Genomic DNA, 144,179 nt, shown 5'->3' with positions numbered 1-144,179 from the left:
GCTCCAACTGCCCATCCCTCCATCCGCGGCTGCTCACTGGTTCACAATGAAACTCTTTCACATGCTCTGCCCTACACATACAATAGATGGCGACGTTTGTCTTTCCAAAGATGGACAGCTGCGACGCGTGTCCATTCTAACTGCAGTGGTCACTCCTTTCTATCCGACTGGTTCATACATCTAGCAAGAGAGCCGGCATTAGAAGCCACATCTGCTGCTGAACATTACAAAACATGAATAAAACAGCTTACATCAATATGTTCGGTGCTGCCATCTGAAGTCAGCCTCCTTCATGCTATCCATGCCCCCTCACAGCCATGGTTGCCTCGCGGTGCCAACGGTAAATGTTCGGGGTACGATGAACACATCTTAAAACACACTCTACCCACTGCTCCACAGAACACGAGTAAAGTGGGCTTAACCACGTTGTATGCATGCGTAGGGGGAAGCCCACCTCTGGGAGCAAGCTTTCGGTCTTGTGATAGTGTGCTTTGCACTTCAACATCGAAATATACTGCAGTGTTTATGGAGAGGTAAAAACATAAATAATGCTATAGACTAGTGAAGCGCGTTCATTCTTAAAAGCTGAAGAACGGATTTTGTCGCAGATAGTGTGCTTCGACAACAACAAAAAAATTTTTTCAATGTTTAATAAACAGAGCACACACGAAAAAAAAGCAAACACTCATCGTGATGCCAAGCAGTGAAACTCAGCACGCGTTCGGACTAAAGAGCTGAGCAGGAAGACGCACATGATAGAGAAACATGGATAGTTGATGCTGTGCAGAGATGCTCGTCTTAAGAAAAACTATTTCAATGTCGATTGAGCAGATCATCAAGAAACCCTGTAGAGCTGTACCTGCAAGGAAGCTTAGGATCGTTTTGTTTCAGACAGTGTGCGTTGCACTTGAACACAAGAGACTAATTAAATGTTCATCGAGCAGAATGGCGAAGCATAGTAATGGTGAAGCTCAAGATTGTTTCTCTCACTGACGCTCCAACGCTTATTAAACAAAGTGATCGGGTAGACTCATAATGGTTTGTGCTATGCAGTGAAACTCTGCACGTACTCAATGTTAAAAAGAAGACTCATCCAAGCTGAGTAGCAAGAAACACAATTTCAGATTGCTTTCAGAGCTCTCACGGAGGCATTCTGTGGAAACGTATCCAGCGCACGCCTAGCACGCGTTCCTTCAAAACAGTACGCAATATCACTATTAGACAGTAAGAAGCATCACTAGAAATATAAGTTAAGGGTGATCACACACATTCAAAATGATCATCACATTATAAGCAAGTTCATCTCTGAATAAATGTGTTCACTTTAAGAGTATCACAGTTACAAATATGACAGGTTTTACGCCACATAGATTCACCGTGCGACACGAGCACCATACAGCACGCAATATCTGAAACGCGTGGACAGCTCACGCGATTTTAGCCTGCCCATATCCGCGTATATTGCAATTTTTCACCTGGGAGGCATGCACACACCGTTATCACGTAGCTATGAATACACACACACACACACAAAATACAATTTTGAATGCGTAATCTGCGCGACGCACGAGCTCAACATGCGCCCACACACCAAACTATCGCGCGCCTTCCAGGTTTACAAATCTACATCACGCCGCAAACGTAGCCAGCGTGTATTTCACGCGACACACCTCCGCGTTCGCACGAGCACTACTGAAGAAATATAAATTTAGGATGATCGCACTCAATCTTAAAAGGCAGACTCAACCCAAGCTGAGTATGAAGAAACACATTGCTCCCCCAGAACATTACGTGCAAACATAGCCAGCGCACGCAACCCACCTCGCACAACTGGAAGCACCATTAGAAATATTAAGATAGTTGCATTATGAACAGGTTCATCTCGGAAACAATGCGCGCTCACCTTCGCAGACGGGCACATACATTCACGAGCACCATGCAGCAATATCTGAAACGCGCGGGCAGCTCACGCGACTTTAGCCTGCCCATGTCCGCGTATATTGCGGTTTCAGACTTCAACATAAGAAATTAACTAAATCAAGCACAAAGCACAGTGATGCTATGTCGTGACTGACGCTTATTAAACAATGCTATGCAGTGAAGCTTCGCACGTACTCAATGTTAAAAACGGACACTCAACCCAAACTGAGTATGAATGCACTCTCGCCGAACATCCCGCGCCTCCGCGTTCCTTCTCTATACTGGAAGCAGCAATATTAAGATCGTCGCACTATGAGCAAGTTCATCTCATCAAAAAAAAAATTGGCTTACCTCATCAGACCGGTATGACGTACGTAGATTCTTGTCGCGCGACGCGCTAGAGCAGGGCACTAACTTCGGGCGCGTGGACAGCTCACACGATTTTAGCCCGCCCGCGCACACAGGCTCAACATGCGCTGACACACCAAAATGCCGCGCGCACCTTCCTGGTTCACCCGCATGTCGCCAACTTACCGTGCCAGCCGCACGGAAATCTTGATAGCCGAAACACAGGCGCACAATATAACCCTCCGGTTGGGACCATCACTTTTATATCAGGGCTCGCTCGTTTCCGCAAGGTTGCAAGCCCGAGAAATTGGGTCACCTTGAAGATGTGTTGGAGCCATCTGTTTTATATCAAAAACGCACTTCATGGCCAAACCCTGCGGCGGACCCTAGCGGAAAAAAAAAACGTTGCTTCAAGGTAATGTAAATAGGCGAGAAAACTGGGTCACCTCGTAAATCATGTTTCCCGAGGCCGCACGTATTAAAACCAGTGATCACACCACGCTATGCGGAGAAAAAAAATATCCCTACGAGCCCACCTGCTCATTGCCGAAACAAGCACCGAGAACAAAGGGTTCGCTTATGCAGTTTCCAAATGTCCTTCGCGCGCGCGCATCACATGCTGTTCCCGCGCGATTGTGTAAACAAAATCGCGCCACCCTCCAAGGGCGCATTTGAGTTCCGTCCGTCGGTCGACGCTGGGTCAAGCGCACAACGAGGAAGATGAGGAAACTTCTCATTTTCAGTTCATTCGGCAGTATTTCCTGTTTTTAGGGGGGAAAATTCTGTGTTGTGAGATGGAGAAGCTATGGGACTGTAGCTCTCGGCCAGGCGGCGTTGCGATCAGCGGACGACAGCGCCGCATGTGGAAGCAAATCGAAACAATGGTCCGCACAAGAGTGTTTCGGTTTCGCGGGTTTCGCTCTGGCGCAAGCAAGCATGTATCGCATCTTGCGTGGGTTTGAAAAGCTGGAGGTCATTGACGATTGGGCAAGTTACTAGTCAATGTTTTCGGCGTCGACCAAGCATCGGACGGTAACGAAATCGTCGTTAATGCATTTCGGAAGAAGTGAAGGACAGCGTGGTTTATAGCGTCCGGTTCGAGGTGAGTCGGCGTGATCGTACTAATATTTGTTAACTGTACATCAAAATGATATACCTGATCAGAAAAACATTGAATGCACATTTTACCCGCACTGAAAGCTGATTTAACTCAATTTCGGTACCTCTCCATCACAGGTGTCCAAGTGCTCGTGACAGTTTATGTTGCGTCGTGTACCTGTAAAGCGGGAATTGCGGGAAAATATAAGCACGCGGCAGCAGTCTGCTGCTACCTGAACAAGGAAGAAGACGCCACATGTACGGGCAACAACAAAAGAGGGGCAAGCCAAGCTCAAAGCCGCAGGCGTGACATGACAAAGGGTATCGCCGATTTATTTCCGAGTACGTATATGTATAATGTGGACAATGTGCTTTCCTTTAGGCAGGAGCTCGGGTGCAGACCTTTCATATTCTATTTTTAGAGCTGATGAGGCTACAGTCATCTCTGCTGCATCGTTGATCATTTGCCAATGATCTTTCTCTACTGAACGCTGCTGCTGTACCCTGCTGCATCGTTGATCGTTGGCTATTCTGTTATTCTTCAGCATTTTATATGTTTCATCAACCAGTATTGTACCGTGTACCTAGTACGTTGCCTCAAAACAATGCTTTATTGCTCTTGGTAATAAACAGCTTGCATCTGATATATTTCTCCTTGTTTGTGTAATGTAGGTATATCAACCAAATGTCTCCCGCTGCAAAAAGAAAACCGCCTGGTGATATCATTCACGCGTACCCAGACATAGTTTGTCCACTCGCTGAGGTCCTTGAGTCTGAACAGAGGGGAGCCTTACAGTGGGACTGTAAAGAGGTTCTGAACGGCATTTTCGACAATGTGGTAACGGGAGAGCAAACGGAGAATCTATTTGATCTCCGAAAGGTCATGAGAGGGACACGCACGGTGTTCCATTATAGTATTCCAACAAAAATGCCACGGGGTAGCTTCATAGCGGGTCTCTTGAAGAACGTAAGTAAGTAAGGTCATTGCTTTTATTTAAGTAAACATCACACTGCACAAAGACCCTCGAACATAGCAGTAAGAAGAAGAACCGGCGGGAGTCGATGCCCACAGTAAGCCTTTCATATTTCCCTCTAATTTGCATATAAAGTACTAACTGTTTGGCAAACTTTGTGATATAATAATAATAAGAATCCAATAATATAATAATAATAATATATCCAAGTAAATTTCTACCGCAAGTTGTTTGGGTATAACTCTACATTATCTCCAGGTGGAATGCAGAGCGGAAACTTCGCGGCGTTTTTACGGTACACGCAATTAACGCTTTCCGCCTTTCTGTCTCCCAAGGGTTTCCGAGGAAGCGATAAAACCTTATTTTTTGACGTTTTGGAATCTGTTATGGTAGCCAACGACACAACAATACTGTGTGCCCGACTTGTGTTCTGGTTTGCCGTGCGCTGGCGATCTGAAAGGCGGCATATTTAACCACGATACATGCTTGGCTGCCTGGCTGTGCGGGCCAGTCACTGCTCCCGCTCCCGCTTGGGTCCCGATTGGCGCTCGCGTCGCCGGGCAAACTTGAGCGCAACAGGCCTATACAGATAGGTGATAAGGAGAAGGATTATATAGCAGCATACTCATCGACTAAGCGAGTATAGTTTGTGGAGAGCGCCACGCTATTTTAAAGCCATTTTATATCATATACCAAACGTTCTGCGCTATCGAATAGCATTATGGAAAGAAGAAAACCGTTTCACTCGTCACTGTGCGTGCGCGTTTCAGCGTACTCAAACAAGTTCTGGCTATTAGTAAAAGAAGTAGTTTTGGGTTCCCAGGCGGGTTCTGCATGGTGTTTCCAGCGCATCAGGCGACAACGTAAACTGTTCTGCGCGATCAAACAAGTCCCGCTCCCACGCGCGTGCCATATCACAACTTGTTTCAGCGTGCTCAAACAAGTTCTGGCTTTTGTGGTCGTATGATGGTGCAGATTTGTAAGAAACACTGAAGAGATTCAAGGGCACACACTATGGAAATCGACAGCCGAAGGTATTGCGATTTTATCCTCGCTGTCTAATCAAAATCACTATTTTCAGCAGGGCGAACGGTCCTCGATGTTTTGACGGCGTTTTTCGGTTGGATTCCGGAAGATGCAGTACCGCGGGGTCTCTATGAAGCTTTCATCGGATAACGATTCACCACCATCGATAGGGTAGACGATGCTGTGGACGAGATCCTACGAGTATACCACGAAATTGAGCTAGAAAAAGGAGATGCGAACCTATTCATGATATCACGCGAAGTCCTAAAGAGATACGGCTACAGAGACATCGCGGGCATAGATATTCTTCAAGCTCTCCATCTACTGCACGTCTTAGTTTACCTCTGGAATGAAAGCTGTCGTGTCATGTACGAACCGGATGGCTGCCCCCTAATGAGTGAAACTGCTGTGTAATCCTCACATAAAATAAAGCTCTTTCTTCCGCACACCATCTGCTGCACGTCTTACTTTACCTCTGGAATGAATGCTGTCGTATCATGTACGAACCGAATGGCTGCCCTCTAATGATCGAGTGAAACTGCTGTGTAATCCTCACGTAAAATAAAGCTCTTTCTTCCGCACAAAATATTTTTGAATGCATGAACAGACGGTTTCGAACGTCCAGCCTACCTCATTCGACGCATTTTTTTAAATAGCCACGCGGGCGTTTGATTTCGACTTGACAACCGCAAAAGTGCGAAGGCCCAGTGTGTCGTGTGAGATGGATCAGCTCGTATGCAAACGCATGCTGGCAGATTTACAACGTCTAAACAACTTTTTAAATGGACACGGAGAAGAGAGTGATTTTAGCGACATTTTGAGAGCTATTCCCGTGCGGAGTACTCATAAAATAAGACAGTTTGTGAGATACAAGTTGGAACTGGATGCTGTTCGATAGCGCAGAACGTTTGGTATATGATATAAAATGGCTTTAAAATAGCGTGGCGCTCTCCACAAACTATACTCGCTTAGTCGATGAGTATGCTGCTATATAATCCTTCTCCTTATCACCTATCTGTATAGCTTGTCCATCTCACAACACAGAATTTTCCCCCCTAAAAACAGGAAATACTGCCGAATGAACTGAAAATGAGAAGTTTCCTCATCTTCCTCGTTGTGCGCTTGACCCAGCGTCGACCGACGGACGGAACTCAAATGCGCCCTTGGAGGGTGGCGCGATTTTGTTTACACAATCGCGCGGGAACAGCATGTGATGCGCGCGCGCGAAGGACATTTGGAAACTGCATAAGCGAACCCTTTGTTCTCGGTGCTTGTTTCGGCAATGAGCAGGTGGGCTCGTAGGGATATTTTTTTTCTCCGCATAGCGTGGTGTGATCACTGGTTTTAAAACGTGCGGCCTCGGGAAACATGATTTACGAGGTGACCCAGTTTTCTCGCCTATTTACATTACCTTGAAGCAACGTTTTTTTTTCCGCTAGGGTCCGCCGCAGAGTTTGGCCATGAAGTGCGTTTTTGATATAAAACAGATGGCTCCAACACATCTTCAAGGTGACCCAATTTCTCGGGCTTGCAACCTTGCGTAAACGAGCGAGCCCTGATATAAAAGTGATGGTCCCAACCGGAGGGTTATATTGTGCGCCTGTGTTTCGGCTATCAAGATTTCCGTGCGGCTGGCACGGTAAGTTGGCGACATGCGGGTGAACCAGGAAGGTGCGCGCGGCATTTTGGTGTGTCAGCGCATGTTGAGCCTGTGTGCGCGGGCGGGCTAAAATCGTGTGAGCTGTCCACGCGCCCGAAGTTAGTGCCCTGCTGTAGCGCGTCGCGCGACAATCTACGTACGTCATACCGGTCTGATGAGGTAAGCCAATTTTTTTTTGATGAGATGAACTTGCTCATAGTGCGACGATCTTAATATTGCTGCTTCCAGTATAGAGAAGGAACGCGGAGGCGCGGGATGTTCGGCGAGAGAGCATTCATACTCAGTTTGGGTTGAGTGTCCGTTTTTAACATTGAGTACGTGCGAAGCTTCACTGCATAGCATTGTTTAATAAGCGTCAGTCACGACATAGCATCACTGTGCTTTGTGCTTGATTTAGTTAATTTCTTATGTTGAAGTCTGAAACCGCAATATACGCGGACATGGGCAGGCTAAAGTCGCATGAGCTGCCCGCGCGTTTCAGATATTGCTGCATGGTGCTCGTGAATGTATGTGCCCGTCTGCGAAGGTGAGCGCGCATTTTTTCCGAGATGAACCTGTTCATAATGCGACTATCCTAATATTTCTAATGGTGCTTCCAGTTGTGCGAGGTGGGTTGCGTGCGCTGGCTATGTTTGCACGTAATGTTCTGGGGGTGCAATGTGTTTCTTCATACTCAGCTTGGGTTGAGTCTGCCTTTTAAGATTGAGCCCGATCATCCTAAATTTATATTTCTTCAGTAGTGCTCGTGCGAACGCGGAGGTGTGTCGCGTGAAATACACGCTGGCTACGTTTGCGGCGTGATGTAGATTTGTAAACCTGGAAGGCGCGCGATAGTTTGGTGTGTCGGCGCATGTTGAGCTCGTGCGTCGCGCAGATTACGCATTCAAAATTGTATTGTGTGTGTGTGTGTGTGTGTGTGTGTGTGTATTCATAGCTACGTGATAACGGTGTGTGCATGCCTCCCAGGTGAAAAATTGCAATATACGCGGATATGGGCAGGCTAAAATCGCGTGAGCTGTCCACGCGTTTCAGATATTGCGTGCTGTATGGTGCTCGTGTCGCACGGTGAATCTATGTGGCGTAAAACCTGTCATATTTGTAACTGTGATACTCTTAAAGTGAACACATTTATTCAGAGATGAACTTGCTTATAATGTGATGATCATTTTGAATCTGTGTGATCACCCTTAACTTATATTTCTAGTGATGCTTCTTACTGTCTAATAGTGATATTGCGTACTGTTTTGAAGGAACGCGTGCTATGCGTGCGCTGGATACGTTTCCACAGAATGCCTCCGTGAGAGCTCTGAAAGCAATCTGAAATTGTGTTTCTTGCTGCTCAGCTTGGGTTGAGTCTTCTTTTTAATATTGAGTACGTGCAGAGTTTCACTGCATAGCACCAACCACTATGAGGCTACCCGATCACTTTGTTTAATAAGCGTTGGAGCGTCAGTGAGAGAAACAATCTTGAGCTTCACCATTACTATGCTTCGCCATTCTGCTCGATAAACATTTAATTAGTCTCTTGTGTTCAAGTGCAACGCACACTGTCTGAAACAAAACGATCCTAAGCTTCCTTGCAGGTACAGCTCTACAGGGTTTCTTGATGATCTGCTCAATCGACATTGAAATAGTTTTTCTTAAGACGAGCATCTCTGCACAGCATCAACTATCCATGTTTCTCTATCATGTGCGTCTTTCTGCTCAGCTCTTTAGTCCGAACGCGTGCTGAGTTTCACTGCTTGGCATCACGATGAGTGTTTGCTTTTTTTTTGTGTGTGCTCTGTTTATTAAACATTGAAAAAATTTTTTTGTTGTTGTCGAAGCACACTATCTGCGACAAAATCCGTTCTTCAGCTTTTAAGAATGAACGCGCTTCACTAGTCTATAGCATTATTTATGTTTTTACCTCTCCATAAACACTGCAGTATATTTCGATGTTGAAGTGCAAAGCACACTATCACAAGACCGAAAGCTTGCTCCCAGAGGTGGGCTTCCCCCTACGCATGCATACAACGTGGTTAAGCCCACTTTACTCGTGTTCTGTGGAGCAGTGGGTAGAGTGTGTTTTAAGATGTGTTCATCGTACCCCGAACATTTACCGTTGGCACCGCGAGGCAACCATGGCTGTGAGGGGGCATGGATAGCATGAAGGAGGCTGACTTCAGATGGCAGCACCGAACATATTGATGTAAGCTGTTTTATTCATGTTTTGTAATGTTCAGCAGCAGATTTGGCTTCTAATGCCGGCTCTCTTGCTAGATGTATGAACCAGTCGGATAGAAAGGAGTGACCACTGCAGTTAGAATGGACACGCGTCGCAGCTGTCCATCTTTGGAAAGACAAACGTCGCCATCTATTGTATGTGTAGGGCAGAGCATGTGAAAGAGTTTCATTGTGAACCAGTGAGCAGCCGCGGATGGAGGAATGGGCAGTTGGAGCCTGGCTAAACCTATCTTATGGCAAAAGTTCCAATATCCCACATTTAAACTTATATTATCTCATCTAGAGATTAGAGGGAGTAGCAATCGGGTCTAGCGCGGAGTGGAAGTGACCAATTTGAGCCTGTTAGGGCGCTCTACACATAAGTGACCAATGAGAGGCCTGTGATGGGCTAATGACCACTTGCAGTGAGATGAGCCATATGGCATCTACCGAGAGGGCTGAGTGACCAATGAGCGCAAGGAACTAACGATCTCTCTGATGCAGCTGAACCAACCCACAGCTGGCTGTTGTACCAAATAAAGGTTGAAATCAACACTTGTCGTGTGTCTTGTCTGAAGCAGCTGCCGACAAATTCAGGCTAGCCAACCACTGTGTTCAGTAGGCTTAGCGTGGACCAATCGGGGCCAGCCATCGGTAGGCTTCGCTATGAAGAGCCAATCAGTAGGCTTAGCGTGGTTCGGCTTAGAAGTCTGGATCAGTAGGACCATTCAGCACGAAGTGTGTGTGGAGCCAGTAAAGAGTTGCGCCACAAGGTAAGTAGCGTGGACCAATCAGGGGCAAGCCATCGGTGTGAAGACCCAATCAGCAGGCTTAGCGTGGTTCAGCTTAAAAGTCAGTAGGCTTAGAATGGGCCAATCACCGCGAAGTGGTTGGAGCCAGTAAGTAAGAGTTGCGCCCTCAGTGGAACGAGGGCCAATTGGTAGCGGCCAATCAGAGCGCTGGGCTTAGCGCGGACCGGCTTAGAAGTCAGCAGGCTTAGAATGGACCAATCAGCATGAAGTGGGCGGACGCCACAAGGTAAGTTACAACATCTGAGATAAGGCCGCAGCGTGGCCACCGCCGCCGGTGAAGGCTATGTTCAGTAGGCCACCCGCTAGCCCGGGCCAATCAGCACGGGTAAGTTTGAACATCTGAGATAGGGCCGCAGCGGGGTCGCCGCCATCCGGCGGGCGCTAATGAAGGCTATGTTCAGCGGGCCCCAATCAGTGGCGGCGGCCAATCAGAAAGTGCGGGAGAGTGATCAGTAGGCTTAGAATGGACCAATCAGCGGAGCCGGTTAATTAGCATAACGGGGGCGTGCTCAGCGATATGCATGCACCAATCAGCATGAACTGGGCAGAGCCGAGTAATTAGCATAAAGGGGCGGAGCTACAGTCAACCAATCAATGATCAGTCAAGGCTTAGCGCGGGCCATTCAGCGTGAACTGGGCAGAGCCAAGCCAATTAATTAGCATAAAGGAGCGGAGCTACGATTGATCAATCAGTGTGGGGGCTTGGCGTGGTGGCCAATCAACGTGAAGTGGGCGGGGCTAATGGCGGCCAATGAGATGGCTTTGGATTTGGCTTGTGTTGGATTACAAGTGGATTGTGTTGGCTTAGGACTGGATTGTGTTGGCTTAGAACTGGATTTTGGCTTAGAATTGGATTAGAATCTGCCATCTTGGATTAGAAAAAGGATGTCGTTGTACGTAACGATTATTATACCGCTTATATCTATACTACTAACCGGTTCCCACTATCAGCCATCTTCGTTTCAACAATGCGCTACCACTATGGACGGCATTATGGTGTGGCCCATGACGACGACAAACACCGGAAAAGGAACCATGTCAGAGCCGCCTGCGAGTCTTCGCCTGCTCATAGGATCAGCAAGCTGATATGGAGATGCACAACCAGAGCAAAGCGCAATCTGTGCAAATAGACAAAGAAGTTAGGGAACATCATTCGACCGATGCCGAGCACCCAACTATTTTCATGATATGTTTTATGAATTGATTTTTATTAACTACCGCTGCTTCAAATGAATCAATTTTATAGGACTACCAGTGTTTGAAACAGTGTCATGGAGTGTTTTATGACCACCGTTGGTTATTATGACATATTCGCCTATATATATGTCCCATTTTCATGATATGTGTCATGAATCGATTTTATGGGACTAGCACTGTTTCAAACAGTGTCATACAGTGTTTTATGACTTCTCGCTGTTATCATTACATTTCATGACTGTGACATGATATGACCATGAATCAATTTTATGGGACCACCACTGCTTTAAGCAGCGTCATAGTGCTTTCTAGCTACCAATGGTATTTAATACATTCCATGACTATTTTCATGATTTGGGTCATGACTCGGCTTCATCCAACTACCGTTGCTTCATACAGCGTCACGAGTGTTTTAGAGGCAACAGACGGCCATTATGACGTTACATGGCCATTTCTATTATATGTGGCATGAACCGACATTATTTTATTTCATTTCCTTAAAGACACTTTACGTAAAGGCGTTACATAGGGGAGAAGGAACAGAATCAGAAATTTTTAGACAAGTCCGTGTGTTACAATCAAAAGAACATTTTCTCGAGTGCTATCTGAAAGCTACCAAGATATGACAGTGCGACAACGTCTGCTAGCAAGTCATTCCATTCGCTAATGCCAAGCCACCAGTGTGGAGTATTTATGCGTGTCTGTTTAACCTTATTTTGATTCTAGCTTGTAAGGATGCTCTACACCACGAGAGAAAAAATGAGCAGGGGTAACATATCAACCAGAATGATATAATTTATATATACGAACAAGCCTAGCTATTTACGTCTCACTGCCAATTACGAAATTTTATACCGCCTTTTAATCTGGGACATACTTGCTGTGCGATCACGTATATTAAAAATGAACCTCGTAGCATTGTTCAGAACAAGCTCTATCCTATGACACCTGATAACGACTCCGCATACCAGCTGTGTATCCCAATATTGACCGTACCAACGTGTTATGCGACTGCCGCTGCGTCAGACAGTGTCACATAGTTTTATGATTACTGACGCTCATTATGACGTTCCATGATACTTACATAATATCTATCATGACCGACTCGATGCAACTCAGCTGCTTGACATCGTGTTGTACAATGTTTTATGACTGTCTACGAATACCTTAGTGACCATCGGTATTCATAAAACTGCATGACACTGCGTGAAGCTAAGGTATCTGCATAAAGTCGGGTCATGACCCGTATCATGAAAGTCCTCATGAAATGTTATAATGACCGTCAGTAGTGACAAAACACTGTATGACACCTGGTGAAGCAGCGGTATCCCCTAACATCGATTCATGGCACATATTGTAAAAATAGTAATTGAAAGTCATAATGACCGTCGGTGGTCAAAAACCACTGTATGACACTGCTTGAAGCAGCAGTAGTCCCATAAAATCGATTTATGGCACAGCTCTTGAAAATAGTCATGAAACGTCACAATGACCGTCGGCAGTCATAAAACACTGTATGACACTATTTGAAGCAGCAGTAGTTCCATAAAATCGATTCATGGCACATATCATGAAAATAGTCATGAAATGTCACAATGACCATCGGTAGTCACAAACCACTGTAAGACACTGTTTGAAGCAGCGGTAGTCCCATAAAATCGATTCATATCACATGTCATGAAAATAGTCATGAAACGTCACAATGACAGTCGGTAGTCACAAACCACTATAAGACACTGTTTGAAGCAGCGGTAGTCCCATAAAATCGATTCATGGCACATATCAAGAAAATAGTCATGAAATGTCACAATGACCGTCGGTAGTCACAAACCGCTATAAGACACTGTTTGAAGTCACGGTAGTCCCATAAAATCGATTCATGGCACATCTCTTGAAAAGGGTCATTAAACGTCACAATGACCGTCGGCAGTCATAAAACACTGTATGACACTATTTGAAGCAGCAGTACTCCCATAAAATCGATTCATGGCACATATCATGAAAATAGTCATGAAATGTCACAATGACCATCGGTAGTCACAAACCACTGTAAGACACTGTTTGAAGCAGCGGTAGTCCCATAAAATCGATTCATATCACATGTCATGAAAATAGTCATGAAACGTCACAATGACAGTCGGTAGTCACAAACCACTATAAGACACTGTTTGAAGCAGCGGTGGTCCCATAAAATCGATTCATGGCACATATCATGAAAATAGTCATGAAACGTCATAATGACCGTCGCTTCCAGTCAGTAAAGCTGTTGTGGCGGCCCGTGTGTGATGACGAAGACGTGCCTCTGCTGCCACGCGCTACGGCGCTGGCACGGCAGTTCTACCTGCACCGTCCTAGCGTGAGGCCACGACCATCTGCCCGCTGGGACATTCCATCATCGCCGGTCAGGACTCATGTAGAGACCATCGTCCTCTACATTTGGTGACCCGAACAACGAACACCATGTTCGGCATAATTCGGTCAAGCACCATCCCAAATTACTGCAAGCCCACCTCCGAAGGTACGGTGCAACGTTCTACCGAGGAACCGCTTGGCGACGACGTCAATTCACCGCGGCTCCACTCATCGCAACGCCCGACCGCGCCACACCATGGTCCTACCCACCTTACCCATCTACCCAGATCACGTCGCCATGGTCTCACACTCTGCGTCTCCAATGGGCGAAGGATCTGAGCGCAATGCGGGATGAAGCGGCGATAAAAATTCGCTAATCCCAGGAATTTGCGGAGCTGGCTTAGAGATGTTGGCCGGGGAAACTCTGCGATTGCCTTGACTTTTGATGGGAGTGGTGTGAGGCCATCCGCAGAAATCCTATGACCCAGAAAGTCCAAGGAGGAGACGCCAAATTCGCTCTTGCTGGCGTTAATAATAATTCCGTACTCGGAGAGACGAGAGAAAAGCTTGTGCAGATGGATGATGTGCTCCTCTTCGGAGTGACTGGCCACGAGGATGTCATCGATGTATGCAAAAACAAATGGCAAACCTCTGGTGACGGAATCTATGAAGCGCTGGAATGATTGAGCAGCATTCCGTAACCCGAAGGGCATCCTTGGGAATTCAAACAAGCCAAACGGTGTTGTTATGGCTGTTTTTGGGATGTCGGCTTCCGCAACGGGTATCTGGTGGTAAGCGCGCACCAAATCAAGCTTCGAGAAAATCGTCGCTCCGTGAAGGAATGCCGTGAAATCATGGACATGAGGGATGGGATACTGATCGGGGATGGTAACCCGATTAAGCGCTCTATAGTCCCCACATGGCCGCCAGTCACCGGTTTTCTTTGGGACCATGTGGAGAGCAGAGGCCCAGCTGCTTGATGATGGACGAATAATGCCCATTTCCAACATGTGGTCAAATTCGTCCTTCGCAATTTTCAGCTTCTTCGGCGGTAGTCTACGGGGGCGGCAGAAGACGGGAGGACCTTTTGTCTCGATGTGGTGGACCACACTGTGCGGGACAGGCTTCGACCAATCTGGTGGGCGCGTGAGTTGAGGGAACTCCTTGAGGACGGCAAGGTAGGGATTACCGTCAGCTTGAAAGACTGACACGCCCAGAGACTGATGGGACGATCGTATGCCGGAGACAGTGAGGCTGGTGGCAGAGTCAATGAGTCGGTGGTTGCGCATATCGACGAGCAGCTGATGGTTATTAAGAAAGTCTGCGCCGAAAATGGGGTGAGAGACAGCCGCAACCAGGAAGAGCCAACGGAACACACGGCGGAGACCCAGGTTCAACGTGAGGGAGCGTTGACCGTACACGGGGATCTTAGATCCGTTAACAGCGGTGAGGTGGAAGAGAGGTGGCTGTCGTCGTTCGTTTCCGCTCGCTGGCAATACGCTCACCTCCGCGCCGGTGTCCACAAGGAAGCGGCGGGCTGATGTTTTGTCCCGTATATAAAATAGGCGACTGGACTGGGAGGATGGACCATTGGTCGCCATCAATGGCCCACGGGCGGGTTTCCCTGCTGCCAAGAACATGGTAGTAGGCAATGACGGGCCTCGGCGCCAAACTTGCGATGGTACCAGCAAATCGTCGTCGCCAGGCTTCCGTCGCGGTCTCTGCTATTCGAGCGGCTGGGAGAATAGCGCCGTGGACTCCGACTGAAACGGCGGCGACGGTAGGGTTGACGAGTTTGCTGCGGTGGAGCATGTGATGCTGCAATTAGAGAGGCAAGCGCGCGGAACTCGCGGCAGAGGTCTTCTAATTGCGGAGAGCCAGAAGGGCTTGCCGCTGCAGACGGTGTTGGAAGAACGGGGTGTTGTGGTGCAGCGGTGGCAGCGATGGACGGGGTGGCGACCTCAACAACCGCATCTGCGAGCGTAGCCAGCTGGTCGAGTGGCATGTTTGCTGCCGTTGCCAGAACCATTTGAACGTTCTGTGGCAGACGTTGTAAAAATAGTTCACGGAGAAGAACGTCGTCCATGGTAGCGGAATTGTCGCCAAGCAGCTGCCGCATTCGGCGAAGTAGCTGTGTGGGGCGGCGGTCTCCCAGCTCTTCAGCGGATAGCAGTTGTTGAAGGCGGGACCGGCTGGAGGAGGTGGTGCGTTGCAGGAGGGCTTGCTTGAGCTGGTCGTAAGGTGTGGTTGGCGAGGGGTTGGCGAGGACGTCGTACACCTCATCGGCCGCAGTTGGGGTGAGGGCGGAGGTGACGTGGTAAAATTTCGTCAGTTGTGATGTTACGCCAGCGAGATGAAATTGCGCCTCCGCTTGGATAAACCACACGGCCGGGTTGCGGTCAAAAAATTGTGGTAACTTGACAGCCACTGCCGATAAGGATGGGTTCGATGGAGGCGGCGGGTGGGCTTGATGGTCGACGGACATGGCGGTTAAGGACGATGTTCGATCCTTACGTTCGACGTTCGGGTCACCAATGTTGGGAGCTCTAAATAACGACAACCTGTTCGGTTAGTGGCGAGAGCCCAACTGATGGTTTAATGATTGTGCTCGTGAGATGGTGCCTCGCACCAGTAGCGATGTGGATGACCAGACCAGCGATGTGGATGAAGGTGCTGCACTGCTACATGGCCCTCCCCTTAGCGAAGCGGTCGGCAGACATGGGCAAGCGGTGGCAAGGGGAAGGGCCCAGTGGACGTGGCGAGGTGAGCGGGTAGTAACTGAGGTGGCGGGCCTGGGAGACGGTGAGCAGGGAAGCTCGACGGGGGAAACCACTTATGAGGTGGTTGCAGAAACCGACGCGGAAGAGGAAGGGGAATCTCCGGGCTTCTCCAAGAATGCCGGCTTCAAACGGTCGATGGACACTGTGTCCTGACGGTTTCCGAGCTGAAGCGTGAAGTGCTTCTGAGAGCGCTTGATGACACGGAATGGTCCATCATAGGGATGTTGCAGAGGCTTGCGGGTGCCATCATGCCGGACAAATACATGGGTGGCGGACTTAAGAAGTGGGTGCTGGAAGGAGGGTCGTGTACAAGGTCGCGAAGGTTGAGGGCGAAGTTGGGCCATGGTGTTGCGCAAGCGGTCGACGTAGGAGGTCAGGTCAGCGAGGGGAGGATTGGCTGGAGTCGGGAAAAAGTCACCGGGAATACGGAGCGTGGCGCCGTAAACCATTTCCGCCGGCGTGCAGCCCAAATCTTCTTTAACGGTCGCACGAAGCGACAGGAGCACGAGAGGCAGCACTTCGGTCCAGCACGCACTGCCATTGGCCTTGAGGGCGGTCTTGAGACGACGATGAAATCGCTCTACCATGCCGTTTGCCGCAGGATGGTAAGCGGTGGTTCGAGCGCGGTGAGAGCCGAGTATGGTGGTAAGGCGGGCGAAGAGGCCGGACTCGAACTGCCTGCCGCGGTCGGTCGTTATGGTAGCCGGGACGCCAAAGCGGGCGACCCACGTCTGGACGAAGGCTGCAGCTACGGATGAGGCTGTGATGTCAGCAAGTGGGGCGACTTCAGGCCAGCGGGTGAATCTGTCTATGATGGTGAGCAGATAGCGAAAGCCTTGCGAGGGTGGAAGTGGCCCGACAATATCTATGTGAATACGAGAGAAGCGAGAGTCCGGTGCCGGGAACTTTGCAAGTGGAGATGACGTGTGCCGTGATATTTTGGAGCGCTGGCACGGCAGACAGGATTGGACCCAGCGCTTGACGTCGCGGTGCATGTTGGGCCAGACGTAGCGAGCCGATACCAGCTTATGTGTAGCCCGGACGCCGGGATGGGCCGCGCCGTGGAGTTGGTCGAAAATAGCACGGCGGATCGTTTGCGGGAGAAAAGGGCGGGGGGTGCCGGTAGACACGTCACACCAGACGGTTGACGAAGCTCCAGGCAGCGCGACGTTCCTGAGGTCAAGACGTGTTGGCGAGGAGCGGTAAGAGGCCAACTCGGGATCCTGAAGCTGCAGATCGGCGATGACGTCGAGTGACAAGGCGGGGGTGGTAGCGGCGGCGATGTCTACGCGACTGAGAGCGTCGGCAACGGAGTTTTGTAGACCGGATAGATGGCGTATATCAGTCGAGAACTCCGACACAAAGGCAAGGTGGCGTTGCTCTCGTGTGGTGTAGTTGGCACCGGACGAACGGAAGGCATAGATGAGGGGTTTATGGTCCGTGAAGATGGTAAAGACACGGCCTTCGACAAAGTGCCGGAAGTGTTTGTGCCGGAAGTGCCGGAAGCGGAGGCACGAAGACGTGCCTCTGCTGCCACGCGCTACGGCGCTGGCACGGCAGTTCTACCGGCACCGTCCTAGCGTGAGGCCACGACCATCTGCAAGCTGGGACATTCCATCATCGCCGGTCAGGACTCATGTAGAGGGACACCACCTCCTCTACACTGTCTTTCGCTCCGTGGCTCGTCCCTTTCAACAGGTTATGGCCCCAGCACGCTTCGACTGCGTTACCAAGCTTCCACTGCACGCTTCCGACTCTGAAGCGGCACTCCGTGTGAAAGAACAGCACCGTGGGAGGTTCTCCCCTGACACCAGAGAATGCTTTTTCTGCAAGAAAGTGGGTCATCTCAGGAGGGACTGTCATGCCTGGAGGGCGCAGAGGAAAAACTTCCGGAAAGGGCGTCCTAAACAGAGAGCTCGGACTGCAGTGTCACAACACTCTTCGTCTTCAGAGGTTGCGTTTCTTACGTCGACACTCCACTGGGCAGAGCTGGTACCTACATTGATTCCGGAGCTACAAGTCACATGTGCCATGACAGGTTCTACTGGGGAGAGCTGGTACATTGATTCCGGTGCTAAAAGTCACATGTGCCATATGACCGGCGGTTTTTCACGGGAAACTTCAAGGAGAAAACAGAGCTTGTCACTGTACCAAATGGTCAGTAAGTCTCTTCTCACGGGATCAGTGATGGAGTTCTCTACTGTCAGGTGTGCCGGTCAACAGTCAAAAGGATATGCATCAAGGATGTCCTTTTCGTGCCTTCTCTGGAAGGCAACCTACTCTCAGTCAAAAAGCTAGCTAGCCGTGGGAACGTCGTGACATTTAACGGGAACGAGCTCTATCCTATGACACCTGATAACGACTCCGCATACCAGCTGCGTATCCCAATATTGACCGTACCAACGTGTTATGCGACTGCCGCTGCGTCAGACAGTGTCACATAGTTTTATGATCACTGACGCTCATTATGACATTCCATGATACTTACATAATATCTATCATGACCGACTCGATGCAACTCAGCTGCTTGACATCGTGTTATACAATGTTTTATGACTATCTACGAATACCTTAGTGACCATCGGTATTCATAAAACTGCATGACACTGCGTGAAGCTAAGGTATCTGCATAAAGTCGAGTCATGACCCGTATCATGAAAGTCCTCATGAAATGTTATAATGACCATCAGTAGTGACAAAACACTGTATAACACCTGGTGAAGCAGCGGTATCCCCTAACATCGATTCATGGCACATATTGTAAAAATAGTAATTGAAAGTCATAATGACCGTCGGTGGTCAAAAACCACTGTATGACACTGCTTGAAGCAGCAGTAGTCCCATAAAATCGATTTATGGCACATCTCTTGAATATAGTTATGAAACGTCGCAATGACCGTCGGCAGTCATAAAACATTGTATGACACTATTTGAAGCAGCAGTAGTCCCATAAAATCGATTCATGGCACATATCATGAAAATAGTCATGAAATGTCACAATCAGCATCGGTAGTCACAAACCACTGTACGACACTGTTTGAAGCAGCGGTAGTCCCATAAAATCGATTCATATCACATGTCATGAAAATTGTCATGAAACGTCACAATGACAGTCGGTAGTCACAAACCACTATAAGACACTGTTTGAAGCAGCGGTAGTCCTATAAAATCGATTCATATCACATGTCATGAAAATAGTCATGAAACGTCACAATGACAGTCGGTAGTCACAAACCACTATAAGACACTGTTTGAAGACGCGGTAGTCCCATAAAATCGATTCATGGCACATATCATGAAAATAGTCATGAAATGTCACAATGACAGTCGGTAGTCACAAACCACTATAAGACACTGTTTGAAGCAGCGGTTGTCCCATAAAATCGATTCATGGCACATCTCTTGAAAATAGTCATGAAACGTCATAATGACCGTCGCTTCCAGTCAGTAAAGCTGTCTTTCGCTCCGTGGCTTGTCCCTTTCAACAGGTTATGGCCCCAGCACGCTTCGACTGCGTTACCACGCTCCCACTGCACGCTTCCGACTCTGAAGCGGCACTCCGTGTGAAAGAACAGCACCGTGGGAGGTTCTCCCCTGACACCAGAGAATGCTTTTTCTGCAAGAAAGTGGGTCATCTCAGGAAGGACTGTCATGCCTGGAGGGCGCAGAGGAAAAACTTCCGGAAAGGGCGTCCTAAACAGAGAGCTCGGACTGCAGTGTCACAACACTCTTCGTCTTCAGAGGTTGCGTTTCTTACGTCGACACTCTACCGGGCAGAGCTGGTCCATTGATTCCGGAGCTACAAGTCACATGTACCATGACAGGTTCTACTGGGGAGAGCTGGTACATTGATTCCGGTGCTAAAAGTCACATGTGCCATATGACCGGCGGTTTTTCACGGGGAACTTCAAGGAGAAAACGAAGCTTGTCACTGTAGCAAATGGTCAGTAAGTCTCTTCTCACGGGATCGGTGATGGAGTTCTCTACTGTCAGGTGTGCCGGTCAACAGTCAAAAGGATATGCATCAAGGATGTCCTTTTCGTGCCTTCTCTGGAAAGCAACCTACTCTCAGTCAAAAAGCTAGCTAGCCGTGGGAACGTCGTGACATTTAACGGGAACGTGTGCTGTGTCACGAAGAATGAGGTGGTTCTGGCCAAGCCAAGAGCTGAGAACGACCTGTATCGGCTTGTTACAGCAGATTCTCACTCAGCACATGCGGTTCGTGCCTCAGATCACCAGAACTGCATTCACGTCTGGCATCAGAGCCAGGGACACCGTGATCCAAACGCCATTAAGCGCTTACAGAAGGAAGGCTTAGCAGATGAAATCCACATCGAGGACTGCAGTCACCTGCTCAAGTGCACAAGCTGCGTCAGAGGAAAAATGAAGCTGAAACCGTTTCCGAAAGTCAGCACATCCCGAGCTGGAGCTGTCCTTGATCTGTTTCACACGGACGTTTGTGGACCAATGAGGGTCATGACACCGAGCAAAAATCGGTATTTTCTGACGTTCACCGACGATTTCTCTCAGTATACTGTGCTGGGTGCATGTTCAGAATCAGTGGCCCATCATAAATATCATGAATACCTATTAAAAACTATTAATTAATTGTTAGTATTCATTAATCCGAAGGAATTAGGCCTCGCTCTCAAATATTGCGTGAGATAATTGAAATTTGCGATCGCACTATATCGCCGGTGTGCTAAGGTGCCCCCCATGTATGGGGCCAGCGCGGAGGAACGACGCCTAGCTCAGAGGACGGAGAGACACGTTTCTGCTTCTTCCGGCGATGTATAAGTCTGAAGAGAGACGACGACGGCGTTGCGCTGGGAGGGCGACGCTCGCGTTTTGTAACATTTCAGATACCCTTAAAGGGAGACTCCGGGGCAATCCGAAACTATTATACTGGCTGTGTCAATAAGTTTGATACATTCTTCCGAAATGAAAAATACAGTTGGTTTAGCAATCGAGGACTCGTTAGTTGCCAAAAGAGCTAGGAAGCTCAAAACGAAACCGAAACTTCTGAAGCTACCCTCTGCTACCTCCTGTACCATGCGTGACGTCACCGGTAGTCTCGTGTGGGCCACCGGCTGTTTTTCGTGCACGCGCTTTGTAACTTCGTGTCGCATGGATGACCAGTCGTCTGCTTCCTCGATTTCGTTCTAAAATATTCGCCAGCGGTAACAGCAAAAGCTACCGAAAGCCGCATACGAGGAATACCGTTGAGGTGAAGCACAGTTTTGCTGGACTGATTTTTCGTGGAGGAGCGCCTAATCACTCGAAGGAAAATATTCATTTTCTAGTCATCTGGGCCACTTGGGGATGTGAAATTGTGTTCACTGAAATATCATATGGTACGGATTGATGTCGCACTTTTACCTCAACACGTTTTTGGTGCGGAGTCTCCCTTTAAGAGGGCATACCAGCTCTCCGTCCCTGTGTATTTCGTATGGAAGTTTTTATGCTTTTTCTCGGTAACCACCACGCAGATTTTGACGCGGGTGGTTTCATCATAAAGAGGAAGACGAGATGAAGAGAATTGTGCTACTAGATTTCCATACATGTCGTATTTACTTTACGGCGACGTCACGAATGCGAAAAAATACACAATTTTTCTCCTCCCTCTTTGAACAGGCTTTTATTAGACTTCTATAGCCATTTCGAAAAAAACTTTCTATTTACTTTCTCTGGAAATATTTCAGGAATTGATAGACATCAAATTTATATGTCTACCACTTTGCGTTTTCATAAAAAAGCATGAAATGTGAGTACGAATAAATACCGTCTCAGAGCCCCGTAAACCGCGTCATTCTGTGCCGCCCTCTAGCCGTAGCACAGGAAAATTCGCGCGAAACATTTTGACCGTATCCATCCGTCGACGATGCGGCGCGCACGCGCACCGTTGTGCTCCCTCTCTCCTTTTTACTTTCATGGACAGCTGACTTAGGGTATGGCCTTGGAGACCAGAACAAAAGCTTACTAGCTGCTCGTAAAGGGATTATCGTCAGCCAGCATTGTCGCGGTCCGTGTAAGAGACCACCGAGACCAATAAACCTCTTCTTTTTTCGGTGCGCTTATAGAAAAGTGAGATGAGTTTATTAGCTTCACATGAAACGTCAATTTGCTCAATTTTGCCGTTTCGGGTTTGTGCTTACTCAGTCAACTGTCTCATAAGGCTAACGAGAATCTCTCGTATTTACGGTTAGTGGAAGGCCGATTTCACAAACATTCCAGTAACGTTCAACGTGCCCTGTAATGTTCGTAATGTTGAAACACCTAGCAAGCGGATTATACACAGATAAATGTTTCTTAGGATAACGGCACTTAGAACTGCAGCTTTATTTGTTGTTTCGAACTGCAACTTTATTTGTTGTTTCTCTTTCTTTCTTTTATTGGTTGATTTATTTTTATTTTTATCTTTATTATTTTCTTTTTTTTTCACGAACGCCCCACGTGAACCAATAAGAAAAATCGATCAAGTGGCCGCTGTACAATTATCTCTGGAAACCCCAATTTTGTAATTGCATCTGTGTGCCCTTCAAGAATAGTGATTTTCCTAAATACGCATAAATTTGGCTCACATAGTGTCCAGTTCTTCAGCTTTTCCACGACTGAATTTCACGTTTTCAAGTTTGGATTGAACTAACTGAGACCTCAGGATCCAACACAACGAAATCTAGGGTAAAAATTTACGCTTTAGAAGTTCTTCTAAAAAAAGAAAAGAAGGCATATATTATCCTGTCCCACATAATAAGGAGGCCGAACTGCACTTTTTGCAACACTCAAACAAGAACCTATTATGTTGTCAGGTGACCATTGTTCTCTCTGTGTCCTCTGTGTCCTTCTATTTTTTGTACAATCGTTCCTCTTGGCGTCCAGAAAAAAAAAGAAGACTGTGTTGGGAATATCGCGACTCCCGCTGCGAGGCCTTACCGCTCGACCTTTCCATATCTCCTTTGGTTGGTTGCAGTGTGTCGACCCGAAGCCTTTATCGCCCTTCACCTCCTTTGTATGGTTTTGCAAAATCGCACACCAGAAGAAAGGGAGTCCCCTGTCACTGGGGTTATCGACTGACATCATTTTCTGAGCGGGTGTAATGTGAAAGAAAAAGAAGGGAGAACATGGGGGAAAGGAGCCTTGCAAATATGTTACTGAAGTTTCCGGGTAATAATAAGAAGTATGTTCTACGACGGAAATTTTGAAGTCTTCTGCACCAACGCCTTGTAAATGAATTCAGATATTTGATAATGCTTACTTACAAGAAATATACATATCAAAATGTCATTTTTGCATGAATAATAGAGTTATTATAAAGGTAAATTGCATGTAAGCGAGTGCAGAAAAAAAAAGGAATACCGTTTCGAGCACTAGATTTTCCAGACTGGCATTGTAGGCGCTGTGTGTAGGCAATGTTTATAGCCTAATTTACAGCCGCTGGTAGATCCAGTTGAGAGCCTCCGAGATACCGGCATCCTTACTATCCGATCACACTTGTACGTCGGCATACAGTAAGTATGCACTAGTAAAACAATACGAAGAGCAACTAAAAATTCCATAATCAGTCAGTACAGGCGCCAGTGACTTGTGAAAACAATAATTGTAGCATAAATATATAACAACAAAAAATAAAGTACTCATATAGCCATAGGGGTATGCGGACGTTACGGTACAGGACCTTTCGGTACGGACATTTCGGTACATGGACATTTCGGTGCACGGACATTTCGGTGCACGGACATTTCAGTGCACGGACATTTCGGTACAAGGACGTTTCGCTAGGGCTGTCTACACGTTGTCACGTCGCTTCCGTGGTAGTGACAAATTGATGCGATGCTATCGCCTCTTCGGACGCTTCGGTACAAGTCTCCGGCAACATTCAGACCTACTACGCTTGTCGATGTTTTTGTACCACTGTCACAGTTCGCGTTTTCTTGGAGGAATCGCTGCATGCTGTGGTCACGGACTGGCGAAAGTGTGCTGGTTCATGAGGGCAGATAGTTCAATGACATAAAGAAAAGAAAAAGAGAAGGTGGAAATATCAGCCACTACAAACGGCTTGCTATTCCCAAGAAAAGGAAAGAAACGAGAAGGAAATGTAGCAAAAGAGAAAAAATACAAATAAGCAGAAAGAAATGCAGCAAGACAGACGAGTTTATTCAATCAATACACCACACTTTCTCTGTCATTACACAGCAATTTACTTTGCGAGAACATTCATCCGCAAAATATTTTAGTGTGAGAACTCCGAGACAAAGAAAAATCAGCAGGTAAATATACGTGTAATGTGCCACCATTCTACCCAGGCCGAGAGCTCGTCACCCAACGTAGAGTGGACAATTCATGAACAATGGACATTCAAGTGGACAAGCTCATCATTTATCTTCCGCGCTATATCACATGGTTTTAACAAATCAGATTCGAAAACAACGCGAGCGGGGCCACGGTAAAAAACTTGGGAGATGAATAAATTAAACCTCACGCCGGCGGTGAAGATTTCGAGGAAAGGGTGTGGACATAAAAAAAAAGGATCGCCTGCTTTCTGATTTTTTTTTTTTTTTTGTCATCAAAAGCTTTGATGAAGAAGTCGACTGATAAATTATAATCAATTAGTATTCGAGTTAGAAAAAAAAAGCTCGTGGGGAATATGTTTCTTAAGAAAAAAGAAAGGAAAGGTCAGCCAGACGGAGGTCGGCTTGCTATTCCAAAAAAACGGAAAATGGGGGAAGAAAAGAAAAGGAAAGAAAAAGAAGGAAAGAAAAGGGGAGGACAAAGAACAAGAAAAACGAAAAGGAAAAGAAGAAAGGAAAAGGGGAAGACAAAGAAGAGAAGAAAAGAATAGGAAAAGGAAAGAAAAGAAAAGGAAAGGAAGAACACAAAACTAAAACTGAAAAGTCACACACACGGTCACGCAATCACAAGGCGTGGAATTTCCGCCAGGGCATGCGAAAACCGCATCCAAGTAGGGCTCGCGTAGCTTTACCATTAATTCTGTACCGATTGAAAAAACACCCTCTTATAGTGGTGTCATCACACAGATGCTGCTCACGATGATATACCAATGCATTATTCATCAGTATCCCACGAACTGGCAATATTGTTGAGTATATGTATAAAATATAGGCTCGGAAGAGGCGATAGCATCTTATCAATTTATCACTACTACGGAAGCGACGTGACGTGTGGACAGCCCTAGCGAAACGTCCTTGTACCGAAATGTCCGTACACCGAAATGCCCGTGCACCGAAATGGCCCTGTACCGAACTGTCCGTGTACCGAAATGTCCGTGTACCGAAATGTCCGTGCACCGAAATGTCCGTGCACCGAAATGTCTGTGTACCGAAATGTCCGTACCGAAATGTCCTGTACAGGGATCGCGCGGCGGCTCAGTAGGTCAAGGGGGAGCGAACTCGACAAGCGGATTTCTTCCCAATAGACGAGTTCAGAAAATCCCAGTGCTCTTTGCGCACGCATTGCATCCTGGGCGCTTGCTGAGCGAGGGAACGAAGAATAATCCTTCATATTTCGCTTTCTCTGACCTTGACACGTCGTAGACAATGGATCGGTAGGGAAGAAATCGGAACCGTTTGCACGCCACCCGTTTCCTTGGTATTAGTAAACTCCCACAGTTCGAAGCGACGCTAAGCACTCTGGGATTTTCTGAACTCGTCTATTGACAGAAAGGGACAATGTGGCAAGGAAATAATTTTGTGCTTCCCGTTGGGTCGAATCCGCGTTTCTTATTTCTTCTTCGTCGCTTGTTGCAAACTCCTGGCAGAGAGCTAAGACGCAATTTTATGATGGGATGGGATAAACCCAACAAATGGGCATGCCGTAAATTTAATTACTCCCGATAACAATAGTTATTCAATTTTAATTATTAAGCCGAAGAAATTACGGCTCGCTCACTAATATTTCGCGAAATAATTGAATTAGAATAAAATCAGAGTCCAGAGAACAAAATGAAAAAATTAAGCGTATTCGTTCTTAGGGAAGGACGTCACATTATAAGGGAGCCGTGAGAGGAGCCTTCCAGTGTTTGGCTTCTGGTGCAGGTATCCCTGCCGTAAAAATATCGGATTTTTGCCATTTTTGACTGATTGGGCGGCCCCAAAAAGGGCCGTTTGGTGTTGTTGTTGACATATTGGGTGGCCCTAAAAAGGGCCGTTTCATTCCTATTGTTGACATACTGGGCAGCCCTAAAAAGGACAGTTTTATTCCTGTTGTTGACATATTGGGTGGCCCCATAAAGGGCCGTTTTGTTGTCTTACGCTGGACGTGGAATTCTTCCCAAATGATGCAAAGAGACAATAGGCGCACTGACTGAAAATAATGTTGAATTTTGTGCTTCCCGTCGGATCTAGCCCGCGTTATCAGGTGCCCCTACAGGAGAGGACCTTTCGTATATAAATATACATCCCCCCTCACACACACACACAAGTTGCGGAATCTCCGATCTCGAAATTGACGTCGAAACAAGCAAAACCAAGGAGAATGCTCGATTTCTTCGTAAGATTTCAATTAAAATCAATCTCTTCGTGCTTAAAAATGGCGACATCACTGGTATATTTAGCCTCTCAACTTTGTTCCAAATCAATCTTTTTTGTTTTGTTTTTTCCAAATCGTTCTAGGGAACGAAAGCCACATTTTAGCGGCCGTGAGGCTTTGCAGGGCGGACACGACGAAACAGCACTTTGGTTAGTTTATCATCAGGTTAGTTGGTTAGGTTAGCTAGTTCGGTTGGTTAGGTTAGGTTAGCCAATTCTATGAGAGTCCACTGTTAGACACCAATGCAGGCTCTTGCTGCATGTCGCTAGGACCGATGAATAACCTTTCTCTCTCTGTCTTTTTTTCTTTTTTGTTCCATAAACCTTGCCGTTCATGATAAATGTCACAATGCAGAAATTGAGAAAGCCGATCGAACTATCGGGATGAGAGAGCCTCAAATTAACGAGTGCAGCAGAATGCGATTTTTTGAATAAAAACAAAAAAGCCTAATGTGAGTGAGATTAACAATTGTCGGGAATCAGCGCTGCAACTCAAACCTGTTGTTGTCAAACTTGTTGCAAACGAAAGAAAGTACACTACACGTGGCAATACAATATGAAGCAGGGACCTATAAGTACAGGCGAAGTTGGAAGGAACGTTCACTCTGGCTTAGATTGCTATTCCGAGCTATCATGGAGCTGTTCCTCGACAATCCGTCTCTTCTGGAGGCCTCCGATCGTCTGGGCGACACCGTCCAGACTATCGACATTCCTTGGCGTCTTGGACTGTTGGCGTCCTCAAGACTGTGTCCAAAGTGCTGTGAATCGATGGTCTTGCAGCGCTGCTGCAACAAAAGAGACGGCTACCAATGGAGGTGCAAAGGGCGAGAAAAGGTGGAGAAGAAGTCGAAACCCAATACTCTACGATACCGTGGCTCGGTCTCGCTGGGGAAAGGTTCATTTTTCGAGAAGTCGAACCTGACCCTAAAGCAGGTGGTGCTCTGTGGGCGCGTCACTACCCTCCAGTGCAGATCGAGCAAGAACTAAAGGTTGCGCACGCTACAGTGACCGACTGGTGCAGCTTCTGCCGGGAGGTCGTTATTAACGACGGTCTCTCCAACAGCACAAAGATTGGGGGACCAGGAAAGATCGTCGAGCTTGACGAAAGCAAATTTGAGAAGCGAAAGTACAACCGAGGCAAGTGCAACCGGGTGAAGGGCCAACGGGTCTTCGGCGACGTGGAACGCGGAAACGGAAAGTGTTTCCTTGTTCCAGTGGAGAGCCGCGATCAGGACACACTCTACCAGCTGATCGTCGACTGGGTGGATGAGGGGTCCACGGTCATCACTGACTGTTGGAGAGGATACAAGAAGTTCAAATCATCAACATCCTTTCAGCATTTCAGTGTAAACCACAAGAACAACTTCGTTGATGAGGAGACGGGTGCCCACACGAACACCATTGAAATCACATGGGGGCACGCGAAACGGTTCCTTGGCGATGGCAGACGAGTGAAATCCCATTTTACGGGGTACCTACCCAGGTTCATGTTTGAACGCCGGGCACGGGCTAGGGGAATCCCAGTTTTTGAAAGCTTCCTCAAAGCTGTGAGGTCCTTGTACAACCCACATGACGAAAACACCCCCCGGTTGCCTCTACCAACGGTGGGAGTTGACTCCGACGTCACCTCGGGCAGTTCAGACGAGGACTACAACCTGTATCATCTGAAAGGCCAGTCAACCGCAGCAAAACGGCCCGTTTTAGGGCCACCCAATATGTCAACAACAGGAATAAAACGGTCCTTTTTAGGGCCATCCAATATGTCAAAAATAGCAGCAAAACGGCCATTTTTAGGACCACCAATATGTCAACCAACAACAAAACGGGCCTCTTTTTTTTCACACCCAATATGTCAACAGCAGCAGCAAAGCGGCCCCTTTTAGGACCACCAATATGTCAACCAACAACAACACGGCCCCCCTTTTTGTTTTTTGTCACCCAATATGTCAACGGTCGTTCGGTTATCGAGACGAACACGTGTCTCTGGGTGATGTTGTGGTGGAACTGTTACAAAGCGCACCCGTCTCACAGAAGGCGTTCACTCTTTGCACGTCGCTAGCTGGCCCCACGTGACCTTGCTGCATCACGTGACCTTCGGTAGGCGGTCGCAGCCTCGAGACGGCTGTCCGCGCGCCGCGTGACTTCCAATGTGATTTCCTTCCCTTTTCTTTCCTCGCCCGTTATTAATTTTGTTTCGCAGCAATAATTAGGAAATTGAACGCTTGTGCTGATTAAAACTGCCTGGAAATGGATATATTGGAATCGTGGGTGTACACTGCAGGGGATGTGTTGAGGGGATCCAGACATGTTCTAGATACTTCCCGCAGGATTCTCATTGTCAGGTCACCCCAGGGACACGCTCTTCTATTGCACGGTCCGACAGTACCCCAAAACCGATAGTTTAAAAGCATCCGATATTTCGCTGCTGCAAAACATTCAACCACAATCGAACTAGTGCCTTATTTCTGAGATAACTTATTTAGACAGCGGTCGTTCGTAGCGTGAAACTGAAGGCTGAACAGGGGTGGGGGTGGGGTATCACCGCTTGCCATTCTCTATACAGTTGAATTTGGATGCACATGGTGTAATTTGTTGAGTTGTCGTCATGCGCACCTTCACTGTAACACCGGACCAGATTTGCTAGTTACCGGGCCTTATTTCCTAGCCTTTATATGCATAATATTACTGTGTGGTGCTCTGACAGGCCAGTCATTGATGCCAGTCTCCTTACGTGTGCCACAGCTTCTATGAGCGTATTATTCAAGAAAACTTTGAAGTTGTGTTGAGAATATAAAGGCTTCTCCTAACGTAACTTAGTGGAATGATATGCAGAGAGGACACCTCAACGTTACCGATAATGAATATTGCAGCAGGTAATGGGGCATGGAATATTGGGGACATTTCTTGCTCTCCTCTGTGATTATTACCGCTTTGATGAGTAGCATTAATCAGCATTCTCCAGTGTTACTGTTACATGAAATTAATCCTACACCAGTGTGCCACCTCTACTAGCTGCAACCCCAAGGATATGCAAGGATCCAAGCAGCAGTCCATCGTTACGCCCTCTAGATATATTTATTAATTCTTCGAAAAGCCTCTAGGAGCATTAGCTGAAGAGAAGCCTACGAAAAAAAACTAGAAGGACACAACATGAGATGAGACTAGCAATATTTTCAACCTGGGTTATTATCTTCCTCAGCACTGAAACAAAAATTGTCCTCTGGAGAGTCATATGGTTGGTGCAACATTCAGTGTAGCACGAAATTGGTCTGCCTTCTTTCCAACCCTCTGTTGCGTTTTCCTTAACATATCCGTCTACTCTTTGCGACCTTTAGTTTCAGAATTGATGGGCCCTTGCTTTTTCTAACTTGGCCAGAGCAGCCTTTCACAGGTGATTGCCTCACACATAGTCCAGAGGTTGATGGTGTACCTTCTTGGATGAGTTTCTCAGCTGCAAATATGTGATCTAATGCAGCTTGAGCCTTGCTTTGATATGTACAGTAGAACGACATATTTTGCACCTTTGCTGTGCTGTTGCACAGCATCTGCCGTGCTCTTGCGAACGTTTGATGAGTTTTTTTTTGTTTTTTGTTTTTTTGTCAAGCTGCCCAGCTGAAATTCACTATTGTGTACACAAACAGAGACAGTACTGTCAAGCGTGTCAGACTCAGTGAACAAGCAGAGTCCTGAGTTCACTTGACCATCAGGAGGGCCAGGGTTGTCTAGCGTAAGATTTATATTATTCTTGTAAGTTTCAGGGAGCCTATCAAATGACCATCCTTCACAGTTTTGGAAAATAGCACAGAAGTGTTTGCAAGGTAGCTTGTGCATTTTGAAATCAGCACAGCTCATGAAGGCTGAGTGAAGTCCACTGTATAAACTTCCTCAGAAGTGCTGCTTCTCACAGCAAATGCTCCATTCGTCGGAAGGATGGTAATACCATCACTGCTATAGTCCGAAGCATTATCCAGTCGGATCATGATGTGCTTTATTATTGCTGGGGGTCTGTCATGCAGATTGTGGCGTGTACCTCGGGAGACAAGCAAGGACAACTAGACTGACTGTCGTTGCTAGAAGGAATGCGAAAGCGCACTGGCACGCAGAAGCGGCCCCGTGAGCTCGCGTCCCATTTATTGCGCTCGTTGTCGATGGGCGATGGGCGATGCTGATAGGCGGCTGCTACAGGGCTCCCCCTCCCCGAAGACGGGTTGAAGGAGAATAAGACACAGAGAGGGGAGTAGCCCAGGTAACGGTGCGGCGAGGCTTGACGCGAGGTGGGTGAGGGACGAAGACAGAGGACTCTGTGGCAGGTGCGGCAGGGGTGTCGACCTCCAGGTATGCCGGTTTTACCCTGTCGAGGGAGACCACCTGAGGCCGGGCTTGAATGTCCAGAGTCATGGTCTTGTCGGTGCGAGACAGGACACGGAAGGGACCGTCGTAATGGGGTGAAAGGGGCTTGCGGGGGGCGTCATGCCGAAGAAAGACGTGTGTGCATGTCTTGAGATCGGGGTGGACGAAGATGATCGGGGAATTGGGGGTCCTGGTGGCGGTCGGCGAAAGGCGTCGGAAGAAGCGACGAAGTAACTCGACGTATTCAGACTGCCGAGTTTCGGCTTGGGAGTCGAGCCAGAAATCGCCGGGGAGGTGCAGTGTCGTTCCGAAGACGAGCTCTGCAGCGGAGCAGGACAGGTCTTGCTTGAGGGCAGAACGAATGCCCAACAGCACAATCGGCAGATGATCTACCCAGGTGACTTGGGCCTCGCGAGCAATAAGCGATGCCCTGAGCTGGCGATGGAAGCGCTCTACAGCACCGTTAGCGGCGGGATGATAGGCAGTCGTTCTGATGTGGTGAACTCCCAGCAGGGTCATGAGAGCCTTGAAGAGGGCGCTTTGGAATTGCCTGCCCTGGTCGGTCGTAATTCGAGTGGGGCATCCGTAGCGGGCGATCCAGGTAGAGACGATCGCACGAGCTACGGTGTCGGCGGTCATGTCTGGGATGGGCACAGCTTCGGGCCACCGGGTATACCTGTCGACCATGGTAAGAAGGTACCGATAGTCGCGGGAGGGTGGTAGGGGGCCGACGATGTCGACATGGAGATGACGGAAGCGGCCGTCGGGCAGGGGAAATTGGCCGACGGGCGACTTGGTGTGACGGGTTATTTTGGCCCTCTGGCAGGCCATGCAGGATCGTGCCCAGCGTCTCACGTCGGCGTTTATGCCCGGCCAGACGAAACGGGAACACAACAGACGCTGGGTGGCCCGGATGCCGGGATGAGCAATGCTGTGGAAGCTCTGGAAGGCTGGGAAACGGAGCGAAGGAGGGAGATACGGGCGCGGCGAATCACCGGAAACGTCGCAGGCGATGTCGCAAGGAGCCATGGGGAGAGGAATGTACTTGAGTTGGAGGGACATCTTGCAGGGGCTAGCGGACGTATAATCACGGAGATCTCGATCATTTGCCTGTGCTTCCGCGATGTCGTCGAGAGTGACGCCGGAGACACGGACGGCCTCGATGCGGGAAAGGGCATCCGCTGCTTGGTTTTCAGCACCGTGCACAAAGCGAATGTCCGTGGTGTACTCAGAGATGTAGCACAGGTGACGAAGGTCGGCGGAGGAGTACGCAGCACGGTTAGACTTGAACGCAAAGGTCAGAGGCTTGTGGTCTGTGAGCACGTGGAAGGTCTGCCCGTCGAGGAAATGGTGAAAGTGTTTAAGCGCGTAATAGATGGCCAGGAGCTCTCGACTGAACGTGCTGTACTTTTCTTCCGAGGGCTTGAGTCTCTGGGAAAAGAAGGCCAGTGGGCACCAACCGGATGGGGAATATTGTTGGAGCACGGCTCCGACGGCATGGGTTGATGCGTCGACCATGAGGCGGAGGTCGGCCGAAGGATCAGGATGTACCAGTAGGGCGGCATCGGCCAAGGCGGTCTTGGCCCGTACAAATGCGTCGAGAGCCTCGGGAGAGAGGTGGAAAGGCTTTGCCGCACTCCCAGAATTGCGCAGCGTATCAGTGAGAGGACGAAGAATGTCGGCACAGTGCGGAATGAAGCGGCGATGAAAGTTGATGAGTCCCAGGAATTCGCGCAGTTTCCGAAAGGAAGTGGGGGCGGGGAACTGCTGGATCGCGTGCACTTTGGATGGGAGAGGCCGAATACCCTCCGGGGTTACCTCGTGTCCCAGGAACCGCACGGACGACTGGCCGAAAACGCATTTTGCGGGGTTAAGGACAAGGCCATGCTCGTCCAACCTGCAGAACAGCTGGCGTAGATGTTCTTCATGTTCACCGGGAGTCTTGCTGGCGACCAGTATATCGTCGAGATATGCGAAGGCGAAAGGGAGCCCGCGCAGAACCTCGTTGATAAACCTCTGGAAGGTCTGCGCCGCGTTACGCAGACCGAAGGGCATGCGGATGAACTCGAAAAGGCCAAATGGTGTTATGATTGCCGTTTTTGGGATGTCTTCCGGTGCCACAGGGATTTGATGGTAGGCCTTTACGAGGTCGATCGTGCTGAAGGTGGTCGCGCCAGCGAGGCCTAGGGCGAAGTCGTGAAGGTGTGGAAGGGGATACTGATCTGGGACAGTAGAGGCGTTCAAAGCTCTATAATCGCCGCAGGGGCGCCAATCCCCTGAAGACTTCGGAACCATATGGAGCGGTGAAGACCACGGACTGGACGATGGTCGAATCAAACCTAGCTGCAACATATGGTCGAACTCTTGGCGGGCGATCTTGAGGCGGTCGCCGGCGAGTCGGCGTGGCCGAGCCGTCACAGGGGGACCCGTCGTCACAATGGTGTGGGTGACAGCATGCTTCGGGGTGACAGCCAAGTTGCAGGGCTTCGCGACGGAAGGGAAGTCGAGCAGAATGGTGGAATACGGGGACGAGGGCAAAACTGTCCTGATGCCCGAACTATGCTGGGAAGACGGGACGCCAGAGATTGCGAGGCCGGTTGTGGAGTCAGCAAGCTTCTTGCGGGCGATACTTATGTCGAGACCGAAGTGGTGAAGGAAGTCGGCTCCCAGAATGGCAGTAGGCACGTCGGCTGTGACAAACAGCCAACGGAAAAGGCGCCTGAGCCCGATGTCAATGGTGAGGGATCGCAGGCCAAAGGTTGCGATGGGCGACGTGTTGACGGCCTGAAGAGTCGAGGAGGAGGGCCCGCGGGCGCGATCAGCCCGCGTGGGGGGCACGATGCTCACCTCAGCGCCGGTGTCTACCAAAAAACGGTGGTCTGCGAGTCGGTCAATGACGTAGGACAGGCGGCTTCCTGGGGGGCCGTGGTCGAAGGCCGCCTCTATCGACCGGCCTCCACGTTTCCCGTCCAGGAACAAGGTCGTGTGCACTTCAGTGCCTTGTCGCCGTATTTCCTGTGATACCAGCAGAGGCCGTTGGGCTGGCTCTGTGCATCAGACTGGGCGGAAGGAGAGCGGCGGCGGCCGCGGGACGGTGAACGTAAAGTCCGAGGGCGGTGAGCGAGGTCAGAGCGGAGACTTTCCACAGCTTCAGACAACCGCGCAATCTGCTCCTGAAGGGCGCGGGTAGAGCTGTCAGTGGGAGGAGGGGCGTGCGGGGTGCGGTGGGAAACAGCGGCGATGGAAGGCGAAGAGTACTCAATGATCCTATCCGCGAGTTGGGCGAAGGCCTTGAGGGAGAGATCTTCGGAGCCGGCCAAGACCATTCGTACTTGCTGCGGAAGCCTCTGGAGGAATAGCTCACGTAATATGGGGTGCTGATCGTCCGTGGCGCCTCCGAGCAGTTGTTGCATACGATGGAGAAGCTGCGATGGCTTGCGATCGCCCAGTTCCTCGCCAGAGAGGAGCTGACGGATCCGTGACTGCTCTGTGCACTCAGCACACGAAAGAATCGCTTCCTTGAGCTGTTGGTACGGATTTTCGGCAGGTGGGGAGGCCAGAAGGTCGTCTACCTGGTCAGCAACGTCGGGAGGTAAGGCCGAAACGACGTTCAGATACATCGTAAGGGGTGATGTGATTCGGCGAAGGGCGAAGCGAGCTTCGACCTGCGAGAACCATGCACGCGGGTTTTTCGTCCAGAACGGCGGCAGGTGGACTTCTGTGCCAACGGCGCCTACTGTGGCCCCTGTCAAAGCAGGCGGTGCAGAAGGAGGCGGCTCCAAAGGAGCGTCTGGAGAAACGTTCATTGTCGGGTCACCAGTTGTGGCGTGTACCTCGGGAGACAAGCAAGGACAACTAGACTGACTGTCGTTGCTAGAAGGAATGCGAAAGCGCACTGGCACGCAGAAGCGGCCCCGTGAGCTCGCGTCCCATTTATTGCGCTCGTTGTCGATGGGCGATGGGCGATGCTGATAGGCGGCTGCTACAAGATAATCTGGAACAGTGTGATGGTATTTTCTATAACTGGAAGACCGCTGCAGGTTTTCAAGTTGGTATCGGCTCCTTCTTGCTGGAAGAAACTGTCGTACTAGGTCTTCAATGAGGCCACTGAGGCTCTTCCGCCCATGACTTGCCTTCAGGTGCTCCTTCAGCAGTCGATTCTGTGACTCTATTCCATTATTGGTAGTTATGACTACACCAAACTGGAGCCTCTTAAACTTGACCCACTTTTCGGCATGTGACATCCAGAATGTCTCTATGTAGGACTTGAAGTTTTGACTTTGCCACAGGGGTGATGATATTAGGTTGCTGTACGCGCTTTGGAATTCTTCCTCTGTGCTTGCATGCACTATTCTTCGCAAATAGGAGAGCGCATCCTCTTTGTTTTGGACACAGTTTTCTTTTTGGTGAAGCCATCGCTCTCATGCTTGCTCCCGATGAAAATTGCAAAGCATGACTTTGCTTTGTGAAAAGACACCCCTTATGGCAGGCATCTCTGCCTGACAGCAGTCAACCATCCAACATTCGAGACAGAGAGTCGCGCACCATTTCTTAAATATGGACAGTGCTTCTGCTATACAGTCTTTGGTTTTAAATTGCACAATGAAAACTCCTGCAATCATGTACCCTGTTGCTGCCTTGACCACCAGAAAGAATAGAGGTAGTGCATAGTCCGTTGTCTTATTCGATGCATCGAGGCAAATCACAGTTTCCAAATTTGGTTAACAGCTGTTGCATAAACTCTGATATGTAGCAGAAGAGCAAAGTGTCTGTAAAGGTTTCTGCTACCATCACTTCCCCGTCGTCACATGGTATGGTCGGTGCAACACTGTCTTTCTGTTGGCCCACGTTGGAGGTCTCTGCACCTTCTCTTAAAGTGTCGAAATGTTCACGTGCGATACCCTCCGCCTGGTTTTTTTATGTTCACACAAAAGGCTTGAGTATTCAAAGCATTAGGCATTTCCCGCCCAGTTACCATACTGCCATATGCTGCTGCATGCCTTGATGTGTTGTCTGGTGTTTCTTCGGCGTGCTTTCTGTGTGGACGAAACAATATCTTTGCTGTTCAATCTTCCCTCTAGGGTGCCTCCACGACCTTCATTACATTTTCTTGGTGTTCAGTGCTGCATCTATCTTTGCTTAGCGTTTTATAAATGTGGTTGGCAATGTCCACCGTAGTCGGGTAAAATGCCCTGCAATGAGCGGGACGCTTGTCTCTGCTTGAAAACAAAACATCGTGGACATAATACTTGATACAGGCTTCAACTTCCTTCACTGATGTCATGCCCTCTCTCACAAGCTGGGTTATACGCTCTATGATGTTGCCATCAATAGTCCGGCCAAATGTGATGAAATCGTCAAAACCATGTTCAGTATGCTTGTGCCTTGGCGTCATGGTAAAGTATATTCTTGTTGTGGAAGCAGGCTTCATATCAGTTGTCAAGGCCTCTGTTAAGCTTCCCTGTACTCTTTCTTTTTTCTCCTGACAAAATTTGAGCTGTCGTTCTGATTGATGTCAATCTGCAATGTAAACATACAAAGATTTCAGATAATCATGCACTTTGAATTGTTCTGGCTTCTCGTGTTGAACTAACACCTTTTGTTTTATATCTGCATCTAGGTCACCCACACAGACACGGAAAGCATGAGACTGTGCCACACTAAGAGATTTTTCTTTGACAAAAGACCGAGCGAGAGTCACTTATGCTCTCATGCTAATTATTAACTCCACACAGTGGTGCAACGCTTTGGGTCCAGCTGGGAGTATGAGGTTTGTGTCTCTTTGTAAGGAAAGGAAGGATTCATAACATGATGTAAACTTGAGTTCACCCGATTTAGGCCGTATATGCCGGGAGATAGAAGCTGTAACATGTGCAAAATATTATTTTCTTTGGTATCTTTTTGTGGAAATGTACATCCCAAAATTTGAAAAACACTTAAGATGTCAGACGCAGCCTGCTGGTACTGGTAAAAGTGCTACAAACGACACACAAAGGGGACGACACAGGGGGTGCTATCTGCGTGTATCATTCCCTGAAAAATATGCGAAGTAAGCATTTTTAGCAAGATAGCCTGTAATGAAGGGCACAATGAAGAGGTCAGAGTAGTATCATTCTTTTAAAAAAGCATTTTAGTTGGAGGTTTGAATTTTGTTTTCATTCTGGAGTACCCCGAGTGGTCTTGCTTGAAAAAAAATATATATATATAAATTAAAATATAATTTGCATCTTGTTATGAAGGCCTCTTTCCTCTACAAAAAGACACAAACCCCAGATTTCGTGCTGGCCCAAGGGGCCATTGCAGCACCGTCTGAAGTTGAGACTTGTTTTTGCGAGATAGATGCACTTGGAAGATGTGTCGAATTCGAACGCTGCGGAATTCTGCTGAAATAATTTGCAATATACTATTATCTGTGGTGAAGAATATTCACAGTCTTCTGGACAAAAATCCGAGCAGGGTCCCTTGTTCATTTCACGTGGAATTACCCAGTTGTCTTATAAAACAATGTCAAACTGTGCAAACAAATATTGTAAAGTGTCACATGCTTTCGCCTTTCCTGCCATCTGTATTTGTATGCCCCATTTGACAATGAGCTATATGATCCCTTTGTGCATACATGTTGTTATACTGTATGTAAGGGATTAAACAAAACAAAAATGAAGATGTAGATGCCAGAAGGAAAAGTGAGAAGCGCCAGCCAGCGCCAGGCGAGAGAGAAAGAGACTGTAACCGTATATTCAGAATCCAAAGGGTATTCTCAAGCGTATTGAGACGAAAGGGTGCGTCAGTTTATCGGTGTGAGCGGCGTTGTTCGGAATCATTCCTTTGTGTACCAAAAGTGTATTGCGTATTGATGTGTAACACCGTTGGGAAGAAATAAACTACAGGATTATCCAACATTAATCAGAAGTGGGATTGTGAACACACCATCGGACGAAGACAACAAGCGAAAGTCAAGTAAGCAGACTCGTTGTTGGAATTTAGGCCTAGCTAACAATGGGACGACCGAAGAAGATGTGTCCGCAGTTGGGAGCTCAGCCGCAGGCAGCAGGAGATACATCTGCTTCGAACACTAAAATTTCACCTTCGGGAGATGGCACAACACCAACTGCCGATACAATTGGTCAGTCTTTGCAAGACCCCGCTGACGATGGTGAACATGAGAGTCGTGAGGCGATCACAGATTCTTCTATCACCTGCGAAGAAGGCTCCACCGCACCGGATGTGACTTCGACCACCGAGGGCACACAGCAACCTGACTTCCAGGCAATTCTTCAAACCGCAGTTGAGACAGCGGTCAGAGCAGCAATTGCTGGCATATCACCAGCTCTGCAGCAAAACGCAGCACGTCCTCCTCACCACCGTGTCAACGACATGAAGGATCTCGTTCCCGAGTTTCATCCGGATCAGGACAAGGTGATGACAGCAGAAAGGTGGACGAAACGTATTGACGAACTTGCAGAAACATTTGGCTGGTCAGATCTGGACACAGTTGTGGTGGCTCTTCCGAAACTCAGAGGAACGGCACGAACATGGTATGAGGGTGTGTCTGTACGCCGTCGAACTTGGGAGGAATGGAAAGAACTGTTGCACGAGTCATTTCCCTCCACATCAGGCCTTCAGTCGCTCTACAGAGGAATGGTCGCCCGAAGGAAACGTCCAGGGGAGACATCAGAAGAGTACTTTTACGACAAGGAGACGAAGGCAAGACAGTGCAACCTCTCGGAGCCAGACGTTATGGAACACATCATCACAGGGCTCACCGACTTCAAGCTCGTTCAAGCTTTGAGTGTGAGAGACTACCAGAACACCAAGGAACTGTTACGGCACATCAAGAAGATAGAGGAAAGAGTCCAACTCGCCACAGGACAGTCCACAGAAAGGCACCAGGAAGGAAAACCACCTGAACAGTCGAAAGAAAACGCTTCAGAGAAATCGCAGGTACAGGTGCCCAAGTCAGAGAATCAGAAGGGGCAGCCACGCTGATTTAACTGTAATAAAAGAGGGCATATAGCTCGTGATTGTCCAGAGCCGTCTCGACGACAACAATCACCAGCTGTTATGGACACAAACTCCAATCGTCAAGCGCGCTTCTGGTTCTTTGCGACTCTGTGCAGCCGTTTGAACTCCTGGTGGGCCGAACTTGGACAGAGCTCCCTCACATAGCCTATTGCAAGGTTGGTCAAAATTTCATGAACCCTTCCGTGACATCGACATTGTCTCGCCTCCAAGCAAGCAGCATAGAATCACAGTACAGAGGGATACCATCGTGCCCAGTAATACCGTTGTATGGGTAGAAGCGGAGACTGTTGAACGGAAGACAATTGATGCGCTTTACGTGCAAGAGTGTGGACCAGACAGGCTGTTACGTGTAAATGAGGGCGTAGTCCGTATTCCCTTGTTCAACTGTGGACAGGAAGATCTGATTTATAGGAGCGGACAGCGACTAGGGAAGATCGAAGAGGTCAATTTGTTACGAGAAGCCTCAGAGGAAGGATCTGTGAAGAGCCAATTGTGCCAACAGAAGGCACCAATAGAAATGTCGCAGGTGAAGATGGGCAGCGAAATATCAGAACCAGATGCCGCACGTCTTCTTGATCTACCCAACGAATATCGGGAATGCTTCGCCTTCAGACTTGAGGAGCTTGGTACCACTACACTGGTGTAGATGGACATTAAGGAAACACCTGGAAGCAGTCCCGTCGTATCCCGTTCGTATAGGGCAACACCGAAGGAAAGGGGTGAAATATCTCGGATCGTTCAGGAATGGAAGACGCATGGCATAGTGTCTGACACCACTTCACCGTACGCAAGCCCTGTACTCCTAGTAAAGAAGAAAAATGGAGAGAGCAGACTTGTGGTGGACTATAGAAAGCTAAACAGTCAAGGAGCATTATCCCCTTCCAAATATCGACGATCAGCTTCTGCACCTTGCTGGCAGCCGACTTTACACAATGCTTGATCTTGCGCACGGGTATTTACAAGTTCCCCTGACAGAAGCAGCAAAGGACAAGACACCTTTAGTAACACCCACTACCACCAGGAGGTTTGAGCGACTCATGTTTGGTTTAACCAACGGGCCAGCAGTATTCCAGCGCCTAATGAACCAGGTGCTAGGGCCGTACAGAAATACAATAGGTTCGTGCTATTTAGACGATGTTTTGGTGCCGGCCAAGGACTGGAATGAGATGCTAGAAAGGCTCCGAAAAATCCTAGGGGCTCTCAAGGAAGCTAAGCTCACACTCCGACTACAAAAGTGTGAGTTCGGAAGGAGCTCAGTTGAGTTTTTGGGGTTTACGCTCGAAGCAGGTAGCACCAAGCCAGGACCACGCAAGGTTCACGCTATTCTGGATTTCCCCATGCCACGAAACGCCCACGAATTACGTAGGTTCCTGGGCTTGACTAGTTTCTTCAGAAGGTTTGTGGACCATTATGCTACAAGAGAGGAACTACTGCAAAGACTGCTAAAGGGCAACTCCACTTTCATGTGGACAGAGAAAGCAAATGCGTCGTTCGAGGACCTCAAACAGGCATTAACGAGCGCACCGACACTCGCACTTTACAACCCAGAGGCGAAGAGGCGAACTCCATACCGACGCCAGCCAGGATGGCTTGGCAGGCATGCTTTTGCAGCAGGACGACCAGAGACGTTTTCGACTTGTTTACTGCATCAGCAAGCGAACGTCCGAAACAGAGAGGAACTACCATTCCAGCAAGTTGGAGCTATTAGCTATTGTATGGGCGATAGAACGTCTTCGTCCATACCTGCTCGGGATTCACTTCACTGTAGTGACCGATTGCCAAGCACTGGTTTATTTATTTATTTATTTACTGCAGTCTCAATGGAGACTATTGCAGGAGTACCTGAAAGAACTGGTTAGAAGGTAGCTCGCGAGTAGAACCTTCAAGAGCATTCCAATCACTAACACACCTCGGAAAAAAGCTAAACTTGAAGCAATCCACTCTATAGTAAAAAGGAACGATATTTAACACGTGCGCACTTCTTAGAGAGGAAGGACCAGCAAAGGAGAGATAATGATCAGTCGGTATTCTAACGTTCTGATTTACGATAGCGTGAAATGTCCTCATACAAATCGCTCGGAATCTAGTCTCGAGTGGACTTAGAGAAAGCCCCGGAAGCGCAGCACTGGGTGAGAACATGAGATGATACCTGTATAAAATAAAGCGCACGGCCTTCTTCTGAACAGATTCCAGTTTTATAATGTCAGATCTACGGTACGGTCCCCACACTTCACATGCGTATTCTAGAACGGGACGAGTTATGGTCTTATATGCAAGCAGTTTAGTTTCTGTGTTTGCAGACTTCAGTGATCTTCTCAAATATCCAAGTTTCTTCATTGCCTTAGAACAAACATCATCTATGTGCTCAGACCAAGAAAGCTTAGCATTCAAGGTAACCCCTAAATATTTGTTGTAATTTACTTTGCTTATCGATATCCCATCGATTTTGTACTCATATAACAATTGCGACCTGCGACAAGTGAAACTCATAGTTGCGCATTTACTGAAATTAATGGACATGCCCCATTGATCACACCACCTTTCAATTTCATTAAGAGATTCTTGAAGCAGGATCTGATCGCTGCTAGAATTAACCGTTGTATAAACTACGCAGTCATCAGCGTATAATCTCATCTTTGCTGGTACCCCCTTTACAATATTGTTGATGAATGAAGAAAAAAGCAGTGGCCCCAGAACGGATCCTTGAGGTACTCCAGGAAGAACAGGCGTTTCATTAGACATGTGGCCATTGTACAAGACATTCTGCGTGCGCCCAAAAAGGTAACCTTCAATCCATGCAGCAATAACATCGTTTTTACACAAGCGTCTTAATTTACACATTAGCTTAAGGCGACAGACACGATCAACCGCTTTACTAAAATCTATAAATACAACATGAGTTTGACTATTAGCGTTAATTCCGGAAGCTAAGCTATGGACACATTCAATGAGCTGGGTGACTGCCCAGGCGAAAATCTGGACTGGTCCCAGAACGGTTCCAGTTGAATCTGGACTGGTTCCAGTTGGATGTTTGATGGTCCCGGAATGGTTCCAGTTGAATGTGGATGGTCACAGCTGGATTCCCAAGTGGGGTAATTGGTTCCACTTTGGTGACATCAGTGGGACCACTCTGGTCTCAGATGGTTCCAGAAGTTCCAGCTGGAGCCTCACAGGTACCATTTTGTTCCCAGAATGGTCGCTGAGACTCCAAGTGGGGCAGCTTCCCAGCTTCCCCCTTTGAGATTTCATCTTGTCCACACTTGCCATGTTTTGTTTGATCTATTACTCTGATCTATTTTAGCACAGGCATGGTCTCTTTTTATTGCTGTTTATCCAGGTGCGCGCGTCTGCGAATGCTGTAACTCCAATTCGTGCACATTCTCATCTGAGGTGAATATCATAACATATTAAGTACCAGAGAAATGTAAAAAAATACATCTCAACAACAACAAAAATTTAAGCTAAATACTAGAAGAAAGACAAAAAGAAAATGTTATTGCAGAGGCTGATGCAATGTGAAGACGCCACGGCAATTCAAACTTCAAACGGCGAGAGCCGAGAGGGAGAGGAGAGAGCGAGAGGCGAGCGACGGAGTGAGAGGGCGAGAGTGGCAGGTGGCAGTTGGAAGTTAGAACTTCGACGCGTCGTAGCAAGTTCGTTTTGTCTTCAGTAAAGGTTGGTCCTCACTGTTGCGTCGCGCACCGATGCGTGCAACATACACGTGCGTTCCACGACGTAGCAGACGCAAGGTCATCCGTCGGCATGTCCACACTAGCACGTATGCACGTGCGTCCGTCGGCCGAATTAACAACAACCAACGCCCCCACATTGCTTCTGCGCATGCTCAGCGAGCGTTTCGCATTCTGTTGCTCCACGATATGGCAGATATGGAAGGCCAAACGCTCAGTGATGCTTTCGCTGGTTTTCTTGAGAGCTATATTGAGACATCCGACAACATAAATTGGGCCGCTGTAGCGCAGTACACCTCCGCTGCCTTGCTCCTACAGCAGAAGTTAAAACAAACCAGAACATGGGTGGGGAGCATTCTGCGCAAACGAAAGGCGTACGGTGAATACCACAACCTCGTGAAAGACATGCGCGATAGTAATAAGGACTTCTTCGAATACTTTAGGATGTCAGAAGAAAGGTATGTCATTCTCAATTTCTTGGTTCCACAGTGAGCTGAAGTAGTCTCTGCACCCGTAATGTTATCCTCCTTACTGCAAACGCGCGTTTGGAATTTCACAGGTTTGACACCATCTGTTCCCTGGTGGAGCCACTAATTCGGCGCCAGAACACGCAGTTCCGCGAGTCCATCTCCCCAGAAGAACGACTATCTTTCACACTACGGTAATAACGTCAGACACTCTTTCACGTACCTCCAATCACCAGTGTGCAAAGCCCATGGCTATAGCATTCGCCTCACCTCTGTTTGAATCTCCAGCGACTGCCATCAAATCTTAACCGAAATGGCAGACCGATTCCGCCACTAAATTCGGGTAGACCGTTTCAAAAAAGAAAAAGTGTTGATATGGCTACCATTGCTTCAGCCTTTTCCTAAATATGCCTTTCAAACGTTCTTGTTGCAGCTACCTGGCTCATGGATCTTCAATGAGGATAATCGCAAAGAATTACCGAATTAGCACAACAGCAGCAAGTTCCATTGTGAGGGACACATGTAAGGCCTTGAGGAAGGTATTGATGCCAATTTACATGCCGGTACGGGCATCCTTATTCGAGTAAATTTTAGCAGATAGCAGGTTTCGTGGTAGTTCCATGTGTATCATACTTGCTACAGAGAGTGGTGAAACATTGCTCTGTTGTGTACTGCAGGAACCAACAGCACGAACATGGACGGCGATTGCTGAAGATTTTTGGCAGTTGTGGGATTTCCCTAACTGCATCGGAGCCATAGACGGCAAGCACATTTCAATACAGGCTCCCCCAAATGAGGGTTCTGCATTTTTCAACTACAAGGGCAGCCACAGTGTCATTTTGCTAGCTTTGTGCGATGCAAAGTACAGGTTTATAATGGTAGACGTTGGGGAGTGTGGGTCCTGGAGTGACGGTGGGGTATTTCGAGACTGCGAAATGGGAAAGAAGCTGAAGTCAGGTGGCTTCTCAATTCCTTCTTACAAAGAGCGCCCTGAGTCGGATGTCAAAATGCCACTTGTTGTTGTGAGGGACGCTGCATTTCCGCTCATGACAAATTTGATGAGGCTATACCCCGGCACTAACCTGCCTCTTCAGGAAAAGGTATTTAACTACCGCTTGTCAAGGGCACGTCGCATTGCGGAGAACACTTTTGGAATATTGGTCTCCAGGTGGAGGATCTTGAGACAACCAGTTCAAGCATCGCTGGAGACGATTAATGATATTGTCTGGGCCACTGTGTGCCTGCATAATTTCTTAAGGGCACGTGACATAGAAGAGAGGGCTAGCCCATATTGCCCACGAGGATATGTTGATTATGAAGAGAGGGATGGAACAGTGCACGATGGACTATGGCGAAAAGATGGTAGCCTTGCTAGTGTACGACGTCAGGGCAGTAACATGTATGCTGGGAACGCCAAAGAAGTTCGAAACACATTTGCAAAGTGTTTTTGTTCAAAGACTGGTGAAGTTGAATGGCAGTACTGGATAGTTCTCCGTGGTTCGTCACCCGAGAGTGTTGCAGCAACACTTTGAGTACTAGTTATGTTAATGTTAGCCAGAAGTCTAAGCGTTTCTTCCACTGAGGTTGCTTTTGTGGAGACAGACTTGCCAGGTTTGTCCTGTCCTGTTTTTGTCAAGTACTTATAAACTGAGTATCTGTGTCTAACTTAAACTCTGTCTAACCTTGTTCCCATGATGTTGCATATTGTATCTCAAACCAGTATTTATTGATTGCATTCATTGTCATCAAACTCAAGGCCGAAAAGGACCTCTTGTATTCGCGAGCTTCTTTTTTCCTTCGTTCGACAGTGCTTTCATGTTGCCCCTGTGGTTCAATAAAAACTTTGTGTCATCATCATCTGCATTAACATGACTATAGTAGCGCTGCATTGTTCGTGTACAGTCTACAGAGGGTCGTCTTTAGCTGTACCATGTATTACGAAAGAGTGTTGGATTAGGACACGATATATCACTCATCACCAGAAAGTAAATTCTAAGTTTATTGTTCCTGCTCACTATCTTCCCCAAATTCCAAGTCGAAGAGTATCTTCTGAATTTGTAGTTGTGCGAGCCTTTTTTTTTTTTTTTTTGTTCGTTAGGGCCTTAAACTTGTCTCTCAAACTCAGTAAAAACATTGCATCGCAGTCATCTGCATCGATCTGTAGGCGTGTGTTGCGACCGCTTGCCATCTCTTTAGTTGCTGCGGCCAGTGCCTGTGTCAAGTAACTTGTGTCTGACACTGTTTTCCGTTTTGTTGGCCTGTGTGGTCGAATGCTGGGAGATTCATTACTTTCCTCTTGATTTCTCAATCCTCGGAACGTGTCGGACACCTCAAAGGTTTGGCCTGAGCTCCTCTAGGAGAAGGACAGCGATATTGTATTGTATAGGTATTCTGTATCACATAGCAAATTATGTGTGAGAGATCTCACCTCGCTGGTGTTCTCTTCGTTGCTTGTTTCATCAGGTGAAGCAGATGGCTCCTCAAGAATCATTGAGAGGAGAATGCCTGCATAACAAAGCATTGTACAAAATTATGTTGTGGTACATGGGAACAGCAAATACATACAGCAAATGATTGAGAAGGGTAATATGAAAATGCATTACTTAGTTATCTACTTTTTAGTTCTGCACTTTTACGCTTGCATCTTTTCCGAAATACCAGCTAATGGGAAAAACCAACATTCTGCGCAAAAGCATGCTCATACAAGCAGGACAACTACCAAATGTACACTTAATAGTTTTGTGCAATTGTATAATTTTATGTGTTGCTTGTAATGTAAATATATGATTACTGTAGTCATCTAACCTCATCTATCGTTTACTGCATTCTTACTTTCACCTAACACTGTGTGGTGTAGATACCTTCTGGAGTGGCTCCACTGTGATGCTCCGAAGTGTTCCCGTCGTCCACAGGGTTCTGTTCTATTAGCCTGGTTATGCACAGAACATGATTACTTTTTTTTTAATGCTTGCTATATAAAAAGGTTTGTATTCACAACTTCAAGGAGACCATGTTTCAACTGTCGAGCACTTTCATTAAAATGTCCTATATAAAGAAAATATTACTACGTTATCCTAAGAAAGTACACTTTCCTACAAATGCCATCTATAAGGTGGTAGCTGTGCAGTCTACACTTTGTCATTGTAATTCCGAAGGGAAGAAGTTTGTGACAGAAATTCCGCATAACTTTGTGCTCAATGTGAATGGTTCTTGCTGTGCAAGTAACATAGTTGAAATTAAACAATCATTCGCGTAAGTGGGACGTAGTTACACAAGCTGGCTGTAATTAGTTTCAGGAGGAATATTGCTGCAGTAATACTTACTTTTTGCTCTTTAAATGGGGCTTGAGGAACCCCAAGTATTTGTACAGGGCCCATCTTGAAGTGACAACTTCATCACCGCCGGCACCACTTCTTGGTCCATCGTCTTTTAGATGCCGGTTTTCTCGGGCATATCTATCACGGATGGTCCTCCACTGCTTTTTGCACTCTTCCGCTGCGATCAATTACACAGAACGAGGTTAAATGTTTGTGAAACATACGTCTCTCGAGATAACAACAAAATTAACTTACCGTGAAGCGCCAGGGTTCGAGCAATAGCTTGCCATGCGTTTTCACGCTTTATAGAGTCCTTGTATTCGGGTCTGCTTTTATCGTAAAGCCACGGATACCTTTCAATTTCCACGCAGAGCATTTCTTGCGTTGTTATGCTGGAAGAACTGAACGAATTTGCCGACATAACTGGCACGCTCGACGCGGGCGCAGGAACCGCCATTGCTGCTCAGCAAGCCACAAGCAACTGCGCATGTCCAAGATCCAGACCGTCGGTCGTGCGCATGCGCCGGTGTTCCCACGAACGCTTCGCCATCCAGAAAAGTTGGACGGCGGCGACCTTGGTTCCATGACCTACTACTATACTAGAGACCTGGACATCCGCAATGCTCCCAGCACCGGGGTAGTAGTTCTGGCAATCGCCGCCTGGCTATGGGATTTGGCGCTAGCTCGCACTATTCGTTACCACGTGACTTGTCGAAACCGCGGCGATGTATAGTAGGCTGTGTTGACAACGACGAAGCACGGAAGCAGTATAAGAGAGATAATAGCTCGTGTATCCCGTATCCCTGCGTAGCAGACTAAAGGCGGTGGCAAGGGTGATTCCTTCTCCCCAATAATGCTATGTGGCGCTTGCAGCAGTCACTAACGTAACTAACCCGTGACCCGTCTCTCCCATAGGGGATCGCCAGCTGTCCAGGTCTCTAGTATAGAGTAGGTCGTGCTTGGTTCCATGCGTGCGTGGTAGTTCTCCGTCGGCTCGTTGCCATGGTAGCTGACGGATACATGCCAACGCAACGCATGCCAATGCGTTAAAACGCATCAGTGAGGACCAACCTTAACCGTCGCAAGGATGGTGATGGTGTATCTCCTGTGCAGTATTTACGTGTGTTTCCGTGCGCTTTGTAAGACAATGCGATGACAATGGTTCCTGTGCAACACATTGTCGATTTCCCGGAAGAGTTTTGACGCCAAGAAGACGCAAACGGCGTAGAGGCAAGAACGCACTGTGAAACGCCAATCGGACTGCACGTCGCGAATGTTTGCAGGTATGAGTGATGACGGTGATGTTTTGATTACTATTAATTAGATGTTTCATTTTAGAAACTTCGGAGGAACTTGAAGAGAAACAAGATAAGAAGATTCCGAACGTACGGTGAAGAGGAATGGGGTGTATGTCGCGACCTGCATGGAAAACAGGAGTGTCGTGTCATCTTCTCTAAGAAAATACAAGATGTGAGGTGGCCAACGAACGAAAGCTCCCTGTGGTCCGTGAGTGCATCTCACAGTCAGGCATATGCTTTGTTTAGACACAGTGAGTGATCAGACTTATACTACGTGGTATGTAAATGTAGATATGTATTGATTATTTCTTTCTGCTCAGTGTATGCTTTTAGCAGAATAAACGGTAATTTACTTGAGCAATATGTGCATTTCTACGCATTATTTTCGATCATGCATTCAGTGGTCCCAGCTGCTAAGTGGTCGTATCCCGGACCACTTAACAGACGGGACCACTGGATCAATTCCACTGGTTCCACTCCAAGTGGGACCATCGTGAAGCTGGTTCCACTTTCAAGTGGTCCCACATTCAAAGTGGGACCTGTCCAATAAACCACTTCGAAGTGGTCCCACTCCAGATTTTTGCCTGGGTGTGGAGTATCCTCTACGAAAACCATGTTGAGACTGAGACAAAAGAGAGTGTGATTGAAGAAAGCTAGTAATATGGTTGCACAGTATGTGTTCAAACATTTTACATGTACAAGCAGTCAACGATATCGGACGGTAATTTGTAAATAGTTGCTTATCACCACTCTTAAAAACAGGGATAACAGAAGCCTTCTTCCAAATATTAGGTACTGTGCCAGTACAAAGAGACTTGGTAAATATTATGTGTAAATATTTAGAAACCCATTCAGCATATCTCACTAGGGATGTCTTCGGAATCGTGTCGGGGCCACTACTTTTCTTACAGTCTACTTTCAATAACTGATTGCAAATGCCAGAAGCAGAAAAAGGAATGTTGCTGATCTCAGGGATCGTAGACGCGTCTGAGAAATCAGGTTCATTCGCAAAACCATTCCCTCGGTTAAAAACTGAGGAGAAATATTCATTGAAGTGATTTGCAATTGCATAATCATCTGAACATGGAATGTCACCCACTATGAATGATTTAGTGCTTGAACTTCCTGGGGTTAGAGCGCAAAAAATTAGACAAAGAAGTGTTAAAGTAAAAATGTTTAGCAGCTTGCATTTTACTTTTGAGCTCCTGTACTAAAGAAATAAACAGGTCATGTGAATAATTCAGCGAACCTTTAATACGCGATCGCCTTAACCTTCCGAGGCGACGCCTAAGATGCAAGATCTCTCGTGTTATCCAAGGTTTTCCAGTAACATGCTTTTTAAACTTTACTGGGCGACAGTGAAGCGACAATCTTCTGGAATTCCTCATATAAGGTGTTGATATCAGATGTAGTGCTCACTGTTACAAAATTGTCTAAGCCAAAGGAGAGCTCATCTATGATCGCCGCGTCATCGGCATTGGGGAAATCCAGAACTTGGGCTACCCTTGTCTTAACTGAGGGAACTCTAAGATTGACACGCACTAAAACAGCTTGGTGGTCAGAAAGACCTTCAATGATGTCACACGTGTAGCCCTTGACAACAATATTGGATGTAAGAAACACCAAGTCCAGAATTGATGGCGTACCGAGCTGTGTACGGGTTGGGCAGTTGACAATCTGGACAAGGTCTAAGGTTGTCGCAAGATCGATTAGAGACTGCCCTATGACAACATCACGTAAACCTTACTTGAACGCCAACAAGGCCCTGAAGCCACAAGTGGCTCGATGGTTCGACCTTGTACAAGAATATGACTTCGAGGTGAAGCACCGAAGCGGAACAAATATGTCTCATGTCGACTCCTTACGTAGAGCACCAGTGGAGCCTGGAGATAACACCCTGGAAGATATTGTAGCGGACAAACTCGAAGTACTGCTAACAATGAGTTTAGAAGATCAAATCCTGACTGTGCAGCGACAGGATTCTGATCTCTCGGAAATTATTGCCTTACTGAAGAAGGCAGGAAGGATCTCACGTCGTCGGATCAAAGTCGGATCAAGGACTTCGAGCTAAAGCATGGACTCCTGATGAAAGGGTGACGGATGGCGACGAAGTAAAGTGGCTTCTTGCGTTGCCAAAGAGCATGCGAAAAAGCATTGTGGTACAGGCACATGACTTAATGGGACATTTCGCCACAGAAAGAACCGTCGCAAAAATCAAAGAGCGTTTTTGGTTTCCTAAAATGAGGCGCTATGTGCGTTGTCATATCAGTAAATGTTTCGAGTGCCTTCTAAACAAATGCCCAAGCGGAAGGAAGCCAGGTTTGCTCCATCCGATTCCACCGGGAACGTATCCGTTCGAGGTGATACACGTGGACCACTTGGGGCCCTTTGTGAAAAGCACGAGAGGAAACCAACACCTTCTCGTAGCTGTGGATAATCTTACGAAGTTCGTCAGATTGTTTCCTGCGAAGACTACTACAAGCAAGAGTGTGGTGAAGGCGTTAGAGCAACTTATTCTTGAGAGGGGCCTTCCTCGAAGAATTATCAGTGACCGGGGAACCTGCTTCGCTTCTCACGAGTTTGAAGAATTTTGCCAGTCAAGGGGAATGCAACACATTCTCAACTCCTCCAGACATCGTCAGGCAAATGGACAAGTGGAACGCGTGAACCGCGTACTTGTGCCCATCATTTCGACTTCCATCAAGAGGAGAGACCACATGGACTGGGACGCTGAAATCCCTAGCATAGAGAGATATTTAAACAACGCAGTATGCAAAACTACAGGGAACACACCGTTTCAAACATTGCATGGCTACTCGCCCAATTTTTATGACGGGAGACTACATCAGTAAGCGGATGTGACGTGGAGCGCCCCAAGGGAACTGCAAAAGCAGGCCAGGGAGAAATTTTGGAAGAACAAGAGCACATGAAAGCACACTACGACAAGCGTCACTACAAAGCCACTGAATATCAAGTAGGAGATATTGTTGTCCTACAGCGTGCTCCTGAGAAGACAGGACAACTTACCAAAACGCCACAGAAGTATCGAGGACCACTCGTCGTTACTCAGTGTATCCCAGGAGACATGTATCGAGTGATGGATTTGAGAGAAGGCGCACGACAGCATAGGTTCGCTACTACGGCACATGTATCGCAGATGAAACTGTGAGGACACCACAAGGACCCTTCTATAGAAGAGGACGAATCAAACGAAAGTGCTGAGGAAGAGGACGTAGAATCCCCAGCAAGTCCTCCAAGGCGGCCACCTCGGAAACGCCGAGAGACAAACACCTACGTATAAAATTGGAGAGAACTAGTACAACCTCTTGAGGACAAGAGAGGTTTCGAGGATGGCCGAATGTAGGGGATTAAACAAAACAAAAATGAAGATGTAGACGCCAGAAGGAAAAGTGAGAAGCGCCAGCCAGCGCCAGGCGAGAGAGACAGAGACTGTAACCGTATACTCAGAATCCAAAGGGTAGTCTCAAGTGTATTGAGACGAAAGGGTGCGTACAGTTCATCGGTGTGAGCGGCGTTGTTCGGAATCATTCCTTTGTGTACCAAAAGTGTATTGCGTATTGATGTGTAACACCGTTCGGAAGAAATAAACTACAGGATTATCCAACATGTAGAATACCTTGTAGTTTGGGAAGAGCTCGATGCACTTCAAGTAAAACTTGGCTGTGCATCCTTTCTTCTTAGTGCTTTGCAATTTTGCTTTTTTGCGTGGAAACCTCTCTTTTGTCCAGTCGCCTGCACAGTCATTGTGTTCAGTCTTGCAGAATGGAGAAAAAGCAGAATGTTAAATGAGCAAATATGTAGCCAACATTTCTAGATTTTGTTGCACAGACAGCCGCATTTTAAATGTAGTCCGCACTGCACATTGTTAAATAGTTTGTTTTTCTACTGCTGTGAGACACAGTGATGCGAAGTAACTTACAAGGCTCTTCGCTTGTGTCTTGTGCTTCTCTATTCCAAAGAGGCATCCTTTGTTGATCATGGAAAGGACACGAAACGGTGTGTCGACGGATATTGGTACCGAGCCTCGGTGTGACGATAACATTATTTTTGCTGAAATCAAACAATGACAGTACGTTTGAAGGTGTAATTGCGATAACGACTGTTGTTAGCAAAACTGGCAAAAGCTTTTCCACTACTGCCTCCAATTAGCACCTCGTATGTGTGCAATCTTCAATGGGTGCAGCCCAAGTGATTAAAGAGGTTTGTGCAGTTCAGCCTTGTGCAATTGAATAGCGTCGGCTCGGTAGACACCGTGTGTACACAAGTGAACAGCACTGATAACTGGGTCAGTATTTGGATACATCGTTAGGAGGCTACTTACTACACGCACGTACGCACACAAGAGCAAACAATTTTTCGCAGCCACAAACACGCCCCATGATTGACAGTTGTTTTTGGTACTTGCCGCTGCCGATATCATTGCTGTGAGTATTTTCCACTGACTTCTTATACCTTGAAGATTCTGTCTTGAATGATACACCAATCGTTAACAGTTCTCGTTCAAGTTGTTGAAGTTGCTGGTTTCCATTAAGGTATCCTGTCCATTCGCCACCTTCCAACTTTAGGTTCGTCACATGGCTTCGCAGAATGGCAGCCTCTCTAGATTTGTCTCCGATGGACATTACGACGCAGAGTGCAACCAACAAGCTTCAGATAAATATATTTATTTGTTACACATAAAGAACCTGACAAAACAAGCGATCTAATTTGACAAATATAAGCTTGGTATCTGCATTGACGCGTCAGAATACAGGTGCTTCGGATGGGCGATTGCAACTTCGAACGCTGCACGTCAGCGACCGCCTACTGCGCCTACTGAAGATCACATGATGAAGCCAGGTCACGTCTTGCCAGCTAGCGACGTGCAAGGAGTGTCACAGAATGACATCGATCCCCATGGCATGTATCAGCATTGTGAAAGCATGGAAAAAGCATGCAGTCCCTGTCGTTCAGCGATGAGTAACAAAGGAGTCCTACCAAAACGCTTTTCATACATCACGCGTACAGCGCTGTTGACTGATCCTGAGAGCTGGAAAGAAGTCCAGTTATCGCCTCCTTCTGAAAGGACGAAGTGAGTCGAAGCTGCATACGAGGAAATTGCATCGCTTCAACAGTTAAACACGTGGGTGCTCGTAGCTTTGCCCCCGGGTAACTATCATTTGGGTGCAAATGGATCTTTAAAACAAAGCTGGATAAGAATGGCAACGTGGAACGCTACAAGGCGAGGCTCGTCGCACAAGGATATTCCCAAAGATATGGGGAAGACTATGATGCCACGTTCACTCGTGTTGCTGAACTTACCACCCTGCGTATCCTGCTTACGGTGTCTGCCGCACAACACGTAACAGTTCAACATTTTGATGTGAAAACAGCTCTTTTGAACTGAGATATCGAAGAAGATACCTACATGAAGCAGCCGGAAGGTTTTATTGCAGAAGAAGAGGGTCCGACATCACCATCTGAGGGACTTGGTGCATCGCGGAGTGGTCAGCCTGGAATACTGCGATACAGCCCAGATGACAGCTGATGCCCTGACTAAGCCTCTCCCTCGGCGGCAGCCACAGTTCTTACGAGATCGCATGGGTCTTGTTGAGCAATAGTTGTCGAGGGGGGGGGGGGGGTGTTGGAGAACGACGACAACTAACATTTGGCGCGCACATCTCTCGCAAACCAGTTCTTCTGGTGACTTGCGCTTTCGCTTCCAGTCAGTAAAGCTGTTCTTACTTTCGCTCCGTGGCTCGTCCCTTTCAACAATAACTTGTCTGGCAAAGTTCAGATCATGTGCATCAGAGTACCAAATGTTATGTAATATCCAGTACAAAACCCAAGTTATTTAATTTCATGAAATTGCAAACTCCAAAGCTGTACAGGGTGTATTTAGCAAAGGTTACACATTGTGATCGAGTAGTAAAAATAGATTATGTTTCTGGCACTTCAAGCTTTGCAGACTGATAGTCATTTGCCTGGAGTTTTATCAATATATTTTTCAAATACTGCCACTTTGTAGAAAAAGAGTCAGGAGCAAAGCAAATTGACACCCCATGCATTTCCCATGGCCTATGCGACCAGCAAACCGCCATTTTTTTCCTTTGTCTGATTCACGTTCGCATTCCCACGTATAGGTGGCGCTGCCTCGAAACCCTGCATGTGGTCCGTCTGGTTGTTGCTTGTTGCATGTGATTCGGTTCTGTTTCGTCTCCAAGCAGCCCCACCTATACATGGTGATGTGTATGTGAAGCAGACATAGAAAAAAATGGTGGTTTGCGGGTGGCATAGGCCATAGGAAATGCACGGGGTGAGGATTTGCTTTGCTTCTAACATTTTTCTACAAAGTGACAACATTTGAAAAAAATATAGATAGAACTTCAGCCGAATGACTGTCAGTCTGCAAAATTTGAAACACCAGTGACGTTATCTTGTATTTAAACAACTCAATCGAAATGTATAGCCTTTGCTAAATTCACCCTGTACAAAGTTATAGAAGATGCAGTCCTTAACGTCACTAGAAAATACATGCACTTCATGTTTTAGCTCAGATTTGACACTAGGTGATGACAAAATTGGTAAGAGCACCATACACACTGCACAGAAACAGATGGTGCATTATGACAAAGCATGAATTGCAATTTACCTTAGTGACACAACTGTACAAATTCTGTGGATATACATGTCCCGCTGATGTGCCCTGTTGCACATCCTCTATGCCAGCATTCTACATTACAGAAGGTTGACAACGAATGACTGTCTCAACTGAACTGCACTAGCAAAAGACTAATCTAAACGACTGCCACAGTAACTCTCCAAAATACTTGTATCAAAGAAACAACTGTGCAGATTGTTATAGAGAAGAAGTGATTGGGTAGAACAATGGGCATATATGAAATGCATAGTACTGTGGAACTTCACAACTGCTGACTCTGGCACATGAGTGACTAATGGCAAAAAAATTCAGGTGCTTCTGCATGCTGAAAAAGTACAGCGGCACATCACAGGTACAAATAAAGCAACACAAGTAAAATGCTAGTTTGAACACATTCAAACCGTACTCTCCATAAACCAAGGCTATCTATCTTCACCTTCTGATGCCTTTGACCCACATCGTTCCTTAGCATGGCGCAGCCAAGATTTTATTGTTGCTTCCACGTCCGCCCTAGTGGTCCCCAGTAGCTTCTTGTTGCGTCGTACTGCCTCTAAAAGACAAAAACAAATAGGAAGCCATTAGAAGAAAAAATGCAGGAAGAAATACCCCAAACAGTACATTGAAATTGGTTGACACTCATTGTATAATGGCGATGGCTGGGCGTAGGTGGCACCTTTAGGCCGTGGGAAGCATGGTACATATTGCCAAGATCCACTACTCATGACAAGATCCAGTTTCAGTGTGTGCGCTAAAATCGACGTAATTTAGTTTGTCACTACCAAATCTCCAGCTCACGTTGGACACATGCCCTTCCGTGTTTTGATATTACACATACTTAAAGGAGATAAAATATGCAAAGCTGGAGAGTGCGGTATTTCCACTGGGCTATTCTGCTCATAGGATGCTCATGCGATATTACAACAACAACTTTATTTTGAGGTGATGAATGGGAAGTTTCATCACCAGTGGCCATACGCTACCCCAATACCGGTGACGATGGAAATCAGTTCAATTCCGGTGACCTGATCAAAATTACACGTTCTTTTAGTTTCAAGCTGATGACATAACAGGCTTGCTGCTTTAAACATGTTGGGTGAAACAGTTTGCATGTGCAGCAATAAGTATTGGGGACCTGTTTATTATATGTAATGCATAGTTAGTACTTACGGAATATAACAGCAGGAAGCCTAAGCAGACTGAATCTTTTTTCCCCTTCAGTTCGAGCCAACTGTACTCTGCAGCTACGGAATCTGTCATCAGATGAGACAGAATGCTCCTAGTTGCTTGTCCAATGTCATTTCCTCTCAGGTGGGAAAGGTCATCCACCTGTACAAAGCAGCACAAATGTCACAACAATCACTGCTGCGGTAATCTCGTCAGCAACATTATAGCAATTGTAATGTTCCACATGTAATGAGCACTACAAGTACTGTAACTGTGCATCAGGGGCAGGTCAGCAGCATTTTCTCTGGAGGGAGTGGAGGCCATTTGGAAACAGGAAGGATGGAGGTACATCACGGTGCTAGAGCTGCTATACCTTGCTTCGTACATTGGTGCGGCTTACGTTAAAGCATCTAAGGGTTTGAAAATACACAACAGAGATATAAAATATACAGGTACCGTATTTGACCACATATAATGCGAGTTCTTTTCACTCAAAAATGAGCCCTAAAAACTAGCATCGCATTATACGTGGGCTCTCACCATACGTGGCAATCCGGCGCCCGGAGTATGCCCCGTGGCCCCGCATCGCCACCGCAGTGGCCATGAAGATCCTCCCGCCATTCTCGTGCCCCTCCTCCTCCTCTCCCAACTGTCTTTTCCAGCCCTACCCTGGTTTGTCCAAGGTGATGAGCACGTGATAATGTGAGAGCTGAGAGAGGGCAAAAAAAAAAAAAGCCTAAAAGCAAAGAGCACGAGAAACGTGTCCTCCCATTTTTGACCATCGATGTTAGCAGTGCTAACCTCGCTCGCTCCTTTTTAAAATGGTGTCTCGGCGTGCAGCCTACTCTGTAAAGTTCAAGAGGGAAGTCATCCTGGAAGCAGAGGCCTCAAGCAACATGTCCATGTCCCGCAAGTTTCGTGTGAAGGAATCGAACGTTCGCCTGTGGCACCAGCAACGGTCATCGCTGCTTAAATGCGCGTTAATGCGGAAAGCCTTCCGTGGCCCAAAGACTGGGGCACATCCCAAGATGGAAAGTGAGTTGGTGAACTTCATAAAGGACTTGTGATTGCGGCGCGTGGTAGTGACCAGGGAGGCCATACAGGTAAAGGCAAGACAGCTCACCAGAGAGGAAGGCATTTCAATGCATGGGAGCCACGCAACTTTCAAATCGAGCCACGGATGGCTGTGACGGTTCATGGTGCGAGAAGGATTCTCCCTCAGGAGATGGACGAGTATTTTGCAAAAGCTGCCGTCACATTTCAAGGAGAAGCTCATCGAATTTCAGTGGTATGTGACTGACCTAAGGACAGCATACATCTACGTATCCCCTGGGCCACACCGGGAACGCTGACGAGACGCCAGTATTTTGGACATGCCGCACGCAATGACAGTCAGAGAGAAGGACAGCAAAGATGTCCGCACCATCACGAGCGGCAATGAAAAAAAAACAAGGATAACACGGTGATGCTAGCACGTACGGGTGATGGGCATAAGCTCCCACCCTTCATCATTCTGAAGCGCAAGACAATGCTGAAGGAACGCTTCCCCAGGAGGTAAGTGTGGATGGATGAAGTTCTAATGCAGGAGTGGATAAAGTGCGTCTGGGCCAATCGGCCAGGCACACTTCTGCATACGAAGTCGATGTTGGTTCTGGATGCTTTCCGGGGCCATTTGACTCCTGCGGTGAAGAACAAGCAGCATGACTCAGAGTTGGTGATTCCAAGAGGCATGACATCTCAGCTGCAACCCCTGGACGTTTGCCTGAATAAGCCGTTTAAAGACCACGTCAGGCGCCTATACAACGATTGGATGGCTGAACCTTCACGCCCGCCGGGCGACTCCGGAGGCCCACTCTACCGCTTGTGTGCCAGTGAGAGGCGGACGCGTTGTACGATTTGCCGGGGCCGATTGTCATTACTACTTTCAAGAAGTGCTGCCTGACAAACGTCTTGGATGGCACAGAGGACTCAATCCCCTATGAGGAACAAAGTGACAAGGAATCGGAGGAGTCATTGTCAGATTGCGAGAGTGACATTTGAACTTAGTGTTCTCATTCATTAAACTGTTTGAAAAGTTCTAGTGTCTTTTTTACGAAATACTACTGAAAAAGGCGATTCGCATTATACGCTGGTTCGCATTATATGCGGTCAAATACGGTAACCTCTGAGGCTTTGGCAGGACACGCAGTACACACCACCGATTAGCACCTATGGACGTGAAAACTGCACGTTAAAGCTACATTACATCAAAAACATGAAGCTTAACAATGAAAGCATTTAGCTGAAGGGGTTCATTTTAACTCTAAGTCCTGCTGATTAAAATGACAGTGACAGTCTGGACTTGGAGCAGTGAGCGTATCGGTGAATCACTTTGTCTACATCCAGGGAAATGTCCAGATGAGTTGTCAGTAAGGCAAGGCCGATCAATCACACTTTTCTCAAAGTTGACCGGATCCATGTTTGCAGCCTACACAACGTAGAGGTCCCCCACTGTCATGGCACTGATAGGCGGTGTCACCAGCACTTTCAGAAGAACGTGTAACTTTTCTTAGTTCTTTCTAGACACAATTTTTTGGGTCCAAATTATTACTCTGTAGGATGTCGAGCATGGGGCATCCTATATCTTGGCCTATAACAGTAGGTTGAATGATGGTTTCTTGACTGCACTCTTGCATATGTCCTATGTGGAAATTTTCGTAGGGGTAGGAACTCAAGGAAGGCCTCAGCGTGCCACCATGCATATAGCACAGCACGACGACTACCTGCAATTCGTGGGCGGCGCCCGTGGCAGGTCCAGTGCTCACGGTCCAAGTGGCGTGGATCTGCCTATGCTGTGTGTGTAGTATACGTACTACCGCCTGTTGCGAAGTGTTTTATCGATTCCCCTGTGGCTTCAGAAAGTCTGCTTCACCATATGTTTTAAAATGCATGCGCCCTTAGAAAACTGTAAGGTATGTATAACAAAATAGAAAACGGTATAGATATCCAGGATCAGCTATAGTCATGCTCAACTTAAGAAGGAAAAAAAATCTAACCCGTCAACTACATAAGCAGTGTGAAATAAGGATATGCAATAGTGTGCCAGGAGAACGACTGCCACGCCACAATGCGAAATCAGTAAGGCAGCACCCTTTCTGGTGCAGCACAGTGTCATGTGGTCAATCTTTACAGCCAATATGGAAGCAGAGTGAGTATGATGGGCTACATTATCTGCCGCAGGGAGGAACTCTGACTCTCTGTGACGCAGTAATACGTTGAGAGCCGATGTAACTAGATTTCTTTCCCTTAAAGGGGCACTAAAGAGCTCCAGGAATATTCTCCAGTTGTTATGCTCACTGAAAGAACGTGGCTCACGATATCCAATTATGAAATTCATTTACTTCTAGCGAGCGCCTTTACCATGAAACAATGCCATTCAAAGAGCATAATCCGCGTAAGTCTCTCCTTCCTACCCGGAGAGCACCTACGTCACACGTCTCGCACGTGTAGCAAAGCTGCATTCCAGTCACTGGAGATGGGGGAGATTTCGGACTCCTAGCCAATGACGGGCCTCGTTGACACAAACAGCAGCGTCCGGGGAGAACCGGTTGTGAGAACACCGCTGTGACCTCGCGGAGCAATACAGCGCTGAAAACATAGTGCGCACATGAAATGGAATATTGTGGGCTTTTGGTAGCATTTGATCTGGATACCTTGGGTTTGACAAGTGTAAATATGTTTAGAATTGACCTCACTACCCGATATTAAAACAAAACCGGTGTATAGGCGCCCCGCATTTTGAATGGTTGATGGTGCGCGACGTCAAAATGACGTGTCGCTATTGTCGCCAGGGCATCGCAGGGCGGGGCATGAGCGCGAAAGAGTGCAGTGAATATTCGGTTAGTTTGGAGCCATTATTTACTTTTTTGCGACAAAAATTTTTGCTAAACGTCACTCTAGGAAACGAATCACACTGCATTACAAAAAGTGCACCTTGCATACCTGTTTATTGCCCCTTCAAAGGGACCACTACATGATTCTCGCGAATTCCGAGTACTCTGCAGGAAACCGTTCTCATGATCCCTCACTATCGTACACACATCGACTTTTAACCGTATTCAGTACAACGGGGGCGCAGTTATCAGACAAAAATAGCGGGGCGTGACCGCTGGATATATGCCTTCGAAGCAGGGTTACGTCATTGCCATCCAATTCTCTCAGCCAACTGTGAACGACGAGAAGGTCACACTCCACGGGACCATGTGGGTGCATGCTTTCAGTTTGGACAACAACGACGTTGTATATCTGCCGTCGAAATCACTCGAAATATGGCGGAAGGCAAAGTTGTCAGCAATGGAGGAAGAGGTTATGCGACACACACAGCGTCTATGGATCGTTTGGTACACAGCAGCTCGTAAAATGTCACAGACGGAGGTATGTTCTGACGAAGATTAAGTTCAAAGAGGAAAACGTGCTCCAGTAACCATGCTGATAGTCAACAGCTATATTACATTTTCTCATATGATTCTGTGTCAACGGTTAGATAAAATCTTGTCTCCAGGTAAAATTAAAACATATTTCATGGCGAAGAGTGCAAGCTTGTTTGCAAATTTTGCAGTTTGCTCGCAAAAGTCTGTCCACAAATCGGCAACATGTTCTGTGTATTATGTCACGGCCAGTTCACCTCGGAGGCAGGCCGTAGCAGCTGCTGTTCACACCCTTGGTTAATACAGAATATTTTTGGTATCTGAACCATTTTCAACTTCATTTTTCACAGAGTGAATGCTTTAGTATGGGGGAACAAATTAAAAATGATCGTGGGCTTGTCAAATTTCCTTTCATGGTCTCTTTAAGTTGAAAACTACTATGAAGTCATACGTACCAGCTGTGCTTCCTTCTGTTTATTTAGGGAGTTGTTGAATTCTTCGTGGTCCTCTGAAGTTGCGAAGGCTGTGTTAACTTGTGTAGTAGGTGATGTTGCAGCTCTAGAATGAATAATGTTCTGGCTGCACACCTCCTGCAGTAGGTCACCCTTTTGCTGCAGTGCTAGCCGCATTATGTGAAGTAGCCTCAGGACTTGTCTGAACTGAATTCTGAACAAATCACAAATCTTCAAAATCTCATAGGAAATGATTGTAGCGAGCACATTCATCGTGCACAGTGCTACATCAATAAGCAATATTTTAAGGGGAAAAAGAAAGAAAACATGGATTCCGAAATTCACTTTATATATGCACACCTCCTTCTGGCAAAAGTGTCTTGTGCTGTGGCACAGTCTGCGAGACATTCTGTGTTGTCCTCCATGGCCCTGTCAACATGCGTGCTGGGAACGTGTTCAATCGCACTGTAACTCATTATTTGTTTACTGTAATTCTCATACCTTCAAGTGTACCGGCAGGTTCATATGGTGTGAGGATGGTGCTTTCATTGCAGGGTGTCCTGTCATCCTCGTCACCTGCATTCATAAGCAGAACAATGCGGCACAGATATCGGATACCAGCTAACAGTGATTGGCCTTCTACACCTGTAATGTAGTTGCTCGTAGTCATATATCATTGCAAAACACTTATTCTTAGCTTATTCTGTCACTCCCAAAGTCATCCTTACCCACTCCAGGCTTAGGCTTCACTTAGGCTTCAGGATACGCACATTCAAATGGTGACGTGCTGCCATGGTCATCAACTGGAACAACAGGCATAAAGAATTGAAGAGTCAAAAGGGATAATGTGTGTATGAGGAGAACGCCTCAGCGACTGGCAGTTAAACGACAAAATTTGCTTAGAAGCAGGCCTCATGCCTCCGACAGGGCATATGCTTACATAACCTCACAAACACTAAAGAGGGGAAGCTTTTGAGATTAACAGCTGCACTGTACTGTGGGAAGTTTGAAGGAATGGGTGGCATGCTCGGCAACACTTCGTCTGCCTCACAATCAGACTCTTCAGGCAAGGGTTGTATTCGCTTTCGTTTCCCTACAAACATGGGAAGATACCGTTATGCTGAAGGAACCCTGACATGGACAGACGGAGGCCAAACTTGGGCACCTGAATACTATTAAATAAAAATGCATAGGACAATGCACGCTGGAAAGACCTTTTGGTTGTACTTCTGACTGTTTTGCAGTCGAGGAACTACAAAGAAGCAATGAGGTGACATTTAACATGGCTCAAAACTGTGCCAAATATGACAAGCTATGCACCAGGAGTACCACGCAAAATATTTCTGCTCTGTGGAGTATTATAGCCGCGCAATCACATTTACAAAAGCAGTCTGAGAAAGCAGTTGCTGACACACGGCACGGTCCTCGTGTGAGGGGGGAGAGCCCTGAGCCTTTTCTCTTTTTTCTTCTCAGCTCAAGCGCTCCTTAGACATGTCTGAGCTGTGCCGCTGTATGTCGTGAATCACGTTCCATGTCATGTCACGACGTCCTCTCGGTCTGCGACGCGCTCGTTTCATGATGAGATTATTTCTTAACGGTATGCGGTACGGAGACCTTGCACTAGCTCTGTAGGTCACCTGCCTTCATCGTTCTTTCGCAAGAGCTCATCTTATTTGTTGCAGGACACTCCGCAGTGAAAAAACGAAAAAAAATTGGGGGTCACGGCAGTGCTCTTTAACATGCCTGGAAACCCTGCCTGGTCTGACAAGCGATCGAAAGTCATCATGCAAAATATTTTCACTCTGCGGTCTTATAGCTGCAGAATGGAAGTTACAAAAAAAGCAAAAGAGAGTCGGAGGAAGCAGCCGCAGTCAGCCGACATGATCCGTGGATGAGGTGGAGAAGACTCAACCTTTTCCTTGTTTTTTTTTTTTTCCTTTTTTTTTTTTTTTTTTTTTGCTGATCACGCCCCACTTACATGTACATGCTTTAGCTGTGCCACTGGTCACGTGCTGGGGAGTAGGATACGTCACAATGTCCTCTAGTTCTGCGATGCGCTCCTTTCAAGAGGCGAGGAGTGTACGGAACAGAGGCCTCGCTCTGTGGGTCACCCATGTGTTGAATGTAATGAATTGCAGCTGTGCTATATTCCACGCACTGTGACATGACTGGGCTGGCGCGATGTCTTGTCAGTGTCTCATAACTCAGTCCAGAAGCGGTATAACTTTGTCACCATTTTGTTCACTTCTTTAAGTGGCCAGCACTTGAGACTAGAAAGCTGTGAAAAAACATAGGTCCCTATGCAGGAAGACTCGAACGGTTGAAGATACAAGTTTTATTTTCTCCGGAACTCTCTTCCTAGGACACAGACCTCTTCTGTCTGTCTAAGCGTTGCAAAGTTTGAAATGACTATTATATGTTCATTAACTGCACAGCAGTTGTCACCTTCGTTGGTGCTTAAGACATAGCCAGACAGTTTTACCATTCCGTACTCTGGTCCATAGAATGAGAAGTTACCACAAGTTAGACACAAGTTACACAATTTGCGTTATTCAAAGAATACCAACCACAATTACCTTGCCACTTTCACTTGAAGCTTTCTCGGTTTGGAATTTTTTTGCTTGTCCGTTTTGTGCCACAACCTTTGTGCTACACATGAAAAGGGTGAAATGTAAAAATATGAAAGAAAAAAATCTGTGCCTTCTTGTCCCCCGTTTTCATTCATCACATAAGTAAAAAAAAACGTTGCCCATTTTGAAGGAATATGTTAATTTATATTCAGTTATCTTTGCTTTTCCTTTTCTTCCCGTTAACTATCATCCTGATTACTTCACTCGGTAATTTTATTTTTTCAAACACCAAACCAAATTGTTGTACTGACAACCTAAAGGCACAGTGTCAGCAATGAAATCACGGATGGTGAACATGACTTTATTCAAAAATAAGCTACTGCATTTAGTGTAGCACAACACGTCTGAAAATTTTTATGGTCCTGACTTTGGATTGCTGAAGGACTAAAAGTAGCACAGTAGTTACGTCTTCTCAACTTGCAAAGCTTGTCGACGCTGCCTTCCGTTCTCCCAAGCGCCCCTATTTGATGAGAACGCGCTGGGTAAAAGTACTTGGAGCACAGTACCAAGTATACACATTGAAAAGTACTTAAAATAAGATACAAATACTCATTTCAGTATTAGATACTTTAAGTACCTCCTAACACAGAATATTTGTTACAACAAAGCAACATTCACATATTTCAGCTCCGTCTGAAACACTGATGTGTTCATTTATATGTACATAGCATATGCAAGCTGGAAAGATGTCAGCGCAAGTGCATGAAGGGTGTGGAATTCTGGTGATCTGCAATACAAAAATTGGGCAAAGAAGTCATGGAGAGGTACATCAAGCACTCAGATATATAACTGATATAGGTGGAACTACTATACACATAGAATTGTAGCAGAATTTCACATTCATAGAGAAGTTAGCAAAGCCGCAGTATCAGTTTAATGATTCCGCTTTATGTTCCACATCCAAGCGTGCTGTATTTTTTGGATAACAGGTGAAATGAAAACTAGATTATCAGATCCTTCAATACCACAGATATCTCATACAAAACCCGCGCTTCGAAAATATATATACATTTGAAAGAGGCTAGAAAATAATCCAGAAGATGTATCCAGATATGAATCGGTAATCCAGAAGATGTGGGTTCGAATCCTACAGTTGTCTAACCTTCTCAGTGACTTTCATCTTTCATAGAAAATATATCTTGCTTTTTGCGTAGTACGAATTTGCAACAATATATTCACTGGATAACTAAGATGATGATGCGTCGTAGAATCACGGGCGTATGAAGCCAATTCAGAGAAACATAAACTACAACAATCCAACGTGCATGAAAGTGCAGTACTTACTTGTGGAAAGGTACTCCTTCTCCTCTGTCCCACCTTCGATTACAGTCCTCTACGGCGCATTTGCATGGCACGTTCACATTATTGCCGCAGGAAACCGGAAAGCAAACGCAGATGATTGCCGATAAGGAATGTTTTGCAACGGTTTTCACAAACAGCGCCTTGAGGCGCTAATTAAAGTTACCTTGGCGCAGCTTATGGTCTGACAGCCACAAAGCAGAAACCGAAACTTGCATTGAGGTGAACCACGTCTATCTAAATAGAATAGTAAAATGCACAGTACGCAACTCATTTCTGTTTCTAATCGTTTTGTTCGGTCATCTACGCAACTTTTCTTTGGTATGAGCAAGAGAAAGCAGGAAAAACGGAACTGTTAGTTGAGATTTCTTTCGCCAAAACTAGCGGGATGCATCAACTCCGGTCGGACAACTCGGGGGCACAATATGGCAGCCTCCATCATTTGACGGCGATTCTGAAGGAGTTTGGGTCACCTGGGCGAAATTTGTCGAATAGCGGGTGTATTGTGGCGCCGCCGCTGTCGTGTGCGGAATGAAGAACGTAAAATATGACAGCATCAGCTACGTTATTTTTAACGTCAGCTGAAAAGCGAGAATCTTGCATGGGAACGTTTATCCTAAAGCGTCCACAAAAAACCACGTGCAACAACGAAACTCTCATATTTCTCATCTAGAGGGAAAGACAGGAGGGCGAAATTTGTCGAATAGCGGGTGTATTGTGGCGCCGCCGCCGTCGTGTACGCAATGAAGAACGTAAAATATGACAGCATCAGCTACGTTGTTTTTTTACGTCAGCTGAAGAGCGAGAATCTTGGAGGGAAACGTTTATTCTATAGCGTCCTCCAAAAACCACGTGCAACGAAACTCTTATATTTGCGATCTAGAGGGAAAGACAGGAGGGCGAAATATGTCGAATAGTGGGTGTATTGTAGCGCCGCCGCTGTCGTGTGCGGAATGAAGAACGTAAAATATGACAGCATCAGCTACGTTATTTTTTACGTCAGCTGAAGAACGAGAATCTTGCATGGAAACGTTTATTCTAAAGCGTCCTCCAAAAACCACGTGCAACGAAACTCTTATATTTCCGATCTAGAGGGAAAGACAGGAGGGCGAAATCTGTCGAATAATGGGTGTATTGTGGCGCCGCCGCAGTCGTGTACGGAATGGACAACGTAAAATATGACAGCATCACTACGTTATTTTTTTACGTCAGCTGAAGGACGAGAATCTTGCATGGAAACGTTTATTCTAAAGCGTCCTCCAAAAACCACGTGCAACGAAACTCTTATATTTCCGATCTAGAGGGAAAGGCAGGAGGGCGAAATCTGTCGAATAATGGGTGTATTGTGGCGCCGCCGCAGTCGTGTACGGAATGGACAACGTAAAATATGACAGCATCACTACGTTATTTTTTTACGTCAGCTGAAGGACGAGAATCTTGCATGGAAACGTTTGTCCTAAAGCGTCATCTAAAAACCACGTGCAAAAACGAAACTCTTATATTTCCGATCTAGAGGGAAAGACACGAGGGCGAAATGTGTCGGATAGTGGGTGTATTGTGGCGCCGCCGCAGCCGTGTACGGAATGAAGAACGTAAAATATGACAGCATCAGCTACGTTATTTTTAACGTCAGCTGAAGAGCGACAATCTTGTATGGAAATGTTTATCCTAAAGCGTCCTCGAAAAACCACCTGCAACGAAACTCTTATATTTCCGATCTAGAGGGAAAGACAGGAGGGCGAAATGTGTCTGATAGTGGATGTATTGTGGCGCCGCCGCAGTCGTGTACGGAATGAAGAACGATATATGACAGCATCAGCCACGTTATTTTTTACGTCAGCCGAAAAGTGACATCCTGCATCCAAACGTTTATCCTAAAGCGTCCTCCAAAAACCACGTGCAACAACGAAACTCTTTTATTTCCGATCTAGAGGGAAAGGCAGGAGGGCGAAATTTGTCGAGTAGTGGGCGTATTGTGGCGCCTCCGCTGTCGTGTGCGGAATGAAGAACGTAAAATATGACAGCATCAGCTACGTTATTTTTTACGTCAGCTGAAGAGCGAGAATCTTGCATGGAAACGTTTATTCTAAAGCGTCCTCCAAAAACCACGTGCAACGAAACTCTCGTGTTTCCGATCTAGAGGGAAAGACAGGAGGGCGAAATGTGTCGAATAGTGGGCGTATTGTGGCGCTGCCGCAGTCGTGTACAGAATGGGCAACGTAAAATATGACAGCATCGCTACGTTATTTTTTTATGACAGCTGAAGAACGAGAATCTTGCATCGACACGTTTATCCTAAAGCGTCCTCCAAAAACCACGTGCAACAACGAAACTCTTATATTTCCAATCTAGAGGGAAAGGCAGGAGTGCGAAATTTGTCGAAGAGTGGGTGTATTGTGGCGCCGCCGCTGTCGTGTGCGGAATGAAGAACGTAAAATATGACAGCATCAGCTACGTTATTTTTATCGTCAGCTGAAGAGCGAGAATCTTGCATGGAAATGTTTATCCTAAAGCGTCCTCCAAAAACCACGTGCAACGAAACTCTTATATTTCCGATCTAGAGGGAAATACAGGAGGGCGAAATGTGTCTAATAGTGGGTGTACTGTGGCACCGCCGCAGTCGTGTACGCAATGAGGAACGTAAAATATGTCAGCATCAGCTACGTTATTTTTAACGTCAGCTGAAGAGCCAGAATCTTGCATGGAAACTAAAGCGTCCTCGCATGGAAACGCAAATGTCTCTAATGTGTCTAATAGTCGGGCGAAATCTGTCTAATACACTGATCTCTATGTATAGGAACTGTGCGACAAACTGGTGGCGCCGCGATGCGGCCTTCGGAGAAAGTACCTTGCGTGATAGCCGCCGGGTAGCCAGCTTTGTTTACATGTGAAGTGCGGGCATCTTTTTTTGCCACAGCATCGCTAACTGTGCCAGCACCTAAAAGAACTCTTCATTAGGGACCAGATGCTTCATTTCTCGTGATTTCTACGCTTCCAATACCACCGAGGTCACTACACTCGCAGCGAATAGCGTTTGTGACGCGCGTTCGGCCATTACATGAGGTGTGCACAACATGAGCGAATATATTCTATTTCTTTTGTTCTAGTTTCAATGAAACTGAATGAGGACCTGCAAAATGGTCAATGATTTACAGTTGCCACTTTCGTGACGGTGAAACGCCGCTGGATGCTGTATCACCGTCAAATGCACCGACATAACGGCAGCCTATTTCGATATAATGATTGAGGTGTTTCATCGCCAGTACCCAGAGTCGATATTGCTCCCGGTATGACGAGTCTCACAGTGAGAACAGAAGTTCTACGTTGTCCAAAAGGTTTAGTATTTACTCACCGACCATTTCACAGCTGTCGTCCCGCAAGCCTACGGCGGTAGCCGAGGTAAAAACTCATACACTTTCTTCTTTGAGGATCTCTTTAGCGTTATTGTATCTGAAGATACTGGAAAAACTGCAGTACAATTTCAGGCAATAAGTTGTGACCCCACGTGTTTATTTGTATGGATAAAACGGACGCACGATATAAATTTCAGTGACGAAGCTATGTGTGTGCAAAGACGACGGAAGGGATACAAGACTCAGTCAAAAACATGATATTACAAATGGCTGGAGTCAGAGGAATACACGTATATAGCCTTCGCTAGCAAGCCAGAATTTTGTGAGGATTCAAATAACCATCCTCTCGACGTATCACTTACAGGTGTTTTGACCGGACAGACGCGAGTGGCTGTTCTCCTTCCGTACTGTTAGATGCATTATAAATACGGTGGTTGCTTCTGTGCAGTTTGTCTCCATTCTCTTCGTTCGCGCCCCAGAAAGGTTCCACATTATTTGCACTTCGAAAATTAGCCCTTCTCATTACGGCGGTCGCCACGAAAGATACGGTTCCACTTGAGAATGCATAGAACGGGCGGCGTGGTATCACGTCGGATACGTCCAAGACCGCCACTGACGGCGCTGTCGCGACGGAGCAGCGCGCCCCCTTTAGGTGTCGCACGGTCCCTATAAAGGCTGGATTGCGCATGGGAGAGGGGCTCGTGGGGGAGAGGCGTGCATTCGGGCCGCCATGTTGGGAGGCCCTAAAACGCAGTGTGCGCCCATAGAAAACAATGGGAGGAAACGGAGATTGTGAGTATTTATTGCGCTGCAGGCGTTGATCGTTGTTTGTCATCACACAATTTTGTAAGGTGCCAGTATACTGATGTATCCTAACAGTGTTTCACAGGTGTCCTGCCGTTCGATTCTTAATTACGTTATGTTTTGCATTCCGAAACTAGACCGTCACGGCAGTGCAGCGCTGGGGATTGTACTACAGTACGTTTCCCAGCCAATATTTCAATAAGAAACGATGTGAGGTTAACAACAACCATGTATGTAATATCCCGTGCTGCGTTCTGGACAAAAATTGTTCCATAAAGAACGGTCCGGGATGATATATACTCGCATGGCAGAAAGAGATCGTACTGTAGAATCACAGCCGTTGTCTTAGTCGTGTATGGGTTTAGTATGATTTATATCAAGCATCGCCGCAGAAACAGTCTTTTAGTAAACGACAGCGGTGCTTTGCCTCGCAAATATGGACACACCGAAGCAGCCCTAAATACTTCACGCAATTAGATCACGCATCGTTAGGACAGTTAATCAGGTAGTGATGTAAGCTTAATCAATTAAGTTACTTAGAAAGTGGTAACACCTCCTTGAGACACAGGACTTATCTCTTTTTGAAGTACAGCCCGTCTATGTTTGTTTGCTTCTTCCTTTATTTGTTCTGATTATTTGCAGGCGCGGTTGTGCAATGTCCTTCTCCAGCACTCACACGCTTTTGTTGAATACAACTGCAGCGTGAGAAAAGCTGCTTGGGGACGGGGTCCTGCTATCCAGTGCCGACTTTTTCATGGTTGTTATGTGGAGCATGTTCCAAACAATGCAGCTCCACGTATGGTCTTCAAATTGCAACAGGACTATTCGGACGTTGAAACAGTTGTGATTTTGTCATTTTGGCCCTCGTGTACCCAGTCTGTGAAACGCAAACAAAAAAGTCTAACACGATATGCTTTTGTAATGAAGATCACTGATGATGAGTAAAGAGAATATACGAGTTCAAGTTTATTCAATATTTTATATCATTCATTATATTATTCAACATTTTATGTCAAGTTTATACAACATCAAGTTTATTCAAATTCAAGATTTATTTCTTGCACTTATGCGTTTCAGGATACAATGAACGTGCAGGGAGGTCACAAAAGGCTACATTTATTGTTTTGTGACCTTGCTACAATGGCAATATATATTTTAGGAATGACAATGGTCAGGTATGCTCTCTAAATTTGTAGCACTCAATTTTAGGTTGGAATGAGCAATGAATAGCAACTTCCCCACTGATATTTTCTCATTAATGCTAAATTTTAAATTTAATGTGATCGAATATGTGATAATATAATAATAATATATAAGAATATAATACGTGATAAATGAATGTGATCAACAGTAGATGTAAACAACATGAGTAGCCAGAGAAGTGCATTCTTAATAAATAATTGTCTTCTTATAGCGTATATGTGCATGCCTATTAACTGAACAAGTTTTAATTTCTGAGAGTGTACTGTAGAAGCTGCTTAGATCTACAACAGTTCATACAAGGTATTATATACTGTGAATGCCTTTAAAAATCCCATGTGACACATATCCCTTTACTTTCTGGAGATGCTGTGGTAGTCAAAGTTTGCGGGCATTACGCAGGTTCTGCACCCATTTCTTGAGTATATCGAGGCAGCTGTGAAGTAACCTGCATTGATGATGATTATTCCAACTTTTATGGTGCATCGACAACAAAGGAAATAATACATCAGAACATTGGTTTGGGTGCATCCAGTTAAAAATGGATATGTCGTTTAATAAATGCATTGGACAAGTGTTAAAACATCAGCTTAAAACATGGTTTACAATCCCTGTATCTTCTAATAATTAAAAAGATTAAAAACTATTCTAAAAAGAATATGGGGAACTCTTCTAAAAAGAATTATAATCTCTAATTATTATATTGCTGGGTTAAGGAGCCTAAAGTGTAAGGTGTGTTTCTGATGTGAACATGTAAGAAAATATGTAAAACTGAGAGAGGCTAACCACAGTGCGTGCACTGAGGTTGTTCCTTCCTGTAAAGTAGAAACCAGTGGATGAGGAACGTGATACTTACCTGTACACCCAGCCGTATCACACTGCACAGATTATTCACTGGGCAGCCCTCATGACGAAACCTGTATTGAGAGACCACTTTTGCCTTAAAACTGCTACAAATAGCACGACACGCTACAAATTATTACTATCGTAACAAGCTGACGATACAGCTCAGACACAAAGGCGTTATTCAAGTGGAGGAGGAGGAGGAGGAGTGTCGTTGGGAGGAACCCGAGAGGTCTGCCTGCCTGATTAGGCGGCATGTTTCTTGGGAAGGGAAAGATGGTGGACAGGAGGAAAGGGTGAAGTGGAAGACCGAGCGGAATCCGCTCGTGGGGAGGATAGCTGCGTCCATGGGCCGACTTCAGGGGAACTGTGCCGGCATACGCCTATTACACATCTGAGGGAAACCCAGGAAAAACCCCAGGCGGCACAGCCGGCCCGCGGATTCGAACCGCGGACCTCCCAGTCTCCAAGCGCACGCGTTACCGCTGCGCCACCGGAGCTGGTCGTTATTCAAGTCGCGCCACACCACCGAGGATTCTTTGTCTCAAATCAAACCAAGGCACAAAACAATACCAATACATGAAAAAATGTGACAATCGTGGTCTTATTATGACGTAATACCGAACTTGTGCGCGAAGGTAATTCAAAGAAATGAATGTGGCACTTGCTTCCGCAGAGAACACCGTGTACCATGCTAGCAATGCATGCAAAAAAGCGCTCGAGTGTTCGCACATATATTGATGACAACACTACCTGTGTAGCGTAACATGTTCTTTCAAGCATATTATGCACTCAAACTGTATTTGCCGCCGGGTAAAATGCAAGTGTGCTCGATTGAACGTCGGAAGAGCGATCACGCAACCTGCATCCAGTGCTCGTTTTGGGCAAAAAAAACACTTCATAATGGTCAAATAAATGTACAGAATGGACGCCTATTTATTCCTTGATGAAGAGTGACTCACCTGTATAAGTTTAGGCCCTGTAACCTTGCCAGTACGGTTGGTACGACCGTAATTGCAAGAAGTTGCCATGATCGCTGCGGCGGCTGTTGTGGGCACCGTAAGATGGCGGCCGGTTTCTTCACGCTCGCGCTCCCTATCCGCGATCCAGCCTTTTACAATCGAGATCAGTGGTCTAATAGTGGGTGTATTGTGGCGCCGCCGCAGTCGTGTACGCAATGAGGAACGTAAAATATGACAGCATCAGCCACGTTATTTTTTACGTCAGCCGAAAAGTGACATCCTGCATCGAAACGTTTATCCTAAAGCGTCCTCCAAAAACCACGTGCAACAACGAAACTCTTATATTTCCGATCTAGAGGGAAATGCAGGAGGGCGAAACATGTCTAATAGGGACTGTGCGACAAACTGGTGGCGCCACGATGCGGCCTCCGGAGAAAGTACCTTGCGTGATAGCCGCCGGGTAGCCAGCTTTGTTTACATGTGAAGTGTGGGCATCTTTTTTTGCCACAGCATCGCTAACTGTGCCAGCACCTAAAAGAACTCTTCATTTGGGTCCAGATGCTTCATTTCTCGTGATTTGTACGCTTCCAATACCACCGAGGTCACTAGACTCGCAGCGAATAGCGTTTGTGACGCGCGTTCGGCCATTGCATGAGGTGTGCACAACCTGAGCGAGTAGATTCTATTTCTTTTGTTCTAGTTTCAATGAAACTGAATGAGGACCTGCAAAATGATCAATGATTTACAGTTTCCACTTTCGTGACGTTGAAACGCCGCTGAATACTGTATCACCGTCAAATGCACCGAGCAAACGGCAACCTATTTCGAGATAATGATTGAGGTGTTTCAACGCCAGTGCCCAGAGCCGATATTGCTCCCGGTATGACGAGTATCAGTGAGAACAGAAGTTCTACGTTGTCCAAAAGGTTTAGTATTTACTCACCGACCATTTCACAGCTGTCGTCCCGCAAGCCTACGGCGGTAGCCTAGGTAAAAACTCATACACTTTGAGGATCTCTTTAGCGTTATTGTATCCTAAGATACTGGAAAAACTGCAGTACAAGTTCAGGCAATAAGTTGTGACCCCACGCGTTTATTTGTATGAATAAAACGGACGCACGATGTAAATTTCAGTGACGAAGCTATGTGTATGCAAAGACGACGAAAGGAATACAAGACTCAGTCAAAAACATGATATTACAAATGGCTGGAGTCAGAGGAATACACGTATATAGCCCTCGCTAGCAAGCCAGGATTCTGTGAGGAGTCAAATAACCATCCTCTCGACGTATCACTTACAGGTGTTTTGACCGGACAGACGCGAGTGGCTGTTCTCCTTCCGTACTGTTAGGTGCATTATAAATAAAGTGGTTGCTTCTGTGCAGTTTGTCTCCATTCTCTTCGTTCGCGCCCCAGAAAGGTCCCACATTATTTGCACTTCGAAAATTAGCCCTTCTAGTTACGGCGGTCGCCACGAAAGCTACGACTCCACTTGAGAATGCATAGAACGGGCGGCGTGGTATCACGTCGGATACGTCCAAGACCGCCACTGGCGGCGCTGTCGCGACGGAGCAGCGCGCCCCCTTTAGGTGTCGCACGGTCCCTATAGTGGGTGTACTGTGGCACCGCCGCAGTCGTGTACGCAATGAGGAACGTAAAATATGACAGCATCAGCTACGTTATTTTTAACGTCAGCTGAAGAGCCAGAATCTTGCATGGAAACTGAAGCGTCCTCGCATGGAAACGCAAATGTCTCTAATGTGTCTAATAGTTGGGCGAAATCTGTCTAATAGTGGGTGTATTGTGGCGCCGCCGCAGCCGTGTACACAATGAGGAACGTAAAGTATGACAGCATCAGCCACGTTATTTTTTACGTCAGCCGAAAAGTGACATCCTGCATCGAAACGTTTATCCTAAAGCGTCCTCCAAAAACCACGCGCAACAACGAAACTCTTATATTTCCAATCTAGAGGGAAAGGCAGGAGTGCGAAATTTGTCGAAGAGTGGGTGTATTGTGGCGCCGCCGCTGTCGTGTGCGGAATGAAGAACGTAAAATATGACAGCATCAGCTACGTTATTTTTATCGTCAGCTGAAGAGCGAGAATCTTGCATGGAAATGTTTATCCTAAAGCGTCCTCCAAAAACCACGTGCAACAACGAAACACTTATATTTCTGATCTAGAGGGAAAGACAGGAGGGCGAAATTTGTCGAATAGTGGGTGTATTGTGGCGCCGCCGCAGTCGTGTACGCAATGAGGAACGTAAAATATGACACCATCAGCTACGTTATTTTTTACGTCAGCTGAAGAGCGAGAATCTTGCATGGAAACGTTTACTCTAAAGCGTCCTCCAAAAACCACGTGCAACGAAACTCTTATATTTCCGATCTAGAGGGAAAGACAAGAGGGCGAAATGTGTCGAATAGTGGATGTATTGTGGCGCCGCCGCTGTCGTGTGCGGAATGAAGAACGTAAAATATGACAGCATCGTTAGCGTTATTTTTATGTCAACTGAAAAGCGAGAATTTCGCATGGAAACGTTTGTCCTAAAGCGTCTTCCAAAAACCACGTGCAAAAACGAAACTCTTATATTTCACGTCTAGAGGGGAAAACGGGAGGGCGAAAGTGGGCGAAATGTGTCGAATAGTGGGTGTATTGTGGCGCCACAGATAATTTGGAAGAAAAAAGGGAGCAAAGGGAAGGATATTCTGGGTATTTCGCACAAAATACTATTTTTTAAAAGCGCGCCAGAGGTGAGCACACGCCGACAAAAGCGGATGCAAAAAAGCATAGGCTGGCTGCTGCGGCTGCTGCCGCTGTTACCAAGGCTGGCAACCTGGCAACCCAGGCGCTGGCTACTGGCGGCGATGTGTTTGTGTGTGTGTGTGTGTGTTCAAGTAAATGCAGCCGGTGTTATTTACATGTATTGGAATCATGATTGGAATGAAGGTGCAATTGCCCGTTGTATAAAACAACCGAGTTTCGAAATGTTACGCGAAGTTTTTCGAATGGGGCGAGTAAAGCTCGCTTGCTTGTAATTTGGTGTTGCGTCGTGCAAGCATTTTGAAACTGTTCATCATGACAGTGTAACGTACTTTCAGATTCTTGCGTGGGTCTAACTATGGTTTAAGAAAGAAAGGGAGGCATTGGTGAAATAGAACCAGCAGATGAAGATGGCACACGCACGGCCCTCCTCGCTACTTTCGCTATTCGTTTCGAGCTCAGTTTTACCTCAGTTCCCTTCACGTCAGACTATGTAAAAGTTGGTGATCCCTATTCCTGCGGTGGAACTCTGGATGGGTTGCTGCGAACAAGGTACTGTTTGCTTGTGCTCGTGCACCTTTTTGCACGATGTGAACATTGCAATATGAGGACCAGAGCTTTAGCTTGACGCGGCGGTTTGTTTTTGATGTTAGTAGCAAATTACTTAAAATATCTATTGCAGATTCGAGTTTAATGTTGACGCTCCTTGTTTTTTGCCCAGCGCTTTTGTTGGTATGTTCTCTCCCAACAGCTAGTCTGCGTATGTATTTATTCAACGCTGTTGGCTGCTTGTTGACAGTCACGGTAGGAATGGTTGATTGTGTAGTACGAGGTACAAAAACATGGGACCTGGGGTGAAAAAAAAAAGGAAGGATGTAAATAACGTCTGGCATTTTGACAATATTTGTGTATTCCTTGCTGCAGACACTGTAAAGCGTGCCACTTTTCCATAATTCTGGTGGAACATGACTGCAAACACAGCCGAGGATGGTGGCAACTTGTTAGACTGGTACTAATTGCTCAGGAACACGGTCTTCCGCGAGGGATGCTAAATGTGGTGTGTCGAGGTTTCGGCGCACGTTGAAGAATCCTCAGGTGAGCAAAATTAATCCACAGACCCGACCACTGTGGCGTCACTCATGATCACCATTGTGTCACGATGTGGAGCCCAGAATTATTATTATTACATAATAGCAAAATTACGTTACAGGTTTGCTTGCATCCGCTTGACTAGTTACACTCCACATCGAGAGCCACCAATGAAGTGTTGCTTCTGAATGCTGTTGTAACCAGCCTTGGTTTATCAGTTCGTAGCATACCCGCCTGCTGATCACTAGGTTGTGGGTTCTATCCTGGCCGAGGACACAAGCAGCTTGGTGGCGGAATGCAAGTTGCTTCGACATGAGCTTCGAAGTTTATCTGCGACAGTTGCTTCGAACTTGTGGGTGAGCAAAATTAATCCACTATAGCGTCGCTCACGATCATAGCTTTCTGGCAGCACGAAGCCACAAATTTTGATAATTATTTAGTGTTGTTGTAGCCGTTGGGTTGTATCGTACAGTGTCAGAGAAGAGAAACATGACTGGAATGTTGTTGATTAGATGTACGGAGGAAAGCACACGCAGACGGGAGTTATATAGAAGTTTGAATTTAAAGTTCCGTGTGTCATAGTCCAAAGCGGCAACCGTCACAGCATGAAGGGGCATCTTGAAGTGTTTGCTATACGTATTGCGTACGAACTAAAAGGACAACAAAACATGTGCACACAGACGTGCACGACGAGCGACGGACGTGCTGGCATGCGTCAGCATGAATATGTGTCACACAAGGGATAGTCTGGCCCGACCGCCAACATCAACCAAGCGGCATAGGGGGCGCTAGTAACATGCACCCAACTAAATAGATACATGACATGCCCCCTTTTTTTTTTCTTTGCTAACAAACCCCTCAAGCTTTCTCTAGCTTTAAGATACTACATAGACATCAGTCCAACAAAAGTTAACACTGAAGTTAAGAAACAACTCCAACGATATTAATAACTCTAAAACGTACTACACCCAGTTCTCAGTAAACTCTCAAACACAAAAACTGCAAGTTTCTAGCCACAGTCATAACCCTGAAAATATCCAGGACGTCGCACAACTCTTCCAGACCTTGTTACGCGAACTTCAGGTTCCAGATGCACAGTTACAGTTTCCTTTTGAGACGACGCACCCTGTGGAGATGATACCGGCAGCCCTGCTGTTTCTGTTGGCTCAGCATCCTGTGTAGACGACGGCGGTTCGGCCTGCTCCAACAGGTTGTCCTGCTGTGGAACTATAGTCTCTTGCGAAAGTGAAGAATAATACTGCTCTGCGCCCCTTTCTTCCTCAGCGCCACTGTCCACCTTACATGGCCTCAGATGATATCCATTTCTTCTACGGACACCACTACTTGACAACTTCACCAGATAGCTTCTTGGTTGGGGTCCAACCTGTAGAACGACTGCAGCCGTCCACTTGGTACCTCGCCTTACCCACACAGGTTGTCCTGCATCCAGTTGAGACAACTGGGCACTTCTTCTATCATACCGGTGCTGCTTCTGTCTCAACTCTAGGCCTTTCTGATGGTCTTCGCAGGGGTAATTTGGCTTGTACAGGGTCGGAAGTGCTGGCAGCGATGTTCTAACTCTTCGTCCCATCAACATCTCGACAGGAGATGGCAAGTGTTCTGTCGGTGTCGCACGATAATTAAGTAGAGCAATATGAACATCTTGTTCATCATCCAACGTTGTCGTCAAGGTGGACTTAATGGTCTGCACACTTCTCTCCACCAGTCCATTGGATCTTGGAAAGTGAGGGCTAGAGGTTATGTGACAAATGCCCCACTCCTTGTTGAAGGAAGCGAACAGTGCAGAATTAAAGGGAGGTCCATTGTCGGAAATCACCTCAGACGGAATCCCGTGGCGTGCATACATGGACTTCAAAAAGTTTATGACACACTTGGCGGTCACATTTGGCATTTCCTGCAACTCAACATACTTGGAATAATAGTCAATGACGAGTAGATAAGTTAATCCTTGGTGATAGAAAAAGTCAAGGGCAAGCTTCTGCCATGGCAGTGACGGTAAGGGTACACTAAGCAGTGTCTCTTGAGGGTTGCTCCTGTAGTTTACTTGGCATGTCGTACACTGTTGTACCTTGCTCTCAATGTCTCTTGACATTCCTGGCCAGTATAGGGCTTCTCGTGCCCGTATCTTGGATGCTACCATACCTCGATGACCTTCATGAAGTCTGTGTAGGGTATGTTCCCTGCAACTCTTGGGAATCACCAAACGTCTTCCTCGGCAAAGTAAGCCTTCCTTCACGTGCAACTCATCTCTGCAATCCCAGTACAGTTTTGCTCCAAGCTGAACCTGCTTACGACACAGTGGCCAGCCCTGCTGGCAATATCTAACAACTTGCTGCAACGTCTCAGCTTTCGCTGTTGCACCTCTGATGACGTCCAAAGTAAGTGATGATGCTTGCACAAGAAGACACAATGAGGCTGGTACCTCACAACTCGCCTCCCTAGTCACTTCCTGCAGTGGTGCCCGCGACAATGCATCAGCAACAGCAAGATCCTTTCCAGGAACATAAACAAGCTGCGCTTGATAATGTTGCAGTCGCAGTAACAGTCTTTGCAATCTCGGTGATATGGAGTCGAAAGGCTTTTGCGAGAGTCCGACTAGGGGCTTATGGTCTGTCTGTACTTCAACAACCCTACCATAGGTGAAATAGTGAAAATGCTCTGCCGCAAACACGACTGCCAAAAGTTCTTTTTCTATCTGTGAATATCGTTGTTGTGTTTCCGTCAGCGACACTGACGTATAGGCTACAGGGTGGTCATTTTGAAGAAGTACAGCGCCCAATCCATAAGAGCTAGCATCCACTGACAGTGTCACCGGACAGTTCGCGTCGAAGTATGACAACACAGGAGCAGTCACCAGAAGTTGCTTGAGGTGTTTAAAACATTGTTGACAATTTTCATCCCAGACCCACTCAACGTCTTTCCGTAGCAGCTGCCTTAGCACACGAGTACTTTCTGACATTTTTGGAAAAAATCTAGTGAGGTACGTCACCATTCCGATGAACCGTTGCAGCTGCTGCTTACTTGTCGGCACAGGATAGTCCGTAATGGCCTTCACCTTCTGTGGATCAGGCTCCACGCCTTGCGATGTCAGCACGTGGCCAAGGTACTTAACTCTTTGCACTGCTAGCTGTAGCTTTTCCTTATTAAGCTTCAGGTTTGATTTCCTTGCCACTTCAAGAACCTTTCGAAGCTGTTGGCAATGCTCCTCCATGTCTCGAGACGCCAGCAGAATGTCGTTAAAATATGGGTGAACGTCTGGAAGCTCAGCAAACAGTTGGTCCACAGACTGCTGAAACGCTTCTGGGGCACAGTTCAACCCATAGGGCATCACCAAGAAGCGATAACGACCGTAGGGCATAGCAAACGTACATAACCGAGAACTTCCTTCATCCAGCTGCAGGTGGTGAAAAGCGTGTGATGCATCCATGACCGTAAATACTGTAGACCCGTGAAGTCTTGCAAACTGCCTTTCCTGTGTTGGGATCTGGTAATGAGGTCTCTTGATTGCCTCGTTTAACTTCCGAGGATCCAAACATACACGAATGTCTCCATTAGGTTTCGGCACAATTATAAGCGGATTGCACCAGTCAGTAGGCTCTGTCACTCTTGCAATGACACCGTCTCGTTCCATTCTCTCGAGCTCCAACTTGAGCTTCTCCTCTAAGGCCAAAGGCACTTTCCTGGGCGGTGAAATAGACGGCTTCACATCTTCCTTTAGTATGATCTTATGAGTTCCTGGCAGTCGTCCAACACCTTGAAAAACATCTTGATATTCTGCAACAACTTGCTCTGGTGTCTCCCTGATACTCTCATGTCGAGCCACTTCACCTTTAACCTCGCAAACTCTCTTGAGAAGGTTGAACATCTGACATGCTTGAAGACCCAGTATGGGCGACGACGACAACCGACGACCGTCCTCCTTTCCTCTCGCCTAAACCCAACCTGCTGCTACGAAGTGGGAAAATCATGACGCCCCCACCAGCGTCAGCTCCGGCCGGCTGTTCCGGACAACCCGCCCAGCCCGTTCCAGCCCCTCGGTTCCTTGCTCGGCAGCGCGCAGCGCAGGTTCACTGCAGCGTGATGTAATTGCGGCATGCCACGACGATCCAACAGCTGGTCATCTTGGGCTGTTCAAGACCTACAGCCACCTACGTGATCGTTTCTTCTGGAGAGGAATGTATCGTTCTGTCTCCAAGTATATCAGATCATGCGCCCCATGCCAAAAACGAAAGCCTCCGACCACGCCACCCGCCGGTCTCCTGCGTCCCATACCTCCCCCCGACGCGCCATTTCAACGAATAGGTATCGACATGCTTGGTCCCTTCCCTCTGTCGTCAACCGGAAACAAATGGATAATTACGTCTGTCGACTATCTTACGCGGTATGCAGAAACTCGAGCGACAGCCTCCGCCTCCGCCGCTGACGTCGCTTCTTTTCTCCTCGAGCGGATAATCTTAAGGCATGGTGCACCTCAGACTCTGATCAGCGACCGTGGTGCAGCGTTTCTCTCCGAAACTGTCCAGAATGTAGTTCAGCTGAGCAACATCGTCCACCGCACTACCACCCGCAGACCAACGGTCTTACTGAGAGACTCAATCGAACGCTCGCCGAGATGATGTCCACGTACGTGACGGCGGATCACACAAATTGGGATGTCATTCTGCCATACATCACATATGCCTACAATACCGCCCGCCAAGCGACCACAGGCTTTTCCCCTTACTACCTACTGTACGGCCGCGAATCTTTGTCCCTTCTTGACTGCCTCCTCCCACGGGTTAGCGACGATCCGCTCGATCCCGTTTCCGCCGCCGCTCTGTGCAATGCCAAGGACGCACGTCAGCTCGCATGAATCCGCACACACGACTCCCAGCAACTGCAGTCTACCCGATACAACGCGTCGCATCGCCCGGTATTTTACAACCCCGGTGATCTGGTCTGGTTATGGACGCCAACGCGTCGAGTTGGGCGCTGTGAGAAGCTCCTCCCACGCTACACAGGCCCTCATAAGGTCCTCCGCCGTATATCTGAGCTGAACTATCAAATAGAGCCATGCACACCCCCCGTCGACCGCAGAACGCCCGCCATCCAGACCGTGCATGTCATCCGGCTCAAACCATATCATGCGGCATGAGGACATAGCCGCCTTCGCCGAGGGGGGGTAATGTGAGGAAGAAGATGTTGGTCTGAAGCGCGGGAAACGCGCTTGAGAATAAATCATTCTTTTGGGCTACCGCCTAGCAAGTGCCTGCTCTTGCGATTCTTCTCCTAACAATATTACTGCCAGGTTCCCAGGGATGTGCATAAGGCGCTGAAGCAAAAGCGTCCGGGCCTCATCACCAAAGGAGTCCTCCTCCTACAGGACAATGCAGGCCCCCATACCGTGCATCTCACGGCACGCACCTTACAGGAACTTGGCTGAGAGTTGCTGCCACATCCCCCTTACAGTCCAGATCTCGCCCCCAGCTATTTCCATCTCTTCGAGCCACTGAAGGCATTCCTTGGGGGCTGCCACTTCAGCTGCGACGACGAGGTCAAGAATGCGGTCCGATCATGGCCGCTACACGCCGGTAAGGATTTCTACACTGCTGGCATCCAAGCCCTCGTGAAACGCTGGGACAAGTGCATTAGTGCAGCTAGAGATTACGTTCAAAAATAAAACTAATTTCTAACCTGTAAGTTCATTTTACCTTTGCGAAAAATGAAAAGTCCCGGTTTGACTTTAACACCCCTCGTATATGGGGGGGAGGGGGAGGAGATCCAGTGTGACATTCGCGTTTTCTGTCACAAGCACGCTGTTTCTGGCGTCTATTGATCTAAGCAGCATCCTTGAACAGTTTTGAAATGGTTCGTTTTTCAAGCTACTTCCAATCTTGTGACACAGCATTACTGGTCATAACAGCCTGTTGGTACATACATTTTTAGTGCCCTGATATTCTAGATTTTGATATCTCATCTTGCTGTATGCACAGGTATGCATGTTTTGAGAACAAAAACTGGGATCAGCAGGTGGGGGGAGGGGGGGGCTTCATATCCAGCCCCCCTTACCTTGGAGTCCTGACTATGCCACTGCCTGTGACATCTGCGCAACGTAAAAAGTTATGATGCACTGGAGATGTCTGTGAGATATCATCTGAGGCATACACAATTTCTATTTGGTTGGGCTCTAGTGCATTTTGCGTGACGGCAACCCCAGTTGTGCCTTTTGTTCACACTCCTTTACACTACCCCATACACTTTTGGCGAATAAAAGACAGCTAATATCGCATAATGTTAAACAATTTTATTTGATGATGTTTATGATTGTGGACTCTATCATACCCATAGTCATCTTCAACCCAAGTACATCATTGCTAATACTTCTTTTTTTCTTTCTTCAGCTGTTAGAACCCAGCACATCAATAATGCAAACACGACTTGTTCCTATACACGTGGTGAATGTTTGGTAGGTAATTAAACAGATTCAGCATAGGTCATTAAACAATTGAAAGAAATAGTTGGATATTACACATGTTTAGATCATGCAGCCACAAAAATGGGACAGCAAGGAAACAAAGAACTGCACAGCCACAGCCTTCTACTCACCTGCTACTTATTTCTTAGTTGTGAGTAGCAGGGTGTGGTGTGCAGTTCTTTGTTTCCATGCTGTCCCATTTCTGTCCCTGCTTGCTCTAAACGTGTTCCCATGTCTCCTGAGGTACCATTCTTAGGTTGGGCACCGAGCATAGCGTGAAGCAGTTATCACTCCTACTTCAAATTAGAAGAAGAATGCAAACAGTTTGGAAACATAATTTTAAAGTGTTGCTTGCTTTGTTGTTTATTTAAAAATGCCTATAGTAATGTTACAATTTGTAATTTTGATATAGATGAGAAAAGTTTCAATTTTATTGGAAACCATTAGGGTCATTAAAAAAGGCCGAATGGTCTTTTTTTAAAATGGCCCTTCCTTTTCCTTCTTAAACCTCAACCTCGTAAAGGCTAGAGCTAGTAATCTAGCTTTTAGACTTTAAGGGTTGGGGCTTTCTACATTGATCTGTATCATTAATTGGAAATTTTTGCAATATGTATCCTGAGAACGAAAGCCGTTTTGTTTGGGAAGTAAAGCAGTAGTGAGGGTCTCTTCACATGCATGACGATGTGCGACTCGCAGTTGTCAAATTATCGGCAACATAGAGTGCATGGTGCTAACTGTCGTTGTAAGCCAAATAAGTGTTGTTTCCAGCGTGTCACGAGCTGTGACAGCCGTGATGGTCATTTTGAGATGCCTATGCACTCAATGTAATTTAATTGTAAATTCTTCATAGAAGTTATGTGGCCATCTCTGCAGCTGGAATATCCGTAATTTCTTCTAAAAAAAATTGTTTTTGTGTGTCATGCAGCGGAATATTCCCTCAATGATGTGTTCATGATGTTCCCTTGGCACTGATGCTGTCCATAATAACAAGAAGTAGTACAAGAGGTTTTGAACCTAATAGCGCTGTCTATTGTCTGAAAAGCAGTTTTTGTATTAACGAGACATAGATAGACTGAAAAAAACTTGGTCTCTATAAAAATCGTTCATATTTTGTGTCGTCCGTATTTATGTGGTGCATATTAACGAGGCGCGGCTGTGCTGCAATAAATCATTTTATATAGTGTTTGCTATGGTCATTATGTTATCTCAGAGTACTCCAAGTCACACATTTAGTTCCAAACAAAACCAAATTTTGTACTCACCTCATAACTAGCTGAGCCTCACAAATTTTTCGATGCTTCCCAGGAGTCTCCTGCTACGCTCCTAAGGGATGCATCCCCGTAATAAGTCAGCAGATCGTGTAAACATCACAGCTTACGTCATCAAAATGTGCATCTTCTCTGGTCCTGGGGGGGACCGTGAAATCCATCGCGGACCTTTTGTCTTCGACTTCAAACGGTTATCGTGTTGGCAACAGTTTCAGCATGGGGCAGCATTTTTTTTACTGGTTTTGTCTTCTTTTGTCAGGCTATTTTACAGCTCTAACCACTGACACATAGGGGATCAGAAGAACTGCGTGATAAAAAGAGCAATCATGTATGGGTCCTCATGCAAGGCAAGAAAAAAAAAGGGAAAATTAGGATTTTGCTGGGACCAAATGGATCTGTAAATATGACACCCACTCAGGCACTTTGTGAAAATGTGACCTTAATTCATGGCAGTTTATGTTTTGCATGTGCATATGTCACTTTATTCTGTGTATAGCTTTCAGTATGTGCCCAACTCGAGAACTGACTGTTGTCTTTTTCCTTTGTTCAAATGAAAACACTGTGACGTTTGAGTTCCTTCTCTTCGACGAAGTGGACGCCTTTGGATTCAGCAGCACGGCGACAGTGAAATCTGTGAAATCTGTTCTGATTAACGAGGATTTGACCTGCACTCATATCTGAACTCGAACTTATCTAAATCTGTGTCATACTGTGTTGTGCAGCGACCATAGCAATTTTTTCTACAGTCAAACTCCTTTATAACAACCCAGGAGACCATGGAAGAAATCTCACTCCCCCATGCAATGCTCGCAAGAGCCTTTGGGGTATTGTAAATAAATAAATAAATAAATAAATCTGTTGTAAAGGTAAATTCATTAAAGAGGATGTCTGTCATAATGCAACAGCTAAACATCGCAATCTATGTAGAAAGCAACTCCACCAGTTCACAGCCCTGGTTGTAGTGTCGCAAGACTGCTTGGTGTCTCTAAACCATGAAAGTTTGAAGTGACTGCAACCTATGATTATTATCTGGCCCTCATATATCGTATTTTCTGCATTATAAGACTACCTTTTTTTTCCAAAATCCAGTGTTCCAAAGGCAGGGGTCATCTTACACAGAGTTCGAGGTAACTCGTTACTGTAACTAAGTTCCTTTTTGTTGTTAACTTATAACTTAACTCGGTACTTCTGCGCAGTGGTAACTTTCAGAGGAACTCGTTCCTTTTTCAGGTAACTTTGCCAAAGTAACTTAAGTTCCAAGTTGCTTTTAACTTTCTTTTCACTCACGTCCACATATTTTCTTGCTTTCTCTCCGGTTCCTTCGTGGCATTTTTTGCCATAAAACGTGATATTCAATCAATGACAGTATTTTATGCAGGAAGTAAGTACCGCTGCCATTGAAATGAAGCTGAACCATTGTGCGCCCACAGGGAGTAAGATGCAAAGTGTTCGAATACACCTCTACCAGAGAAATGTCATCATGACGTTGGTAGACAGGCTGATACCGAAACAAATCGGAAGGAGAAGGCAGGGTTCCACGAACGGGCACTTGTTCGCTGCCTCCCATTGAAAGAAAAGCAGGACCGAGGGTCGCGTCCCTTTAAGGGACCATATCGTAATCCCCTCAAGACCGTGGCTTTCGGGCGCGACGTTGTTCACCTCTAGCTTCGAGCGTAGTTCAATTCTACCAAATTTGTGGCGCTGTCGAACACTATGATGTCATTTGTTTACAAACAGGGAGAGGTCTATTGTTGGACATAAACGAAAACGATGTAAGCGTGTTGCATTCCACCGCAGGCAACTCAAGGTCTAACTCAACTGCTCACATGCGCTACACCCGGTGCAGTCGCAGTTTCTCGGCAGCGGTGCAGGCCTGCGTAATACTATTTTGTGTCCGAAGTAACTTGGAAGTAACTCGTTCTTTTTTAGGTAACTCAGTAACTGCAAGTTACATTTCAGGCTGAAGAACTTCGTTATTAACTTAGTTACATTTTTCACACGGTAACTTAACTTGTAACGAGTTCTTTTTGACGGGTAACTTCTCAATCTATGGTCTTACGTTCGAATATGTGTGCCACAACGAGGTCAGGGGAGAGGCGGAAGCGGGTGACGGGATCGGCCAATAGTGTGTCGCGACCAATATCACGTGTTACAGTGTCAGCGTGATGCAAATATGGCAATACGGGCACAATGGGGACGGCCGGGATGGCGTTCATTCTTTTCACTGTCATGGCGTCTGTCTCCGGTGTTTTGACGAGAAGTTAGCGCTTTCGTAAATACAGCAACAATTTAGCGGTGGCAAGGCGGTTTCAGGGATCGAAAATAAGTGTTACAAGATGGCTAAAACAACAGGGTGAAGTCAATAATTGTGCCAGCTCAGTGAATTTTGGACACTTGGTGCAATGCGCCTGATGATGTTGTCGTGCACACTTAAGAACTATGATTTGTCTCACTTTTGGACGGAACGAAGGGCAATGAGCTGTGTGCAGTTAGCAACAAAGAACACAGTAGTGTAGAAAGTGACGATACATAAACGGTATAGTGCATTGATTCCAACTGCTATACTGCCTCCCAGTCCCTGTTTACATTTTTTCCAAATTCGTGTACCCTAAACTCGGGGGTCATGTTATATTCGAGGTCGCCTTAGATTCGAGGAAACACGGTAGTTCACTGACTGCTCGTTTGGCAAAAAAAGAAAGAAATACGCACATTTACAACTAATTCACATGTCATCGTCAGCTTGCGGCAGCTGTGGCAGTTACGCCGTGTATATTTGCCATCACGCTTTACTGACCGTGGCAAATTGCGGTGCCAGCAGAGTGCCACGTAGTGCCAATGTCCGCATCTGGTTCTGGTCGTACAGCAACGTCGTCATCCACATGCATGTAGTCTGCAGGGATGACAGCTTCTGGGATATTGAATCAACCTGCATACTTCTCCCATACCGTCTGTAGAGATTCAGTCTCTTTGCAGCTGTCTCACGCAAGCTCTGTCTGAATGAACCGGGCCTTTTGTCAACAGTTCTGAATCTAACCTCGTGACATCACTTATCGTCATGGTTCAGGGAGAGCAGGCTGCTCCCTCACGCTCTCAACCAATTTTCTCAGTAACTAGGGGCGCAACTTTGTTGTAAAATTAAGTCCAAATGCGACGGAAAAGAAAAAAAAGAACGCTTCTTTATTCCGGTATGTTCGTTGTAAAGAAATTTGTTGTAAATGTTCAAGAATTTCATTGGTCCTATGGGAGCTTGACAAGACCATGAAAAAAGTTCGTTCTAGTGGCTTTTTGTTTGAAAGGCATTCGTTATAAAGAAGTTTGACTGTATTTCGTTGGTGCAGTGGTTTCCTGCATTGTGGAATCTTTGTGACAAAACGTATCACATTGTACGATACCTCCATTTTTGCGGTTGAACCACAGTGCAACAAAAGTGAGAAAACTTGTTCATGCAACCTAATAAGTGTTATTGCAGACAGATTTGTCCTGTCTCTTTCATCGTCCCGTGTGAAAGCTCGGTGGGGAGGGGGCTTCTTGGTTCACGTGACGTCATCCGCGCCGAAGCGAATTTCTCCCTACTCCGGTCCCTCGTGTGAACCCACCCTAAGTGTATTTCAGGCTCTAAGTTTGTGATGCAATTATTAGATTAACAGAAGAAGAAGAAGAAAAAACTGTTTTTCTCAATTCAGAAAAGTATGAGTTAGCTTGTTCTGGCCATCAATTCTCTAGATGTACTTCATATACAATCTGTGCTTCTCTTCTTAAAAAAAATATTTTGCATTTGCAGGTACATTGCTGTTTCACGGAGCCACTGGTTGTAGGCAGACAAGTACAAACTGGACGGACAGCTTTTATCAAGCAACCAGAAGCCCTCGGTACGTAGAAGCTTTAGTTTTCACAGTTTAATTATTCACGTTCACAAACAGACAAGGAAAAGCATAAGATATTTATGCGTGAGGTTCTGCATCTTCATTTCAAACCAAAGTGGTAATGTACCTATACCAATAACTTTTCCGACCACTCGGTTTCAACAGAAGCCTGCCATTTCCATCTGCAAGGGACCCCCCACTAACGTCTTGTGACAATGTAGGGATCAATCTGATCCCACACCTGCACGATCCATTTCCAAACTTTGCAGAAACGGCTGCCTCCTCACTTTGCCGATCTTAGTAAGTTCGGTATCAGCGCTAGATATCCTTGAACGGTTTGTGTATGAAAACTTCCAATGGCTGTAATACAGACATTAGTCCACCCAGTATAAATGTGACATTTGTTCGGCACTCGGAAAGCGTCTTTCGCACCGGTGCTACTAGATGCCCATGTTAACTATCCAGCACTAAGAGTGCAAGCACATGCGGGAGAGATCCAGGCTGCTTGTCCCGCACAATTTATATCCAGTCGACCACTAGTCTTGGGTCATCTAGCCCTTCTCTTGAACCCGGATATGAATTCCATGTGGGAACGTTCCTTTTGTCATTGTCCTCCTTTTGAAGATGAAGTACGGTGGAAGCTTCCTGGCTGTCTGCAGTAGCTGCCAGCATAACTGTGCATCTCTGTTTCTCTTCTCCTGTTTTCCTTACTGTGACTCTCCTGTTGCCCTTGGTATGTATCTTTCTATTCGCAGGCGTGTCGTATTTCAGAGGCGTCTGGTCGGCTTTCCTGATCTGTGATAGAATGAAGTCTTTTGTGATATCATATATAAAGATTAAGAAAAGGAGCAGTCCCAAAACTGAGCCTTGCGGAACCCTGGACAGAACATTCCTACACGATGAGCGTGAATGCCCAGTTTGTACAAACTGCTGTCTATGGGAAAGATAAGCTGTTAACCAGTTAATTATGATCATGTTGTCTATTAGCTTGCTAATCTTTAACATCATTTTTTTTTTTTTTGTGAGACACTCGGTCGAAAGCGTGTTATAGATCTAAGAAGATAACATCTACTTGTTCACGAGAATTTAGCTCACTCGAAAAATCGTGAATGGTTTCAATTAATTCAATCAATTAATTTATATGTTGGGCTTCCTTCTCTCCCCTCCATGAATCCGCCACTGCCAACCGCACCCAGTGGACACCCAGGGTGTGAAAACAAACATATTACCACTGCAGCCACTGTCCTGAAATTGTGAATTACCTTTTATCAGAAAGCAATGACCACACAGCCTAGAAATCATACTGGGCTCCTTCCATTATTCTTTTTCTTGAGAGCATGTGGGCTGCTGCTGCATTCATGAAAGTGACCTTTATCAATGAAAGGATGTTTAAATAGTATGGACGTGCCAAGCGAATCCACAAATCCTAGGCAGGGATTCGAGATTCGGGAATCCGAATCCTAGTGCCCAAAACGGCGAATCAAATCTTTCGAATCCACCAACCATGTTTTGCTCCTTTCTTTTTCAAATTGGCGCCTCCGGAGTCCGCCGAAAGCCTCATTGATGGGCGGGTGTCTTCTTGTTTCTTTGTTTACATTGCTCTGGACTGAAAGAGTTCAGGCAGGAACTGTTACATTACAAGTTTAAAAGTAATATGTCATATTTTAATACACACATTTAGTACACAATACATGTAGTTATATTTTAATACACACACACAGACAGAGACAGACAGACAGAGTGTTGGAACATTGTGTATGCCCCTTCCTATCTCTGCTATGAACCTTAGACCTATGGACCTCTGCTGTGGACCTTTGACCTTAGACCCTATGGACCTTCACTATGAACCTTACAATTATGAAGGCACAGCCAAGCAGTATACTGTTTACAAATCATTTAGCAATCGAGGCTGTTAGTATGAATGGGATTATAAGTTCAGTGTCTTTGAGATTATCAGCAAGAATGTGAAGTTGCTTACCCAGTCATTCCACACGTTGCATGTACTTGACAGCAGTGTCTTCCTTTCTCCCCTTTGAGGAGCTGAGCTCACATCTGAGCCCTAATTACTTCTGTAGAACTTATCCCCACTTTACTTGTTCTACTGTCCCATGAGTCTCTTTCCATCGCCTGGTTTATAACATAGCTGGTGTCTGGTTGCTGGAGAGCATCTGGCCGACTATATTCAGAGCTTCCTGATCCTTTGCGTCCCAAGAACTTCTTGCTTCTGCAATCGTTGTGGGTTATCCTTAATAGCCGTTCACAGTCGTTTTCTACTTTAAACCTTTATTTTGCATAGTTGTGCCCTTCCAGCTTTTTGATGTGGGTGCTCTTCGAAGCTTAATTGATCATCTCTTCAGTACAATCTTCCATGTGGGCTCCATCATCACAAAACTTAACCTTGCCCAACTGCTGTCAGATGTATTCAGACTGTGCCTTCAGGTGCTTCTGGGCCCATGTTAGAAAGGTCCATCCACTTTGCTGACTGCGTGCCGAATAACGATGTCTCACCGCCTGCACCACTGCAGCCAGTTGTTTATTCCTTTATAGGCAATAGAACAAAGCAAACTATGTTAATGGATATGAGCGTCACTCGACAGGACAACAGCGACGACTTCGGATGCCCCTGGTCCAGCAGTTTTCCAGGAAATACCTGGTTAAACCCTGTTTTTTTGTTTTAGATCAGGGGGTAAACATCGGGCATAATCAGGTATAACCCTAAAAATGTCAGGCCCTACGTATAGCGCAGACTGTCAAAAATTACCTTAACGGATCATATTATTTCTTACCAGTGAGAGAATCTTCGTCACAGGATAAATGATTACATTGAAAACTGCACTATAAGTCTATCCGGTTTTAGGCAGACGCCCCTTTTGAAGAGGCAAGGATATGAAACTATAGGAAAAGGCTGATTTGGAACAAGAATATCACAGACCATAAAAATTCTTCCCAAAAATGAAATATATCAGGGACATCTTGAATTCACATTCACTCACAGTCTGTTTCTTGAGATAACGTAGCAAAAGAAAAAGAAACAGATACTAAAAAAAAACTCGAATCTGTGTGACATTGCACTGGCTTGGGAAAACAGTGACCAGAACTCGTGGAGGGAACCAGGGAACATATCAGGACAACTTCTAGCAACACTACATGTCACCATTCCGCAAGTCGGCTTCACCTAATGCGTGCGTGCTTTAGGAGAAGCTCGCTTTAGAACCCTGTCGCGCGACTCGCGGGTGGAAAGCACGTGCTAGGCCTTTTGAACCATCTCGCGAATTTGAGCAGCATTGGCGAAATACGGAGACACAAAAGCGTTACCACCTACCTCTTTCACTGACAGTATTGGGAAATGAACAGTCGCTGTCTATTTTCTTGCCTAAATTTTTATTTTGGTTTCTTTTGATGTGAATTTCGGACGATACAAATTTTTTCCGCTACCCTGTGAGATTTGTATCATTGAGATTCTACTGTATCTTATCTCGGCGAAAATTGCGGCGAGGTTATGCGCACGGGACAGCATCCAACATTGTTATACGAGTACTCGGAACCGCGGTTTCCATCGCTGCACGCGGGTCATTTCCCCATAGAAACAATGTGTATTTAGACGGTAAAATCATGAACCATCATTTTACGAGGGATATCGCTATCTGCGGGTTTTAGTGTATATCCTAAAGAAGTACCTAAAGAAGGTAAAGCAATGCATTCGTCGCACACAGTTGAAAAGGGCAGCTGTCGTTGTTGGCCGTTTGGCATTTCAGAGTTGTTCTGCTGTAACCATTCGTTGTGCAGTTCACTGACTCACTCACTCTTTGCTGAGCACGACATCAAGTGGCTAAAGTATTGATGTCATGCCTTCCTCATTCCTTCCTTTTGCCTCATTACTTCCTTTTCTATTCTCGCAACATGTCCTTCACAAGGTCAGTGGCGTGACCCCTGAAGGAGTCCAGCACCAGCATGTTCCGTCACTGTACGAGGGCCCCTTCCCCAAAACAATGTGGACCCATTCCATCAGGTTTTCGTCCATGTAGCCCTTACCGTGGACGCACACTGCCACGTTGCGGGGAAACTTTTCCTTGGGCAGCTTTTTCGACTTGAAAATGATAAACGGGGGCAGCTTTCAACCATCCACCGTCAATGCGACCATCACAGTAAGCTGTGAGAGATTGTGCCCTGTTAGAGCACTTTCACTTGTTTTGTTCTATTTGTCGTTACTGTGGAACGAACTGGCATGTTGGACCACACGGGAGCTTCTTCTGTGTTACTGATCTAGCCCAGCATATATCCATGCGTACTCAGCTTGATCACGTGGTGCTGGAAGTTTAACAGCTGGTCTCCATACTGCAGGCTGATGTATGATGCCGGTGACTTGGACCCTTCCGTTTCCTGAACAGCAGCACCCAAGACGCCCTTCTTGCACATAGCCCTAAATGTACATCCTGTCAAGGCCGGCACTACAGGCAAGCTCAACACCTTTTCTTCGGATTGACAGGTGACTTGAAGTGATCTTTGATGCAGAGTGTGCACGAATGCAGCTAGCTCCTATTCAATCTGTTGGTGCAGGTCCCATGGCTGCACCTCTTCGAGTTGCATGTGTTGTGTGCAATCTTCTGTCCTCTCCAGCAGGGGAAAATTTTTTATGAAACACTAAACCAACGCTCATTCTCTCACGTTCCTGGGCAGAGGCAATCACTTCCACCTAGAAGCGTGCAGTATTGTCACTGCATAACTGCAAGATACACTAAGCGAGCCTCCACGAGAGCACGTGGGCTGCATTTGCGGACTCCCCTGATGGGGCCTCTCGCACTAACCACGTCACAGCGCACATGTTGCCAGATGACAACCCAAAAATTCAGCCCTTGATCAGATAATAGGGAGAGGGCAGTTTATAACACTCATAGTCTTGCCAGTAGAATTATCAACAATCATCTCCATTTAAACTTTTGCTGGGTACCCAGTCATGTGGGCATACCCGGCAATGAACGTGCTGCCACAGCTGCAATTTCTTTTAACATGACTCCATTCAATGTTCCTTCTCAGGACCTCGTTGTGGTCCTAAGAAGAACAATAAATAATGAATGGCAGCAACACTGGAACCAACAGCACTGCAACAAACTCCGCCTAATGAAAGATACCATGGGGAATCAACCAAACAATTTGGGAAACCATTTTCATGAAGTAATTTTAGCTCGGTTAAGGCTCGGTCATACTTACATCACGCATGGTTTTTTACTCCGTGGAGAGGAGCCTCCCCAATGCACATGCTGTGGTGAGCAACTCTCTGTGGTGCACATGTACAAACGGATAAGATTAAGCTTTATGACGTTTAATTTGTCATTCATGGGGCTATCGAATTATATATAATTTGTTACTCTACTCTGCAAGGAACGTAAGCGCTACCTCTTTAAGTAGCACCATACCACCGAAAAATGACGAATTTTGGAAACCTTTATCTAAAAAACCCCACCAAAAACTTGCCTTGAAAATTTTATATGTTGTAGGTAGTCCCTCGGACTATTCACACAAGAAAAATAAAAATTCTGACTTGATCAGTAGGCGCGCTGTGAATTTTTTGCCACCCCTATACGTGGAGCGCATTCAAGCAATGGCACAGTGTCCCGCGTGTTGTAAAATCGAATTTTCCAAAGGGACTTTCAACTTCTGTCTTCACATGAAAAGTAATTGCTAGCATTTGAAGCCGTTCTGAGCGTTTGTGTTCGTAACAGTGTTGTAATCGCTGAATGTAGATTGTGGAGCAACCAGATGTGCTCGCATTTTTTGCGGGATGTCGCAAATGCATTGCAAGTGTTGGGAGTCCGTGAAGAACAGAATGCTTTAGAATACTTTTGTGTCTTTATAAGAGGTATATTAGTCCAAGGTGATCATATCGAAGCATATTTACAGTACAGAGAATAAAAACAACTTACCGTATTTTCACGCGTATTAGCCGCGGCTTATGCGCAAATTTTTTTTTTCGCGGACGCTCTGCGGCTTATCCACGGGTGCGGCTTATCTGATGGCTATTTTTCCCTGGTATTTTCCCCATACCCCGGATTAAACGAAAGGGCCGACAGTGCCTCATTTTTTTCGGAACAGGACCGCCCTGCCAGTGCACGAACAATACCGAACAGGGGCGGGTCTACATTCGAGTGGACTGACCTTCCGAATACGTTCCCCCACGCAGCTTTAACAAAAGGGGTGACAGTGATTAATGTCTCCTGGAACACCACTAACTCGTCAATCCACAAAAAACACCCAACAAGGGCACAATCCGATCATAGTAGAACACTAGAACTGACCTCCTTTGTTTATACATCATGCCGATACCGGAATGTGGACCACAGCGTTTATGGCCTTCCCTACGGTCTCCTTTGTCGGCAGACCCACAGGAAGGGTTCAGTACACCTGACATCGGGATAAAACGTGGTCAGCTAACCGTCAGTTGTCATTTGACCTGAGCAGCAGCATTCGTGGACACGGCAGTTATAGGTAAGGCATGGCTCCATCGCGGAGGCACAGCTACGACAGCGGCTTCAAACTAAAAGTCGTCGACGTCGCGGACCAGTACGGGAACAGGGCAGCTGGCAGGGACTACGGCGTCGACGAGCGTTGACAGTCTCTATTGATTTTGTTTGTGCATCACTGGTTTAGCGCACAAAGCGGTTGCGTCGTATTACCCGCGGCTTATCTGCGAGTGCGGCTTATCTGCAAAAACATTTTCAAAATGTTTCATAATTTCAAATTAATATTAACTAATCAAATTATATAATTATTCAAATAATATCAAATAATTAATAAATTTCAAAAATTTTCAGTGTGTCGAACCGAACCTGAACCCGAACCGAAAACCGTACCTGAACCGTTATTTTTGCCGGAACCGAACCCGAACCGAAATTTTCAGAACACTGCTGAACCCGAACCGGAGCAGAACCATAAAAAATAATAGCGGTAACCGGTTCGCAACAAAACGGTTCGGACATAGAAGTCAGCACAAGAGTTCCTCTCTATCCCCGAACGAAGACACATCGGTATCATCATCACGCGCCTATATCATCATGGATTTCAGAAATTTTCACCTAGCAGTGAGACGACGACGTATAGTAAGTATACTTTGAGCGTCTTTTTAACATGTTGAAGCGCAGTTGTCCTTGTGAGCGCCGCGGCTGGTGCCCCACGCACGCGGTGATGCGGCGTCTACTCTTCAGAGACGAGGTGGCACGCGGACGAATGCAACAGGAATGGAGTAGGCCAGTTATGTAGCTCTACACGATGAATATGTGATCAAATAAGCGCCCAAGATTTCTTTTTACATGTGAGCAGTAAAAATTAAACAAGTCAGAAACATGAGAAGTAGAGAAGGAGCGTACACAGAACGGTGCCTGTTTGATTGGTCGTGGTTTGAAAAGTAAATGTGGTTCTGCTTATTGGTAGTGCAGTTGTGTCGTGATACATTGCCTTTGTGAGGTGGATTAACTAGTACACTGCTGTGAGCTCGGACAGAGTAAGGCCTGCAGGCTTATTTTCGACATGCTTCAGTACGGTTTCAGATTGATTCACGCTGCGAAGGCAGTGTGCCGGCAAGTACTGTCGTCTATCTTACGCTGTCCATCTTATTAGGCTTCCTTTAAGTTTATCTTGCTGGCACTGTGCGTGTGAAAAAGAGATTTTGGGAACAGAAAGTAGCGGGACAACACCGCTTCATCAGCGTGGATTCTATTTGCAATAAGTGTTCATCCATTTCTTATTTCTCTCGCTAAAGAGCTACCTCACCGCTAAAGACGTCAATGCAGACAACAGCAGTAAGCTATTAGCCACGCATTTCCTGATAAAAGCAGTTTTATGGAACATATAAAACGGAAGCGTTGAACCGGTTTGCGAACCGGTTTGCGAACCGGTTCGCGAACCGGTTCGGTTTTTGGCGTGGCCGAACCGGAACTGAACCGGAACGAAATCAAAACAACCCGAACCCGAACCAGAACCGAACCCGTATTTTTTGCGGTTCGACACCCTGCTCTCTAGGACCTAGGACTTTCTAGGACCACACTCTAGGACCACACTCTAGAACCTTCCCATTGTCGCAGCATGTCGAACCGAAGAGCATATTGGACAGCGGTGCCAGTCGGGCTGTTTCGGCAAGGTCCACAAAAGGCACCATGAATTAGCCTTGAATGTGTGCATAAGACACTATGCAACAACACTTTCCTCTGTGTGATTTCTGCCCTCCGAGGTCATGGAGCCGTAGGGTAGGAAATGTTTTAAAGAATGCTGGAAGTTACTGCGCCTCTGCTGACTTAGTGTGTACAGTAAATATGCTTGTTTATAATCACCCTGAACAGATATACCTCTTACAAAGATGTAAAAGCATTCTGTTCTTCACGGGCTCCCAGCACTTACAATGCATGTGTGACATCCCGCAAAAAAGTGCTAGCACATTTGGTTGCTCCACAATCTACATTCAGCGATTATAACACTGTTATGAACATAAACACTCAGAACGGCTTCAAACTGTAGCAATTGCTTTCATGTGAAGACAGAAGATGAAAGTCCCTTCGGAAAATTTGATTTTGCAACACGTGGGACACGGTGCCACCACTTGAATGTGCCCCGCATATAGGGGTGACAAAAAATTCACAGTGCGCCTACCGATCAATTCCGAATTTAGATTTTTCTTCTGTGCATAGTCTAAGGGACTACCTACGACATATAAAATTTTCAAGGCAAGTTTTTGGTGGGGTTTTTTAGATAAAGGCTTCCGAAATTCGTCATTTTTCGGTGGTATGGTGTTACTTAAAGAGGTATCACTTATGTTCCTGACAGAGTAGAGTAACAAATTATGTATAATTCGATAGCCCCATGAATGGAAAATTAAATGGCATAAAGCTCAATCTTATCCGTTTTTACATCGCCCGCAAAGTTGCGGTGAATATGGTGCGTTTTGGCGCTTTGAGTCAACTTCGATATTTTTTTTGCTGAGAAACAAAAACCGACACAGCGCTACCAACCCAGCAGTCTATTGTGCCCTAGGTGGTCTAAAGCCAGATCAAGAAATAGCCTTGTAGGTAACGCTCAACCTACACGCGACGGAATCGTCTTCTGAGTGGCAGTTTCTTCCTCCTCTCCTATTTCCCCAACCGCGCAGCGCAGAGAATTCGGAAAGCGTTTATTTCTTCGACAGATATTTTTTTCTCCTTCATTCGAGACATCAAGTGTGCCGGATTGCTCGATTTCAGATGGAACTAGACTGTAGGAGAAATGAGCGTTGGAATTCCATTGCGTCCGGTGATTTGTCGGCAGTTCTGCTTGCTTTGGCTTCTGACCCCATTTTTCTTCTTTTTTATTAGAGCTATCCAAGTTGCTACTCAGTTGCTTGGCGTGGGGTGTTGCTCCGTCCACAGGATTTCGCAACGCACGCACGCACGCCGCAGCAACAATTTCTCACTCTGCATGTGTGTGACCTCAGAAAACCAAATTTTTTAAATTGGGTTTTCGTGCGGTGATTTTACGCTGGAATCCCTCAACTGCTGGTATTGGCGCTCTTGTGATTGACGAATGTGACAACACTGGTTGCATTAGCGCCACAGCGCGAGTGTTTTAGATTCTACTCACTCAACGCGACGCTAGTGTCGTGTTAAGCGCGCTTTCCGCTCAAGCGCCCGGGTGCGTGAGATTTTTCATGACGTACTACTTCTTGCGCGCCGGCAGGACGACCTTCAAAGTGTGGGCTCGGAAGCAAAATACGGAATTACTATATTGCTCTACGGTTTCATTTTGGGAAGCAGTAGTATTTTTATAACTGTCATTATGTTTTTCTATTAGTGGACAACTTCCACACAGACATTGGCGGTTATTCGCGGGAAATGCTGCGCGACATTTTCATGTTATGCAGTCTTAACAGTAAACAGCTCCTATGACGTCTGTTACAAATTCTCATCTTTCCCATTTCATTTGCTGTTACAAGGAAAAGTCTTCACAAACCACCATCGTCTTTTCCAACGTTCCAACTTTCCAACGTTGCCATAGGTTCAAACTAAGCCAACGTGTCCTCCATGCGTGCATTGCATGAGCAGACAACAGGAAGCCGCATCAGTGAGGGAGCAGTGTAGCGCTCCAAAGTTGCTTTTCAGTGTTTAGTGGCTGCTTCAGGTGCTTTATACTCCCGATTGCATCAAAGAGGAGCTCCTACATAACGTAACTATTGGCGCCTGTCACTCGTTCTGTCTGTGTCCATTGCGTTTGAGGTGATCGACTCCTCTTTCACAATACAGTTTCACAAGTTGTTTCACAATATGGATGATTTCCAAACTTCACATTAAGTTTCAATGGTCTGGATGATGTTTAACTTCTCGTTCATGCTCAGACCGTGACTTGACCATTCTCTTATGAACTTGCAGCAGTACCAAACAAGCAATGCACAACCGTAGTCGAAAGCAAAAATGCTTTACGTGTTACAGAGTGCAGAAAGGATGTGTTACGGTATGCGTGTCATGCACATTGTGCGCTCGTTAGCTGAGTTCCTGGAAAAAAATTGCAGGCGGACATGTGGAGTCCTCTATGTCGTCACCCAGAAAGAAGGGATATGCGGAAACAGTGGCCATGTGTCCGAGAACTTGACAGGCTAACTTTTTTCGGAGTTACAGCTATGTGCAACGACCGGTATCACAAGAACAAATAGACGTGCTAACCGACACGCCTGTTAAGAAACACTGTAAGGCCCTTCTTTTTCTGCTGCGGCAAATCCTGAATTCCGCAGCAGGGAACTATGAATTCTGCATTTTTCTGCGGTAAAAGGCAAATTGCCCTAGTTCAGACAGAAAATGCTCTCTGTTAGCTCTTAGTGTGGAGGAACACGGTTACAACTCCAAAAACTTTTGGGACTTTCCATAACAAGATACATTGTACTTTCTTCTGAGAGGGAGGGACGTTTGTCAGTGACTATCAAATAGTACTTGCTAAGTGACCTCTCTGCATGTACAGAGTTTACTGTCACACAGAGGTACTTGGCAGCTATGGACACCAAAGCAGGGGTCAGCATTTGCATTCCACAATCCCCAGAGAGTTGAGAGTCAGAAAGAGGAGTTAGAGGGTTCCAGCACAGAGATGGGGGCCTTATCCGGTTGGCACATCAACGCTGTAATGCAAACCGACCCAGTGTGAGCAAAGTCCGTTCATCTCGCGCATAAACAGAGTTAAGCATGAGGTTTTTGCAAAATTCTGCGCAAAACCTCATATTCCGCGGCAGACCTACAATTCAGCGAATTTTTGCAGAAAAGGATGGGCCTTAACTATATGTAAAGCAGTCGTCGAATGCATCGAGCTTAATAGCTGCTTGGTCGGGGAATCTGCTTGACTGCTTCTTCGCAGAAACTACGGCTTATGCGGGTACACGCAAACGAGATTCCACTGTGAAAGACAAAGTAGATGAGACACTTAATGTAAATCTTTTACAACTACAGTAAACTCCCGATAACTCGAAGTTGTAAAAACCGGAAAAAACTTTCGAGATATGCTGGGTTTCGAATTAAGCGAACAACGAAAATTATGTTGCCACGATGTTACCACAATGCACTTTGTTATGAAACGGAAAAAAAAAGCGTTCCTTCAGTAATAGGGCTCAGTTTTACGCGTAAACGGTAACACGCCGCGAAGAATGAAACGAAACTGAGATACTCAGACGAATGCAGAGGCGGAGGAGGAGTGACATTGGCTGGAAAGGGGAGAGGGGATGTTGTAAGGATGAGAGTGAGTAACTAGGACGGAAAGGCTTTGACCTTCACCTAGCCTGGGGGACCGAAGAATGCAAGTTATCAGCCATAGGTACGATGACTTACCAGTGATGGAATTTCGAGATATCCGTACTCGTGCAGAAAAATGCTTCCACTTAAAAGGGCCCAAACACGTAGGAAGCATTGGGACAAGGATCGGGGCGCAAAATAAATTCGAGATAACCGATATTTTGAGATAAGAGAGTTAACGAGGGTTTACTGTACTTTTAATAGGTGAGGAACGTCTATGGTTAACTGGGAAGTCGCGCGGAAGATGTGAAGCTGCAGTTTCTACATAAATATGTACACACAAAGTAGCACAGAAGAACATCGCCCTTCATTAGCAAGACCATTCTGGCTTTACAAACATGATATCAATGTGGATTTCATGCTGCCTGATGTTGACTGAAAAAGTGATTCATTTTCCAGGTGGCAGCATGCAAGCACTGGGGTCAAGTCTCTCTGAGTGACCAAAAGTGGTTTGATGCTGATCTGTCCAAATCCCAGCTGTGTTGTTCTTCAGAAGATCTCAGAGCTTTGATGTGTGATGGTTGGCTGAGACAAAGTTAGACACGTAAGTTATCATTAGAAGAAACGTTTAGAGCTCATTGCTTGGACATCACTTGGTTGTGAAGTATACATGTACATGACATTCTCTGTGCTGTTTGGGTCACTTTTTAATTCCTCCAGTGGTCAGAGGGTAGATGGTGGAAACACGCGTGCCATGGGGGAGGCAGGAGCACACATGCGTGGCAACGCCACACCATGGATGCGAGTCTCCAACGATAGTTCTGCTAGAATTAAAGCCCCTGGATTTCTGCAATTCCATGAAATCTCGTGGAATCCTTCGTTTGGCACAGAATTTTGTGGAATCCTGTATTTTGCTCGAAAGTTTGCTGAATTCTTGGTTTTGCACAGGAGTTCATGGAAATCTGATTGTGTTGAAGGATGCAGTTGGGGCAGTGTTGACGGTTACTACGTCGTGCACCGTCTCAAGAGAAGTATTGCACGCTCATGCAAAAGAATATCAGATAAACAGGCATACTGCGCATGCTCCTAATGGTCCAAGATACACGTGACCCTTGAGAACTGACAGAACTTATGTTGACAACAGTGCTGTATGCGTGACCTAATCTAAATCGTTTCGTTTCACATGGACAGCCCGTGTATCTTGTGCCGCATGTTCCCAACACATATTGCCGCGCGTCTTGTTTAATAAGAACTACAGTAAACCCTCGTTAACTCGAACTCGCTTATCTCGAAATATCGGTTATCTCGAATATTTTTTGCGTCCCGATCCATGTCCCAATGCTTCCTATATATTTGGGTCCTTTTAAGTCGAAGCTTTTTTTTGCCCGAGTACGGATATCTCGAAATCCCATCACCGGTAGGTCTGCGTACCTACGTCTGATAACGTGCATTCTTCGCTCCCCCAGGCTAGGTCAAGGTCAAAGCCTTTCAGTCCTAGTGACTCGCGCCTCACGCGCCGCTAGCTGTGGCAGGCAGACAGCACTCCCCTTTCCACCCAACGTCACTCCTCCTCCTCTGCATTCGTCCGAGTATCTCGCACATGATCTCGCCAATCTCGCATCTCTTAGTTTTGTTCTTCGCGGTGCCATGATGGCTGAACAACGCACATGAAAGTCCCTGACTTTGGAGCGGAAGGTGGCACTTATCAAAGGCCTGGTAGCAAGTTCATCAAGCCAGTAGCATGAACTGTTTCATTCATGCGGGTTTCTGGTCTTCCACCGCCGTACCGGAGCCAGCAGACCACTTCCGTGGCTGTGATGAATTGTGCAACGACGTGATGCGCCTCGCATGTTTTGGGGAGAGTGACTTACTTCAACATCGAGGACTATGCGCTTTACGACGGAGATGTTCCAGTAGCGGTGAACTGAGTGATACAGAAATCGTCGAGAGTGGCCGCGGTAGTCACGTGCCGGAAGGAGCGTCTCATGCGTTGCACTGAAGTGCTTGAAGATGCTTTCTTGTTCACAGACGCAAATGCCAAGCAGATTGCTATTACGGAGTTATTCAGTCTCAGATGATGTTAAAAAATAAATGGCTTCGGAATTGTTTACGAGCCCTATTACTGCAGGTACGCTTTTTTTTTTTTACGTTTGATAACATAGCGCATTGTGGTAACATCGTGGCAACGTAATTTTCGTTGTTCGCTTAACTCGAAACCCCGCTTATCTCGAAATTTTTTCCGGTTTTTACGACTTCGAGTTATCGGGGGTTTACTGTACAGTAGAACCTCGTTAATTCGAACCTCAGGGGACCACAGATTTTTGTTTGAATTGTCAGGAAGTCTGAATTATCAGAACCTGTGTTCCAATCCAAGATTCAGGGGTCGGATTCACAAAGAGCTCGTGCGACGGAATCTGTCGTAACTCTGTCGTACGGGAAAGCTACGACGAAGTGTAGATTCACGAACGGCGCGTGTTACAAAATCTTCGCAGCTTACGGCGGAATCCTGTGAGAGCTCCCGAGCAGTCTTACGAAGAAAGTTGGCGGCGTTACAGTGAAACCCGCCTATAACGATATTCACGGTCATCGCGAATTCAGTCGTTATATGAGGGACATCGCTACAGGAGGGTTGACCGTGGATAGCGTCACGCTGCGGAAATAGCAAAATGCGCGCCCTCCCACACGCGACGCAAAAGAGAGACGCAACGATAAAGGCTCGGGAAATTGTCTTTTATTGAAAATTACGTCGTTATTTTCGATTGCACTTGATCCTCATTGCAAAGGCGAGCAACGTCACGTTCAACTGCGTCTAAGTGGGCGACATATTGAGCCGGGAGCCCTCGTTCCACAATGAAATTTCGGAGGACGTCGACAGCAAGGAGCGTGCCTCCACATGTTGTCGTTGACGAGGCGTCTTCATCCTCATCTGACGTGCTGTCGTCCTCTGCGTGGCGGGATTGTATTTCCTGGACAATTGTATCTTCCATCACCGGTTCGGTCACAAAGACGTCATTGTCAACGCAGAGATACTCGTCCAACGACGTGTCTTCCCCCACCAAGTTTGAGTTCCTCGCCTGTTCCCACATGCGTTGTGTCCACAGCAAAGTCTGCCTCGTCGTCGTTGTTGATGATTGTTTCGAGTTTGGGCGGTACGAAACCTCCTTTCAAAAAGCAGTTTCGTATCGTGGAGCGCCACAACTCATACCACGCCGCACTCAGAAACTGAACAGCCATTAACGGCGTTACTTTCAGTTCCGGGACATGGTCCTGTCCCAGCGCTCTGCTCCGGTCAATGTCGAAGATAATTCTGTCGACCACACGTCGTCTGTAAAACAGCTTCACGTTGGCGATCACGCCCATGTCCATAGGTTGAAGGCCAGCAGTCATATTCAGCGGCAGAAAAAGAACTTCCACTGACGTTAGGTTCGCCTCAACATGGTGCGCCGTACAGTTATCAAGGAGCAATAGAACTTTCCGTTGCTTTCTTCGCATTTCAGTGTCGGAACTCTTCAAGCCACTCCTTGAAAAGCTCGCAGGTCATTCATGCTTTGGTATTATTGCGGTACCGCACAGGGATCACTGCGGCACTTGTAAAGCCACACGGCCTCTGCGATTTCCCAATGACGAACGGCATTCTGCGGTCGCTACCGTCCATATTTGCACAAAGGAACACTGTGAGTCGTACCTTGCTGTGTTTTCCACCTGCACAGTCTTCTCCCTTAAGTGCGTGTGTTCCTGAAGGTGGTGAAACAGTCCAGTTTCATCACCGTCGTACCTGCGTCGCGGGCTGCTTCTTTCCGCAGTTTCTCTGCTGTCTTCAGAATCGTTGACACCGTGGACTGTGATAGGCCGTACTTCTGCACGATGGACGACACCTTTGTTCCTCCTGATGCTCCTCGATAATCGCCAGCTTGACACTCAAGTCAATCGCTTTCTGTTTTTTTGGCTGGGACGCCATCGTTGACGACGCTGCCGATGATGCGCAAACGCAGGAGCCGGGAGCAGAATGTCACAAATTGCATCTTGCTGGAGTAGAATGACTGTGGCGACCGGACCGAAAGAGGTCACGGAGTCGCACAAAGGGGGTCCGTGTGCAAAGGGTGCTATGACCTATGACTCAGGGCACAGCCCCGCGGTGTTCCGTTCCCGGTTTTCCCTCTGTCCTACAATTCGCGAAAGGGCATAGCGCCCGACAGCACACATTGTGCAAGAGTGTGCTCACGGGCGGCGGCCATCGTTGTACGACACACTTGGAACGGCGATCTCTATCGTTACATGAGGGTCAATTGTCCATAGACATCATGTATTTTCTGACGGTAAAAATAGAAATGTTCGTTTTATTAGGTTTATCGTTGTGCGAGGAATCGTTATGTGCGGATCTCCTGGTCTCGGTGACAGCGGCGGCGGAGCGCGAGCACCGAAGGGCGCATCTCAAACGTTGGCAGGGGGAGAGGGGGGAGTGAAAAATTCGGCTTGACCAGGGTCGAGGTTTGAATTGAGCTTCAGATGCATTGAATGAATACATAGCGTGCCAAACAAAACTTCGAAATTTGTTTGCATTAACCGGGAATTTGAATTATTCGAGTTCGAATTAACGAGGTTCTGCTGTATAACTAGGGCTTGAGGTTTTCGGGAAATATTTTTGACAGAATTCAGGGGGTAAAAATCGGGTGAAAAAGGGCATGCCCAAATTCAGGTGGAATCGGGTGCAAAAATCTCGACAAGGGTGCAATACAGGTAAAAATCGGGTTTATTGAGTAACGTTATGGTATACGTACTGAAATCGAAAAGAAAATACACAGCAGCATGAATGAATACTGCATATAGGAAAGTAAAAATTACTAGAAGAAGACTGCACAAAAGTTCACAGGATCTGCAAGTGAGACACTCCTTCAACGTTCAGTGTAGGCACTTGTTCACAAACAACATTGCACTCATTTTGAGTGTTTCACTACTCAAAGATGACCTTTCAGGCCCTATATTAGTCAGTTCCATGCCGCTCGACAGACATACATGAACTGGTAGAGTTGATTGGCGTATTTGAAGAGCGCTCCAAACTTGATCACCGCAGCTCTTACGTCAGCCACTGACTCGTGTGACAAGGCTGCATTGACAGCCACGTGTATATGATGGGGAATGTCCTTGACATGCAAGATGCTCAGGTTTTCACAGTCGCAGACGTCTCTCACAGCTTTTTTCATATATTCTGCAGAGTCACTAGCTACTGCTGGAACGTCCTCCCACGACTTCCCGTATCTTTCGAGAGCTGAGGAGAGCACCCTGCTTACAGTCACACTGTTGCAGGCACTCACTTGTGACACATCAACGAGATGCACCGCTTTTTCATGACTTTCAGCGTCGAAGTAGGTGAGCAGGGTGTTTACCGTCGGTACTGCTAAGACATCCGGTGATTCGTCGACAGTTATGCTTATCTTCGCACCGTCAATTTTTCATCTTATAACCGCTACTTGCGTTTCGAACACTTCCTTTAAATGCTTATTACAGAGCTGCTTGGCACCTGGCATTGTTCTTGTGGCAGGGCAGTAGCACTTCATGAAGTCCCCAAGCGCACCATCCGCGTGTTGTAGACTGAGTCCAGCAAAACACAACGCACGCACGAAGTCGTGAATAGCGCCTGTGCACTCTTTCTCACATTCACGATCGCGGATGAGGATATCATCTATGGTCGCCTGCTTCGATTCGACTTCTTCAGACATTGCTTGCTCTTTCATCCTCTTGTGTCTTTGTGAGGCCACGTGCTCTCTGACACAGTCGTAGGGCTTTTTGGCGGGGTCCAGAGACAGTTGTAGTGAGCACTACCGACATACTAGAGCCAGAGATTCTGGGCCCGCACAGCCTCTCGCCTTCTTGCTTAGTTTCATGTCCGGAAAATCATGAATCCATTCCTCCGCTGTCTTGTTTCGCCGTCCCATAGTGATGGCGTCGCAAAGCGAAACTTCCAAAGTGTACACAGCCGGCCAGTAGCGCGTGCGCAAGGCGTCCAACTCGAGGCATTCTTGGCTCTTTCTCTTTCCCTCCTACCCTCTTCTGCGCATGCTCTTCTGGCTCTTCTCACCCTTTCACGGCGGAACAGGGTCGCCAGAGTAAGCCAGAGCACCGGCGTTGCGTTTAGCTTTTCTGTCGCCTTGTTGCGCGGAATATGATACACGCTTGGATCGGGGCTGGATTTGGGGAGAAATCGGGTTTAACCCGAATAACCGAACGTGCGTTCGGGGGGTAGAAATCGGGGGAAAAATCGAAAGCCTCAAGCCCTATGTATAACAGATGGCCGACATCAAGGTTAAGGACAGTCAGCGCTTCGTGAACTTTTGTGAGCAATCTGTCTATGGTGTGAGCCATCTATGTTGCGTGTGATAGGACATACACCGGAACCTTGATGATGCACGTGGTCTGTTCTGGATTATTCCCTGCAGGGCAGGGATGGATCCAGACCCTCGGTTTGTCAGGATATAAACTGATTGTAAGCCCCAAGCTGGGGCATTCAGAGAGAAAAGCGTGCTCTTGTGCCCATCTCAGCAAGAGGCCAAGTATTCTACCCATTGCGTAGAAGTACTCGGGGGGAAATGTTGCAAGTCTTCTGAGGGCAGCTGAGGTTCAGCAAGCTGCTTCTCACAAGGTGTTCAATGCTATGTTTGCATTATGGGACTGTCTGAAAGACACATCATCAGGGAATTATGTTGCCCTATGAGGCTGGAAGGAGTAGAAGATGAAGAAGCTATCCAATTGGGAGAAAAGCTAAAAAGAGGCATGCAGCAGGCAGTTCAGAAAGCACAAGTGATCCTTGAAAACAGTGAGAGCTGGCGGTTCTTTGAAAGCGTGAGGGCCTTGGACACACTAAAAGTCAAGTCTCTGTCACATTAACTCACCAAATCCAAGAGCATTCAAGCCATAGAAACAGAAGGTTTACACCTCCAGGTGGAATGGCTACTTTATCTGCAGACAGCCAAGGACCTGACGTCTTCGGACCATGACTTGGCTCCATTGGTGTCTGAGCAGATAAGCCCACCTGCTCAAGCCTTTGACATAATTGGGTATTTGACCAGAATGAGGGTACTCGCTCCAAATTTAGCATCTATTAAGATCAAGTAATTGTTACTTCCTATAAACTCTGTAGATGCTGAGAGATCTTTCAGCAGGTATGAAATGATTGTAGGCGACAGAAGGCATTCTCTGTCAAAGGAGAACACAACATATCATGTAATGTTGAGCCACAACAGTGCAATTTTCTTGATCTGTACTTCGATAAAATGTTTTTGGTCCCACATTATTCAAGAACATTAAGTGTTTCTCATTACAAGCAGCCGTTGACTCCTTACTGCAGAAAATCGCGGAATTTACAAGTCGGTCCCGTGGAATTCCGAATTTAACCGCAGCAGAAAACTGGGGACCTTAGCTAGAATGCACTTTGCATTTCCTATACCTCACTTGAGTAAAAAAAAAAGAAAGAAAAGGTGTTGCCCAACATTAGCCCAAACACCACTGCTCAGGACGCAATCTGTGCAATGCAGAACCAGTTCCACCACCATTCAAAGCCGTAAACCTACCTGTCACTGTGGGGTCTTAGTGCAAAGCAACACCTTACTAAATATTAGTACCTGCACAACAAACATGCGTTGCAGTCACCGCACATACCCCAGAGTTAGATGTTCGTGGTGTGTGTAAACACTTGACTGCAAGCCTCTTGCACTTAGCGGCTTCTGGAATATTTGCACACTTGAGAGCCAATTGGAGTTCCCTGCCAAAAGGTATTTTATGCAAGTGAATCGGATCCATCCCACAACGTCATCATCACAATCAAGTCAGACGTTACCTGTGTAAAGTCAGACAAGTTACACATTCTAAAGAAGTGACACTAGGAATACTATCTCAAGTACCCATCATCATCATCTCACACACACACTGTTTCTGATGCCAGAAGCCTGAATTAGTGGCCAGGAATTACCGATGCACTCTCCATTGCACTCTCCGTTGCAAGCTTCATCAGGGCCACACACGAGACACAAAGTTCAGTGGGCCAAAGAGGTTCAGTGAATTTAGCGACCGCGAATGATAAACAACAAGCTTTCCTGTGGAGTGATGTGGTCTTTGATTTGGTACATTTTTCGTGCACACAGATGTACAGTAAGGCTTCATTAATTTGGTTTTCACGGGATTTCAAATGTCCAAATCCAAATGTCGAATTATCAAATGGACAACAAATTAACAGCTTCATTTGCCTGATTAGAGCAGTTTCATTTCCTGAAAAACTTAATTCTTGTCATCTGGTTCTATTGCAAAATCTGTGCATTGACTACAAATTTCCTGGTCAGAGGAAGGTGTGTCTACGCCTGAATGCTGTCAGGGGGACTGTTACAGAAGCCCTCCAGAAGGGCCAGCACCTTCCTTTATGGTGTGACGTGGTAGCTCATTCTCACGATCGGATTCTTCATCAGATGCAGCTCCATCTGATACAGTCGAACCTCGATATAACGAAGCCCACGGGGACTGCAATTTCTTTCGTTGTATCGAACATTTCGTTGTACCGAATTGAAGGTCACGGATCGCGACCTTTGCGAGGGCGCGCGCTGTACATGAGCGTCGATAACTCCCGCTACGATGCGGAAAAGATTTTCGTTAAAAATGACAACAACTACAAATACAGCGCCAAAGTGAACCTACGGTATTTTATTCTTGCGTGAAATAGCCGGTTATACGCGTCTGCGTCGTGCCTAGAAGACGCGGTGTCGCGCATTGTTCGTACGCCGCCGAAGCCTCCGCAGCTTTCTCCATATCGTGTTGCGATCTCCCGCAAACCTTCTACGTCTACGACAGTGCGTTTTCCGTAAGGCTCTCCGTTGCTACGGCATGTTTGTCCCCGTCAAGAAAATCATCTAGGCTGATTTCGTCACTTACGCCGCCACGCGAAGGAAGCGTTTCCCACGCGCGCGATGGCGCCTTACGTCTCGTGCTCTTTTTACTTGGCTGCAACCGGACAGTTCAAAACAAGCGCGAAAAGGAGAAGCCTCGGAAGAAAATCCCTGACCTTCCAATGACTCAGACTTCCTTTCATAGGCACCAGATTCCTCCCGACCCTAATCGCGCGTGCCATCTTTCGCCGCGGGAACAGGACGCTACTTGCGCCCTTTGTTTTCATGACCCTAAAGTCGGCTTTGGGGTCATAAACCTTATCTCGTTCTTTCGCTGTATCGAGGCGGCGGCTAAAAAGTGTTTCGTTGTAGCGGGAGTTAAAATACATTGATCTCTATGGCCCTCTGCCGGGGAATCCAAATTATTTCGCTCTATCGCGAATTTCGTTATATCGCGTTTCGTTGTAACGAGGTTTGACTGTATGTTGGTGCCCAGGATGTCATTACCAATCTCATCTCCAGTCAAACGTCCCACACTGAACTCAGTCGACAATCATAACATAATCCGAAATGTGTGCGAGAGAAGGCAGCACACTATGAAAATGGCATTGATACTCTTTGCTCCACGCGCCTCACAACCCACGTGTTGCACAAAATCAGAATGCCGAAAGCAGTTTGCAATGATGTGTGCTAGCACATTCGTCAATGTGTGTACCGAATGTCGACAATGCTGAGAAGCTTCACATTGTATTGCTCTCCTGCTTCCATACGCAACAGCATTCATTCCAGCGTATAATATCTGTACTTGTCCTCACATACTGTACGATGCCCTGGTCTATTGGCTGGGGCGTGGGTGGTGCGTTCGGAGGCAGGAACACAAATTTGATGCACTGTGGGTCCTGCACGCTGCAGTGTGCACTGTGGCTGCAATGATAAAAATCACCTTGCGCTTCTCAGCTGCGAAGTTGTTCTCCAGTTGCAGAAGCCAGTTGCGGAAGATATCAGATGTTATCCACGCCTTGCGATTGGCAGCATGATGACGCACTGCGAGATGCTTTATGTTTTTAAAACATCTCCACTTCTGTGCTTTGCCAATTACAAGTAGTTGCAAGTGCTCAGTTTCAGCCATGTTTGCAATCGTTATCCTTTCTTTGTTTCTTTTGGCACTGACGCACGGTCCCCCTTTTGAGGTGACAGTTTTGTCTGGTAGAGCGTTGAAAAACAGTGTCTTGTGCATTGAGAATGTCACACAGTTCATAAGCACTGACGTGCTTGTGCAGCTCAACCTCTTGAACACAACACAACACCGTGGTGGTCGTTAAGGTGGGCCACCTTTCCAAGGCCTACATCCATCCATTGAGTCTACGTCTATTCGCGATGCAAACTTCTCAGCTTAGGGGCAGATAAGCGGTCTGCTTAAAGGAAGTTGTGCATCTCAGCCACTTGCAATCCATCCAAGAAGCACGTCTTTAGTTGTGGATTTGCAGCCGTTTCAAAACGCTTTCTCTTCGTGTGGAATCTTCCAGTTTCAGAAGTGCCGAATATCTGGTGTTCGTTCTTTATATACGACTATGTGGCTACTGTGCTCCTCTTGATGTCGTATTTCCGCATCACTTCCTCTCAAGAAGTGCTATCCTTCAGGTCCTTCAGTATTTCGACCTTCATGGCCAGGTTCTTTGCATTATACTTAGGGCCCTCAGTTTTCGGGTTTTATTTTTTGTGAAAATCGGGGGGGTAAATATCGGGTTGAAAATCAGGACCTGCCAAACAGGGTAAAATCGGGTGATATACTAAGAAGTGATATATTTTTGGTTGAAAAAACAAACAAACTTTTATGTGTTGAAATTAATTAATTAATATTAGGGGGTTTACGTCGCGAGACAACTGAAATCATGAGCGACGCCGCAGCGGTTGGTCTGTGAAGTGTTGAAATTAAGTGAAAGAATATTTATTAAGAGACTGGTAGATAATTCACTGTATAACCACTAAGGCTTGCACTGGCCCCAGTGTATAAAAAGAATAAGTTGCATGTTCAGTAAAGCATCGTCCATCGATGAGCGTTGAGAGCATGCTCACGCTCGTGTTGGTATACCTCGTATATCGTTGGCTGTTGCTGCATCCTCTTTACTTTGCTGATACTCCCTACAATCTACTACTACTACTCCGTACAAGATTTAAAAGTTGGCTTCACCTAACACTTCTGTGTATTACGTGCAAACCCACTTCAAGGAACGCTGAGCGTTGCTTAAGTCTTTGTTTCTTCGCTGTTTAGCGTGATTCTTCCTGATTCCTTTGCTAGTTTTGGTAACAGCACAAGAAAGGGTCTCGTCGACGTCCACGGAAAGCACTAACCGTACAAAAATCCAACACTGAAGTTTTCAACTTACTTATTGACACAAGCTTTCATGTAGCAGACTACATTTCTTCGGGTGTGAAAAACACAAGGCATTTTTCGTACGAAACCAGTGTATTACAGTCGAGCCCGTTTATTACGATCTTCAATATAACGATAACTCCGATAATGCGATCAAATCGTCGGTTCCCGTCATCGCTTCCATTGAAATACATGCATTTTGAACTTTGTTTGAACGATCGCCAAAAAGAGCGTTCGCTCGCCTACAGCGATCGGAATTTTCCCTCGTGTCCGCAAAAAAGGTGGGAAGACACAGAAAGAATGTTCCGTTTATCAGTCAACAATTCCAGCAGGTCATTTTGTAGTGGTTTTTAGGTCGGAGGCCAGTGGGTAGGGCGATTGTTCATGCGCAACAAAAAGGATTAGCCACGTTTCTTCCTGAACATAAACGAAGGCGATGACCTCAAGGCGCACAATGCGTCATCATCAAAGCTGCGCGTTCGCGGCCTTGTCACGTTCGGGGAGAGAGTCACCTTCCTCCTCCTCCTCTTCTTCTCCACTTTCGCTTTCTCCACTTTCGGAGTTGCTACCGTTTGGTGAGCATGGAGTCAACGTCTTTAGCGAAGAGGAAAGGCATTAGCGTTGACACAAAGCTTTGCCTACTTGACGATCATCGTTCCGGTGTTCCGGTAAAGGCCCTGGTTGTCAAGTACGGTCTCTCCCAGTCCACGGTGTCGACCATCATCAAGAACGAGGAGAAACTACAAGCCTCCGCCACAGCCGATGCCGCGTCTGGACGACGAAAACGCTTGCGGGGAGCAGCGCTACCCGACGTGGAGGACGCTCTCTACAAGTGGTTCATTGAGGTTCGAGGTCGGAACATTCCAGTGAGTGGTGCTGTCCTTATTGCCAAGCCAAAGCAGTTGGCATTTATCATGGGGTACGACAACTTCAACCCTGGCAACGGCTGGTTACATCGTTTTAAAGAAAGGCACAACATAAAGTTCAGGAAGATCATTGGAGGGGCAGCCAATGTGGATAGCGCAAAGGTAGAGGAATGGATGGACACCCACGCCGCCAAGATCGCATACCGGGAATGCGATGTCTACAATGCGGATGAAACCGCATTATTTTTCCAACTGTTGCCATCCCACACGCACGCAATGAAAAATGAAACATGTGCCTGCGGGAAACACAGCAAGGTGCACGTGACTGGTTTGCTGTGTTGCAATATGGACGGCAGCGATCGCCAGAAAGTTTTTGTCATTGGCAAGTCCGCAAAGCCTAGGGACTTTTGACGGCTGCACAGTTTACCGGTGCGATATAAAAGTAATTCCAAAGCGTGGATGACGAAAGTCTTGTTCTCCGAGTGGCTGGTGGAGCTAGATAGACAAATGGCAACAAAGGGAAGAAAGATACTTATGCTTCTTGACAACTGCAGCGCACACCGCGTTAACCCTCGCCTGACTAACGCGGAAGTGCTTTTCCTGCCCGCAAATAGCACATGCAAGACCCAACCACTTGACATGGGAATAATAGCGAATTTCAAGGCGCTGCACAAGCAAAGGGTAATTGAAAGGATCCTCTGCAACATCGGCCCCAATCCAACAACCCCGGATACATCCACGACTACGATGAAGATAACCATGGGGATGGCCGTCCAGATGATGTATGGCGCGTGGCACGAGATCAAACGACAGACGATCCGCAGCTGTTTCCTGAAGGCGGGTATGCTTATGCCAGACGAGAACACAGACCTGAATGAAGGAACGGAGGTCTCTTGCGCCGATGTTGTTAAGGCTGCGTGGGAGCAGTTGCCGCTACCCGCAGAAGTATATTTGGAGGACTTCTTGTCAGTCGACAGTTCACCTCATTATTGCAACGGATTTTGAGGGACAAGGGAAGCTGTCATGGCCCCATTAATCTAACTTATCACTAAACTAACCAAGTTGATGATGTCTTAGATTAGTTTAGTGAAGTTAGGTTAGATTAATAGGGCCATGGACGCTTCGATAATGAAGTTGGGAGTGCGAGGCAAGCTGCCAAGCAGCACTAATCTAACCTAATATGTCACTAAACAAAGTGTATGATGTCATAGGTTAAAGATGGCTTTCCCGTAACACAAATCAATGAATCGAAAAGTTCTGCTAAATCTACAGACGTACAACACTAAGCATTAGTTGAAGTGGGCTTGACCGCAATACACGGAAGTGTTAGGTGAAGCCAACTTTCAAATGGTGACACCTACCAATTAACATTTTTCACGCTAGAAATCAGACCTGCATGCAAGCGTCCACAGATCCAAACCCGACGTGTTTTGTTTACTTCACCAGCAAGACGTGGCGCGGTCGCGCGATTGCCGTAGTTCGTGCATGTGCGGATCAAGTCCTTGGTTTCCACTTTCGCAAGCCCGGTTTACGGGTTTTATCGGGTTAAACCCGAACTATTTTGATGTAAATCGGGGGGGGGGGGGGTAAAAACGGGCTTTATCGGGTTTTACCCGAAAACTGAGGGCCCTAATATACTTCATGTGTTTCGCTGGATTCTATGCAGTAGCAATGTGCAAGGGTTCAGCAGATGGAATGAAGGCAAGAGCCAGCAAAATGAAACTGATGAAACTACCACATGGTTCAGCAGCCACGCTAGCTGCACCACGGACTGGACTAATAAATGCCGCTTCACATGTGCAACGTGATGCTTGCTACCTTAACCTGGCTCTGTCTGCTCTGCTGCTCCTTGGTCCCGCAGCCACAAGTGTGAAATTATCCTGTACGCGGCTTTTTATGTCCAAATTAGGGAGTGTCCATCCCTATACATTAACAGGCAGTTTTACCGGGATCAAGCCTGAATTCTGAATTTCCGAACTAACCGGGGTTAAATTATCGAGGTTTTACTGTTGAAAACAAAGTGTGACACTGGCATTTAAACTTCTGTAACTAACAGATAAAAAAAGTCATTCTGGGAAGCACACAGTAAAAAAGATTAACTGGGGAAATTTCTGTTCAGTGACACACAACTGCTGGAATCCCAATATTTGAAGTCAAAGTCAAATATAAAATCGAATGGGGGAATAAATGCGGAATACCGAATCGAATCTCGCTAATTGGAACTCCACGGGAACCGTACTTTTGTTTGAACAAAGCAGAGTTGGGACTAGCGGGAGGTCCACTGAATAATGGCAGTAAGTGTGGGGTGAGTGCAAATCATGTCAGACGCGTTGCAGCTTCCGAGGCTAAGCCTTGTGAATGTGCTCTTCGCTTATGTTCCTCAATGTTCTATCATGCAGCATGGTCCACATTAGATCCCCAAAAAACCCCGTAAAATCAGCATTTATTTACAGAAGAGATAACTAAGGTACCTGGTTTTCTGTTGTGGCAAATTCAAAATTCTGCGGCACCGACTCGTAAATTTTCCCGCGATTTTCTGCGACAAGCAGTCAATGGCTGCTTGAAATGGGAAACACTTTATTTTCTTGGATAATGTGGGAACAAAAATATTTTATAAAATTACAGATTGAAAGCACTGTTGTGGCTCAGCATTACATACATGATATCTTGTTTTCTCCTCTGACAAAGACAAAGGTCTGTCAACTGCAATCATATTATACCTGCTGAAAGATCTTTCAGCATCTACAGAGTTTATAAGAGCATCATATGAATAATATAAAAGGGAGCTTGCAATACATGCCCTGTGGAAGTTACAGCACACACTTTTTGTTTCTGTGCTGTAGGCATTATTGAAGAGTCTTTAAAGGTGAACTTCCAGACATCAAATCAAAGTCCCCCACTACCACCGCTAAACTGCACACAGGAGGGACGCTGCCCCTTCCTCAGGTGAATTATGCACAATAAAATTTGGCTAATGTTATCTTAAGCTAAACTACAATCTGTCTGTGCTGGTCATACAGCATGTGCAGTTTCGTAAAGCAAGCTTCGCCTCATGCAGGGAAACTTCAGGTGAAGCCCACTTTCGGGAGTTGTCGGTGAATAGTACGATATTCGGAAATCCGAATATTGGGTATTCAGTTTGCGAACGAAATACTTTGAGTGATTGATATTTGATTCGAATTCGACAACTCAAATATCCACGCACCCCTAAAAACAAGGAATTTCGTGAAATTCCGTGCCAAACGAAGGATTCCGCGATGAATTCCGGATTCCGCAATATTTTGCGGAATCGCACAAAACCTGGGGCCTTAGAGATAACATACCTTTACATCATGAAGTAATCTGTTAACTGCGTGTGCAGAGCGCCATCCGCGTTGTCCTCGCTGGAAAAGTAGCACCGTGTCATATCTAGTGCCGATACTACTTCTGATGCCCTTGGTATCGGCACCGGCTCACTGATTTGTTCACCCCAGTCATCATCACTGTCCGTAGCAGGGTCTTCAGGCTCAGTCTGGTTGGAGCACACAAACTTGATGATTTCTGCATCAGTCAACGGTCCACATGTGTCCTTGCCTTCGTCCGCATTGACATAACTTTCGAAGGTAACTCCCTGCGGCACGTTGAAACAAGCTTCATCAATCAGGCGCTTTTAGTAATCGGAAGAAATCTGTTCCACGCTCGCAGTGTCCTCCAAGGATACGCTGAAACCACACTTTCGAAAGCAATTGGCGATAGTTTCGGGTTTCACGGTCTTCCACGACCTTGCCAGAATATGGACTGCTCCCAGGAGATCCACGTCATATCGACTGTCATTATCCAAACACAGAATGATTCTTTCCAGTAGGTGTCTCCTCTACAGAGTCTTCAAGTTCTGAATAATTCCTAAGTCCATCTGCTGCGAGACGGCAGTTGTGTTTTTGTGGCAGAAATGCCAAGCGGATCGCCTTGAGTCCCTTCACATCACAATGTGCAGAGCAGTTGTCCACTCGCTGGCGCTTTCTGGATGGTTCCACATTTTCCTTTTCATATGCAGCGAAGATAGTGTCTTTGTTCTTGATATACGTGGACAACGTACTTTTTCTTTATGTAATGTGTATACTATTCTTTATCCTATTTCTGGTGCTCGGGAGACGGTAAATCCCCATGAGTAGGAGCAATCTAGCAAGCCTTTCGAAAAATGGTTCGAATTATTGGAGGCAGAAATACATTGGTTCTGTGGGGCGTATGACGGTGCCAACAGTCTTGGCCGCAAAATTGGAAAGACCTCATTTTTGGTGTCTACGTTATAGGTCGGCAACTGTGCTTGTGGGAGTGACTGCGATGCACATTCCTGAAAAATGCGTCTTATTATCAAAGGTATTCACCCTCGTTGTGCAGCAGTAAATTCTCTGCGTCTTCTTTCGGCTTCTACAAAACTTCCCCTTCTAGCAAGTGTCAATACAGTCAACCCGCGTTTATCCGGACTTCGTTTATCCGGATCCTGCACTATCCGGACAAAAAAGCATGGGGATGGATTTCTCCCTATGTATTTCACCCTCGTCTATCCGGACTTCAGCTTCCGGACTCTGACGAGAATTCCAGAGAACAGAAGTGACTAATACCCAACAATCGGCTTCATTTATCCGGACATTGTCCAGGGACGACACTTGGCCCGCACCTAGTCAAGCGAGGTCGAGGACCCTGGTCGTGGCCTCCTTTTCATTGACACAAAGGGGGTGTTGCTAGGAAGAATTTTCTCCCTTTCCGGCTTTGCACGTTACACAAAAGTAATCCACTGAGCAGTCTGGTCATTTCAGACTGAGAAGGTCCGCAACGAGGACCCCTGCGCTGCAATCACAGATGACGACATCGTCAGTGTCGTCCATTCCGATAGCGTTCAAGTGGAACCTAGTGATGAAAGCGGGGATGCACCAGCTGTGATGGTAGAAAATGCGTGGGCGGCAGCGCTAGTATTTTTCCAGCACCAGAACAATATTTCGCAAGTTAATGCCATTAGCACAGGTTTGCAACTGGATGTGTGTATTAGAATAAAACAGATAACAATGGATAGTTTTCTGTGTAATGGTCATTAAAGATGTCATTTTAGGATCGCTCTGGATTTTCGTGTTTCCCTTATCCGGTTCTCCGCTATCCGGACATTTTCACAGGAAACGGAGCCGTCCGGATAAACGCGGGTCGACTGTACTACACTCTTTTTCTATAGCGTCGTTGTACAGGTCATAGGAGACTTTCTTGGTGACTTTTGGTGCAATACAGGGTGGGACCGAAGTGGTAACACTGAAACTGGATAAGGACCTAGCTTGACAAGTGGGTGCACAAGCCCTTAAAAAAAGTTTGCAGATTATCTCAGAGACAGAGAAAGCTGCAAATCATAAAGAAGACTGACTCGGCTTGGTCCTGTCTAGGACAAAAGAAGGCTAAGATAGAGAAATAAAGACTGCATTTGGTCAGATTAAACGAGGAAATCCTGTCCGAAAATCCTGTCCTACGTTCGAGACATGGAGGTGTCCAACTTAAGGAGTTTCGTTTTTTTTAAATGTTTCTTTCATGTTTTTTTCAATAGGGACTTGCAGGTGCAACAACATCGTGTCTAACATAAGGAGGTGCTTCGAGGTATCACTGTATGTCCTTGCACAAATTGTTCTTATGCAAACATCTAGCCCAAGGGTCTCAGACACACGAGTCGCAGGCTACATGTGGCCTGCAATGACCTATTCTGTTGCCCATGGGCCCTTGACCCTCAGACAACAGAAACAGAAACTATCCTTAAAAAAATTTTATAAAAAATTAGGAATAAAGCATACTTTCAGGCATTGTTTTTATCCTTGTCCTGCGCAGCGCTGCCTCTGTCCATGTTAGGCAGGATATATGCATGTGAGCAGTTCCTGTGGCTCATGAACCTAAACAAATTACGGACAGAGCCAGTACTGTAGAAGTGTTTTTTTTTTTTCGCGCGAAATTATTTTTCGCGTTTTTCGCGCACTCCTCCAAAATCGCGAATTTAAGTTCCCGCGAATAACTCTGGCCACATGAGGGCGAAAATCGTTCGGCGTTCGACGCTGTACCGTGACTACCTTGACCCTTTCTGCTCCATGCAGTGTAGGCAGTTTAAGCAAGCCGCAGAAGATTGTTTTATCCCATCAGGCTAGATGTAAGGAAATGAAAATCGATCACCCTACAAACCTTTACTCCTACAAACCCCTTGCACTGTACATACAGTATACCACTATACCACGAAGCCACAACATGCCTTTTCTCGCATTCTCAAAACCAGCTTGTATGATACTACCACACCTCAACCGAACTGTTCAGTGCCCTGAGTGATAATGAATGAGAACTGCTAAAATCAAGTGGCTGACCTGCACACAGCCAGTACTATGGCCCCCTGCAGGGGCCCTAAAGGCCATTATACAGGGCATTTCCTCCCATGTCTGTGAGGAGAAGAAAAGAATTGACCTAGAATGCCGCCATCCACGAGAACAACGGATGTCTTAGTACTTGCCGAAACATGCCGGAGTGTTGACGGCGGCACGATATGCAAGAGCAAAGCACCCCCGGAAACCTGTGTCGCGAATTTGACTTCTCGCGAATAACTCCTCAAACCAGCTCTGTTTGGAAACGCGAAAATATTTTCCACGCGGAAAAAATGACTTCTACAGTATTTCAAACAGAGCTGGCGGCATCCATCGGCAGATCTGGTATCTCAATGGGAGTTTATTGTGCCACTCTTTTTCACGTTGGTGACAGCCGATTGTCCGGCCCGAAATCTGAATTATGGGGAGCCGGTGAATTTTTTGATGAATTAATGAGAGCTTCCTGCCATAGAAATACATGGTAGTTTAGACAGGACCAACTGGAGGAGCCAAATTATCTGAAATTCTGAATTAATGGGGGTCGAACTAATGAGATTTTACTGTATCAGTTTCTGCTGCTGAAACGCCAATTTCTTTTTTCGCCTCAAGGTAATCAGGAATGCGAGGTGGCCTACCAGGGTACTCCCCAGAAAATTCCGAGTGGTGGACATTTGACGACCGGGTCAGAGAGGGAAGGGGAATAGAGGAACAGTTTGGACGCGGTGTTTGCATGCAAATACAACAATAACTTTATTCACTCTTTTGGCACTCGGCTATCACACTTTTAACCTTCTGTTTTTCAGCTTTGCCCATTTGTCCACCACTATGTTATACGGGAAGTCTTTCACTGCTGGTCCCTCGCATGCAATTCGTATCAGACAGTCCAGGGAATCTTCCTTCAGTCGATTTTGCAGCTGTGTTTTGATGAGCTTCAATGCAGAGAAGTCCTTTTCACAGTCTTCTGTGTGCGGTGGCAGGACTAGGTGAAACCTGCTATATGTGACATTAAGGGATACAGCTCCCTAAGCTCTGTTGCCACACACAGCAGAAATTCTGCAGCCTCTAACTTCTGCGTCCTCTCAGACTCCAGAACAAAATTGGCAGAGCCTGTCCACTCTGCTAGCATGTAGCTGCTATAAGATTTTCCAAGCATGGAACACACTGTCTGAAGCGCAGCACAAATTTCAACCCCATTGCCACACACCATTTGTTGGCAGTCAGCTCTGGCTCACAGGAAGAAAAACTAGCCAATGTTGGATGGTCCTTAAATCTTTCCTTCACATTTTCTATGAGCCTGTCTAGAAATGCCCTTTTTGTGGCCTGTAGCCATGCTTCAGACTCATGAGTTACTTTCACTGAGACATCCTGGACCCGTATTTGGTGATTTTTCTGTGCTTCCAATGTCCTGATGGTTGAATTAATCATTCCTTGAAGCAGATCCACCTGCAGTGGCCTTGACTGCAGTGCTCGTGACAGCCTGTCAAGAGAGGGCAGAACCTCGCACATCATGAGCAGTGTGCCCACAAACTTCTCCTCCAAGATGAACTTCAGTAGTCCTGCAGCCTTGATGTCGCTCCTTTCTTCTGCCTCTCGTGACAGGCTGACTATGATTGCTGCAAAATTGTTGCGCACAGCTGCACATGATCCTCCAACACTCAACCAACGTGTAGCAGATGACTTCACAACTTTCCGTTACTCCATTTCCAGTACTCTCTGGACTGCACAAAGCCCAGCTGTACGCACAGAACTTGAAGCGTAAAAGTTGTACAGCTGTTGCAGGAGGTCCTTGAACTTTGCGACATAAGCAACTGCCTTAGCAGCCTAATTTGCTGCCAGGTTCAGCTTGTGGGCTCCACAGTGAATCCCAATAGCCTAACAGCACAGGGGAGGTGTTGCAGTCCTTTGTTTGTCTGTCAGCAGTTTCACTGCTCCACCTTTTGTTCCTGTCATGACAGGTGCATCAGTACCAATGCCACAAAGGCTCTTGAAATCAAGACACTTTTCCATGATGAACTTTTCAACAGTGGTTGCAGTGCTGGTGGCATTAAGAGCCACTACTCGTTCCTCACTCAACTGTGAATCGAGGCTTTCCAACACATCAATCATGGAGAGAAACTTCACTTTCAGTGCACCAATGAAGAGGTACCTGCAGTGGATTACCAGCTGTTCTACAGTGGTGCAGTCTGTAGTCTCGTCAAACATTAGTGCGTAATGCTCGCTTTGTCGAAGTTCATGTAAAATGTCATCCTCGATGACACCCGAAAGGCAAGATACCATCTCCTGGAGCGACCTCTGACTGCAGTAGGTAGCATTCCTTCCAGCTGTTATCTGTGCCTTGACATCCAGTCCCAGCGTGGCGAGCAAATCCAGAAGAGGCTCATAATTTGTCGTGTGTGCTACCCTGTGTTTGCAGAGATGGTACGGGATAGCGAACGCTTGTTTCATTGCGATCCGGGAGGCAGGCCGCCGCAGAATTTCAAGTGGTGATGCAGCCACCTTGCTGTGCGCCTCAAGCACGACAGAGTCCCGGTGCGAATTGTACGCTTCGTGTTTGCGTATGCACTCCAGCCGAATTTGTTTGCATGGCTCCTCGTTCCACATGGACCTGTCAAAGGACCTCTTGTTGTACTTTATGCACAGTTTGCAGAACATTCCCCCTCTTGCTTTGTCATAGATAAGCCAGGGATACTGACGCTGAAGGACGATGACTGCTTGTTCCCGATGTCAGTCTTGGGTGTACCACAGCTCGGCATTCGACGGTTCGAATTGCACCGTCCGGCGTGCACGAAAGCATGGGGCGCTTCGGTGTTGGCGTAGCTTAGACATTGTCCACAGCGTTCACATCCGTTGGTGCTGTATTTGCCTCACGCTCAGAGTCACGTTGGTCTGTGTTGCAAGACGCATGCCCAGTTGCCTTCGATGTGAAGAAAAGAAGCAGGGACACCTGCGATGCTTTTCGTTTCATGGCCATAACATGGACGACACGACGACTATGTGGGATGCCTGCATGTGATGGTTGTGACAAAACGGACAGTTACCGAACACCTGCGCAGCTCTCCTCACCCGGTTTCTGACCCCGCAAGCACCCTCCTCCTTCTTTTTCTGCATTTTCTCATGCGCAGAGACGCACTTGCATAGCGTACACGAGAACGGGGAGAACGAGAGGAAAGTTGAGGGACAGCAAAGGAGATGCGGGGGGGAAGTGGCTATAAACACGTTAGAGGTTACAATAGAAAGAGTGATGACGCGTTCGTGCATTCTGCTACCCTCTCATTCCTATCTGAGCCACTGTTTCGTGTATGGAGAGCATGTGTCCTTGCACCTAATGCGGGGCGTCAGTGCCAGCCATATGTGCTCAGCCCGTGATCCATGGCACAAACGGGTGGTGGGCAGATAGATGGACTGGTGGGCGGCAAAACCACTGCCACCCACCGTGGGTAGAACCCTGGGGCCTACCTGTATGTGTTATGCCCTCCACAGTCATTGGATTGCATGGACAAGTATTTCTAAAAAGCTAATTAGCTGCTCCTGTAGGTTAGGTTACGTTAGGGCTCGCCCCCCTGCGGTAAGAGACTTCAGATGCCCCTGACACTACCAGTGCGTGGTTAGCATTGCAGTTTTTGTGCAAATGCACCACAGTGTCGCCGTGCCTGCTCACTATGATATGCACCTTGCCATTGCAGTGACTGAGCTTTCAAGGAAAGAACATGCTGCAAAACACAATGCATCACAAGTCATTGTCTATGTTGCAACACGTGCTGGACCCGGTAATCTTCGCAAGAAATGGACACGGAAAGAGGGAGTAATATAAAAAGATTGTGCCTGCTACTCGGCATTGTCCTAGACATATAAGGGCTAACCCCTGAGAGGCATATTCTCTCCTGCCCTGGAGATTACTAACATTATGCAAAGGAAACTGGTTATGAACTTCCGTGCTTTAAAATGTGTTTGTTTGTTCATGCATCTGCTATTTCTGGTTAAACACAGTCATTGTTTCAGTACAGTTGCCAACCGATTTTTCGGGCTTCTAAAAGCCACAAAATCGGTCCGGATTATCGAGCAGTCCAAATTTTTGAGTCAATGACACAAATCACTTCCAAAATGGTTTTGATTGAAGAAAACTCAGAGGCACCAAAAAACTATCAATGCGCATCTGCGTTGCTGCGCGTATGCGAGAAATGGCGTCGTGACGTATTTCGGCTAATGTCACGTTGTCACGGTAGGCATTTCGGAGCGTATCGAGGCCGTAAGTATTGTCGCCGTTGAAGGAGTAGCAATAGCACTCGCGTCATCATCGTCTGCGTCATCGTCGGTGCCTTCTGCTGGCAGGTCGAGGACTTGTGAAACGAGTGGCCCACTAGTCATCTCGGCACAAAATTCTGCACATTCATCCACCTCGGCGTACATTTCAAACGTTACACTTGATACCTGAGCTTCGGAAGTCCTGTACCAATGCCCGGCCTTCCGCCGATCCGTCGCCGATGGCGGTACCATCGGTGCTCGTACTCTGTACTTGCGTACTGTCCTTGCAAAATCGGGCGTGACAAAAACTGTTTGCTATAATACTCCCTTTCACTGTTTACCACGATTCAGCAAGAATATGAAGCACAGTGACAAACGTGACATTATAGTAGTTAGTTACGTTTGCGTAGCACAGCCCAGCACAACAAGCGAGAGCAGGCAGGACCGGTAGAGTACCTTGAGATCTTTTATGATATTATGGTCTTTGGGCTGCAGGACACTTGTTGTATCAGAAGGCAAGAACTCTAAACGCATCTTTTGGAGGTTCTGTACCGCACCATGTGCTGCGCAGTTATCGATGAACATGATAACGCTCCTCTTCTCGTGCATGAAGTTTCTGTTTGGTTTTCGGATGTAATCTTCAATCGGATACAATCTTCTTTTGGTTGCTTCCGACATTGTCGACGTCGAAGACGATGTTGATGGTACTGTCGTCACCGTTGAAGAATCAGTCGCGGTCTCAGCGGGTGTATGTGTCGCCGACATGCTCGTGTCTTCATCGCATTCGTCAGTACCCACAAAGTCAATCAAGACACCCTCAGAATCAGTTGAAGGCACGGACATCATTTCGTAGTTTCAGGTTTCACTTCTTGTCTCCAACAATAGCTAGTGGTGCGTGTGCATAACCGCATGGTGCGCACGTGTAAACTCCGCCTCCACGCGTGCTGAGGCATGCTGTCGCCAAAGACGAAGGGAAAGAAGAAAAAAAAAGCGAGGCCAATATGTACGAAAAATCAAGCCGTACCTGCGAAAAACGGTCCGAATATTCGGACGTCAAAATACATTGACTCAGTGGGACATCTGATTAAGCCACAACTTTTGTCCTAAATATTGGAAAGTCCAAATTTTTGGAGTCGGAAAAATCGATCGGAGACTGTAAAAAACCATTATAGGTATTGAAGCACACAGTGCAGTTACTGTACAATTCGATATCCATGTGTTTCAAAGAATATTCTTAGGTTCAAGTATTCTAGTATTCATTGGTTATTTGTGAAATTGTTTTCTCCTGCCTACATAACCATAAACTTCAAACTTATAATGAACGAATGCTATTGTTTATATAATTTTTGGCACTACAGTAAACCCCTGATAACTTGAAGTCGTAAAAACCAGGGAAAATTTTGAGATAAGCGGAGTTTCAAGTTAAGCGAACAACAAAAATTACGTTGCCACGATGTTACCACAATGCAATATGTTATGAAACGTAAAAAAGAAAGCGTTCCCACGGTAATAGGGCTCGTGAACAATTCCGCAGCCATTTATTTTTCAACATCATCTTAGACAGAATAACGCCGTAATAGCAACTGCTTAGCATTCGCGACTGGGAACAAGAAAGAATCTTGAATGCAACGCATGAAACGCTCCTCCCAGCACGTCACTACCACAGCCGCTCTCGACGATTTCTGTATCACTCAGTTCACCACTACTGGAACATCGCCGTCGTAAAGTGCATAGTGCTCCAAGTTCAAATCCTCTAAGTCACTCTCCCCACAACATGCGAGGCGTATCACATCGTTGCACAGTTCATCACAGTCACTGAACTAGTCTGCTGGCTCCGGTACGGCGGTGGAAGACCAGAAACCCGCATGAACGAAACAGTTCACGATAATGGCTTGATGAACTTGCTGCCATGCCTTTGATAAGTACCACCTTCCACTCCAAAGTCAGGGACTTCCACGTGCGTTGTACAGCCATCACGCCGCGAAGAACGAAACGTGACGCTCGGACGAATGCAGAGGAGGAGGAGTGACGTTGGGTGGAAAGGGGAGTGCTGTCTGCCTGCCACAGCTAGCGGCGTGTGAGTCACTAGGACTGAAAGGCTTTGACCTTGACCTAGCCTGGGGGACTGAAGAATACACGTTATCAGCTGTAGGTACGCTGACCTACCGGTGATGGAATTTCGAGATATCCGTACTCTGGCAAAAAAAAAGCTTAGACTTAAAGGGGCTCAAATACATAAGAAGCATTGGGACAAGGATCGGGACGCAAAAAACTTCGAGATAACCGATATTTCGAGATAAGCGAGTTCGAGTTAACGAGGGTTTACTGTACGTAGCAATGAGTCATTACCTCCTAAAATACCTGCTGTGTTGCTAGAGTACACAAACGTGTTGATGTTCTGCACATGGGTTTTTAGAAAGACGTGAGACGCTGTTTTGCTGGTTTGTCCATGTCTGTGTTTTGTATGGTGTTCGTTATCATAGTGACTGTTTGTTGTTCTGTTGTTGGCGGCAATAACTATAAACACAGTGCAGCACTAAGCGCTGCTTCAGTTCACGCATCAATATGATCGCTGCATCACTATAATCACTAATTTGCCCGTCACTTTGACTAGCAACTTTGCTAGCCATTCAGTTAATGTCTCATTCAGCCATAGGAGTGTTCTTGCTGATACGTTGACAGATACAATCCAGTGAAATCTATCACAATATGCCGTCGCGGCATCAGGCGTTGAACATCCATTGGATGGGTTACACACCAACATAGCCTAGCAGTGTCATAAAACCACCACAGCTTACGGTCAACTCCGCAATCATTAAGCTAAACAAGAATTAGCCGGTGCAGACTACAAACGTGGACGACACAAACACGCAAGTTTGAGTTCATCCGTGCCTGGCGCCTTTTGTTTTGTCACCACATAATGACCGACAACGCCAGTTAAGTTTGCGCCCGTCGACATATCAGCGTGCACTGAAACAACACATGACTAGCGTAAATGTTATGTGACCATAAAATGTGCAGTCGCGCGCGGGAAACTGCCACCGGCGAACTGTGACCTACCCAGACATAACGTTGCAAACACCCAACTAACTAACCTAATAATAAACTAACCGACATGCTGCCCTGCTAAGACAAATGGCTGCTAAAATGTGGCTTTCGTTCGCTAACACGGCTTGGACACATATCGAAAACCCGTGAATTTGAGTGGATAAATAGTGATGTTATGTTCTTAATCACGGCATATCATCTTATGGAGCAGCATTTCCCTGGCTTCCCTTGTTTCCAGAACATGAATCCATCCCATCCTAAAATGGGCAGTTTGAGAACATAAATTTCCAGAACGGGGGTTTCACGGCCAGGAATATCGAGGTCCTTCCTTATTCATCACTTGACAGGGAGAAAGCAGGGGAAAAGAAAAAAAAAGAAAAGAAAACCGGGCAGCACTGACCCAGATAGCAGCGCGGTCGCCACTTTCTACTTTTATTGTTTTTTCCTTCTCCTCCTCGTTTAACCCTGAAGAGCGAGTCGAGCGGGGATGCGTGCGGCGATGTTCAAATGTCTTTTTTTCTACGAAAAATATCGCATACAGAAAAAAAAATTTGTGTTAATTCCTGCTTCCCAAACACGTTCGGAACAGAAATTTTCTTAGATGGCTTTCTGAGCTCCTTTAAACCCGTCATTAATTTTTTGATGTCCTCAACTTATCCATAGAGTGGTGTAAGTTGATGAAAATATGTAGCTTGTCATTTTTGGCTCGTACAAAATAAATATACGGTTTATCACCACAGTAATTTGTGGATCATTTCTCAAAGGTTTGCAGATTCAGTTAACGAATAATTGTAAAAATTTAGGCGAGTATTCTGACTGCTATTAACAAAATAGTTCAACTGTCTTCAACATAGACCACCTTACCCTATTTGTGTTTCACATCATCCTTTTACAGCGACTACCACACAGCATGTGCCAAGAAGCCTCTCAGCTTTTAGCATCAGTTTGGAGCGATGCTGAGAGAAGTGGATTTCAGGTGTGCATCCCGTAACCACAACATGTGCCCTGCATATATTTACAGTTTCCTGCCATGGAAAAGGACAATATTGCTTTCTACAAAGTGTGTGTACATGCAGTGTTATGCACCGCCATGTCATGAGCATCATGATTGCCTGCTTGTTGTAGTACTGCTCTTATGTTTTTTGTTTCTGGAGTGTTTTCTGCAGTTTTCTTTCACCTTCCTGTGGCTGATGTGATAAGTCATGCTCTAGGCAACACATGCACAATGGCGATGATTGATTATTAGAGCCTGAAGTTTGGGGGCATTTTTTTCTTCTAAATTTAGGGGGTAAAAATCGGGTAAATAAACGTGCACTAAATTCATGCAAATTTGGGTGAAAATACTTCCAGTGTGCTGAATTTTGGGAGAAATCTGGCTCAGTTACTCAAACTAACTGTGGTGGTTTGGTACAAACGGTGATGTAACTGCATTTGCTGCCAAACAAGTAAGTTATTGCGTTCCTGCCGACATTCGACAGAGCAATTTGCTGGGTAAAAATCTGGTTTCACCCTAAAGAGGCAACCTTCAATTCGGTGTGCAAATTCAGAGAAGAATCGGGAACCCAGAAACTTGAAGCTCTATTGATTATGTGTTGTGGAAGATGTATGAGCTACAGAGTAAATTGTGACCAGCACAGCAACATTGTGCAAATACAAATGCCTTCAAGGTAACAAAAATAAGGACCATGCTTTGGATATTGTAAAGCTTATTGAGCAATGTGAGGGTTGTGTTCTTTTGTGGTGAGGTACTTCTGTAAGAGCTGCCACAGCCTCTCCACACTAAGGCTTTTGAAGGAAACCCTTTGGCTGGTGAAGAAACTCTCCAGAATGGTGTAGCAAGACTTCTCTGACCTTTGGTCCTTCTTCAGGAAGGTTGCTTCCTTTCCCTCTGTGACCTTGCTGTCTCTCTAATATTTGCTTGTTTGTGCATTAATATGTGGCTGTGTTTGACACTTGTGTTTTTGTCATGGATATATGCCACCGGCTTACTTGCTTTTTATCTATTTTAGCATTATCTAAGCATTGATAAGTTTGTAGCATCTCACTTGATGAAATCAGGACCCTTCATTACGTAGTAATGTCTGTCGTAAACGTACTGTCAGAATCGAACAACGTATTGGGTGTTAAGAATATTTCAGAGCCCTTAACTCCCCATTCATCATCTCAAAATAAAGTTCTTATGTATTGTTGTTTCAGGGCCCCTTGGTGTGATTTAGAAAATGAACACGCATGCACAGTGCTTCATTGTTCTACACCATGCAGCTTGCCCAGAGCATTGGTGCCCACTGAATGTGATAGTGCACTACAATGTTTCCGCAGGATATGAAGTTATTAGACAGTGCCTGATGATCCTCTCATTTTTTGTAGGTCAGATTGTCCTCTTCAGTCAACAATGTGGTAGTGAGTACCAATGCAACTTGTGTCCCTACGCTGCAAGGTACAGGCGTGACATCATCCGACATGAGAGGACACATACGGGTGAAAAGCCATTCCAGTGTAGCACCTGTGGGAGGAAGTTCCCAAGTGCATTTAATCTCAGCAGACACATCCAGTGTCACACTGGAGAAAGGCAGCACAAGTGTAGCCACTGTTCAAAGTCCTTTTCGGAGATGTTCTACTTGACCGCCCATGTGGAGCTGCACCATGGAAATGTGATGTATGCATGCAAGTTTTGTGGCAAACAGTATGGCAGTCGACGGTGCCTGCTTCGACATGAGGCTCTTCACAAGAGATGAAAAGTGCTAATTTAATGCATCCTCTGTGTGTCTTGTGGGTCAGCCTGTGCACTGGTAGACATTGTGTAAAGGAGGGCGGAGTGCCACATCACACACCATGTATGAGCAACCTAGGATTTTTCTAAAACTGTGCATAACATTCATATGAAATCGCAAATACTAATGGGTAACCAGTCCACTCAGCCATGGTTCTAACCACAGTGTAAGATGTTTGTATAGTAAAGTGAGGAAGTGCCCGGTCGTCTGCCTAATGTTGACCTCTGCATTTGCCTTTCCTCGGCCCTTGGCTGAAAGACATGGGATGAGAAGGGAGCGTTCAAGTAAATGCGTGCACAGAAGCTGGTATTTTAAGAGGCTAGCAACCGAGGGCAGAGGCAAACACTGGTTGGAACGTGTGACGAAACTGCCTACATTCACGGTTACTTTCAGTGTGTGTATTCACGCCAGCTAAAGTACAGAGAGTAAATGACAGATACCCGATTCTGTGGACAGGGTTTATTCTAAGGGGGCCCGTATGCACGAGTGCGAGACAACAGCCCACCATGTCCTGCTTTTCTTTCTTTTCTTTTTCTATTTTCTACAGCAACTTTGTTAAGTGCACGTGTTTCCATTTTGAAACCATTTTTGAATCCTTCTGTAACACCAGCTCAAAGGAAACGTGCAAAGTAGAAGTTTATTTATTCTCTCTGCTGCATGGCAAAAAAACCAAGTGACGATGTCTACACCAGCTCCTGTAGCACAGTGGTTAGTGTGGTCGCGTTCCACGCCAAGACTAAGACATGACGCGTTGTCGGATCCTTTTACCAGCTGTGCTGTCTGGGGTTTTCCCTGTGTTTTCCGTCAGACTGTCCAAACGAATGTTGGCACAGTTCACCTTAACGTCAACTCAGGACACATACAAACCCCCTCATTCCCCACTCTTTGCTGCTGTACTCTCTCCATCTGTCCACATCTACACCACTCATAGCCACAGTTGCTTAGTGGTGCTAATACTGTGAAGGGTGGGGGGGGGAGAAGGTCCGATGACCCAATGAAGGTGCTTCCACCATTTCAGGGACTACTCCTAGCCGATCATTACTCCTCGGATCTCCCGTAGGCATTGACCACAGAAGAATGACGCCCCACGTGGATTTTTTTTTAGAAATTTAATTACACTTTCTCACGGGACACCCTGTATACTGAATTCAGTCCAGCTGGGCCTGTTTGGATTGCACCTTTGCATACAATTCTCTCAAGAGCACCAGCACCTTCCAGTAATACAATTGTTTGAAAAACATGCTGTGCAATAACGGTTCCTTTCGTGGCATTTCATGATGCGAACACACTAATTGGTTGTACATAGCTATCGGCGTGCAGTGCAAGCATGAACACAAGGCTGTGATCTGGCAACTCAGTTGAGGGTCCTGAGTTGTCAACATGGTCTTCTAGACTTATAATACATATGTCATATTTTTTAGTTGCATGTCCTGCTATCACTCACCTGCATTTCATCGAACACAAGGTTTCCATGTCTCTTAAAGCTGGACATACCATGAAGCTTCATTTGCTTCACTTTGAAGAATGCTTTGCAAAGCCACCCTTCAGGTCAATATGTATCCACAGCAGATAAGTATATATGAATGGTTCTAGCCGTCGGCAATGGCAAGATGTCATTGGCCAGCAGGAATCTCTATGCAGCAGCTGAGCGAACATGCAAACGTAGGCATAACAGCAACCAATCCCGAGTGTATCAGTGACTTTTCTTCACTATCCTTCTGTTTGTTGACGAAAATGTTGACGGGAGGCTCCGCCTCCTGGTTGTGGACCAATAAGAGGATGCAGTGGGTGAGCACTTACAAAGCCTCTGGTCTCGCCTAAGAGATGGTGCAGCGTTAGTGTTATGTGTGACAGAAGTGCAGCTGTTTTTGCTTTGCGTGCCGTAAGGCTTCTGCCATGGTGCACCAGTATAACCAACGCCTTCGCTGTCCATTAACCTGGGAACGAGGTTAACCAAAGTTACACATACACTGGTTAATGGACAGTGGAGCCGTTGGTTAGATTGGTGCGCCATGGCTGAAGCCTTGCGGCAGGCGAAACAACGGTAGATGCACTTCTGTCTAAGCCTTGTTCCCAGTCCTAGATCTGAGCATGTCCAATGTTGTATTCGTTTAATTTCTGAAAATGCTGCACTGCTCCAAGAAGCAGACGATTGCTGGTCACATGTGCACACCCCAAGCGCCATCCCTTTGGCGAGAGCAGAGATACAGGAAGTGCCCGCCCTCCGTGTCCTCCTATTGACCTGCATCCAGGACGCGGAGCCTCCCTCATTCTTAATCAACAAACTGAAAAATAGTCCTTTTTTTGTCTTGCACTGAAATGCAGCAATGTATTCACACAGAATCATTTGTTGAGCATCAGGGAGTTTGGATCTGTTGATGATATCGTTCAGCTGCTGTTCTTCCAGCTCGTGGAGCTACTTCTGGCACAAAAGCAGTTCCTCTTCCAAGCTCTGTTTTGCTGCGAGTAGTCTCATTCTTAAACAGTGTGAGGATATTCTTGCTTTACGGGTGACATCAACACGCTGCTTCCTAGATGGTGTTAGTGGAAGACGCACATGATTCAGTTGATGTGTTCTATTCTGCCACTGCATGGTACGGGTACGTTATGTATCATGCAGACCATGGTAGTGTTTACAAGGTGCATCAGTATCCATATATAATGTACACTTCTTACGTCTCCATGTGCTGGTTTTGTCAACATACCCACATTCTCAGTGAGCTGCACTCACTTTTGGAAATCAGGGCCATCTCTGAACACACGTGTAGATTGTGTAATTCGTTGATGGCACTAGTTAGGGTTGGAATCGAATTGGCATCTACCTCTCCAAAAGCCGACATTGTTTCGACTGTCGACTGTATGGGGTCGACAAAACTCCGAAGGACCAGCCCTCTGTCGAAGCAGGGTGGTATGGACACCATCTTTAGACAAGGAGGGAAGAATTTTATGTCCATTTTTGACGCCATCTGGCAAAATATGACCCTCTTCACTTTTACTGGCTGTTCACGCACCTAAAAAAAAGAAATCGAAATTGATGTGCACGTTTGCACAGTAATTCCATGTTTCGTTCCGAAGGTGTACTTCATCAAGCCTCATCAGCAGCACATCGTAGTTCAACATAGGATTGATTAAACTTTCCTCGGAAGGCACATTAGCAGTTTCATCATCCTCATTAAGTATATCTTGACCAATGGCAGCAACATCACCACGGTCACTTTCTTGTCCACCGTGACTGTGCACTGTGTCCATGCATGCTCCTTCTGACTTGAGTTTCCTTGACACGACATTGCCTTCAGTAGACTGGACATGTGGTTCGTTATACCTCGATGACGTAAGGATGTCGCAAACAGACCTTCGGTTCAGTGGCTTCCTCGCTGGTTTAATTGAGGGTAGATACTTCACATATCCAGAGGAGATGGTTGGCACAGTGTGCAGCACACCGGGCACATCTTCTTCTGCAGAACATGTCCATTAACTTCAGAGTGGTATTCCCTGGAAAGTGCCTTTCGCAGGCGCTGTCAGTAGGACGAGTGTCTCGATTCTGGCGAGGGATTGCACTGTTTCATATTGCCAGTCTTTGAGCATCTGATGGTGCTTTGAACAGAGATACTTTTTCATTTGTGGAGTCGTAGCCAGAATGGCAATTTGAAACGAAACACTTTCTTCCCATTACTGTGCATGTGCCACTCACTGATTTCAACATTTTTCTTCAGTCTGTTGTTGTATTTGCATTTCTTGAGAAAAAAGGAGAGTTCCAACTACACATAGTGGCCCAAGACACCAGCTTATATAAGCGGAGCATGGGTCTGAGAGTCTGATATACTGCAGCAAAAGCTGCACTTGATTTCACAAAAATATGTACAAAACAACAGTGGCAGGGACGTTACCTCGACGATGCCCTGCTTTTACAAGGTGCAATAAAATTTGGGGAGCAAAACAAGCTGGTGTGAAGAAAATGAAACAAAATTGTGGTGGTGGCTCTTTTTGTAACGCACGGCTATTCCAAATAAATACTGTTAAATCTGTAAGAGGTGTTTTGACAATAAGGTTCTACAACATGCAAAATCTTGAGAAAGACCAAGCAAGCTATACATTCTATCGCATATCGCTACACTAGCGATGCAAAACTATTGACAGTCGACTGCCTGCAGTAAGAAAACTATCAATAGTCGGCTATTGGCAAACTATCGGAGAGCAGATAAAACTAGAAAATTCCCCACTGCTTTACAAGTTTTATGGTACAACTCGGAACAGCTTTCCTTCTGACACTGCCCTTGAGCTTCTCATTCCTCTCATACTTAACGCAAGGTCACATGATACTCTCTGCAGTGGATTGATTCGCATTGCAGTCTCATGAGTTCCTATGACTTTATCACGAGCATCTTCTTTCACTGCTTGCAGTGCATCATTCATACAGCAAAATTTATGGAAATAACTTGTGTCACACGCGATACTGTTCTCGTTGTCACTGTGCCAGTGCGAAAACGAAGACGAGAACGAAAGTGTCGATTGTGGGAACCCAAACTAGCTAGTATTGACATCATTAGTAAAGGAAAACAACAGAAGAGTACTATCAGTAGTCAGTTATCGTAAAACTATCTAGTTTTCAAAACTATCGATGGTCAACAATTGATAGTTTTTAGACTGACAGTAGTACTATCTATACAGTGGACTCTCGTTAATTCGAACTCGAGGGGGCCGCGGTATTTGTTCGAATAAACCGGAGTTCGAACTAACGGGAGACGCTCTCCTGGAAGGGGGCTTGGGCGCAGGGAGCGCATGCAGATGTGTCGCGACGCACTTGGAGTCGTATTTTACGTTTGCGATACCGGTGTCACTTCAAGACACATTTATATTGGCGTAATACAAATCGTTACTGCTGCCGACCTCCGCTGCTACCGTCGTTACGTTCCCGATACGGCGGAGAAAACTCCCAGAGCGTCACGGCCGCGCGTTACGATTTTGAAGGAAATACAGGACTTATATGTTCACAAGAATTCACTTACAGAAATTATGAAGTGACTTAAAGTTGAAAGCAGTCAGTATTTCGCTCTTGCAACTGTTTCTTTTAGCGGGACAGTTAGCATCTCTTTTGACTCTGACACAAGTTAAAGAGTGGCATCCGCATTTTTCTCGAAAGAAAAATGGCGCACTGTCATATCCAGCGCTGATGCTACATCAGATGCACTTGGTAAAGGCACTGGATCGCGAGACAGGTTCGTGACTTGAGTCGCCTGAACTCGCCGTCGCTAAGCCGGCGCACGCTGCGTCGATGATGTCTGCGTCAGTTACGAGCCCAGTCTCTACGCCGTCGTCTCTGCTGACATGGTGCACGTTAGGGAAATAAACAATGTCAGTGAACGGGTTGTAGAACGATATTGACAGTCGCGAAGTCATAAAAATGAGTGACGGCACGCGCACACACCTCCTCCACCCTCACGAGGGTCTCAAGAGGAAGAGAGAGAAAGAGGAGAGGGACAGTGCATGCGTTCGCGTAAACTCCTTGCTGTCGTGAAGAGGGGAGAGCGTCCTTGAACAGCGCAACATGCGGCAAGAGGACGGGAAGCGTACGGAAGGTCAATAATCAGGGAGATATGGGGTGCTGTGACCAGTTCCCGTCTGACGCGCGAGCGCTGTTTGTTCGAATTATGCGGTGTATACGTTCGTCTGTTTGAATTACCGAGAGTGTCTCCCCATTGAAATACATGTGCTTTAGACGGGACTCGGACGAGTGTTCGAATTATCCGGAGGTTCGAATTAAGCGATTTCGAATTAACGAGATTCTACTGTAGTCCATTATCGATAGTATAGTGATAGTATATCCTACTTTGGGGTTGTGCCAGTGTAAAGTCTATAAGTCTATAAGTCTATAAAGTCTAAAGACTATGGTTGTCAGCACCACCTCTTACATAGGGGAAGAAATGTGAACAACCTTGAACATTATCTGGTTGGTGTGTCGCGAGCAGCAGTGGGAGAGTTTCCTTACCTAACTGTATACAATTAATCTTGGTTATAACAAACTTGATCATCATATGAGATGCGTCCATTATAACCGAAGTTTGCTATAAGTGAAAACGGTGATAACAACTATTCAGGTGACAGCAAATCACTTATGTTGCAGTTTTATTGGAAGTACTGCGTGATTCCACATCTGCTGTATGCAGTTGAGGACACAACGGTGCCTTCAAGATGTCTAGTTCTTCGGTGTGGACCACACCAAGCGCCTTGGTGTGAACGAACTGCCGCAGTGACGCGAAGCGAAGCACATCTGCCGTTTTAATGCTGGCGGGCATACGATGAGCTTCCTCCTTGTCTTACGAAGAGCCATCATCCAACACATTCGACGACGACTCGCGCATTTAGGCAATCATTGTCCGCCACAACTTGAACACCATCATCGGCAGTTGCGAAGTCCTCGGAAGATCTCAGCGGACACAGCTTTGTCCTAGAGAAGGGCGTCAGTGTCACATCTCCAGAAGTCTTTGTGAGCGTCGTCGCTGGTGGCATCATTCGTTGCAACAATCCCAGATTTCCTGAAGCAGTGTTGGAGGGTCTCCCACTTGTCTTCCACCCAAGATGCTTTCACCAGTTGCACTGCCAGCCACAGTGGCAATTTCATCCCAGGCAAGGCAGTGGTCAGTTGGTCAGTACCTAGTAGAAGACGTTCCACTAGCCGACGCCGGTAGCATGACATGTAATTCCGGATTATACTGAGGTGCAGTGGCTGCACTCGTGATGTAGTGTTCGGAGGAAGGAACAGCACAGTGACTGCTTCGAGTGGTGGCGTTACTTGGTGTGCTCTACAGTTGTTCAGCAAAAGTAGGATTTTTTCTGTCTTTGTGTGCAATATCACCGTCCAGCTCCACGAGCCATTCGTGAAACATCAAGGCTTTATTGTTGTGCCTCTAGCAGACAGGCACATAATGACCGAATCTACACACTTTCTTTGACTTTCCTACGATGAACTGGTGGCGACAGTCACTTCTGTCCATGTTGCAGCTTAGTAGTACAGTGACACAGAGCTGGCTGTGCTTCTCACCCACACACTTAATTGTGTGCATTGTTGATGGCAACATTTGAAAAAAGAAACCAGTCTTGTCGGCGTTGGGAACGTCCCGGGCACTCTACTGCCTTGATGACTTCCATCTGATCCTCCAGACACCAGTCAATACTAGACTCGTCCACAGAAGCAGTCTCCCCAGCTATGGCTTTACAAACGACACCCTGACAGGCCTTCAAACCATGCAGCCACCAATCTTGTTTAAAATCTGGGTAGTCGAGGAAAAATGCGAACTTCTCAGCTCGCACCTTGATTAATGGTTCGCTAATTGGGATGTTTCTCGCGCGGGCATCCAAGATCCACTCCAGAACAGCATCACAAGGTTTTCAATGTTTTCACAAGTGGCCCCTCGGAGATGCTTCCTGCTTTTGTTGCCGATTTGTTGTCAATTCCTCGGTGCTTGCACATCAATCCATTTGTCTTGTGGCTCGTGTCGTTTGGAAGAAGGAAGAAGAGAATGGATCCACACACCACCCACAGCTGCAACATGTCGCTGATCACGTGCTGCTGTTGACTCCCACGTCGTATGCATGAGTAGCGAAGAGTGCGAAAGTTGCCCCTTCTGCGGTTCGCTGCCTGCTGTTGTTGCAGCAGCATGAGTGTGTGCTGTTCAGCAAGCGACCTTGGGAGACCGTGCAGTCATCCTCTGAGAGAAAAGGGAGGAACAGAAGCAGAAAGGTGCTGCATTTGATGATGTCACAGCCAGGAAAAGCGTTCATAGTAACTGATGGCTGCACTGTGCCTTGTTCGTTGTACCTGTTAAAAAATTACATTGAACGTTTGGAGCGTTTACCCGTTGTCCTAGATTTGTTCGGTATAGCCCTAAGTTTGTTTTAAATGAAACTCTACTGTTGTTGTATACTGCATGAGTGATCCTTCTTTTCTCTCTCATTTTTTTTTCCATGGAATTATTTTTTCATTTTTTGCATATGGCCCAAAAATCGCAAATTTAAGTTCCCGCGAACGTGACAACCGGTATGACGCTCAGAACGGAGAAGAAAATTAGTGAGTGAAAACAAGCATCAACAGAGGTAGAGGATAAGTACCTCTATATTACAGGATATTGGACATGCAGTTGGTATGGCCCGTTTAATCACACTGCCATGTTATTGTGCAGATCTACGTACTGCGGGGATAAATTCGAACTTTTTAAAATCCAGATCGCATCAGAGCTAGGCGCTGTTTAAGTGAAGTGTACACTTTCTTGAGCCACAAAGCATGCAGTGGCTTCAGGACACTAGCTCACAAGTCCAGCATTGTTGGAGGTCGGCCTGGACTCTTCGTGGAGCTTTGGACGACACTCGCATACTAGCGCACTATACAAAGCAAAGCATAACCTATGGCCTCACAACGGTGCCAAGAAGGGTAGCTGTCCGATACTATTTACAGGTCGAGGCTATTTGGTTTGTGTCCTTCAGAGAGAGTAGCAGTGAGTTATCTGTCACAGGACAAGAGCTGCTGATATTTCGAACAGAGGCTGTTCTTCTTCCGGGCGCTGTCCTCGTCATTGGCATTGTATTTAAAAGGCTAGGAATGCCGTGTTACGGGTTCATGGGTATTGTAACAGCCTGGTGGATAGGAAGAATCTATGAAGTCTATCAAGTTAGGTCTTTACGAAATTTTTTCTATCCATCGAGCCGTTTACTTTCCTAACCAGTTCACTGGACTTCCAGCCTTTCTACATTCTTATGCATATGTGCTTCCTTTATTCTGGTTTCTGCTCACTCTAATACAACCCTTGTTGAGGACTGTAATGTCGCGCTCTTAACTTAAATGAATATGAACGGCCACATTGCATATGACTGGAGCCTAAGTTTTTGATAAATATTTTTTTCTAAATTCGAGGGAGTAAAGGCCTGGTAAATAAATGTGCCCGAAATTCATGCGGCTTCGGGTAAAAACACTTCCAGTATGCAAAGTTCAGGAAGAAATCTGGCTTAGTTACTCAAACTAACTGTACTGGTTTGGTACAAATGGTGATGTACCTGCATTTGCTGCCAAACAAGTTAGTGTGCATTCCTATAGACATCTCAGTGAGGGCAATTTGGTGGGTAAAAATCGGGTTTCACCCTAAAGAGGCAACCTTCAATTCGGGGTGCAAATTCGGGAAAGAATCGGGTTAAACCCTAAAACTTCAGGCTCTACGATATGACCCATATGCATAATTTAAAACCCTGAGACTAGGGAACACAAAGGAACAGACACAACATGAAGTCTGTCTGTTGTGTCTGTCCCATCGTGTTCCCTAGTCTTGGGGTTTTACATTATGCACCAAATTCACAAGCTCACTTGCTTCTTAGCAATCTTTTCAATGTCATGACCCATATTCTTTGGATGTGTGGCATATGTTCTGAACTGTATGACTGTTGTGTTATGTACTATTGTTAAGTTTTGCTCTTCACTTTCTTTGTTTTCTGAAGATTGCAAAATGCTATGGATAGTCTTGAAAGTGTTGTAACAATGTGCCTTTTACAAACTAAAAAACAGATAGAAAATGTTCTCTCAATATCTGATATGTTTGGTATGAAGACAGCCATTTTGAATTTTGAACAATATCCTGTTCTGTACTGCACTTATAAATGCAAAATACTTACACCTTGTGTTTAGTCATAGATGGCAGTTCTAACTTTGGAAGTATGAAGGGAATTGCTTCGGGACGAGAGCCGCCGGTATTTCGAACAGAGAGTGGTTGTCTTCTGGGCGCTGTCCTCATTATTGGTATTGTATATTATGTATTATTATTGGTATTGTATTGAAAGGGTTATGTTGACGTATTAAAGGTTTTATGCGAATTGTGGGTCAACAGCCTGGGGGAAGAAAAGTTCCATTCAGGCTTTTACAGCCAAAGCTAGAATGTGAAAGGAATTATATGAATGAAGTCATCTTTGCTCCAGGCCAGTTACAGAAATGCGAGGTTCATGAACAGTCGGTACATCAGGCAGCAGTGGGTGAGCATTCCGGAAGACAATGAGGTTAGTGGTTACGTGGGGAAATTTTGAGAGTGAGCAAAGTATTTGCTTTTTTTTTAACTCTATATATTTGTAATACACAGTTGGGGCATTCAATAAAGAAAGTAAAAAGTAGTGGCCATGCAGAGTGTAACAGTATCGATATATGATAAAGGGGATAGAATAGGAGGAAAAGGAAACATTCTCGAGTTTGCTGACAAAGAGCGAGGGAGACTCTGTCTCCTAAGTGCGCGCCAGTAGGAGGACATGGAAGGTGGAGCACTGCAGCCTCACCTCTTGCCTAACAGATGTTGCACAGCTAGCACTAGGCTCGGGATGTGTGACCCAGCACTACCACTGATGACTATCATGCAGGATGTACTCAGCAACTCACAAGGTGAAGACGTTAGCGACGGTGATGAGGAATTGTGCGACGCCCCCGTCCCCAGTGCGCGCAATGTGCTGGAAGCTCTTGACATGCTAAGGCGATACGTTGAATCGCACGAGAAGCACGACACAATGAAAACACTTTGGGAACTTGGATGTCATGTAACGCCAATGTTGGTAGCCAATATGGCACAGAAGAAGGTCAAAGACTACTTTTGCCGCAAATAAATTATTTCTCGATAAATGCTGCACTTTGCTGGTTTTCTCTTGCGCTGTATACATGGTGTTTCATTTTAATGAAATTTCAATAGAACAAAGAAAATTGCCTAATTTACGGACTTCGTTATACCGAGATTGTCATATTCTGCATTGAATGTAGCGACTGCTCTATGCAATGCATTGGCGACACTTGCCAACAAATGAACAACTGCCTTTCCGGCCACAGAAGTGACACTTCAACAATTTTGACAACTGTTAAAGAAACTGTTAAAGTAAACCATTCTAGAAACCGAGCTAGAAAGGAGAAACCCATTCGGGTGAAGGGTGTTGGGTCACAAGGCACTCTAGAAACACTTAGCAAATAAAATGCGCCAAGACCTTGTTTCTCCTATTCTATCCCATTTGTCATTGATCGACACTGTTATGCTCTGCATGACCACTACTTTTTACTTTCTTTATTGCGTGCCACAGCTGTGTATTACAAACATACGTATTGCAAAAAAAAACACTTTGCTTGCTCTAAAAATTTTCTCATGTAACCACAAACATCCTTATCTTTCGGAATGCTCGCCCATTCCAGCCTGTTGCCCCGTTTCATCACAATGGTCATGAACTTTGCATTTCTGTAACTGGTCTGGAGTAAAGATAACTTCATTCACATAATGCCCTCAACACTCCAACAAAGCGGCCATTCACTCCTGCCATAAAAGCCTGTACGAACCCTTTCTTACCCCTGGGCTGTTGACCCACAACTCGCATGAACCTTTAACACGTCATACCTGTCCCTCTAAATACCATGCAAATGATACGGACGGTGCCCAGAAGTCTCTGTTCAAAATATCGGCGGTTCAGGTCCTGAGACAACTTCCTTCATACACCTCCTTACCAGTTTGCTGGATTTCTACTGGAAGTGTTTCCCTTACGAACAAGAACTGAAATTGGAATTGAATATGTATATCTGATAATGATAATGAAAAACTTGTGTGCAGCATTTCGTGACAATTTCATTTTTCTTATGACTTAGAGGGACTCAGATCAAGTACAGTCGACCCACGTTTATCCGGACGGCCTTCTTTCCTGTCAAAATGTCCGGGTAGCAGGGGAACCGGATAAGTCAAAACACGAAAATTCAAAGTGATCCTAAAATGACATCTTTATTGACCATTACACAGAAAACTGTCCATTGTCGTCTGTTTCATTCTGATACACGCATCCAGTTCTTGCAAACCTTTGCTAATGGAATTAACTTGCGAAATATTGTTTTGTTGCTCGGAAAATACTAGCGCTGCTCTCAGTGCCGCCCGCGCATTTTCTACAGTCACATCTGATGCATCCCCGCTTTCATCATCAGATTCTTCTTGAACACTATTGGAAGCGATGACACTGACGATGTCGTCATCTGTGATTGCAGCGCAGGGGTCCTCGTTGCAGACCTTCTTAGTCTGAAATGACCAGACTGCTCAGTGGATTATTTTTGTCTAATGCGCAAAGTCGGCAAGGGAGAAAATTCTTCCTAGCAACACCCTCTTTGTGTCAATAAAAAGGAGGCCACGACCACGGTCCTCGACCTTGCCTGACTAGGTGTGGGCCAAGTGTCCTTCCTGGACAACAATAACTGAAGCCGATTGTTGGGTATTAGTCACTTCTGTTCCCTGTAATTTTCGTCCGAGTCCGGAAGCTGAAGTCCGGATAAACAAAGGCGAAATACATGTGGAGAAATCCATCCCCATGCTTTTTTGTCCGGATAGCACAGGATCCGGGTAAACGAAGTCCAGATTAACGCTGGTCGACTGTATAATCTTGCTCATGTCACTGGATACAGGACAATGAGTTGCCATTTCATCGATGTAGGCAGTTACAGTGGACTCTCGTTAATTAGAACTCGAGGGGGCCATGATATTTCGTCTAATCAAGCGGTTTTCGAAGTAACTGGAGACGCTCTCCTCGGGGCTTGGGTGCAGGGAGCATGTACAGATGTGTTGCGGCACACTTCGAGTCGTGTTTAAGATGGATCTATATTAGTGTAATTCAAATTGTTACTGCTGCCAAACTCCGTCACTACGGTGGTTATGTTCCCAATGCCTAGCCGATGTTAAGGTGGAGAAAACTGCGAGAGCGTCGTGGCCGGCTGTTACGACTTGGAAGGAAATACAGGACCTATATGTTCACAAAAATTCACCTACAGAAATTATGAAGCAAATTGGGATTGAAAGCAGTCAGTAATTTGCTATTGCAACCGTTTCCTGGAGCGGGACTGTTAGCGTCACTTTCTGTGTGAACATAAGTTCAAGTGCGATGTCTGCATTTTCCACAGAAGCAAAATAGCGCACTGTCATATCCAGCACCGATGCAACATCAGACGCACTTGGTAAAGACACTAGTTCGCGGGTCGTCTGAATCTTCGTTGCTACACTCCGCACGGTCCTCTGGTCCAATTAGACTGGCGCACTTGGCATCATTGATGTCCGCGTCACTCAAGACCCTAGTCTTCACGCCGTCGTCTCCACTGACATGGTGCCAGATATGGAAATAAGCGATGCCAGTGAACGGGTTGTAGAACAATATTGACAGTCACAAAGTCATAAAAACGGGTGATGGCATGCGAACGCACCTCCTCCACCCTTCCTTCAAGAGGAAGAGAGATAAAGAAGAGGAGAACAGAGAGAGAATGCAAGTGTTTGCATAAGCTCCTTGCTGTTCTAAAGAGGTGAAAGTGTCCTTAAGCAGGGCAAAATGTGGAAAGAGGATGAGAACCATACAGAAGGTCAATAACCAGGGAGATATGATGCGCTGTGACCTGTTCTGGTCTGGCGTATGAATGCCGTTGGTCGGAATTATGCGGTGTATACACGCTCGTGGATTCGAATTACTGGGAGTTTCTCCCCACTAAAATAAATGTGGCTTGGACAGGATCTGGACGAAAGTTTGAATTATCCGGAGGTTCAAATTAACGAGATTCTACTGTACTGTAGAAGTTTGCCTCAGAGTGTTGCTCATAGTTCTTTGTATGTTCTCATTCTTGTATGTGGCTGTTGTGTTGCAGCTACTCAGGCATTGCTCGGAGGACAGGCCAAAGGGTACCAGTGCAACTTGTGTCCTTACACCGCAAGATTCAACAGTCACCTGATACAACATCAGATGACACATACAGGAGAAAGACCCTACCTCTGTGACACCTGCGGAAAGGCATTTGGCACTGTGTATCGGCTCAACAGGCATGCCCGCTCTCACACTGGAGAAAGACCATATAAATGTCATCACTGTTCAAAGACATTCTTCCAGAAGTCTCACTGGGCCCATCACATGGAAACTCACGAAGGAACGACATACATGTGCTCAGTGTGCTGTAAGTTCTTCACGTCTCGGAGATCGTTGCATCGGCATGAAGAGTGGCACAGACATAATGCTTGCTAGGTGTAAGCCTTGTTATGGTAAATGAGGCTGTGCTGTACAGTAGCACACATGACATGATCTCTGCTTGAGTCAAAAGTACTTATGTGTCTGTCTTTTGTGTTTTTTTTTTTTTCTACAAGAATGTTTGCTATGGATTTTGTGTTAAGAACAAGGAGATGCAAATACAAGACTTGCTGTCTAAACAGTGTAGTACATTCTTTGTTTTCGAACATACTGTGGAAATGGATAAGAAAAAAAAAGTAGAGAGAGAAAGAGAGGTTTTCTCTTTTATGAGGAAATATGACCTTGACAAATGTTAAGAGTACATACACGGAGTTTTCAAGATCTTTTGTTGTTATCACAGTGTCGAACCGCAAGAAATACAGATTTGGTTCAGGTTCACGTTGCTTTGATTTCGTTCCGGTTCAGTTCTGGTTCGACCACGCCAAAAATCGAACCGGTTCAACGGTTACATTTTATATGTTCCATAAAACTGCTTTTATCAGGAAATGCGTGGCTAACGGCTTACTGCTGTTCTCTGCATTGACATTCTTAGCGGTCAGGTACTCCCAGTAGCGAGAGAAAGGAGAAATGAACACTTATTGCAAACAGAGTTCACGCTGATGAAGCGGTGTAGTCCTGCTACGTTCTTTCTACTTACTTTCTCTTCATTTGCAGCGTGAATCGATCTGAAACTGTACTGAAGCATGTTGAAAATAAGCCTGCTAGTGTTACTCTGTCCGTGCTCGCAGCAGTGTACAGTTGAACCTCTCAATAACAAACGTCAATTTTAACGAAATGCTCTGTTTAACAAAAAATTTCCATTGCACGAGCGCATCCCCATAAACGCCAATGTATTCTTGAGCTCGATTTAACGAAATACGTTCATTTGGTCACCTCTATTTAACGAAGTCCCTAGCCGTGTTTACATGAATACCACACAAGCATATCGAATCGTGTCGAAACCGGAGAGAAGACGATACGCCACCGTTTACATGAATGCGCATCGAGCCCAGACCTGAGGTGGCGCCAGGCCGTGTCATATCGGAAAGTTAGAGGTGCACTTCCGCAAATACTGCCGTTTCTGGTGTCCCGCTACCTTTGCACCGAACGCTGAAACGTCGAAAACGTAGCATCTATACGCCCAATTTTCAAGCGTACTTCAGAATGAAATCTGCTCTACGGCTGCAAGCCCTGCTGCTTCTGTCAGTATAGACTAGCCTACATATCCAAAACGGAGCGTGGCTGGGAATTCCTTAATATCATCATTTTGTGATCCCGATTAGGAGTAGCAGACGACGCAACGAACGCCGCTTCCCATAATCCTCTCTTCCTGCCTCGATGCGCATTGTCTGTTTACATGCACAATCTGAATGCGCATCCACCGTCTCGATCCACCTCTGTTTAGCGAATTGAATGCGATACGCTCTCCTAGCGAATTGACACGTTTACATGGGTAGATTCGATTCGACAACTGGATACGATACGCTTGTATCGTATTCATGTAAACGCGGCTCCTGAGCTCTTCTGCGCGTGTCTTTCCCCTTCACCACGAAGAAAAGGAGGAGAAACTTTTTCTCTCCGTTGTCCTTACGCAAGTTTTCAATGGTTACTTCGGTTGTCACCAGGGTGTCGAACCGAACCCGAACCCGAACCGAAAACCGTACCTGAACCGTTATTTTTGCCGGAACCGAACCCGAACCCGAACCGAAATTTTCAGAACACTGCTGAACCTGAACCGGAGCAGAACCATAAAAAATAATAGCGGTACCCGGTTCGCAACAAAACGGTTCGGACATAGAAGTCAGCACAAGAGTTCCTCTCTATCCCCGAACGAAGACACATCGGTATCATCATCACGCGCCTATATCATGGATTTCAGAAATTTTCACCTAGCAGTCAGACGACGACGTATAGTAAGTATACTTTCAGCATCTTTTTAACATGTTGAAGCGCAGTTGTCCTTGTGAGCGCCGCGGCTGGCGCCCCACGCACGCGGTGATGCGGCGTCTACTCTTCAGAGACGAGGTGCCACGCGGACGAATGCAACAGGAATGGAGTAGGCCAGTTATGTAGCTCTACACGACAAATATGTGATCAAATAAGCGCCCAAGATTTCTTTTTACATGTGAGCAGTAAAAATTAAACAAGTCAGAAACATGAGAAGTGGAGAAGGAGCGTACGCAGAACGGTGCCTGTTTGATTGGTCGTGGTTTGAAAAGTAAATGTGGTTCTGCTTATTGGTAGTGCAGTTGTGTCGTGACACATTGCCTTTGTGAGGTGGATTAACTAGTACACTGCTGTGAGCTCGGACAGAGTAAGGCTGGTAGGCTTATTTTCGACATGCTTCAGTACGGTTTCAGATCGATTCACACTGCGAAGGCAGTGTGCCGGCAAGTACTGTTGTCTATCTTACGCTGTCCATGTTATTAGGCTTCCTTTAAGTTTATCTTGCTGGCACTGTGCGTGTGAAAAAGAGATTTTGGGAACAGAAAGTAGCGGGACAACACCGCTTCATCAGCGTGGACTCTATTTGCAATAAGTGTTCATCCATTTCTTATTTCTCTCGCTAAAGAGCTACCTCACCGCTAAAGACGTCAATGCAGACAACAGCAGTAAGCTATTAGCCACGCAT

General features: G+C 46.3%; 1 protein-coding gene and 2 long non-coding RNA genes across 14 annotated transcripts; 2 read left to right on the top strand and 1 right to left on the bottom strand.

Annotated features, from left to right (window-relative positions):
• Positions 1-15,192: 15,192 nt before the first annotated feature.
• LOC135382962 (uncharacterized) lies at positions 15,193-16,296 on the bottom strand. Its single transcript, XM_064612629.1, has one exon. It carries the CDS (start codon positions 16,075-16,077, stop codon positions 15,193-15,195), a length of 885 nt encoding a protein of 294 aa, XP_064468699.1. The 5' UTR covers positions 16,078-16,296.
• Positions 16,297-43,550: 27,254 nt separating this feature from the next.
• Positions 43,551-44,418, top strand: LOC135382994 (uncharacterized). Its single transcript, XR_010419592.1, has 3 exons — positions 43,551-43,638; positions 43,878-43,983; positions 44,122-44,418. It is a non-coding gene; the product is annotated as an uncharacterized LOC135382994 (long non-coding RNA).
• Positions 44,419-74,694: 30,276 nt separating this feature from the next.
• LOC135385145 (uncharacterized) lies at positions 74,695-142,133 on the top strand. 12 transcript variants are annotated; one of them, XR_010420317.1, is made up of 10 exons: positions 74,695-74,781; positions 74,934-75,147; positions 75,520-75,690; positions 75,806-76,040; positions 81,068-81,275; positions 87,209-87,296; positions 91,632-91,776; positions 99,476-99,620; positions 121,160-125,742; positions 127,134-127,741. It is a non-coding gene; the product is annotated as an uncharacterized LOC135385145 (long non-coding RNA). The 12 variants fall into 12 exon arrangements; XR_010420313.1 differs by adding an exon at positions 141,195-142,132 and having other exon boundaries at positions 74,701-75,147; positions 127,134-127,422; XR_010420310.1 differs by having other exon boundaries at positions 74,701-75,147; positions 121,160-121,278; positions 125,662-125,742.
• Positions 142,134-144,179: the final 2,046 nt, after the last annotated feature.

The sequence above is a fragment of the Ornithodoros turicata genome, chromosome 2 (assembly GCF_037126465.1).
Source record: "Ornithodoros turicata isolate Travis chromosome 2, ASM3712646v1, whole genome shotgun sequence".
Taxonomy (NCBI): domain Eukaryota; kingdom Metazoa; phylum Arthropoda; class Arachnida; order Ixodida; family Argasidae; genus Ornithodoros; species Ornithodoros turicata.
The sequence above is the reverse complement of the archived record's forward strand: the minus strand, read 5'-3'. Positions and strand labels throughout refer to the sequence as shown.

Coding starts and splice junctions, on each gene's coding strand:
- LOC135382962 (XM_064612629.1), bottom strand. CDS start 16,077: ATGTCCGTCGACCATCAAGCCCACCCGCCGCCTCCATCGAACCCATCC.